At 37.9% G+C, this 144,179-nt stretch overlaps 1 non-coding gene and 1 pseudogene across 1 annotated transcript; one reads left to right on the top strand and one right to left on the bottom strand.

Moving 5' to 3' along the window:
• Positions 1-65,849: 65,849 nt before the first annotated feature.
• Positions 65,850-112,367, bottom strand: LOC122291005 (annotated as a pseudogene).
• LOC122293043 lies at positions 104,765-104,872 on the top strand. Its single transcript, XR_006237100.1, has one exon. It is a non-coding gene; the product is annotated as a small nucleolar RNA R71 (small nucleolar RNA).
• Positions 112,368-144,179: the final 31,812 nt, after the last annotated feature.

The following is a 144,179-nucleotide window of genomic DNA, read 5'->3' as shown; positions in this document are numbered from 1 at the left end:
TGTGATAATTTTTTTTATCTTAGAAATCTTTTGCTAATTGTTTTTTTATATCCTTTTTGCAGGTACAATTTTTCACGAAAAAAAAAACATAGCATGTAACATTGTTTCCATACTCATACCATTTGGTAATGTCGTTTCAAAAAAAAAAAAAATTTCTTTTACTTTATTGCTTGTTTTGCATTTTATTTTTTCTATGATCAATCCTCTATGATGAATGATCTCGTGGCAACGTGATCAAACGGGTCGATTGAGAAGAGAGGAAATCATTTTAAGTGAATTGGTTGATACTTTGTCAGGTGATTCTAAAAATTCTCAATCTAATACCATGGCTAACAATCGTAGTGTTCATGACGAACTAGAAAATGAAGAGGCACAAAATAATCCGCCAATGAGAACTTTGCGTGAATATTTGCAGCCTACAAGGACAAGTACTCCATCTTGTATGATTTTTCCTACCAATATGGGGAATTTTGATTTAAAACCAGGAGTAATCCAATTACTTCCCAAGTTTCATGGCTTAGATGCAGAAAGTCCTTATTTGCATTTAAAAGAATTTGAAGAGGTTTGTGCAACTTTACAAACTCAAACTATCAATGATGATGTGGTTAGATTAAAGTTGTTTCCTTTCTCTCTAAAAGAAAAAGCTAAAAATTGGTTGAACTCCTTGAGACCAAGATCTATTGGCACCTGGCAAGAAATGCAAAGAGAATTTTTTAAAAAAAATTTTCCTACTCATAGGACCAACACTCTTCGTAGAAATATTATGAATTTTTCTCAAAAGGAAAATGAAACATTTTTTCAGTGTTGGGAACGTTTTAAAGAATTGTTGCTAACTTGCCCACATCATGGTTATGAGACTTGGCGCACAATTAGTTTTTTCTATGAAGGTTTAACATCTCAAATGCGTCAATTTGTAGAAATGATGTGTAACGGCGATTTTTTAAATAAAGATCCTGATGATGCTTGGGACTATTTTGACCAGTTAGCTGAAAATGCCCAATCTTGGGATAACACAGATCGTTCTGATCGGTCAAATAAGCCCAAACTCAGTACCATGTCTCAAGAAGGTATGTATTTTCTCAAAGGAAATGATGATGTAAATGCTAGGATAGCAAGTCTGACAAGAAAAGTCGAAGCCATGGAACTTAGGAAGGTAAACTCGGCTAAGGCCATTGAAAAGGAAGAAGAAAATTGTGGCATTTGTGAGATTAGTGGACACCTAACTCAGGATTGTCCAACAATCCCTGCTTTTAAAGAGGTGTTGCACGAACAAGCAAATGTCATGAATTCTTATCGGAGACCATTTTCTTCCCCATATTCGGAAATATATAATCCTGGATGGAGAAATCATCCCAATTTTAGTTGGAGGAATGAGTCCAATATAAATCAAAATCCTCAAGGGCCATCTTCTTCTACTCCTTATGTGCCTCCACATAAGAAAACCCTTGAGGAGACATTACAGACTTTTATGCAGGGGCAAGCCAATATCAACACTCAGACAATGTAGGCCATTACTGAGATGAGAAGTTCTATTAGCGACTTGACCTCTGCATTACATGCTCAAGAAAAGGGTAAATTTCCTGCTCAACCTCAGCCAAATCCAAAAGGTAAATTTGAGGGAAGAAATTCAAATCCTTCTGATTCAAAATTTGAACATGCAAAGTCCATCACCACTCTACGCAGTGGAAAAATAATTGATAAGAGTATTTCAACAACGAAAGTTGATGAGACCAACAACTCTTTAAATTCCAAGAGTGATGGTGAACTTGAGAAGGTTGAATTAGATGTGCCTGTGAAAGCCCCAATACCTGCACCATTTCCCCAAAGATTGCAACATTCTCACAAGTTGGTTCAAAATGCTGATATTCTTGAAATTTTTAAACAAGTAAAAATCAACATTCCTTTGTTGGATGCAATCAAACAGATTCCTTCGTATGCTAAATTTTTGAAAGAGTTGTGCACAGTAAAGCGTACGATGAAGGTGCAGAAGAAGGCTTTCCTCACTGAGCAGGTAAGCGCCATCCTCCAGAACAATTCTCCACCAAAGTACAAAGACCCTGGTTGCCCAACAATTTCCTGTATTATTGGAAATTTTAAAATTGAAAAAGCTTTACTTGACCTCGGAGCTAGTGTTAACCTCCTACCTTACTCGGTATATGAGCAGTTGGGTCTTGGTGAACTTAAACCCACCAAGGTAACACTCCAACTTGCTGACCGTTCAATTAAAATACCGAGAGGGATAGTTGAGGATGTGCTAGTTCAAGTAGGAAAATTTTATTTTCCAGTGGATTTCATTGTTTTGGACATGGAACCTGTCTTTGATGTTTACACTCAAATTCCTATAATTTTGGGAAGGCCATTTCTTGCGACCTCAAATGCTTTAATAAATTGTAGGAGTGGTGTGATGGTAATTTCTTTTGGCAACATGACTTTGGAGTTGAATATTTTCAATATTTGCAAACAACCTGGTGATGATGATGATGTGCAGGAAGTGAATCTGATCCAAACTCTTGTTCAAAATAAATTTGATTTGTCAAGTTTTTCTGACCCTCTTGAGGCTTGTTTGGTTCATGGTATAAACTTTGATGATGATTCTGTGCTTGCATCTATGAATTTTTTGCTAGAATCTACTCCTATAATGGACACTGATAAATGGAGAACACGTTTTGAGGAATTACCACCTCATGATGTCGTGTCTCTCCCCTCAAGTGTGCAAACACCAAAACTCGACTTGAAACCTCTACCTGCTGATCTCAAATATGCATTTTTAGGCCAAGCAGAGACATTACCAGTGGTCATTTCATCAAGACTGGATGAAATACAGGAGAAAAAATTAATTGGTGTTCTCATTGAACACAAAGAGGCAATAGGATGGACCATAGCTGATATCAAAGGTATCAGTCCTTTGATTTGTACCCACAGGATTTATCTAGAGGACAATTCTAAACCCTCTAGAGAAATGCAGCGTAGACTGAACCCCAACATGAAAGAAGTTGTCAGAGTAGAGGTGTTAAAACTTCTGGATGTAGGGATCATTTACCCTATTTCTGATAGCAAATGGGTTAGTCCCACGCAGGTGGTACCCAAGAAATCTGGTGTGACTGTAGTTAAGAATGCTAACAATGAATTGATCCCAACTAGAGTTACTACTGGTTGGCGTATGTGCATTGACTACAGAAAACTGAATTCTGTCACCAGAAAGGATCATTTTCCCCTACCATTCATGGATCAAATCATTGAACGTGTAGCGGGCCATAAGTTCTATTGCTTCCTAGATGGTTATTTTGGATATAACCAAATTGAAATTGCTCCTGAAGATCAAGAAAAGACCACGTTTACATGTCCATTTGGTACCTTTGCATATCGAAGGATGCCATTCGGACTTTGTAATGCTCCTGCTACTTTTCAACGATGCATGATGAGCATATTCAGTGACATGGTAGAGCGTTTCGTTGAAATATTCATGGATGATTTTTCTATTTTTGGTGATTCATTTGATGAATGTTTGACTCATTTGGAAAAAGTGCTGATTAGATGCAAAGAAAAGAATTTGATTTTAAACTGGGAGAAGTGTCATTTTATGGTCACTCAAGGGATTGTTCTTGGTCACATTGTTTCTTCTCAAGGATTTGAAGTAGACAAGGCCAAAATTGAATTAATTTCTAAATTGCCCATCCCAAAGAACATCAGGGATATCAGATCTTTTCTAGGTCATGCAGGTTTTTACAGGAGGTTCATTAAAAGCTTCAGCACAATTTCTAGACCTTTGTGCAATTTATTGTCAAAGGAAAATTCTTTTGTGTGGACTGATGATTGTGAGTTAGCTTTTACAAAGCTAAAAGGTATGTTGATTTCAGCCCCAATTATGCAATCACCTGATTGGAATTTACCATTTGAGATTATGTGTGATGCTAGTGATTATGCTGTTGGAGCTGTGTTGGGCCAACGTAGGGACAAAAAGCCTTGTGTTATTTATTATACAAGTAGAACTTTAAACAGTGCTCAAATGAATTATTCAACAACTGAAAAAGAGCTACTTGCAGTAATTTTTGCACTTGACAAATTTCGCTCTTATTTGATTGGATCTCAAATTGTCATCTTTACTGATCATGCTGCGTTAAAGTACCTTTTAGCGAAAAAAAATGCAAAGCCTAGGTTACTTAGATGGATCCTTTTGCTGCAAGAATTTGATTTGATAATCAAAGATAAAAAAGGGGTTGAGAATGTTGTTGCTGATCATCTGTCTAGACTTGTTCTGTCAGATTCCATAGAGACAATTCCTATTAAAGACACATTTCCAAATGAGCAACTCTTTGGTATATCTCAAGTGCCATGGTACGCTGACATTGCTAATTTTCTTGCTACAGGTGAAATTCCTCACATTTGGACTCAACAAGATAAGAGGAAATTTTTTGTGGAGGTAAGAAAATTCTTTCGGGATGATCCATATCTGTTTAAATATTGCCCAGATCAGATAATTAGACGATGTGTTCCCAATAACGAATTTCAAAGTGTGATATCTTTTTGTCACTCTGGGGCATGTGGTGGCCATTTTTCTGGAAAGAAAACTGCTTTTAAAATTTTGCAATGTGGCTTCTATTGGCCTACCATTTTCAAAGACACCCATGAATTTTGTAAAACCTGTGAGCGTTGTCAAAAGTTGGGGGGGATTACCCGCCGGAATATGATGCCATTAAATCCAATCTTAGTTGTTGAAATATTTGATTGTTGGGGCATCGATTTCATGGGACCCTTCCCAGTTTCTTTTGGAAATTTCTACATTTTGGTAGCTGTGGATTATGTGTCCAAATGGATTGAGGCTGTTCCATGCAAAAACAATGACCACAAAGTGGTACTGAAATTTCTGAAAGAAAATATTTTATCAAGGTTTGGAACACCTCGAGCCATTATCAGTGATGGGGGCAAACATTTTTGTAATAAGCCTTTCGAGGCCTTAATGCGAAAATATGGTATTACTCATAAGGTTGCTACCCCTTATCATCCACAAACAAGTGGTCAAGTTGAGGTATCTAATCGGGAGATCAAAAAAATTTTGGAAAAGACGGTTAACCCAAGCCGCAAAGATTGGTCTTTACGACTAACCGATGCACTTTGGGCGTACCGTACTGCTTTTAAAACCCCGATTGGTATGTCCCCATATCGACTCATTTTTGGAAAGGCATGTCACTTACCTGTGGAATTGGAACACAAAGCTTATTGGGCAATCAAGAAATTTAATTTTGATTTGGATAAAGCTTGCTCTCTTCGTAAGTTTCAGCTTAATGAGTTAGAGGAAATCAGGAATGAAGTTTACGAAAATTCTCGTATTGCCAAGGAGAGAATGAAAATTTTTCATGACAAAAATATTTTTCGAAAATCTTTTGAGCCTTGACAAAAAGTTTTGTTGTATAATTCAAGGCTCCATTTGTTTCCTAGCAAACTTCGATCTCGATGGATTGGTCCCTTTGTTGTAAAAACTGTTTATCCTTTTGGGGCCATTGAGATAGAAAATCCAGAGAATGGTAATGTTTTTAAGGTTAATGGACAAAGGTTGAAACCATTTTTGGATGATTTTACTCCAGAGGTTGAGTCCACTACTCTGGAGGATCCTGTGTATCAGAATTAATTTCTGATTCCTCATTGTATATACCGTATGTGTTTATTTTGTTTTTCCTTCTTTTGTTTTCTTTTGTGTTTTTAACTTTGACAGAAATCTACTCCTTGTGTGCACTCGAGTATCTCAGGTGAATTCTTTCCTCTCTGTTTAATCATTTTCGTCTCAATATGTTCTGCAATGTTTATCTTGCTCCAATTCATGCCTGTATAGCATACATCATCAAATATTCAATTACTGAACATTGAGGACAATGTCACATTTAGTGGGGGGAGGGTTTTCTGTTGAAAATTTCTTAGTACCATAAAAAAAAAATAAAAAAATAAAAAATAAAAAAATTGTCAGGTGCATTGAAACATAAATGATTAACACACTTTTAGCATGTTTGTGAAATTTGAGTATTTTGGTGAAGTATTTGAGCGGAATTGTTTTGTGAAGATTTATTTTCAACCTTAAACATAGAACATGACTTATGATGCATCATATTTTGTTGAAGAGTGACTTGAAACATCGGGATGCGATATTTACAAAAATGAGAATTAATATGATTTATATAGAATGAAGGGCAAGTTTTGAAAGAACATTTTGCACATGCTTACACTTGTAGTGTTCCTCATTAATGTTCATTGATTTAACACTGGAGAAGTAAACTGCAGGACTACTGAGCCATGCCAAAAATAAAATAAAAAAAAATTAAAAAAAAAATAAAAAAAAAAGAGAGAGAAAATGAATAAAGGCGACTTAGTGAACTTTCCTAAGTAAAAAGGGCTAGAAACAGTTACCCAAGACTTTGGGGGTTGAGTGTCCAACCTTTAAAAACAGATCTGGCGTGAAAACTGCTAGTCCCTTGGGTTTTGAGGTAGTTAGAATCAGCAATGATTAATCTTAAGGTTGAAAAATCCTATGATAAATCATGTTTATTAGTGAGGAACATATAGAGGTTTAGCCACACACACGTATCCGAGTTCTAAGACATTTGCCCCAATTCTATGTAAACAATTGTTGAAACTTTCCTTGTAAATATAACTCCTGGTGTTGAATAGTCACGAATCAATTTTTTTTGTGAGAATTCAGAATTATGTTGGATTGTTTTTGTTTGAATTTCGAGCTTTATGAAATTTTCATCTCAATTAATTTTTCACTATTTTGCTCAAGGATTAGCAAAAAGCTAGTTGGGGGGTGTGATTGAGCTGAAATATTGCATGTTTTAGCTATTTAAAACCAATATATTTTAAATTCTTCGTGACACTATTATTGGTTTTAGATAAAAAAATGATTAATAAGCATAAATACGAGTTGTGATTTTAATTGATTGATATCATGTTTATGCTTAATTATGATTTAATGAGACAATATTTCCTCACATATATAGTCTGTTTTTGATAATTTATTTTTGAGTGTTATTTCTTTCTTCTTATTTTCAGTTTAAATAAAATTCAAAAGAGATCCGGTTGGAACTTATGATAAAAAATGCATACTAATTGAGAGGAAGCTTGGAAGCTAAAAAGGAAGACACAAAATGAAGGATCAATGGTTATTTTCTCCCTTTGATCATTCAAGATGCATGTGACTCATGGTTGAACAAAACTCACGGAGGCTTGAAATTTTGATGGTGCAACATTAAAGTCATACAAAGAGTTGACATGTGCTGAAAAGAAAGAAGGAAGTGAGGTGCCTTGGTGTTGTGCTGGAAAGTGATAAGAGGTGTCTTTGTATTTTGCTGAAAAGTGAAGTGCAGGTGAGTGAAAGAAATTCTGGAAGTGAAAGAAGGGAGAGAGGTATTGGTGCATGAGTTTGGAGCTGGAGATACGTGTGGAGAGAGGGACCAATCGGTGGGTGCAAAGATTGTGTATATTTGGTGCATGATCTGCTGGAATTGTGCTGGAAAGAGGGACCGGTGGGTGCAAAAGTTGAAAGAAGAAAGGCTGTGGAATAAAATGATAGGAGAGTGGATGAGTGTGTATGAATTTTCAACAAAGTTAGTGGAAGAGAAAGGGGATTAAAGATGGAAATTCATTGAATAAAGAAAAGGGAGTATAAAGCAATGGATGAGGGAGAGGGGAACGTGGAACCGGAATTAAAGGAAATTGATTCAATTTAAATGATTCTTCAAGAGACAGCTAGTGGGGTAGTTGGCTGGGATTAATTAATTATTCAGTGCATGATTTGAGAGGGACCAACCGGTGGGGTTAAATGATTCTTCAAGAGGCAAGTGGATGTTCGGCTATTGATTTTTCTGCTATAAATTGAGGTCGGTTGAGGAGTTAAAGGAGGACACATTGAGAGAGAAGTGGGGGAAGAGACACGGAAAGAGAGAGAAGGGGTTGAAAGCAATCGGTGGGTGTAGAGTGAAAGGGATAGGTGGGGAGTTGAGAGAATTGGAGAAAGGAGTAGGTGCAGAATTTTCAACCAAGTGAGATAGGAATTGGCTGAGTTTGAATCCGTCGGTCCTAAGCAAACAAAAAGGGAGAAAAGAGTTGAGAGAATTGGAGAGAGGAGTCGGTCAACCAAGTGAGATGGTGTGTGCTAGACGAAAAGAGATAGAGAGGAGGTTGAGGACGTGTGAAGAGAGGGAGAGAGAGACGTGTAGGTCGGTTGAAAGAGAGGGAGAAGAGTCACGGATTGAGAGAGTTAAGGGGAGACGACTGGAATTATTTCTTTCTTGGAGATGTGTAGGCCGGTTGGAGTAATCTAATTGGATGGGATTTAGTTTGGTAGAGAAAGGAACATGATGAGATTGATGCTTAAGTTTAACATGGAGTTGAAGTGGTTGGAGTTTTATTTTTTTTGCTTCTTCATGTTTTTTCGTTTGGCATCTGGTGGGGCTGCAGCTTCTTCTTGATCAATATCTTTTAATTTCAATTTCTATTTTTATCGTGAGCTTTATTCCTCTGTATCAATTAGATTTCAGATTTTGTTGTTTCTAAATTATTGCTTAGTATTTCTTGTGTTAGTTATTTAATGGAGAATGCTTATGTGATTTCTATAGTATTTGTAATGAATATGTTTGGCTAAATTTTCATACTAAGGTTAGAGGTGAAGTTTAATGATTTAAATATTGTTTCCGAATCCACGTAAAATCTATTTTGCGAGCTTGATTGATTGAAAGATTTTATTTGGATAATTTGATTATCTATATACTCGTCTTGATTCATTGTAATTTCCGAATACAGTGAATGCTTGAGGAATCCCTGTGGTATTCAAATAGATTTGTAAATGTTTTAATCATCAATCGTTCACGCTCAAACATAAGCGTCTGTTTTTCTCAATCTTAAATTCTAAATCTACCAATTAAACGGAATCATTATTCTAGTTTAATTGAAGTAAATCGATCGGAAACAATATCGTAAATTATTAGACGGATCCTCGAAACCTTAGTCTTTTTCCATTCATTTTATCATTCTAGTTTGATTCATTTTATCAATCTTCATTTGATTGCATGTTTCTTTTCGTAATTTTGTTTCATTGTCTGAATTTATTTTATTTATCACAAAAGTCAATCCCTGTGGATTCGATCCTGTAAGATACTACAACACCTGTATACTTGCAGGTAAAACTGCACTAGATTTTTGATTCATTAATTTGAGTCAAAGTTTAGTCGCAACAACCAACTCATGGTATCTCAGTGCCATCAAGGTGCAATCTAATAGCTCAGCATCATCTATCTCAGATCCCCCTGCATCAATCAGTCTGGGTTGCAAAGAACTCGTCCTTGAGTTCAGAGTAGTGTCATTAGAATCCACAAAACAAGGACTTAGGTGCTTCACATTAAAGACATCAGAAGTCTTCAAGTGACTGGGAAGGCACAACCTGTAAGCATTATCATTGACCTTCTGCACAACCTCACAAGGTCCAATCTTCCGATCCTTAAGCTTATTATACTCACCAACAGGAAAACGATCACGAGTTAGTACAGCCCAAACAAAATCACCAACATCAAAAAGTACCTGACGACGATGACTGTCAACCCGAGTCTTGTACTTGGTATTACTCTCATGAATGGTCTGTTTCACCTGCTCATGGATACCCCGAAGATGCTCTGCCATCTCATCTGTTTTAGGACTGAAACGTCCTATACGTGGAGTAGGGGCTAAGTCTAGCACCCCGGATGGGTTCTGACCATAGACAATCTCAAATGGGCTTAAGCTTGTGGTTCTGTTTTTCGATCTGTTTTAGGCAAATTCTGCTTGGGGCAATGCCAAATCCCACTACTTCGGCTTAGTTCCTGCCAAACATCTCAAAAGGTTGCCCAAACTCCTGTTCACCACCTCGGTCTGGCCATCCGTCTGGGGGTGGTACGCGCTACTAAAATTCAACTGTGTTCACAGTTTCCCCCATAGGCTCTTCCAGAAATGACTGATGAACTTAGTATCACGATCTGAAGTGATGGATCGAGGAACACCATGTAAACGTACAATCTCCCTGAAATAAAGATGGGCAATCTGGACAACATCCATAGTCTTCCTACAAGCTACAAAATGGGCCATCTTGGAAAACCTGTCAACCACAACAAAGATAGAATTTGAGGCCCTTTGGGTGCGGGATAAGCCCAATACAAAATCCATGCTGACATCGAACCAAGGAGTTTCAGGAATAGGTAAGGGAGTGTACAAACCCGCATTGGTGAGGACTCCCTTAGACCGCTGGCACACATAACAACGGTCCACATAATGGGCCACATCACTAGTCAACTTGGGCCAATAAAAGTCAGAAGAGATAAGGGCCAAGGTCTAATCTTGGCCAAAGTGTCCCTCATTATGAAGCTCACTTATAATTTGCTGCCTCAATGAACAGTCTGGAATGCACAACTGTAATCCACGAAATAGATACCCATTATGCAAAACAAAATCATGACAGTGACCATCAGTTACCTCCTGAAATATCCTTCCAAAGGAAGGATCAGCTGCATAAAAATCTGTGAACATCTCAAAGCCTACAACTTTGGTACTCGTGGTGGTGAGGAGTAAGGTACGACGGCTCAGGGCATCTGTGATGCAGTTCAGACTCCTTGCTTGGTGCCTCAACGTAAAGGTGAACTTTTGCAAGTATGCCACCCATTTGGCATGCCGTCTACTCAGCTTGTGTTGGCCATTGATGTACTTCAGGGCCTCATGATCTGTAAACAGAATAAACTCCTTCTGTAGTAGGTAGTGACGCCAATGCTTCAGGGACTAAACTATGGCATAGAACTCCAGGTCATAAGTGGAATAATTTTTCTTTGATCCCGATAGCTTCTCGCTGAAAAAAGCAACCGGACAACCTGTCTAACTCAGAACACCACCAATGCCAATGCCAGATGCATAATTTACCTCGAACACTTTATCAAAATTAGGGAGTGCCAAAACTGGAGCCTCGGTCATCTTCTGCTTGACTAGTTGAAAATTGGCCTCTGCCTCCTCAGACCACTGGAAATCATACCCCTTGCGGCACTCTATGATAGGGGCAATCAGAGTGCTGAAATTTCTAATGAACCGCCGGTAGAAAGATGCCAATCCATGGAAACTTCGGATGTCATATAAGGTCCTTGGTCTGGGCCACTCCAAGACTGCATTTATCTTTGACTAATCTGCATGAACACCATCAGCAGACACAACAAAACCAAGAAAAGTCACAGAAGTAGTGAAGAAAGAACACTTCTTATGATTGACAAGCAGGCACTCTGTTTTCAGCATCTCAAAAACAGCACGGAGGTGATCGAAGTGTGAAGCCCATGTCGGACAATAAATGAGGATATCATCGAAGTAAACTATAACGAATTTCCCCATAAAAGGCCGCAAGACCTGATGCATAAATCTCATGAACGTGCTGGGCGCATTGGATAGTCCAAAAGGCATGACCATCCACTCATACAACCCTTGTGGCATCTTAAATGCCGTCTTCCACTCATCTCTAGGCCTTATTTTGATCTGGTGGAATCCGCTTTTAAGGTCAATTTTTGAGAAGACCTTAGAACCGGATAGCTAATCCAACATATCATCCAGACGAGGAATTGGAAATTGGTACTTCACTATAATTCAGTTGATCGCTCAGCTGTCAACACACATATGCCAAGAACCATCTTTCTTTGGCACTAGCAGGGCAGGGACTGCACATGGGCTCATACTGTCTCGGATATAGCCCCTTTCCAACAACTTTACTACCTGTCGCTGCAACTCTTTAGCCTCCTTGGGATTGAGACGATATGCTGGTCGATTTGGCAAATTTGACCTAGGAACAAGGTCAATTTGATGCTGAATATCCCTCATAGGCGGTAGCCCAGTAGGAAGATCCTCTGGCATCAAGTCAAAAAATTCTGCTAGCAGTCGCTGCACCTCTACTGGTAAATCTGTATCCACGTTTACTGCACTATTCTCGCAAGGTAGTAAAGCATAGACCATGCCTCCATGCTCAATCTCATTTAAAAACCTGGACATAGAAAGCAGGTTAGTATTATTGGCTATCGGGGTAGGAGTGAGTCCTTCCCGCCGGGGCGCCAACACAATCTTTTTTCCCATGATGTTAAGGGAATACGTATTCTTCCGTCCATCATGAATGACATTGCGATCATACTGCTGAGGTCAACCCAACAATACATGACACGCATCCATAGACACAACATCACACCAGGCATTATCGAAATATTTTCTACCAATTGAAAAAGACATGAGGCATCGCCTATCAACTGTTACCTCACTTCCTTTATTTAGCCATGACAACTTGTATGGCTTAGGATGACGGTTCGTCTTCAACTGCAATTTCTGGACAGCCTTCTCGGACACTACATTCTCACAACTGTCGCTGTCAATGATCATTTTGTAGACTTCATCTGCAACTGTGCAGGTCGTGTGAAAAATATTGGTTCTCAACCAATCATCCCTTGAATCGCCCTTGGGAGTCAGTAGACTCTTGCGAACGACCAGAGTCTCATGACCATCTCCATACAGCATATCATCAGTCTCATCATCATCATACACGAGCTCGCCAATCTCTTCAGTGTCGTCTACCACGCTTTCCTCAATCAACAAATTTTTGCCCTTTTGATTAGCAGGCTTCCTGCAATCAGTCACCCTATGCCCCCTGTTCACCACAATGAAAACATCTAATAGTAGAGTTAAAATTACCTTGCGGTGGCTGCTGGACAGGACGGGAATCTTGAGGGTGAACTGGCCGACTGTTTTGATCGCTCCTAATCACTGGTCTCCTGTTTTGTTGTTTTTCAACAGCAAGTGCACGCTGTTAGGCCTCCAAAACATTCCACAATGAATGAAGGCTGAGGACATCTTGTAAGGGCTGGCGCAAACCCCCCAAATACCGCGCCACCATCTGCTCCTCTGTCTCAAATAAATCATTCCGGGTGACCAATTGGTAAAACTACTCCGTGTAATCATTGACTGATCGCACGCCCTACCTCAACGCATGAAGTCACTGAAACAAGGTTTGCGTGTAGCTGAAGGGAAGAAAGTGACCCTTCATCTTCTTCTTCATCTTCTCCCAATTAGTGATCTTGGCCTTGCCCTGCCTATCTCGTGAAGGTCGCAACTGCTCCCACCACGCAGATGCTCTGCCCTTGAGTTTGATGGCAATTAGTTTCACTTTCACACGATCGGGGACTTCCTTATAATCAAAAATACGCTCCACTTCGTTAATCCAATCCAGGAATTCCTCAGCCTGTAACGTACCAGAAAACTCGGGCAGATCGACCTGAAATCCGAAGTCTCCATGATGCTCCTCCCGACCATGGTGCTCACGGAATATAGCACGATTGTGATATGGGTTTTTGAAAGTGGAATTAGAATCGTGATCAAAGGCCTCACGATCCTTGAAATCCTGCGCCGCCAGGCGCTGGGTTAATTCTAGGACTTGCCTATGCAAATCCTCAATCATCGCATCCTGAACTCTACAATCACGACGTTGGGCTTCCTCATTCAGAACCTGCCCACGACGACGATGACGACGACGACCACAACCACCAGCCATTGAAATTGGTGAAATTTCCCAGGAAGATGTTGAAGCTCTGATGCCAACTGATGCCGAAAAGAATAGTGATTATCCTGCAGGCTAGTTCCAACAGATGATTCACAGGAGAAAAATCACCCAAAACCAGAGAGAAAAGTCTCTAGGGTTTAACTGAATATTATCAAATCAAACAATCATCAAAATCAGTCCACAAGCCGGACTGTTATAGCCAAAACTCGTGTTTATCCGAATTTTGCCAAAAATAGCAAAATCTCAAAAATCACTCCAAATTGAAATTGAAAATAAAATAAGCAATCTGTAAAATATTTGGCCCAAATCAGGTTTAAAATGACTTCTTAACTGACAAGCGAAATATTACCATAAATAGAAAACAATAACTAAAACTAGTGATTCGAAGGGGAAAATAGTAGAATTTGAGGTTGAAGAAGAGGCAGATGGAGCCATACTCAATGTGGATAGTGTGCGTGCCAAAAAGAGCTTTCTGAATTGGGGTCTTATGTACGATTCCGACACCCGTAGCCAAAGTTATGGCCAAAAGACTGAAACGCACTCAAAACGGCCCCAATGAGGAACATTTCACAATCAATTCCTGCTGTTGTGCTGATCTGCCAACTCATGGTATCTCAACGCCATCAAGGTGCAATCTGACAGCTTAGCATCATCTATCTCAGATCTCCCTGCATCATATGTACTTGGAAGTTTTTGAATCTCTTTCATCCTATTTTTTCATATAGCTCCGAACCCAAGTCACATTACAACCTTTTGTGTTGATCGTTCTGATCCTAAGTAAGCTGTTGGAATGACTGGTGGAAGTCTCATTTGTTAGTGTTCCTATCATAACATCAATGTTTGCTTATTGCTTGTACATAATTGCCTAATTTTTCATGAGAGTGTGTGTACACCCATTGTCAACTCCATAGAGAGAGCCCTTACATGAAACACTATTATACCTGTGAGTTATAGAGTTGAATCCTTTGCTTGAGACGTTCTTGATGTTGCATGTGTCAAGGTTAATGGTAAGATGGTTATGGCTTAGAGAACACACACACACAATGTGGATTGCTATAGGTGGATTGATCTTGATGGGTTATTGGATTCCTTATATTGTTTTGATTTGGGAATCTGGAAAGTGTGACTTGATGGCCTTTATGTGTGATTTTCTTTGGTCTTTTTCATTGTTTTGACATAAAAAGTGCTAGGGACCAGCAATGAGTAAGTTGGAGGGTGTGATGAGTGTGCGAAAGTGCACTCTAAATACCCTATTATTAGACTAAAATGTTAAAATTCGAATAGAAATTATAGGAATTAATGTGTATTCTTAAATTAAGTTTCTATTTACATTAAGATACTCCTAAGCAGTTTTTTATGCTTAATTTCAGAATTTATAAAACAGTAAGTCAAACCCAGTCAAATTCAAAGGAGGACATTCATGGGATTTGGGAGAAATTTTGGAAGAAAAGAAAAAGAAAAAAATCACAAAATGAAATCACAAGAAGTCAAAGTCCGAAATTCTTTAGGAGATAGTTTGGACATATTTTAATCTTTTGACTATATCTTTTTACTCACATATCGGCTTGATGCGATTCTTAATGTATTAGAAAGCTATCTTAACGGGCTATACCTTTGTCTCTAATAATGATTTCCAAATTCGAACTCTTGTAAGGAGTACGTGATTGCCAAGATAAGTCTTAAAATTTAGGTGATTTTTTTATGTGGAAATTAAAAGGACATTAGGGTTTCTTTTCTACGCTATATAAGCATATCATTAGCACAAAATAAAGGGAGGAGGAGGCACAAGAGGTAGATCTGAAGAGAGGAGAAAATCACTTCCTTGGCCGCCGCTCATTTCAGTTTTCTCTGGAAATTTTTGTCGTCAATTATGTTTATGGGTAACTAAATTCTCAAGTAAGGTTAGGGATGAACTTGCACATTAGATAGTATTTCTAATTTATTTTTAATTCATGTATTTGATTTTTAATTGCTAAAACTCTTTTGTTTTATCATTCCCAATTCAGCGTTGATGTTTTCTTCTCTGAATAATCATAGAATTTATTCTGTTTATGGATTTAGTCATGCTTTTTCTATTGAATGGATTAGTTCTTTGATTTTGTTTGGATCAATTATTTATCTATATTGATTTAGTTTTTTGCTGTAATATCGCTCCCTGAGTATATTGTCGTCATTGAATTTTCTTAATATAGATAGTAATTTACGTATTTTAAAAGTGGTGAATGATTTTTCAAAGGGTTACATTTGATTTAATTTTGGTTTATAAATCTATACCTTCCGGTTGGAAATTACTTAAATTGAGTTCTTAATTGAGTTTTCCAATGAATTAAGAATAATTAAAATATCAGATTTGTGCAAGGGATTCCCGACACTCTACTGTTCGTCAAATTTGAGTACCTTATCCGCTAATCACTTTGCTTCACTATTATTTTACAGTTAAAATTAATCTTTGTTCTCCATAACTTATTTAATATTTTTCCTTTAGTTTTTTTGTTCCTTCTGCTATTCTTTTAAATTGTCTCCCTGTGGAATCGACACCCCAAAGCTGTACTATAACTACCGCGTTATTCTTTGGGTGTAATCACCACTAAACACACAAGTAGGAATCATGATCTTATATCCCTGCAACAAAGAAACAACAATACTAGGCAAAGGTACGTCAAGTTCGTTGGTATTAAAATTTGTCTTAGCATAAAAACTCACTTTTCCTTTTGTTTTCCTCCATTTTCCGCACTATCTCTTCTATTTTCACTCTCTCTCTTTTCTTCAGTCTCTTTATTCTTTTCAGTCTCTTTTTTCTTTTCACTTTCTTTTTTCTTTTCACTTTCTTTTTCCTTTTCACTCTCTATTTTCTTTTCAGTCTCTATTTTTTCTTCACTCTTTTCGTTCTTTTCACTCTCTCATTCTCTTGAGGTTTTGGCCTCACTATTTCTTTTATTCTCAATCTCACTCTCTCTTTGTTTTTTGATCAACCTCACTTTTCAACTTGAGTTGGTCCTCATGGACCTGTGTTGGAGTTAAAGGAGCAAGTTTGATTATTTTTCCATCCTTTTCAAAACTATACATGTTCCTAAACCCATCATGGATCACTCTCCTATCACACTGCGCGGCCTCCCTAACAAAATATAGCCAGCATGCATAGGCACTACATCACAAAGCACCTCATCCTTGTACTTCCCAATTGAAAAAGAAACTAGCACTTGCTTATTTACCCTAACCTCTCCACAATCATTCAACTACTGCAACTTGTATGGTCTAGGGTGTTTCAAGGTAGATAAATTCAATTTCTCAACTAAAGTAATGTTAACAACATTAGTACAACTTTTCCTATCAATGATCATACTACATACCTTGTTGTTGATGAGGCATCTAGTATGAAAAATGTTCTCTCTTTGTTTTTTCTATATCATCCATCTTAAATTCTGTATTGGGAGCACGCCTAACAACAAGAGACTCACAATACTCTTCATTCTTATCGTACCTATTCTCAATACTAGGCTCACGTCTCCTCTTATCTCTCCCACTTTGTAAATTTCTAATCAATGCACCTCTTTGTTCCATCTTATCCCTCACTTCCCCCAACTTCAAATTTAACTTTTCAAACTTTTGTTGCATGGAGTGCAACACAAAGAATGAATTGTCTAGCACCCCCTTTTGGTGTTGAGTCACTATTATGAGACATAGTACATGCTACACAAAAAAGAATGTTAGTAAAAAAAAAGACCTCACACGCTCCCTTATATGTTTACACTCAAATAATGGCACTCCACTCGTGTATCACTTTTAATTGACTTTTTCCTGATAATGATCCCCACACTCTTTTGCCTTTTACCTCGAGTTTTCTCACTCAAGTTCTTTAAGAACTAATTGAACTAAATCAAGACAATATAACCTTGTTTTATTCCAACTAGTAATTAGGTTCAAGAAAACAAGAACAAGAGAAACACAAAAGGAACAAAAAAGACACGAGAATCAAGGAAATTATACGAGAGAAAGAATAATTACAAAACAAGACACCAACTAGAAAGATTTATTCAGCCCCTTTAAAAATAAGACTCATTCAATGCCAAATCAATTTCATATGGCAAAGTATTTCAAACAAGTATCCCCAAAATCATTTTCTTTTCTTTTTTTCGAATTTGTTTTCCTTTTCCTATCATTTCTTTTCTTTTCTCTTCTTTTCTCAACAATTCAACCACAAACAGAAATATTCAATTGTGATAATCAAATAATTGAATTCAAACACATAAAAATTGATAAGGACATAGATTGGAATCAATACCCTAGAAATTTTAAACCCTAGATGATGCAAATTTTGGCAGCCCTCAAATAAGGAATTTAACCACCCTATGATGATGAACACGAAACTCAAAATGACAGAGTAATTTGGCAAACCTAGGAAAAATGAATTTTTGTACTTTTTTTTTGGAACCCTAGAACATTGAAGTCCTAGAATTTAAGTTGCAATAAATAAAAGATAAAATCAGACATGATTGGAAACTTAGCTCTTAATACCAAACGATGTGGACCCCAATCGACTCGCTTTGAGACCCAACAACAAAATTGGAAAAACAAACCCAAGAAAGCCAAACTCAAGTCAATGGATGGAGAATCTAGACCCGATAAGAAATCTTTTCAAGAACCTAAATGTGACACCCCTAAATCCCCACGCACGGACACGGGAAAATCGAGACATCCAGATGATGACATCATGGGTCACCACCCTATCGACGTGTGCCAAGTGTGTGTGTAAGCAACGAATGTGCACAAGAAACACACAGTGGATAGCAAAGTCAATAACTAAGTACCAGAATTTTTCTTAATTTAATACAAAGCTGTTTAAAACATACATAATAAAATATTACAAAGCACAAATATAGTTTTAAACCAAACAACAAAGATTAAACTTTAACTCAGAACTTCGGCGGAGCCGCATCCTCGGGCTCAGCCTCCTCCTCTTCCTCGAACTCTGCACCAAAATCTATGGAACCAAAAATAGTGCCGCAGGTAAGTAAAATCCAAACATCACTAGATAAAAACATATAAAACTCAAACAATATGCATGAAAGAAAAACCAATGCCGTAAAACCATTTTTTCCACGCACGCCAAAAACCCATTTGGCCCAAAAACATAACGCTTAAAACCAAGCCTCGCCATTATCCCGGATAATGGCCAAAACCACCATTTTCCCAGAAAATGGATCAAAAGCCTCAAAACCAAACCTTGCCATTTTCCCAAAAAATGGCCCGCATCCAAAAACCATAAAAATAAACCAATTATGCATGCACCATGATCTCCCCTAGGGATCATCCGCACACCCTGGCTCTGTGCCACACCGCAGGTAACGACTACGCATGTGACACCTAAACGAGCGATGCCCAGACTCGCGCCCAGCGTGTACCTGGCCAGGCCATCATCCTCTAGTCCTCGCCACTCTAAGGACCACGGAGTCGACACGACAGCGTTACCGTATCGTGCAATCCTGTCATCGCCCTGCGACAACTCAGGGGATGTCACTCAGTATTATCCACTCCTAAGTGACCAGAGGAGCTCCACCGAGATAATAACCCATCCCGACTTGGGCTCGTGAGATACACGCACCCGAAAACCATTTACACCCACAAAACATGATTTTCTCACTTAAAATAAAATGCACATGCATGCAATATGCAACACACGTCTCATGGCACAAATAATCAAGCAATCACAAACAACCAAAACCAAGCACTCCGTCCTCAATCCATCCGACCCCCGAACTCCTCGGACTCAGTTCGGAATCAGCCAACCAATAACAAATATTTATTGTATGAGCAAAATATATTTAAATCTAAAAGTAGGGTTTGGAAAATACTTACAGCGCTATATGATATTTTTTGAAAGCTTGCGGCGCTGCAAATGGCGGAAGAAAAGCAACGTAACAATGTAATTTACACTGTTGCCGTGGGTAATAAATTACCCACTTTCGAACGAGGACAAACCAAGGCACGAAATTGATAAGGAAAGGTCTTGAGATATTTATGAAAATGGCGGTCGAAGGCTAGAAACGGGCTGAACGGAGTTGACCTCGTGGGAGCTGCTCTGGCAATGGATCGAGGCCAGAAATGGGTGGTTTAGGTTGGCAAGAGGTAGGGGAAGAAGCTGCGAAGAGATGGTGGCCAGAGGTGGTGCGAGGGCGCCGGAATCGGTGAAAAACTGTGTGACTTGGAGGAGCTCGTGGTGGCTAACGGTGGCTCGGATGGAGGTGAAACTTTGTAGGGATGTTCACCGGTGAGAGGGGAAGAAAACTGGGTGGGTGGTGTAGGCCACGCCACCGTCGAGCGGTGGTTCTAGGCTGCGAAAGCAACCAGCGACAAGGGAGAAAAATAGGAAGGTGCCGTGACTTCTAGGGGCTCGTGGCGGCTAACGGCTGGTCCGATGACTCTAAAAATTGGTGGGGATGATCTCTGGTGGAAGGGGAAGAGAATGATGGTGGTGGTACACTAAACGGTGGCCGGACGGCGGAGAACTGGGTGGTCAAAGGGGCATCGACGGGAAGGAGAAAAGAGAAGGAGTAGCGCATGGGGAGAGAGGAACCGGGGAAAAAGAAGAAGAAAAAGAAAGAAAAGAAAGAAAAAAAGAGAAAGAAAAGGAAAAAGGGAAAAAGAAAAAGAGAAAAGAAAGGAAATGAGGTCTAATCCTCACTCCGGAAACCAAAAACTAATCCGCTGAAAACGATATTAAAAACCATAAAACGACTAAATAAATTAAACACCGCATCAAATAAATTAAAATCAATTTAAAATAAATTAATTTAAAATAAATAAACCAATATATTAACTAAATTAAAAACAACCATTTAGTGAAAATACACGTAAAAGCGGGTCATCACATCCTCCCCCCTTAAAAACAAATTTCGTCCTCGAAATTTGCAAGATCAAACACCAGCGCCAAAAAGATACAAGATACAACTCTGAACATAATTGAGAGATACCTATCATCGACAACTCCCAACAAACCCAATGGTTATTATCTTCTCACCATAAATTACTAATATCAATGACGTCTCTGCTTTACCTCAAAACTTTCATCCCATTCCAACTTTGGTAACCTAATAGCCACTCCTAAAGTTAACCATCCATAAACCAAACTGCATGACCAAAAGATTAATCTCCCATTAAAACTTCAAGTCACTACTAATCCTTCAAAATCAACACAAAATTTGAACTTCTAAGAATCTCCAAAAATCATGCTTTCGCGCGCACTCTGATAACTCACCAAAATACATAAGGGCTATATCCTCAAAAATTAATATCATGAAGTATAAGCTCAATCCACACCTAATCACAAGAAAACCTTTACCACTTTTCCATAGAAAGTCATAAACTTCCAAAAACTACAAATCTCCACTCATTCCTCAGTTGGCCATCGCTGCCCCAAATGAAAATCAACATTCCACAAAAATACATCCATTGATTGATGACAGAAACCAGTGCTAATCAACCTCCAGGCCCCAATTTGAAAACACATAACATCATCCCAAAATACACTTGTCTCTTCTAAAGATAAGGAACATCTCCAAAAGGCCCAAGTCCTTCCCAACCAACCAACGAGAGTGCTTATAACTTCTATCTGATATCCCATATTTCAAACCCATTACCTATATTATGAATAACATCTAATCTTGCAATAACTAACTCATTATAAACTACCATAAACATCACCTAGACATAATCGAAACGCTCTTGGTAACTCACCCACTTACTTGTACTCTCAAAAACTCTAGTTTTAGCACAATTAATTCCTTCAATAGCACTTCACAAATAAATCTCGAGACAGGCCATACTATTTAAATCTTCAATCCATCAAAAACTATTAAACAACACTCATGGATCCTACTACTTTATTACTTCATACACCACACACGGTGACCTAACGATCTCTTTTCAAGTTAAATAACCATACTCCCAATTCTCCCAACTGAATACTTGATCTCCAAAGAAAAGTATAGCCTCACAAATTTAAATTCCTATGATTTTAAGTCGCAATTGCTTCTCAAGATAAACACAACAGTCGTTTCAAACCATCATCCCAATGGGTAACACGCTTCGACTACACATTCCGTTCAACTTACCAAACAACTCAAAGCCAAAATCTCTTGAATTTAATATTACCACACATATACCTCTTCAACTCCTACCAAGCCAAAATAGATGAGACTAGGACCCGCACTCCCCGAAATCCATACGCACTTATCATTACTACTCATCGATCTCATGTACTCTTAGCCAACACCAAAAATCATTCAAACGTACAAGTGATCTATTATCACATTTCCATCACCTGGACTTATATCCTCAACTCAACAAGAATCATTCCTGAATCTACTCAACTTATATCCTTAAATCAGCAACTAGCCATTGCTTAAAGTTTGGTACCGAGATTGACCTTAAACCTGCTAAGAATCCATTCCCAAGAGTTTACGGATCATATAGCCTCAAATTCAATCATATTCAATACCAACACAAAATCTACTATTTCCAACACCCTGATGGACCTATATCTTTCGAATTGATAAAATCATTTCCTAAAATCTGCTACTACAACCTCAAGTTAACAATAATTATTTTCTAAACTAGCTCGATATCTTCAATCCTTAAAGAAATACACGAACTAGATCGTTACCTCCAATCCTCAAAGAAATACACGAACTAGATCATTACCTCCAATCCTCAAAGAAATCTACTCTAGAAAAATTTTCATATCAATAACTCAACTCTAATCAACCCCATTTTAATGGTTACAAACTAATCACTCAGTAGAGTAGATCAAGCTACAGCACTAAGTCTGTAAAACTAAGAACTCAATTCTTATTATAAGTCAATCCTTCTACTCTGCAATTCTAAAACCTTAAATCAAATAAGAATCATCTTCCGGAACTTCTAAATCAAAGAACTTACATCCCATAATAGAAAAATCGACTCCCAAATCTTTCAAATTCTAAAACATTAATAGATAATAAATCATTTTATGAAATTCTCAAGATTGGTGGATTTAATCCAAAATATTCACCTTAAAAGCTTGTAAAATCTAAAGCCCCAATTGCCACCAAATTACTCATCTGAATTACGAAATCTAAAACTCGAAATTTAATTATTCCCTCCCAAAACTTGTCGAACCTAACACCTTAATTACTATAAACTTATTTTCCTAAAATCTATAAGGCCCCAAACTTTAAAACTTTGCTGAAACTTCATAAAATCTATCCTTGAAATTTGTTGAACTTACAACCTACTACGTTATAGACCATTTCATAAACTCTACGGAACCAAAGAACTCAATTATTCTACTTCCCTAAAAGATCACCCAAATCATGCCATTCTCTCCAAGCCTCGATAATATAAAAGAAAGAAACCACACAAGGCATTCATCACGAAAGATTAGATTAGACCCTTACCTGCCATGACTCCAGCATCACGGGTCGCTGGCGCCTCATCATCAACATCTCCGAGTGTGACAGTATAAACCGGGGCTTGCACTGTTTGTCTTGGATTTGTTCTTCCACCGCATCTACCTCCATGGCTTTCTTGAACTCTAACAGGGCACTCACGAGCAATATGTCCCACTTGGCCGCATCGGTAACACTAGGGTCCACCACCTAGCCGACACTCGCCCTCATGAGCTCTATTACAAATTCCACAAATTGGCACCCGTCCTCCCATACGCATTCCCGAGGCTGCTTGTGGTCGAGTCCCGGTCTGCTGAACAAACTTCTGAGGCGAACACGAACTACTTCCTTCACCAGTAAAACTCTGCCTCTTTTGTCCTGGAGGGGAGCCCATACTCAAATTATTCTCTCGCTCCACAAGAGTGGCCACATCCACAGAATCCTGAAAAGTGGATATCCGGTGGCTGACCACCGTATGGCGTATATCAGGACATAGACCCTCCTGGAAACGCTCAGCTCGCATTTCGTCTGTGGCGATGAGGTGGGGAGCAAATCGCCCAAATTCAATAAATCTTCAGGCGTACTGTTCCACAGTCATGCTCCCTTGGACCAAGATTGAGAACTCTCTGAAGAAAAGGCTGGTCTTCTAACTTAGTGAGAGAAACTCTAGCTTCTCTCTAACCTGAGTTGAGAAGTGTTGTCTTACTTTAGGTAAGATTGTCCTCTAATCTGTGCTCTGCTCAGATTGAGAGGGAAGGAGATGACTGCAGCACTTCTTGAACAATGGGGCAAGCTTCGACTTACTGAGGCAGAACAGGTGGGGATTCAAGTTGACTTCACAGCAAAGGAAATGATCTCAAAACGAGGCAGAATGTGCCTCCTGGGACTGATAGTGGTGGACAAGCAAATAAACAGAGAGGCCTTCCAGGGTACTATGGTGAGATTATGGAAGCCACGAGGGGTGGTCCTCTTCAAAACTGTCGGGGACAACCTGTTCTTAATAGAATTCAGTAATGCTCATGACATGAACAAGGTCAAACAAGGGAAGCCATGGACATTTGACCGTAACTTAGTCTGCCTCAAGGAGTATGATGGGATGATGGCACCTAAAGATATAGCATTTGATTCAGAAACAATGTGGATCCAGCTCCACAATATTCCTCTGGGTGGAATGACTAGGCAGGTTGGCGTGAGAATAGGAAGCAGCATGGGAGAGGTAGTAAATGTGGATGTGGATGAGGAAGGGATAGGTTGGGGCCCTTATTTGCGTGTCCAGGTTAATATTAATATCACACAACCTCTTATGCGAGGTATTATTAGCTCCTTCAATGGGAGCAAGGTCTGGGTAGCATTCCAATATGAAAGGCTCCCAAACTTCTGCTTTGGCTATGGTACAATTAAGCATGGCATGGCTGGGTGCCCTGAACCTGCAGCAACCAGGTCACTGCATGGCAAATATGAAGCTCAATATGGTGCCTGGCTTCGTGCAACCAACCAGAAAGAAGGCACCAAACTGAGTCCGATCGATAAGGAGGTACATGGCCATAACCAGGACAGCTACCCAGCAAGAAAGGTTGATGATGATGACGTGGAAACATCGACCAACCACGCAGGAAAGCAACCTGACACGCCTGTAGTTGTTGCAGAATCACAGGGAGGAACCTCCTTTCCAAGGCCAGACCATGCTCCTGTCAAGTCTGGCTACAGGAAGGACAGACGTGTGGAAAGGCCAGGTATGGCTCCAATTACTTCAAGTCTGGCTACAGGAAGGACAGACGTGTGGAAAGGCCAGGTATGGCTCCAATTACTTTATCAGAGGCTCTTTCTAGGGAATGGAACACTACTAGACTTAGTGAAGGGGGACCCTTAGAAGCCAACTCACCACGGACCCTCGGTCCAAAGGACCTACCTTTTGACCAAGGGGAACAAACATCACACAACCTGAGGGGTATTAAAGTCAAGGTGCTTGAGCAAGCAAAAGGGGCTGGTAATGGCACTGGTGAACAGAATAGAGAGGAAGTAAGGAACCAAGAACATATTCTCGAGGAGATTGACTTCAATATACCCCCAAAAGAACAATCTAGGAAATGGAAGAGAAGGGCCCGAGACATAAGCCTAATGGACCATGATGCTTCACTGGACATAGGAGAGAATACAAATGATCTGGACACAATTGGCACCCAGACTAGAGGCAGAACCAAAAGGAAAGGGATTATTAAGGAATCAGCTAAGAAAAGAGGGAAAGTGACATTGCAACATGAGGGGAGAGATACCAAAGGCATGGCAGAGGCTGACTTTCAGCCCTGCCAATTCAGATGAGTATCATAAGCTGGAACTGCCGAGGGCTTGGGAACCCTTGGACAGTTAGGATCCTTAACAGGTTGGTTAAGGATAAGTGTCCCAATTTGGTTTTTCTCATGGAAACCAAATGTTCCAAGGCCAGAATTGAGACTATTAAAAGGTGCATCAAATTTGATAGTTGTTTAGTTGTGGACAGTAAAGGGAGTAGTGGAGGACTGGCCATGCTATGGAAGGATGATGTTGAGGTTCAACTTTTCAACTTTTCTAGATGGCATATCAGTGTGTATGTTAAAACTAGTGCTGGTGAGACCCCATGGATGCTAACTGGCTTTTATGGCCACCCAATGACATCTAAAAGGGCACAGAGCTGGGCCCTTCTAAAAGCTCTGAAACCAACAGCTCCCACAGCATGGTTGTGTATAGGTGATTTCAATGAAATCACCAGTCAAAGTGAGAAAATGGGTGCTTTAATTAGACCCTACAAGCAGCTGGAAGCCTTCCGTGAGACCATTGAATTTTGTGATCTATCTGGACTCAATACAAGGGGCCTGAAATTTACATGGTCAAACAGGAGAAGTGGAAGGGGATTCACAAAGGAAAGACTCGATAGGGGGCTTGCTAATGAAGAATGGAATAGGAGGTTTCATAATGCAACATGTATGGTGCTCCCTGCAATAAAATCAGATTACTCTCCTCTAGTAGTATCATTAGTCAGTAGGTCTTTGGAAAGTGGCAGGAATTTCTCAAGATTCAGGTTTGAAGCTGCCTGGTCCTTAAAGACAGATTGCACTGCTATTATTCAAGCTGCCTGGTCAAAGGCAACAGGAGGTAGTGGTGCTAGTTCAATAATCAGTGGCAAACTGGCCAACTGCTCCAAGGCACTGCAGCATTGGAATTCAACCCGAAGGAAAGAAGAGCAAGGCTCTCTCAGGCAGAAGATGAAGAGGATTGCTGACCTACAAGATGATGACATGGGCAACCATTGCCCAACAATCAAACAGCTGCAGGAAGAGGTGGAACAGGCCTTGAATGAAGAAGAACAAAAATGGAAACAAAGGGCTAAGCAACATTGGTTAAAACATGGTGACAGAAATACTCAATTCTATCACCATCAAGCCAATCAAAGAAGGAAAACAAACTCCATTACACAGATTCTGGACCAACTTGGGCAGACAGTTGAAGGCAAGAAGGAGATAGCATCGGTTTTTCATGAGTATTTTACTAACATTTTCTCCTCCACAGGTCCATCTGAATTCCAGGAATGCCTCCAAGGGATGAATCCAACAGTTACTAACAGTATGAACTCCCAGTTGCTGGCCAAGTTCACAGAGCAAGAAATTAAAGAGGCTGTGTTCCAGATGAACCCACTTGGATCCCCAGGTCCTGATGGGTTTCCAGCCCTTTTTTACCAAACTCAGTGGGATAACATAGGCAAAGAGACCTACCAATTTGCTCTTGCCATCCTAAACCAAGGTGGTACCTTATCTAGTGTGAATGATACATTCATTTCACTGATACCAAAGGTCAAGAACCCAAAGAGAGTCACGGACTTCAGACCAATCAGCCTGTGTAATGTTAGCTACAAAATAGTTGCCAAGGTGTTAGCAAACAGAATTAAGGTTGTTCTTCCTGAGATAATATCAATGAACCAGAGTGCATTTGTTCCCAGTAGACTCATCACTGATAATGTACTGGTTGCATACGAGACACTCCATTCTATGCAAACAAGGATGAGGGGTAGAGCTGGTTATATGGCTCTCAAGCTAGATATGAGTAAAGCCTATGATCGAGTAGAGTGGGACTTCCTTAAAGCTGTTATGGTAAGGATGGGATTTGATCAAAGATTGGTTGGTTTAATCATGGCCTGCATCACCTCAGTTTCTTACTCTATTCTGGTTAATGGAGAGGCCACCCTTTCTTTTAATCCATCAAGAGGAATTAGACAAGGAGACCCCCTCTCTCCTTATCTTTTTATCATGGTAGCAGAAGCTTTTTCATGCCTTTTGAATCAAGCTGAATTGAAGGGCAGCATCTCGAGTATACCAATTGGAACTGGGCCCATTCGTGTTAACCATCTGTTCTTTGCAGATGACAGTTTGCTTTTCTGTAAGGCCAACTCCTTGGAGTGGAGCAGGATGCTGTACATTCTAGAAGTCTATGAAAAGGCCTCGGGGCAGGTGATAAACAAGGATAAAAGCAGCATCTACTTTAGCAGCAACACTCCAATTGAGATCCAGACCAACATCTTGAACATATCAGGAGTTAAAGCATCTGGCTCTTTTGAGAAATACCTCGGCCTACCTGCTGTTTTGGGCAAATCCAAAGGGGCAGCTTTCCATTCTCTCATCGATAGGACATGGCAAAGGATTACAAACTGGAAGACTAAGTTTCTGTCAGTAGCAGGGAAGGAAATTCTTATGAAGGCTGTCCTACAAGCTATCCCAACCTACACTATGGGCATTTTCATGCTCCCAGTGTCAATATCCAAGAGAATTAACCAACTGTTAAGGAAGTTTTGGTGGGGCTTTGAGGAGGACCATACTAAGGTTCAGTGGGTTAAATGGGATCAGTTGAGCCTGAGAAAGGAGAAGGGTGGTCTGGGATTCAGGGACATCAAGAGCTTTAACCTTGCTATGTTGGCAAAACAAAGCTGGCGCCTACTACAAGTTCCAAGCTCACTGCTAGCTTAGATTCTCAAACAAAAGTATTTTCCCAATGGGGCACTCTTGGACTCAATGCTGGGCAGCAGGCCATCCTATGCATGGAGGAGCATCCAAAGTGGCCTACAACTCTTAAAGGAGGGACTGGTGTGGAGAATTGGTAATGGGACACAGGTAAACATATGGGAAGACAAGTGGATCCCTCAACCTCATACATACAAGATACAATCCATCAAGCCTGAGGAAACAACCTTTTCATTAGTAGCTGACCTTATTGACCTGGATCTAAAGCAATGGAAAGAACCAGTCATCAACAGCTTATTCTCTTCCAATGAGGTGGATGCCATCAAGTCTATTCCAATTAGCATAGGAGGAAGAGATGATCAGTTAGTGTGGAATGGTACTAAAAACAGTAAATTCTCTGTCAGCAGTGCCTACCACCTTCAGAGAGAGATGGAGTCCAGACTAATGGGGGGACCCTCATGCATTGATCCTCTCTCTAGTGTCTGGAAAACCCTGTGGAAGCTACCAATTACCCCAGCAGTCAGAATGTTCATGTGGAAAGCATGTAATGAGGCCCTTACCTACCATGGCAAACTTGATGAGAAGACACATTGTCACAGAAAGCTACTGTCCAGTATGCAAGCTGGAATGTGAGACAACTGAGCATGCCCTTTGGAGCTGTGAGGCTGCGAGGGATGTGTGGAGTCAATGCAGGAAAAAGATCCAAAAGCTGAACCTAAACTGTGTTTCCTTTAAGGAAACTTGGGGGCATTCTTAGTCAGCAACTACCAGGGGAGGAGCTCATGGAAGTGGCAGTAATATGTCGTTCTCTATGGACCAGAAGAAATGGATTTATTCATGGGAAGGGTTTCATGCACCCAAATCAGGTCCTAAGCAAAGCCCTGGATGAAATAGAGGCTTACAAGTCTAGTCGAGACAATCAAAGTTCCAGACCAGCCAGTCATGGTGAGGGGTCAGCTAGTGTCTGGACCCAACCTCCTGCAGGCTACTACAAGTTGAACTGGGATGTAGCCATCAACACTGCTCGGGGACTAGTGGGGATTGGTGCCATTTTGAGAGACCACATGGGAAGAAGCATCGGTACTATTCAGGCCAGAAGGAAGCTGAATTTGGATCCTTTTAGTGGGGAAGCTTATGCCTTAATGATGAGTGTGATCTTTTGTAAGGATATTGGTGTTTCTAGGCTGGTAGTCGAGGGGGATGCAGTACAAGTCATCAGGCTTCTTAGTGGCAATGTCCTTGACTGTAGTTACGGTGGATTGGTAGTGGAAGATGCCAAGAGGTAGCTAAACTCTTTTGCTACATGGTCGGCAACTCACACGAGGAGGGAAGGCAACAAGGCAGCCCATACTTTGGCCAGAAATGCTCTTACTCTTTCGAATGATTTGTTAGAACTTGAATTTACGCCGGTTTGTATTCAGCAGACAGTAAGAACTGAAATGTCTGTAATGTCTTTTTAAGGAAATGAAGTATCTCCTTTCAAAAAAAAAAAAAGATTGAGAACTCTCTTGCTTTTTGCTGCCTCACGGAAGCGGGAAAGAAGCGATCATTAAATTCTTTCTTAAAGCGCTGCCAGGTCACAGCAGCAAAAGACCCCAAACCTTAAATAAAAGTCCCTTAAACATATCCTTCAAGTTCATTGAACCTACCCTCTCCTATACTATAGCCTCGTTACATAAATTCTACAAAACCTTGACCTCAATCATCTTGAGCGACTTAAAGCTAAACCCTTTCCTCATTGCTACATGAGTTCCCACCTGACAAAGATTGCCTAAACTATGACATTCCCTTCAGACCTCAACATCATACAAACAAACCACATCGCTAAAAAAAAATTCACGCCTACTACACTAAATGTTCATGCCTACTAATAATATCCTCGATTATACCGCCTTCCCGCCACAACACAACCTTTGACCCCCTTTAAGAAAAACAAATAAAACCAACATAAAACCAAAACCAAAACCAAACCAAACAACAAGAACCAAAAAGAAACCAACATGCAATAAGATAACTAAATAAACAAATACAAGCAAACTAGCTCAAATAAAACAAATCAAATAGCAACTTTACTTAACATAATTTTTAAAACACAACTTTAAAAACATTCTGGTACTACCTACGGGACATGTGGTTTTACCCAGAGCCAAACTGCTCTGATACCACATGTGACGCCCCCAAATCCCCACGTACGGACACGGAAAAATCGAGACGTCCAGATGATGACATCACGGGTCACCACCCTATCGACGTGTGCCAAGTGTGAGTGTAAGCAACGAATGTGCACGAGAAACACGCAACAGATAGCAAAGTCAATAACTAAGTACCAGAATTTTTCTTAATTTAATACAAAGCAATTTAAAACATACATAATAAAATATTACAAAGCACAAATATAGTTTTAAACCAAACAACAAAGCTTAAACTTTAACTTAGAACTCCGGCGGAGCCGCATCCTCGGCCTCAGCCTCCTGCTCTTCCTCGAACCCTGCACTAAAATCTACAAAACCAAAAATAGTGCCGCAGGTAAGTAAAATCCAAACACCACTAGATAAAAACATATAAAACTCAAACAATATGCATGAAAGAAAAACCAATGCACATGCCTCGTAAAACCATTTTTTCCACGCATGCCAAAAACCCATTTGGCCCAAAAACATAACGCTTAAAACCAAGCCTCGCCATTATCCCAAATAATGGCCCAAATCACCATTTTCCCAGAAAATGAATCAAAAGCCTCAAAACCAAACCTCGTCATTTTCCCAGAAAATGGCCCGCATCCAAAAACCATAAAAATAAACCAGTTATGCATGCACCATGATCTCCTCTAGGGATCATCCGCACACCCTGGCTCTGTGCCACACCGCAGGTGACGACTACGCATGTGACACCTAAACAAGCGATGCCCAGACTCGCGCCCAGCGCGTACCTGGCCAGGCCATCCTCTAGTCCCCGCCACTCTAAGGACCACGGAGTCGACACGACAGCGTTACTGTATCGTGTGATCCGGTCGTCACCCTGCGACAACCCAGGGGATGTCACTCAGTATTTTCCACTCCTGAGTGACCAGAGGAGCTCCACTGAGATAATAACCCATCCCAGCTTGGGCTCGTGAGACACATGCACCCGAAAACCATTTACACCAACAAAACATGATTTTCTCACGTAAAATAAAATGTACATGTATGCAATATGCAACACACGCCTTATGGCACAAATAATCAAGCAATCACAAACAATCAAAACCAAGCACTCCGTCCTCAATCCATCCGACCCCCAAACTCCTCGGACTCTGTTCGGAATCAGCCAACCAACAACAAATATTTATTGTATGAGCAAAATATATTTAAATCTAAAAGTAGGGTTTGGAAAATACTTGCAGTGCTATATGGTATTTTTTGAAAGCTCGCAGCGTTGCAAACGGTGGAAGAAAAGCAACGTAACAATGTAATTTACACTGTTGTCGTGGGTAATAAATTACCCACTTTTGAACGGGGACAAACCAAGGCACGAAATTGATAAGGAAAGGTCTTGAGATATTTATGAAGTTAAAGGAAACGAGTTTTGGCCGTGGGTGGTGGTGGAAATGACGGTCGAAGTGGGGTTAAACGGAGCTGAGCTCGTGGGAGCTGCTCTGGCAACTGATCGAGGTCGAAAATGGGTGGTTTAGGTCGGCAAGAGGTAAGGGAAGAAGCTGTGAAGAGATGGTGGCTGGAGGTGGTGTGACGGCGCTGGAATCGGTGAAAAACCGTGTGGCTTGGAGGAGCTCATGGTGGCTAACGGTGGCTCGAATGGAGGTGAAACTGGGTGGGGATGTTCACCGGTGAGAGGGGAAGAAAACTGGGTGGGTGGTGTAGGCCATGTAGCCGGCGAGCGGCAGTTCTGGGCTGCGAAAGCAACCGGCGACAGGGGAGAAAAATAGGAAGGTGCCATGACTTGTAGGGGCTCGTGGCGGCTAACGGCTGGTCCGATGGCTGAGAATGGTGGAAGGGGAAGAGAATGGTGGTGGTGGTGCACTAAACAGTGGTCGGACGGTGGAGAACTGGGTGGTCAAAGGGGCGGCGACGGGAAGGACAAAAGAGAAGGAGTAGCGCACGGGGAGAGAGGAACCGGGGAAAAAGAAGAAGAAAAAGAAAGAAAAGAAGAAAAAGAAAAGGGAAAAGGGAAAAAGAAAAAGAGAAAAGAAAAGAAATGAGGTCCAATCCTCACTCCGGAAACCAAAAACTAATCCGCCGAAAACGATATTAAAAACCGTAAAACGACTAAATAAATTAAACACCGCATCAAACAAATTAAAACCAATTTAAAATACATTAATTTAAAATAAATAAACCAATATAATAACTAAATTAAAAACAACCCTTTAGTGAAAATACACGTAAAAGCGGGTCATCACACTAAATTATATGAAAATCTAGATCCGTTGAAGAACCAGTCTCAAGAACCCAGATTACAAAGGAGGAACACCACAAATGTTGTGATTTACCTTTGATAAGTTCAAACGTTCAATCAAGAACAAGAGGAGATAAACTCAATTCACAATGAATAAAATTCATCAATTTCAATAATGTCTAACCTTCTCAAATGAGACTACAATTGGTTCAAATAAACAATCCCCCAAAATCCTAAGTGAGCCGTGGGTACTGTAGCGTGAACAGTGCATCGCTACAGTAACTTCTAAAACCCTAGTTCACATAAAATAATAACTTTCCAAATAAGCCCTTGGCCAAAATACAAGGCCTTCCCAAAATAGTTCATTAGAAATAAGACAAATGTGTGGGCTAACATCCTCAAGCCCACTTATTCTAAACTAATAAAGTAAGCTCTTTTAATGAAATAAATAAGTCTAAGCCCTCCAATAACAATAGGCCCAAGTCGTGTCTTCCGTAGCGTATCACATGGATGAAAACTGGATCTCCTCCTCTCAAGCCCATCTTGAATGTTGGGCTCCATCCATGCATAGCTTCCTTGATCTTCCTACCTCTTGATCTTGTAATTGCCACATCTGAAACTTGCAAAAGATCTTTACAACTTGGTTCACCTTGGGGCCCATCAGTAAATGATGAATTTTCCCTTGAAAAAATGGGGAGAAAGGCTTGGGTTAGGGGCCGATTTGTTGCAATGTACATGAAGGTGCACCTAGGTGCCGATTGGCGGTGACTTTGGCAATGACATGGACGTGCTTGTATCCACATGTGTTGCATCAAGACTAATCTTCTAATTTAATCTAAGAATGATGGAAAACAACAATAAAAGTAATAAAGTCCATATAAAAAAGGTTGGAAAGAATTTAAAAGGAGTTTAAGCTCAAAACAAGGTTTGGAGATAAATAATCATGTGTAAGTGGATTAATGCCATTAACTTATTAAGCTAAAAGTTTAACCATGGGTAGATAGGGAACCTTAGGAGCGTGGGCACTTCTTGGACTTGAGGGAAACCAACGGTATGGTGTATTTGGAATTCCCCCAGAAGAATGAAATAAAAGACGAGTTTCTTATTGCCAATTCCTCCAATGCTAGAAATGATAAGGTCAGGTGTGAATGATGAAATTTTCCTCGAGAAAATAGGGTAAAAGGCTTGGGCTAGGGGCCGATTTGTTGCAATGCACATAAAGGTGCACCTAGGTGCCGAGTGGCAGTGACTTTGGCATTGACATGGATTTGCTTCTATTGACATGTATTAAATCTGGACTAATCCCTCTAATTCAATCTAAAAATGATGAAAAGCAACAATAAAAGTAATAAGGTCCATATCAAAAAGGTTAGAAAGAATTTAAAAGGAATTTAAGCGCAAAACATGGTTTAGAGATGAATATTCATGTGTGAGTGGATTAATGCCTTTAACTCAAGCTAAAAGGTTAACCATGACTAGATAGGGAACCATAGGTGATGGGCACCAAGGTGCCCGTTGTAAAGATTTATTGTAAGTTCCAGATGGGACAATTACAAGATCAAGAGCTAGTAAGATCAGGGAAGCTATGCAAGGATAGGTAAAATCCACTTGAAAGGAGTCTAGCAAGAGCCCAATATTCAAAATGTGCTTGTGAAAAGGAAATCCAGTTCTCATCCACGTGATACAACAATGGTTGAGTACAACATAAATTATGGCCTATTATTATGTTTATATGATTGAAGGCCTCTGGGACTTGTTTATTTAATTAAAATGGCTTATTTTAATAGTTATAGGAATTAGTCTAGAATAATTGAGCTTGAGAATGCTTGACCCACATATGTTTTACTTTGTTCAATTAGGGTTTCAAAAGGCAAAGTAATTGTAGCAGTACTGTAGCCATGTACTATTTATTCAGTGGTATTCTTGGAAGATGAGGGTTTATTTTAGCCTAGAATTTTCATTAGATTTTAGTTTAAATACTCTTGGTTGCCTCATTTTAAGGATATATGAAAGTTTATGATAATTCAAGAATTTTATTCATTGTGAGTTGAGTTTATCTCCTCTTGTTCTTTATTTTCAACTTATCAAAGGTAAATCACAACTTTTGTGTCGTTCCTCCTTTGTAATCTAGGTTCTTGAGACAGGTTTCTGAACGGGTCTAGATTTTAATATAATCTAGGTTCTTGAAACGAGTTTCTCAATGGGTCCAGATTCTTCCATTCAATGACTTGTTTTTGGCTTTCTTATGTGAGTTTTCAAATTAATTGGGGGTTCAAGGGATTCCAATTCCACGGGTTCACATCACAGGTTTCTTGTTGCCAATTCATACATTACTAGAAATGAATTAGGAGCGTTATGGTGTAAATGATGAATTTTCCCCTTAAGAAAATGGGGTGAAAGGCTTGTGCTAGGGGCAGAAGTTGCACCTAGGTGCCGATTGGCGGTGAATTTTCCCCTTAAGAAAATGGGGTGAAAGGCTTGTATTGACATGTGTTGGATCAAGACTAATCTTCCAATTCAATCTAAGAATGATGAGAAACAACAATAAAAGTAATAAATACATATAAAAAAGGTTAGAAAGAATTTAAAAAATGAATTTAAGCTCAAAACTAGGTTCGGAGATAAATAATCATGCGTAAGTGGATTAATGCCCTTAACTTAAGCTAAAAGATTAACCATGGGTAGATAGGGAACCTTAGGGGCTTGGGCACTTCTTGGACTTGAGGGAAACCAACAATATGGTGGTGTATTTGGGTTTCAATTGGAAGAATGAAATAAAAGACAGGTTTCTCGTTGCCAATTCCTCCAATGCTAGAAACAAATTAGGTGGGTTAAGGTGGGGTGTAAATGATGAAATTTCCCTTGAGAAAATAGGGTAAAAGCCTTGGGACTAAAGCCTTGACATGGATTTGCTTCTATTGACGTGTTGATTCGAGACTAAAGGGAAAAAGATCAGAAACATTGAAAGTAGCAGAAATATGGTTCTTACATAGAAGATCTACTTGATATGAATTATCATTAATTTTCTTGAGAATGTGAAAAGGTCTATCCAAGCCACTCTTGTCATCAATAAGCAAAAACATCAATGCTAAAGGAGTAAGTGGATTAAAACCATATACAATTTCAAGATGAGAATAAGAAATGGTAGTATGCATGGTCCTATTACATGCAAATTCTAACAAGGGCAAACGATACTCCCGCAAACGTTCATGCAACAAGTCAATGAAAGGCAAATGATACTCCCATAAACGTTTATGAATCACATCTAAAGTCTTCCTTACACCAAAATGACAACTCCGATTATATGCAACCTCAACGAATAGCAAATAATACTACCACAAATGTTCATACAACATGTCAATGAATGGCAAATGATACTGCCACAAACGTTCATGCAACAAGTCGAATGGCAAATGATACGTCCAAAATAGCTCATGTAACACGTCTAAAATCTTCAGCACACCTAAGTTACCCAACAACAATATTGGAAAAACAAATCCAAGAAAGTCAAACTCAAGTCTATGGATGGAGAATCCAGACCCGTTGAGAACTCATTTCAAGAACGTAGATTAAATCAAAATCTAGACCCGTTGAAGAACCCGTCTCAAGAACCCAAATTACAAAGGAGGAACGCCACAAAGGTTGTGATTTACTTTTGATAAGTTCAAACGTTCAATCAAGAACAAGAGGAGATAAACTCAACTCACAATGGATAAAATTCATCAATTTTAATAAACTTTCATCTCTTGTCTAACCTAAAGTGGGCAGCCACAAGATATTTAAATACTCCCCAACAAAAGTAACCCTAATACAAAAAATAAGGCCCCTTTCCAAAAATACCCTCAAGTGAATAGTTCGGCGCTACAGTATCGTGAATAGTGCCCTACAGTTACTCCTTGAAGCCCTAGTTGAATATTTCCCAACATGCCCTTAAGTCATTTTAATAATAAACCCAATTATTCTAAACAAATAAAATAAGTCTTTTAAATGAATTAACTAAGTTGAAAGCCTTCAATTCATGCTGCTTTGTTGCTCTCTTCCATAGCTTGTATTAAATTGATCAAAATTGGTTCTCCTTCATTCAAGCCCATTTTGGGTGTTGGGTTCTTGCTAGCTTCATCCCAAATAGATTGCACCAATCCTTGCATTACTTAATTTTTTTGGCTCTTGATCTTGTAATTGATGCTTAAGACTTGGTCAGCCTTGGGGACCATTATTCCCCCTCTCCACCTAGATCAAAGGAAAAAAGATCATAAATATTGAAAGTAGCAAAAGTATGATACTTAGCTAGAAGATCCACTTGATATGAATTATCATTAATTTTCTCAAGAATGTGGAAAGGTCTATCCAAGCCATTCCTGCCATCAACAAGCAAAAACATCAATACTAAAGGAGTACGTGGATTAAAACCATATATAATTTCAAAATGAGAATAAAAAATGGTCGTATGTATGGTCCTATTATATGCAAACTCTAACAAGAGCAAACGATACTCCCGCAAACGTTCATGCAACAAGTCAATGAAAGGCAAATGATACTCCCATAAACGTTCATGAATCACATCTAAAGTCTTCCTTACACCAAAATGACAACTTCGATTATATGCAACGACAATGTGTGACATCCCGTTTTTACGTTTATCTTCACTGAAGGAGCTTTTTAATTTAATTAATATAATAGTTCTTTTATTTTAAATTATTGTATTTTAAATTGGTTTTATTTTATTTGATGTGGTGTTTAATTTATTTTAATCGTTTTATGGTTTTAAAATCATTTTTGTCGGATCAGTTTTTGGTCTCCGGAGGTGAGGATTGGACCTCATTTCTTTTCCCTCATCTTTTCTTTTTCTTTTCTCTCTTTTTTTCTTTTTCTCTTTTCCTTTTCTTTTTCTTTTCCTTCTTTTCTTTTTTTCTTCTTTTTCCTTCTTCTTTCTTCCCTTCTCGCGCGCAACCTCTCTTCCTCTCCCTCCGTTTGTTCCTTTAGGCCACCCAGCTGACGCCACCTCCAACCGCCGTGACCCACCTCCACCTCCGGCATGTCCCTCCCTCACCAGCATGCTCTACTGCGCCGGTGGTGTGCTACGTCGGCCACCCAATCTCTCTCTTTTCTCCTCCAAACAAATGGGTCTTCAAGCCTTTTTCTCCTCTTTGAGCCACCATACACGGCCAAATCAGTCACCAAGCACCACCAATGGATTCACCACATCAAGGGTTTCCTCCGATGTCTTTCTTTTCCCCTAACTCTCTCTTTTTCTCCGATGGGTCTCCATAGCTAGAGTTTCGGTTGCACCACCGTACGCCCCCGTACACGGCCACCCATGGTGTTTCACCACCACCATCTTGTTCCTTTCATCACCATGACCTTCGCCAAGACATTTCATGGCCAACGAAGTTGTGTATAGCCCTCACTCTCCCTCACTCTCCAAAGCTGAAATTAGCTTCAAGTGTTCGACCTGCCGCCGTGCGTCGCACCCACGGCCAACTCTAACTTCCATTAGCTTCATAAATATCCCTTAGCTATTCCCCGTTCGAAAGTGGGTAATTTACTACCCACGACCACAGTGTAAAATACACTGTTACGTTGCTTTTTCTCCGTCTTTTGCAACGTCGTGAGCTTTCAAAAAATACCTTATAACGCTGTAAGTATTTTCCAAACTCTACTTTTAGATTTAAATATATTTTGCTCTTACAATAATTATTTGACTGCTAGTTCAAGGGTCAGATGGATTGAGGACGGAGTTGATTGGTTTTGTTGATTTGTGATTGGTTGGTTATTCATGCCTTGAGGCATGCATTACATGGAGCATACATGTGCATTTTATTTAATTAAGAAAATCCGGTTTTATATGTGTAAATCGATTTTCGAGTGCGTGTGTATCGTGACCCCAAGTCGAGATGGGGTATTATCTCGGTGGAGCTCCTCTGGTCACTCGGGAGCGTAATATACTAAGTGACGTCCCCTGAGTTATCGTTGGGCGACAATAGGAACGAGCAGGATGGTAAAGCTCTCGTACCCACTTCGTGGCCCTTCGCTGGCAAGGGCTAGAGGATGCTTGGCTACGAACGCGCAAGGCGTGGAACTGGGCATCGCTCGTTTAGGTATCACACGCGTGGTCGTTACCTGCAGTGTGGCACAGGAGCCAGGGTGTGCGGATGACCCGTAGGGGAGGTCATGGTGCATTCAGATTAATTGGATATTGATATGAGTTGGTTTTGGGCCAAATGAGACTTTTGGCATGAGTTGGAAAGTAATATGTTTTTAGGGCCAAATGGGATTTTTGGCGTGCGTGGAAAAATGTGGTTTACGGGTCATGTGCATTTGCATTCCTTTATGCATATTGTTTGAGTTTTAATATGTTTTTATGTAGTGGCATTTGGATCTTAATTACCTGCGGCACCATTTTTGGTGTCGTAGATTTTGATGCAGAGATCGAGAAGGAGGAGGAGGCTGAGCCTGGGGATGTGGCTCCGTTGGAGTTTTGAGTTGGAGTTATGCTTTGTAGTTTGGTTTGAAATTATATTTGTGATTTGTAAGATTTTATTATGTATGTTTTGAATAGATTTGTATTAAATTAAGAAAAATTCTGGCACTTAGTTTATGACTTTGCTATCCGCTGCGTGTTTCTTTGTGCACATTTGTTGCTTATACACATACTTGGCACTTGGTGATAAGGTGGCGACCCGTGATGTCACCATCCAGAAGTCTCGATTTTCCCGTGTCCGTACGGGGGGATTTGGGGCCGTCACAGGTGTTATCAGAGTGGTTTGGCTCTGGGTAAAATCACATGTCCCGTAGGTAGTACTAGAATGTTTTTTAAAGTTGTGTTTTGAAATTTATTTTAAGTAAAGTTGCTATTTGATTTGTTTTATTTGTTTTGAATTTATTTGAGCTAGTTTGTTTGCTTGTATTTATTTATTTAGTTGTGTTATTGCATGCTGGTTTCTTTTTGTTTCTTGTTATGTGGTTTGGTTTTGGTTTTTGATTTTATGTTGTTGGTTTTATTTGTTTTCTTAAAGGGGGTCAAAGGTTGTGTTGTGGCAGGAAGGCGGTATAATCGAGGATACAATTATTAGGCATGAACATTTAGTGTAGTAGGTTTGAATTTTTAGCGATGTGGTTTGCTTGTATGATGTTGAAGTCTGAAGGGAATGTCATGGTTTAGGCAATCTTTGTAAGGTGGGAACTCATGTAGCAATGAGGAGAGGAATTAGCTTTAAGTTGCTTAAGATGATTGACGTCAAGGTTTTGTAGAATTTATGTAACGAGGTTATAGGATAGGAGAGTGTAGGTTCAGCGAACTTTAAGGATATGTTTAAGAGAATTTTATTTAAGGTTTGGGGCCTTATAGATTTTAGGAAAATAAGTTTATGGTAATTAAGGTGTTAGGTTTGACAAGCTTTGGGGGAAATAATTAAATTTCAAGTTTTAGATTTCCTTGATTCGGATGAGTAATTTGGTGGTAATTGGGGCTTTAGATTTTACAAACTTTTAAGGTGAATGTTTGGATTAAAGTCACCAATCTTGAGAATTTCAGGAAATGATTTATTATCCATTGATGTTTTAGAATTTGAAAGATTTGAGAGTCGATTTTTTTTTCTATTATGGAATGTAAGTTCATTGATATTAGAAGTTCCGGAAGATGATTCTTAATTGATTTAAGGTTTTAGAATTGCAGAGTTGAAGGACTGATTTACAATAAGATTTGAGTTTTTAGTTTTACAGACTTAGTGATGTAGCTTGATCTACTCTAGTGAGTGAGTAGTTTGTAACCATTAAAAGGGGGTTGATTAGAGTTGAGTATTGATATGAAAATTTTTCTAGAGTAGATTTCTTTGAGGATTGGCGGGAATGACCTAGTTCGTGTATTTCTTTGGGGATTGAAGATATCGAGCTAGTTTAGAAAATAATTATTGTTAACTCGAGGTTGTAGTAGCAGATTTTAGGAAATGATTTTTGTCGATTCGAAAGATATAGGTCCATCAAGGTGTTGGAAATAGTAGATTTTGTGTTGGTGTTGAATACGATTGAATTTGAGACTATATGATCCGTAGACTTTTGGGAATGGATCACTTGTACATTTGAATGATTTTGGTGTTGGCTAAGAGTGCATGAGTTCGATGAGTAGTAATGGTAAGTGTGTATGGATTTCGGAGAGTGCTGGTCCTAGTCTCATTTATTTTTGGCTTGGTAGGAGTTGAAGAGGAATCTGTGTGATAATATTAAATCCAAGAGATTTTGGCTCTGAGTTGTTTGGTAAGTTGAACGGAATGTGCAGTCGAAGCGGGTTACCCATTGGGATGATGGTTTGTAACAACTGTTGTGTTTATCTTGAGAATTAATTGCGACTTGAAGTCTTAGGAATTTAAATTTGTGAGGCTATACTTTTCTTTGGAGATCAAGTATCCAGTTGGGAGAATTAGGGATATTGTTATTTAACTTGAAAAGAGATTCTTAGGTCACCATGTGTAGTGCATGAAAAAAATCTTGAAAGTTGAAACTTATGCATCAACGGTGGGTAGCATAATCATATGTATGAAGTAATAAAGCATTAGGATCCATGAGTGTTGTTCAATAGTTTTTGATGGATTGAAGATTTAAACAGTATGGCCTGTCTTGAGATTTATTTGTGAAGTGTTATTGAAGGAATTAGTTGTACTAAAACTAGAGTTTTGAGAGTACAAGTAGGTGGATGAGTTACCAAGAGCGTTTCGATTATGTCTAGGTGAAGTCAATGGTAGTTTATAGTGAGTTAGTTATTGCAAGATTAGATGTTATTCAAAATATAGGTAATGAGCTTGAAGTGTGGGATATCGGATAGAAGTTATAGGCGCTCTCGTTGGTTGGCCGGGAAGGACTTGGGCCTTTTGGATATGTTCCCTATCTTTAGAAGAGATAGGTGTATTTTGGGATGATGTTATGTGTTTTCAATTTGGGGCTTGGAGGTTGATTAGTATTGATTTCTGTCATCAATCAATGGATGTATTTTTACGAAATGTTGATTTTTTATTAGGGCAGCAATGGTCAACTGAGGATTGAGTGGAGATTTGTGGTTTTGGAGGTATATTATTTTCTATGGAAATGTGGTAAAGGTTTTCTTGTGATTAGGTGTGGATTGAGCTTGTACTTAATGATGTTAATTTATGAGGATATAACCTTTATGTATTTTGGAGAGTTATCAGAGTGCGCGCGAAAGGCTGATTTTTGGAGATACATTAGAAATTCAAATTTTGTATTGATTTTGAGGAATTAGTAGTGATTCAAAGTTTTAATGGGAGATTAATCTTTTGGTCGAGCAAATTTTGTTTATTGATGGTTAACATTGGAAGTGGCTATTAGGGTACCAAAGTTGGAATAGGATGAAAGTTTGGAAGGTAAAGCAGAGACGTCGTTGATGTTAACAATTTATGGTGTGAAAATAATAAATATTGGAATTTGTTGGGAGTTGTTGATGATATGTATCTCTCAGATATGTTCGGAGTTGTATCTTGTATCTTTCGAGCGCTGATGTTTGACCTCACAAATTTCGAGGACGAAATTTCCTTTTAAGGGGGGAGGATGTGACATCCCGTTTTTACGTGTATTTTCACTGAAGGAGCATTTTAATTTAATTAATATAGTAGTGCTTTTATTTTAAATTATTGTATTTTAAATTAGTTTTATTTTATTTAATGTGGTATTTAATTTATTTGAGTCATTTTATGGTTTTAAAATCGTTTTCGTCGGATCAGTTTTTGGTCTCTGGAGGTGAGGATTGGACCTCATTTCTTTTCCTTCATCCTTTCTTTTTCTTTTCTCTTTTTTTTCTTTTTCTCTTTTCCTTTTCTTTTTCTTTTCCTTCTTTTCTTTTTTTCTTCTTTCTCCTTCTTCTTTCTTCCCTTCCCGTGCGCGACCTCTCTCCCTCTCCCTCCGTCAGTTCCTTTAGCCCACCCAGCCGGCGCCACCTCCAACCTCCGTCACCCACCTCCACCTCCGGCATGTCCCTCCCTCACCGGCGAGCTCTACTGCACCAGTGGTGTGCTACGCCGGCCACCCAATCTCTCTCTTTTCTCCTCGAAACAGATGGGTCTTCAAGACTTTTTCTCCTCTTTGAGCCACCATACACGGCCAAATCAACCACCAAGCACCACCAATGGATTCACCACATCAAGGGCTTCCTCCCCATGTCTTTCTTTTCCCCTAACTCTCTCTTTCTCTCCGATGGGTCTCCATAGTTAGAGTTTCGGTTGCACCACCGTACGCCACTGTACATAGCAACCCATGGTGTTTCACCACCACCATCTTGTTCCTCTCATCACCATGACCTTTCCCAAGAAATTTCATGGCCAACGGAGTTGTGTATAGCTCTCACTCTCCCTCACTCTCCAAAGCCGAAATTAGCTTCAAGTGTCCGACCCGCCACCCACGGCCAACTCTCACTTCCATTAGTTTCATAAACATCCCTTGGCCATTACCTATCAGTTTCGTGCCTTGGTTTGTCCCCGTTCAAAAGTGGGTAATTTACTACCCACGGCCACAGTGTAAAATGCACTGTTACGTTGCTTTTTCTCTGCCGTTTGCAACATCGTGAGCTTTTAAAAAATACCTTATAGCGCTGTAAGTAGTTTTCAAACTCTACTTTTAGATTTAAATATATTTTGCTCTTACAATAATTATTTGACTGTTGGTTGATTGATTCCAAACTGAGTCCGAGGAGTTTGGGGGTCGGATGGATTAAGGACAGAGTTGATTGGTTTTGTTGATTTGTCATTGGTTGGCTATTCATGCCTTGAGGCGTGCATTACATGGAGTATACATGTGCATTTTATTTAATTAAGAAAATCTGGTTTTATTTGTGTAAATGGATTTTCGGGTGCGTGTGTATCACAACCCTAAGTCGAGATGGGGTATTATCTTGGTGGAGCTCCTCTAGTTACTCGGGAGCGTAATATACTGAGTGACTTCCCCTGGGTTGTCGCTCGATGACAACGGGAGCTGGCGGGATGGTAACGCTCTCATACCGACTCCGTGGCCCTTTGCTGGCGAGGGCTAGAGGATGCTTGGCTACGAACGTGCGGGGCACGGAACTGGACATCGCTCGTTTAGGTGTCACACGCGTGGTCGTTACTTGCGGTGTGGCACAGGAGCCAGGGTGTGCGAATGACCCCTAGGGGAGGTCATGGTGCATTCGGATTAATTGGATATTGATATGAGTTGGTTTTGGGCCAAATGAGACTTTTGGCATGAGTTGGAAAGTAATATGTTTTTGGGGCCAAATGGGATTTTTGGCGTGCGTGGAAAAATGTGGTTTACGGGTCATGTGCATTTGCATTCCTTTATGCATATTGTTTGAGTTTTAATATGTTTTTATGTAGTGGCATTTGGATCTTACTTACCTGCAACACCATTTTTGGTACCGTAGATTTTGATGCAGATATCAAGGAGGAGGAGGAGGAGGCTGAGCCTGAGGATGCGGCTCCGCCGGAGTTCTGTGTTGGAGTTAGGCTTTGTAGTTTGGTTTGAAACTATATTTGTTGTTTGTAATATTTTATTATGTATGTTTTGAACAGTTTTGTATTAAACTAAGAAAAATTCTGGTACTTAATTTATGACTTGGCTATTCGCTGCGTGTTTCTTAGTGCATATTTGTTGCTTATACACACACTTGGCATTTGGCGATAGGGTGGTGACTCGTGATGTTATCATCTGGACGTCTCGATTTCTCTGTATCCATATGGGGGGACTTGGGGGCGTCACACAATGAATGGCAAATAATATTCCCACAAGCGTTCATACAACACGTCAATGAATGGCAAATGATACTGCCACAAACGTTCATGAAACACATCTAAAATCTTTCTAGACCAAAATGACCTCTCCAATTATATGTGACCTCATTGAATGGCAAACCGTACTCCCAAAAGTGTTCATGCATTACACCTAAACTCTTCTTTACACCAAAGTGACCACTTCAACTATATACAAACTCAATTAATGGGAAACAATACTCCCACCAATGTTCATGCAACACTTCTAATGTCCTCTTTACACCAAAATTCCAATTAAAGCACCTCCATGTACTCCAAGCACAAGCAACTCACGCATAGAACTATTAGGCACATAAAGTCTACTCTCTCTAAATAAGTACAATCTAGTCTATAGAACTTACCAAATAATACTTTCTTACAAACTCCATACACACTATCAAAGCCATCATCACTAGCATGCAATATCTTATCATATTAAAATCTCAATAACTTTGCATACAAAATGAAGACAAGGACTAATGTGAACAACAATTGACCCACTTTGAGACCCAACAACAAGATTGCAAAAACAAACTCAAGAAAGCCAAGCTCAAGTATATGAATGGAGAATCTAGACTCATTGAAATCTCGTTTCAAGAACCTAGATTATATTAAAATCTAGACCCGTTGAAGAACACGTTTCAATAACACAAATTACAATGGAGGAACACTACAAAGGTTGTGATTTATCTTTGATAAGTTCAAAAGATCAACCAAGAACAAGAGGAGTCAACCATGAAATTCAATATTGTCTAACTTGCTCAAATGAGGCTAAAGTGGTTTAAATAAACAATCCTGATATGAACCCGCGGGAAGAGAATCCCTTGAACCCACAATCAATTTGAAAACTTACCTAAGAATGCCAAACTTAAGTCTATGGATGGAGAATTTAGATCCGTTGAGAATTCGTTTCAAGAACCTAGATTATATCAAAATCTAGACCCGTTGAGATCCCGTCTCAAGAATCTAAATTACGAGGAGGAACGCCACAAAGGTTGTGATTTACCTTTGATAAATTCAAGAGTTCAATTAAGAACAAGAGAAGAAAACTCACTCACAATTAAAATTTGAAATAAAATGTCTGCCTTGAAATGGCTGGTTACATCCTTTAAATACCCTCCCCAAAACATAATAAAACCCTAGATTAAAATTTGAGACCCTTTCTCTAAAAAATGCTCTTAGTGAACAGTAGCTGCGGGTATTGTAGCGTGAATAGTGTCATGCTACAATACTTCTAAACCCTAGCTCAAATAAATAAGACATATGTGGATTAAGCATCCTCAAGCCCACTTATTCAAAACTAATAATAAAAATCCTTTAAACAAATTGAAAGTGTTAATATCTAAAGGCCATATTTCTAAGTCAAGTCTTCCACAGCTTGGATCAAGTGGATCAAAGATGGTTCTTTTTTCTTTCAAGCCCATCTTGAGTGTTGGGCTCTTGCTAGCTTCTTCTTAAGTGGTTTGTACTAATCCTTGCATTACTTCTTTGATCTTCTTAGCTCTCGATCTTGTAGTTGGCCCATCTGGAAGTTGCAAAGGATCTTTAAGAGTAGGCCCGCCTTGGTTCCCATCATTCCCCCTCTTCTCAAAAGGTTTGACCTCAAATCTTCACCTACATCAAAAGGAGAAAGATTAGAAACATTAAAGGTAGCCGATACATTATACTCACCTGGGAGATCCACTTTATAGGCATTGTGATTATTTTTCTCAAGGATTTGGAAAGGTCCATCTCCTCGAGGATGCAACTTAGTCCTCCGATGAACTAGCAATCTTTCTTTACACACGTGAACCCAAACTCAATCTCTAGGTTCAAATATGACACGCCTTCGCCCTTTATAGGCTTGGGAAGTAAGCCTTTCATTCTTTTGAGCAATTTGAAGTCATACCCCCTCATGGAGTGATTTCACCAACTCCGCCTGCTATTGTCCATCCAAGCTACTCCTGCCATCAACCGGTAAAGGCATCAAATCTAAAGGGGTAAGTGGATTGAATCCATAAACAATTTTAAAAGGAGAATATGAAGTAGTAGTATGCATGGTCCTATTATATGCAAACTCTATGAATGGCAAACAATCCTCCCAAGTTTTTAAATTCTTATGAACAACAGTGCGTAAAAGCTGAGTTAAGGTCCTATTAACTACTTCAGTCTGACTATCAGTTTACGGATGACAAGTAGTGGAAAATAAGAGCTTGGTACCCAATTTCCCCCACAACACCTTCCAAAAGTAGCTAAGGAATTTAACATCCCTATCAGAAACAATACTCCTGGGAACACCATGGAGTCGCACTATCTCCCTGAAAAACAAGTCAGCTATGTTTGTGGCATCATCTGTTTTATGACATGGAATGAAATGTGCCATCTTACTAAATCTATCCACAACCACAAAAATAGAATCTCTACCCCTTTTTGTCCTAGGTAGCCTGAAAGCAAAGTCCATAGATATGTCGACCCATGGTTCACTAGGAACGGGTAAGGGTGTATACAACCCATGTGGCAACACTTTAGATTTGGCCTTCTTACATGTAATGCACCTGCCACAAATGCGAGTGACATCTCTCTTCATCTTAGGCCAAAAGAAATGTTCATGCAAAATATCCAAAGTCTTATTGACACCAAAGTATCCCATTAATCCCCCACCATGTGCCTCACGCACTAGTAATTCACGCATAGAACAACTTGGCATACAAAGTTTGTATTCTTTAAACAAGTATTCCTCATGCTTGTAAAACTTACCAAATGTTGCCTTATCACATGCCATGTACACATTAGAGAAGTCAGCGTCATCGGCATATAGGTCTTTCACATATTCAAACCCAAGCATCTTAGCACTTATAAAAGTGAGAAGTACATACCTTCGAGATAAAGCATCAGCAACAATGTTCTCCTTACCTTGCTTGTAACGGATGACATATGGAAATGTCTCAATGTATTCCATCCAACGAGCATGCCTTTTATTCAACTTACCTTGACCCTTGAGATGCTTCAATGATTCATGATCGGTGTGGATCACAAATTCCCTAGGCCATAGGTAGTGCTGCCAAGTCGCCAATGCATGAACAAGAGCATAAAGTTCTTTGTCATAAGTAGGGTACTTGAGTGAGGCCCCACTTAACTTTTCACTGAAGAAGGCTATGGGTCGCTTATCCTGCATCAAAACTGTGACGCCCCCAAATTCCGTTTGGGATCGGACGGACATTTGAAGAGTCGAGACATGCAACACAAGGTTACTTGCCCCCGTTCATGACATATAAGATGCAATGTTCCTAACATGCATCTAACAATATGCAATATTCGCAGTGGATAAATTTTTTCTTTAGCAATACTATGCACCAAATTGAAAATATCACAAATACTTAAAACATACTTCATACATAAAGACCCATTGAATAACTAAGATCACAACACTAGTCCAAAATGGTTATGATCCAAAAAGTACTAGAGATGTAACTCCGTCGTACAAGTAGTAATTTATATTAACTACTATGTTAACATTGATGTCGCACCGTCGCTTAGTCAACTGTGTCTAGTTGATCAGCTCCTGATTCTCCTTCAAGTCCTGTAACAAGATCTACTATTCGGGGGGAATGGTAGTTGGGACTACCAAAGTGAGATTTGATTACAAATCTCAGTAAGTTAACAAAAAACTTCCACACAAGCTAATGATGCATGGATGACAGTAAAAGTATAAATGTATAATCAAATTCATAAGTAATTAAAGCATAACTTGGCGTATAACATAGCATAATTGACATAACTTAAATTGAAACATGAACTGAACTTGACTTGACATGAACTTGATCTAAAACTTGACTTAGCATGAACTTGCTCTGGAACTTGAATTAACATGAATATGATATGAAACTTAACTTATCATGAACTTGTTCTAAAACTTGACTTAACATGAACGTGATATGAAACTTGACTTATCATGAACTTGTTCTGAAACTTGACTTAACATGAAAAATACATACTCCACAGTTGTTGTGGCCCCATGTATTCTACGTGTAAATACATACTCCACAGTGTTGTGGCCCTATGTATTCTACACAAACTTGACTTAACATGAAAAATACATACTCCACAGTTGTTGTGGCCTCATGTATTCTACACAAACTTGACTTAACATAAAAAATACATACTCCATAGTTGTTGTGGCCCCATGTATTCTACGTGTAAATACATACTCCACAGTTGTTGTGGCCCCATGTATTCTACATGTCACAATTGCTGTGTCTCACGTAGTGTATGCATCACAATTACTGTGACCCCATACATAAGTAATCAAGATGAAACGTGACTGGAATACGAAATGACTGAAGCCCTGACGTAACATAACGTGACTTGAACATAACTTAAAATACATGACCAACTTGAGATAGAAAGATTTCGTAACATGGCATAACATATAATAGACAACATATTTAACATGACATACTTGCAACAGTGAATATTACATGACTTGACATACATGTAATAGATGGCATACTTAGCATGATGTACTTGTAATGTACAGCAATACATGACAGAATATATTATGTAATAGATAAAAACTGATGACAGAATAAATTCTGTATAACAAACAATTACGTGATGACTTGGCATGGCATGACATATATTATAACATACATACATACACTGTAGTTCCTTTACTTAGCACACATACACAGTAGACTGTTAGTAAGTTAAAAACTAACTTACCTCGATCTCCGCATTTCCTATAAAACCTCAAGCGCGATCACGAGGAACTGTAATTAGTGATTCTAAAAGTTAGCACTAAATCACTAATAACTTGAAATATGGAAAATACTAACTCAAAAGAGTAAAATTTTCATTTTACTCTCTACATGTAGTAAAATGACCGTTTTACCCATAACTTAAGGATTTTGCATACTAACTCCAAAAGTCACCAAAATTTACATGCCTCATATAAATTTTATCCTTAACTCAAATATCAATTTAGAAAAATTTAAAACTAATCACAACTATTAAAACTCCATAGGGCCGAAATTCTCATATGCTATTTCCATTGATTTTTGTTTCCAACTTGTTTTAATCAACCTATCTATGACCTATAAATATGTGATCTTCAAACCAAACCATCACATGGTTTAAAAAGATGTCCTAAAACATATATAAGCTTCTAATTCAAGATCACATGGTTAAAAATTAACCAAAACATAAATTTAGCCAAGAACATCCACACTTTGGCTTAGTTGAATATCTCTTTGCATAAAATTTTATATCTTTGAAACTAATATCAAATATTTTCAAAATAATAATATAACATGTATATAAGATGCTTAGGATCCTCCAATAAAATTATCAAAGTCATTGGAATAGGTTTAGACCACCAAAGAGTTAAACTTTCTCAAAACAGAAACTGTTTTTCCTCTTCCAGTTTCTAAGTTTCTAAATCTAAGAAAATATTTCATCAAAACCTTTAATCATGGAAAAATCCTCAACCAATAATCATATACACACGTTAATAATACTCCATAAAAATTTCGGACCAATATCTATCCATTAGCTTGGTCAAAAAGTCCAAACTATAACATATTCTCCAGTTTATCTCCCAGAATGACCTTTCTATAGTTTACACAATATTTGACTGACCAAATGATTTTCAAATGGGACAAATAAGATATCCACATAAACTAGAATAAAAAAAGAACAACTTATATGAAAGAGACTTTATGATAAAACACTTACAAAAGCTTCGAAATGGGCGTACAAAAGAACACCTAAAAGTTGTCCGAGAGAGAGTGTTTGATATTCTTTTAATGGAAAGTATAAATGAAGATAATTTCATGGGGAGGGGTGGCTGGAGATACTTATGGATGAGATATGGAAGAGATGAGGCTGGAGTGAGAGTTAAGTGTAGGACTCTCTTACCCGAAGTGAGAGTTAAGTGTAGGACTCTCTTACCCGGAGTGAGAGTGAAGTGTAGGACTCTCTTACCTAATAATATCTACAAAAATCAATTTAAGATATTTTTACCCAATAATATCCATGAAATTAGCTTAAAATATTTTTATCCAATAATATCTACAAAATTAGCTTAAGATATTTTTATCCAATAATATCTACAGTTTTGAACAGACGTTTTGTCCAAAAATATGAAAAAATGTTATTACGCCATAAGACCTTAAATAACCCTCCGAGTCTAATGGCACAAACCATAATACATTTTGACACTTCTAACTATCTCCAATAATCAAAAACACACTTCTGATACCATAGTAAATAATAATACTAACTATGTAGTTAGACAAAAACCTATACGATTAATGGATTCGTGAAAGCTTATAGAGTCTTCACGAGGTTCCTAAAGTCAATAGAAATTCCACAATTGAATTTCTAGCAGGCTGTTACAAAAACGGCTCTAATCCCTATACCAAAGGCATCACATTCAATTTCAAAAGCTTTGTTAAAATCAGGTAATGCTAGCACAGGTGCAGAGCACAACCTTTCTTGAATGGTGGCAAAAGCATTCTCTTGAGTAGCCCCCCAATGAAACCCAACATTATTTTTAATGATTTTAGTGAGTGGTGTAGCAATGGTGCTAAAGTCTTTAACAAAATGCCGATAAAAGCTAGCTAGGCCATGAAAGCTTCTTACCTCAGTGATGCTCTTTGGCATTGGCCACTCCTTGATGGCCTTGACTTTCTCTTCATCCACCTCAATACCTTTTGTACTAACAACATATCCAAGAAAAACAAACTCTTTCCATGCAAAAGGTAAATTTCTTGAAATTAGCATACAACTTTTCTCATCTCAACACATCAAACACATATCTCAAATGCTCAATATGCTCATTTAAGTCCTTGCTATACACTAGGATATCATCAAAATACACAACCACAAACTTGTCAATGAATGCGCGTAGGACATGGTTCATCAATCTCATGAAAGTACTGGGCGCATTTGTAAGTCCAAATGGCATGACCAACCATTCATAAAGCCCATACTTAGTCTTAAAAGAAGTTTTCCATTCATCACCCTCTTTCATTCTAATTTGGTGGTACCCACTTTTAAGATCAATTTTACTAAAAATACATGAGCCATGCAATTCATCAAGCATATCATCTAGTCTAGGAATGGGATGCCGATACTTTACCGTAATATTGTTGACCGCCCTACAATCAACACACATTCTCCACGTCCCATCCTTCTTTAGCACTAATAGCACTGGTACTGCACATGGGCAGTACATGGGCTCATGCTCTCCCTCACGTACCCCTTGCTCATCAAGTCCTCAACTTGCCTCTGAAGCTCATTTGTCTCCTATGGATTACTCCTATAGGCTGGTCGGTTTGAAATAGCAACTCCAGGTACGAAATCAATCTGATGCTCAATGCCTCTAATGGGTGGCAACTCATTAGGCATTTCCTCTGGAAATACATCATCAAAATCCCATAACAAGGAAATAGCCAAACTTGGAAGAGACTAGTGAGTGTCATCAAGAGTAAGATAAGACTCTTTATAGACAAGAAAAATCATAGGGCAATTTGAGAAGAAAGCCCTCTTAACCTCACTCTCTCTGGCATAGAAACTCATTTTTGTCTTTCCCTTCCTCTCTGCAGACTCTCTTTCTTTTTTCTCTCGCGGCTCTATTCTTTTTTCTCTACTCTCAGCCACATCTCTATTTTCTTTTTCACTCTTTTTGTTGTGCTCATTTTCACTATCACTCTTTCTTTTCTGCTCAATCTCTTTTTCACTCATTCTTTTTTGATCACTCTCATTTTCACTCTTTCTTTTTTTATCACTCTCATTTTCACTATTTCTTTTCTGAGCAACCTCACTTTTCAGTTTCAGTTGGTCCTCATAGACCTGGCTTGGAGTTAAAGGAGCAAACTTGATTGTTTTGCCCTCCTTTACAAAGCTGTACATGGTTTTGAACCCATCATGTGTCACCCTCCTGTCAAACTGCCACGGTCTCACCAACAAAATATGGCCAGCATGCATAGGCACAACATCACAAAGCACCTCATCCTGATACCTCCCAATTGAAAAAGGAACTAACACCTGTCTATCCACCCTAACTTCCCCACAATCATTCAACCATTGCAATTTGTATGGTCTAGAGTGTTTTAAGGTTGGTAAATTCAATTTCTCAATCAAAGTAGTGCTAACCATATTAGTACAACTCCCTCCATCAATGATCATACTACATACTTTGTTGTTGACGTGACATCTAGTATGGAAAATGTTCTCTCTCTGTTGCTCGGCATCATCCACCTTAATGTGTGTGTTGAGAGCACGCCTAGCAACAAGAGACTCACTCACAGCGTACATCACTCCTTCGTCATCACTAGCATCAACCAACTCGGGCACTCCATCATGATCATCCTCACTCTCAGTCATCACCTCCCCATTATCACGCATAATCATCACTCGCCTATTTGGACATTGAGAAGCAATGTGCCCTGAATCCAAACACTTAAAGCATTTAATATCTCTATTCCTTGAAGGTTGAGATTCTACCTTGGCTTTGCTACTAGGTCCCTCATCTTTGCCCTTAGGTGGTTCGATCTTTCTCTTTGCTTCAGCAGGATCATTCCTATCCCACTTTGATTTCCAAGTAGTGCTAGAAACCGAAGTGTACCTTGCTGTCCCTTTTCTCTTTAATTGTCTCTCCACCTTTATAGCCATGTGTACCATATCCTCTATCTCCACATAATGTTGCAATTCAACCACATTGGCTATATCTCTATTCAAACCACTCAAAAATCTAGCCATGGTGGCCTCCCGGTCCTCCTCTACATTAGCCCGAATCATAGCCACCTTCATCTCCTTATGGTAATCCTCCACACTCCTAGACCCTTGTGTAAGATTTTGGAGCTTTTGATAAAGGTCTCTATAGTAGTGACTAGGTACAAATCTTTGCCTCATGAGAGCTTTCAACTCTCCCCATGTCTCTATAGGCCTCTCATGATTCCTCCTCCTAGTGGTCACTAATTGATCCCACCAAATAATAGCATAATCAGTGAATTCAATTACTGCCAACTTTACTTTCTTCTTCTCAAAGTAATTATGACAATCAAATACCAAATCTATTTTTTTCTCCCACTCTAGATAAACCTCTGGGTCAGTTCTACCTTGGAAAGATGGTATTGTCATTTTGATGCTCCCCAAGTCTCTATCGACACCATCATGACCCCCTAGGTTCCCCTTCAATCCTTTTTCATGCCTAACTCCTCTATGTCTACCCAACCCAATTTCAGATGTTAGGTCTTCCTCATCCTCATCATCTCTTTCATTCTCATATGCATTTTCAACCCTAGGCTCACGTCGCCTTTGATTTCTTCCACCTTGCAAATTTCTAATCTCTGCTTGTTGTTGATTCATCCTATCCTCCATTTGCCCCAATAGCATGTTCATCTGCTCAAACTGTTGTTGCATGGCTTGCAACACAAATGAGTTATCTGCTATCCCCCTTGGGTGATGAGCCACTGCGGTGAGACATTGTAATGAGCAGCAAAAAGAAAATGTTAGCAGAAAAAGAAAGGACCTCACACGCTCCCTTACGTGTTTATACTCAAATGATGGCACTTCACTCATGTTTCACTCTGAGTTGGCTTTTTTTTTTTTTTTTGGATAATAATCTCACACTCTCTTGCCTTTTACCTTGAGTTTTCAAACGCAAGTTCTTTTAGAACTAATTGAACTCAATCAAGACAAAGCAACCTTGTTTAATCCCAACTAGCAATTAGATCCAAGAAACAAGAACAAGAGAAACACGGAAGGAAAGAAACGACACAAGAATCACAGAAATTATACGAATGGAAGAGTGACTGTACTACAAGATACCGACTGTAACGAAGGATGCACAACCCCTATGATGAAAGGCTCAAGAAAATTTTTTTGGATTTTTCTACGCTTCTTTTTTCTTCTTATTCTTTTTTTTTTTTTGGACGATTTTTCTTTTCTTTTCTCTTCTTTTCTTTTCTAAACAATTCAACCAAAAATAGAAATATTCAATTGGGATAATCAAACAATTGAATTCAAACACATAAAAATTGACAAGGAAGTAGAAGGGAACCAATGCAACCATAGAAATTTCAACCCTAAATGGTGCAAATTTTTGCAGCCCTAGGAAAAATGAATTTTTGCACTTTTTTTTTTTTGGGGAACCCTTGAACAATGAAGCTATAGAATTAAAGATGCAATAAACAAAAGATAGAATTAGACCTGAATGGAAACCTTGCTCTGAATACCAAATGAGATGAACCCGTGGGAAGAGAATCCCTTGAACCCATGATCAATTTGAAAACTCACCCAAAAATGTCAAACTCAAGTCTATGGATGGAGAATTTAGACCCGTTGAGAACTCGTTTCAAGAACCTAGATTATATCAAAATCTAGACCCGTTGAGATCCCATCTCAAGAATCCAAATTACGAGGAGGAATGCCACAAAGGTTGTGATTTACTTTTGATAAGTTCAAGAGTTCAATTAAGAACAAGAGGAGAAACCTCGCTCACAATTAAAATTTGAAATAAAATGTCTGCCTTGAAATGGCTGGTTACATCCTTTAAATACCCTCCCCAAAACATAATAAAACCCTAGACTAAAATTTGAGACCCTTTCTCTCAAAAATGCCCTTAGTGAACAGTAGCTGCGGGTACTGTAGCGTGAACAGTGTCATGCTACAGTACTTCTAAACCCTAGTTCAAATAAATAAGACATATGTGGGTTAAGCATCCTCAAGCCCACTTATTCAAAACTAATAATAGAAATCCTTTAAACAAATTGAAAGCCTTAATATCTAAAGGCCATATTTATAAGTCAAGTCTTCCACAGCTTGAATCAAGTGGATCAAAGATGGTTCTTTTTCTTTCAAGCCCATCTTGAGTGTTGGGCTCTTGCTAGTTTCTTCCCAAGTGGTTTGTACTAATCCTTGCATTGCTTCTTTGATCTTTTGGCTCTCGATCTTGTAATTGGCCCATCTGGAACTTGCAAAGGATCTTTAAGAGTAGGCCCCGCCTTGGTTCCCATCAAATCCCTAAAACCCTAGTGAATATTGCCGCGAGTATTGTAGTGTGCCACACTACATTAACTTCTAAAACCCTAGTTTAAATGAAATAACAATTTTCCAAATAAGCCCTTGGCTAAAATACAAGGCCTTTCCAAAAACCCCAGTTCATTAAAAATAAGACATGTGGGCTGGACATCCCCCAAGCCCATTTATTCTAGATTAATTCCTATGACTAATAAAATAAGACATTTCAATGAAATAAATAAGTCCATGACCTTCAATAACAATAGGCCAAAGTCATGTCTTCCATAGCGTATCGCATTGATGAAAACTGGATCTCATTTTCTCAAGCCCATCTTGAATGTTGGGCTCTTGCTAAGCATGTCTCAAATGGATTTCATCCATCCTTGCATAACTTCCTTGATTTTCCTAGCTCTTGATCTTGTAATTGCCCCATCTGAAACTTGCAAAAGATCTTTACAACTTGGTCCACCTTGGGACCCATCATTCCCCCTCTCCTCAAAAGGATTCGACCTCGAATCTCCACCTGGATCAAAGGGAAAAATATCAGAAACATTAAAAAGGAGTACAAATATGGGGCTTGCCTAGAAGATCCACTTGATATGAAATATCATTAATTTTCTCAAGAATGTGAAAATGTCTATCGAAGCCACCCTTGTCATCAACAAGCAAAAACATCAATACTAAAGGAGTAAGTGGATAAAAACCATATACGATTTCAAAATAAGAATAAAAAATGGTAGTATGTATGGTCCTATTATATGCAAACTCTAACAAGAGCAAATGATACTCCCGCAAACGTTCATGCAATAAGTCAATGAAAGGCAAATGATGCTCCCACAAATGTTCATGAAACACAACTAAAGTCTTCCTTACACCAAAATGACCACTCCAAGTATATGCAACCTCAATGAATGGCAAACCATACTCCCAAAAGTGTTCATGCAATACATCTAAAATCTTCTTTATACCAAAGTGACCACTCCAACTATATGCAACCTCAATGAATGGGAAATAATACTCCAACCAATGGTCATGCAACACTTCTAAGGTCCTCTTTATATCAAAATGTCCCAGCAACCCGCAACCATGCACAAGCAACTCACGCATAAGACTAGTAGGCTTACAAAGTGATGTAAACCCCAATAGACTTGCTTTGAGACCCAACAACATACTGGAAAAACAACCCCAAGAAAGCCAAAGTCAGGTATATGGATGGAGAATCTAGACCCGATGAGAACTCGTTCAAAGAACCTAGATTATATCAAAATCTAGACCCATTGAAGAACCCGTCTCACGAACCTAAATTACAAAGGAAGAACGCCATAAAGGTTATGATTAGAACCCGTCTCACGAACCTAGATTACAAAGGAAGAACGCCACAAAGGTTATGATTTACCTTTGATAAGTTTAGAAGTTCAAGAAGAAAAAGAGGAGATAACTCAACTCTCAATGACAATTCCATATAGTCTGCCTCTCAAATCAGGTTACAAGTGGTTTAAATAGATAATGCCCAAAAACCCTAAGTAAACAATGCGTCGGTACTATAGCGTGAACAGTGCCATACGCCGCGCTATAGTAACTTCTGAAACCCTAGTGAGACATAAAATTATAACTTTCCAAATAAACCCTTGGCCAAAAATACAAGGCCTTCCCAAAAATAACCCTAGCCCATAAGAAATAGGACATATGTGGGCCAAGCATCCTCAAGCCCACTTCTTCTAAACTAATAATAAAATACCATTAAACAAATTGAAAGCCTTAACAACAATAGGCCCAATCTTTAAGTCATGTCTTCCATAGCTTGTATCAAGTGGATCAAAACTGGTTCTTTTTCCTTCAAGCCCATCTTGAGTGTTGGGCTCTTCCTAGCTTCATCCCAAGTGGATTGCACCAATCCTTGCATTGCTTCCTTGATCTTTCTTTGCGCATGTGAACCCAAACCCAATCTCTTGGTTCAAAGATGACACGCCGTCGCCCTTTATTGGCTTGGGAAGCAACCCGTTCATTCTTTTGGGCAATTTGAAGCCGTACCCTCTCATGAAGTGACTTCACCAACTCCGCCTTCTTTTGTCCATCTAAGCTACTCCTGCCATCAATAGGTAAAGGCATCAAATCTATAGGAGTAAGTGGATTAAAACCATAAACAATTTCAAAAGGAGAGTATGAAGTAGTAGTATGCATGATCCTATTATATGCAAACTCTATAAATGGCAAACAATCCTCCCAAGTCTTTAAATTCTTATGAACAACAGTGCGTAAAAGTTGAGTTAAAGTCCTATTAACTATTTCAGTCTGACCATCAGTTTGTGGGTGACAAGTAGTGGAAAATAAGAATTTAGTACCTAATTTTCCCCACAACACCTTCCAAAAGTAGTTAAGAAATTTAACATCCCTACCAGAAACAATGCTCTTGGGCACACCATGGAGTCGCACTATCTCCCTGAAAAACAAGTCAGCTATGCTTGTGGCATCATCTGTTTTATGGCATGGAATGAAATGTGCCATCTTGCTAAATCTATCCACAACCACAAAAATAGAATCTCTACCCCTTTTTATCCTAGGCAGCCCCAAAACAAAGTCCATAGATATGTCTACTCATGGCTCACTAGGAACGGGTAAGGGTGTATATAACCCATGTGGCAAAACCTTAGATTTGGCCTTTCTACATGTGATGCACCTGCTACAAATGCGATTGATGTCTCTTTTCATCTTAGGCCAAAAGAAATGTTCATGCAATATGTCTAAGGTTTTCTTGACACCAAAGTGTCCCATTAATCCCCCGCCATGTGTCTCACGCACCAATAACTCACGCATAGAACAACTAGGTACACAGTTTATTTTCTTTAAACAAGTAACCATCATGCTTGTAAAACTTACCAAATGCCGCCTTATCACATGCCATATACACATCAGAAAAGTCAACATCATTGACATACATATCTTTCACATATTCAAACCCAAGCATTTTAGGACTCATAGAAGTAAGAAGTACATACCTCCGTGATAAAGCATCAGCAACAATATTCTCTTTACTTTGCTTGTAACGAATGACATATGGAAAGGTCTCAATGTATTCCATCCATCTAGCATGCCTCTTATTCAACTTACCTTGACCCTTGAGATGCTTCGACGATTCATGATCGGTGTGGATCACAAATTCCCTAGGCCATAAGTAGTGCTGCCAAGTCTCTAATGCACGAACAAGAGCATAAAGTTCTTTGTCATAAGTAGGGTACTTCAGGGATGCCCCACTTAGCTTCTCACTGAAGAAGGTGATCGGCCGCCTATCTTGCATCAAAATGGCTCCAATCCCTATTCCTGAGGCATCACATTCAATCTCAAAAGCTTTGTTAAAATCTGGTAATGCTAACACGGGTGAAGAGCACAACCTTTCTTTAATACTGGCAAATGCATTCTCTTGATTAGCCCCCCAATGAAACACAACATTCTTTTTAATGACTATAGTGAGTGGTGCAGCAATGGTACTGAAATCTTTAACAAAACGCCGATAAAAGCTAGCTAAACCATGAAAGCTTCTTACCCCAATGATGCTCTTTGGTGTTGGCCACTCCTTAATGGCCTTGACTATCTCTTCATCCACTTCAATACCCTTTGTACTAACAACATAACCAAGAAAAACAACTTCCTCCATGCATAAGGTACATTTCTTGAAAGTAGCATATAACTTTTCACATCTCAACACATTAAACACATATCTCAAATGTTCAATATGCTCATTTAAGTCCTTGCTATACACTAGGATATCATCAAAGTACACAACCACAAACTTGCCTGTCAACGCATGTAGGACATGGTTCATTAATCTCATGAAAGTACTGGGTGCATTTGTAAGTCCAAATGGCATAACCAACCATTCATAAAGCCCATACTTAGTCTTAAAAGTAGTCCATTCATCACCCTCTTTCATTCTAATTTGATGGTACCCACTTTTAAGATAAATTTTACTGAAAATACAAGAGCCATGCAATTCATCGAGCATATCATCTAATCTAGGAATGGGATGGCGATACTTTACCGTGATATTATTAACCGCCCTGCAATCAATGCACATCTGCCACGTCCCATCCTTCTTAGGCACTAGAAGCACTGGTACTGCATATGGGCTCATGCTCTCCCTGACGTACCCCTTGCTCATCAAATCCTCAACTTGCCTCTGAAGCTCCTTTGTCTCGTCTAGATTACTTCTATAAGCTGGTCAGTTTGGAATAGCAGCCCCGGGCACAAAATCAATCTGGTGCTCAATGCCTCTAATGGGTGGCAACTCATTAGGCATTTCCTCTAGGAATACATCCTCAAACTCCTGCAACAAAGAAACAGCCAAACTAGGAAGAGGCTAGTTAGTTTCATCAAGATTAAGATAAAACTCTTTATAAACAAGAAAAATCATAGGGCGATTTGCTAAGAAAGCTCTCTTAACCTCACTCTCTCTTGCATAGAAACTCACTTTTGTCTTTCCTTTTCTTTCAGCAGACTCTTTTTCTTTTGAACTCTTTCTTTTTTGCTCAATCTCTTTTTCACTCTTTCTTTTTCTATCACTCTCATTTTCACTCTTTCTTTTTTGAGTAACCTCACTTTTCAGTTTCAATTGATCCTCATAGACCTGTCTTGGAGTTAAAGGAGCAAGCTTGGTTGTTTTGCCCTCCTTTACAAAGCTGTACATGTTTTTGAATCCATGATGTATCACTCTCCTATCATACTGCCATGGTCTCCCCAACAATATATGGCCAGCATGCATAGGCACAACATCACAAAGCACTTCATCTTGATACTTCCCAATGGAAAAAGTAACTAACACTTATCTATCCACCCTAACCTCCCCACAATCATTCAACTATTGCAGCTTGTATGGTCGAGAGTGTTTCAAGGTAGGTAAATTCAATTTCTCAACTAATGTAGTGCTGGCAACATTAGTACAACTCCCCCCATCAATGATCATACTACATACCTTGCCATTGATGTGGCATCTAGTATGGAAAATGTTCTCCCTTTGTTGCTCTGCTTCATCCATCTTAATTTGTGTGTTGAGAGCACGCCTGGCAACAAGGGACTCACCTGTTACGGGGTATTCTACTCCATCATCATCACTAGCATCCTCCAACTCGGGTATCTCATCACGATCATCCCCACTTGCAGTCAGCACCTCCCCATTGTTATGCATAATCATCACACGTTTGTTTGGGCATTGAGAAGCGATGTGCCCTGAACCCAAACACTTAAAGCATTTAATATCTCTATTTCTAGAAGGTTGGGATGCCAACTTGGGTTTGTTTTTAGTTCCTTCATCGTTTCATTTAGGTGGTTCTGTCCTTGCCTTTGTTACAGCTCGATCATCTTTCTCCCACTTTGGTTTCCAAGGAGTGCTAGAAACTGAAGTGTACCTTGATGTCCCTTTCCTCTTTAATTGCCTCTCCACCTTCATAACCATGTGCACCATGTCTTCTATTTCTACATAATGTTGCAACTCAACCATATTGGCTATCTCCCTATTCAGACCACACAAAAATCTAGCCATAGTGGCCTCCCTATCCTCCTCTACATTCGCCCGTATCATAGCCACCTCCATCTCCTTATGGTAGTCCTCCACACTCCTAGACCCCTGTGTAAGATTCTGTAATTTCTGGTAGAGGTCCCTATAGTAGTGGCTAGGTACAAATCTCCTCCTCATGAGAGCTTCCAACTCTCCCCATGTCTCGATAGACCTCTCATAATTCCTCCTCCTATTGGTCACTAATTGATCCCATCAAATAATAGCATAATCAGTGAACTCAATTATTGCCAACTTCACTTTCTTCTCCTCTGAATAATTATGACAATCAAAGATCAACTCTATCCCACTCTAAATAAGCTTCAGGGTCAGTTCTACCTTGGAAAGATGGTATTTTCATTTTGATGCTCTCAAGGTCCCTATCTACTCCATCATGACCTCGTGGGTTTCCCCTAAATCCTCTTTCACGCCTGACTCCTCTATGCCTACCCGTCCCAACTTCAGAAATTATGTCTTCCTCATCCTCACCATCTCCTCCATCTTCATACTCATGTTGCCTTCTAGGTTCCGTCTCCTCCTATCTCTCCCACCATGTAAATTTTTAATTACTTAATCTTGTTGATCCATCTTATCTCTTACTTTCCCTAACATCATGTTCAATCGTTCAAACTGTTATTGCATGGCCTGCAACATAAAGGAGTTATCTGCCATCCCCTTTGGTGATGAGTCACTTTTAGGAGACATCGTACGCGCTGCACAAAAAAAAACTATTAGTGGAAAAGACCTCACATGCTCCCTTACGTGTTTACACTCAAATAATAGCACTCCACTTGTGTTTCACTCTTAATTTGGTTTTTTTTTTTTTTTTAGATAATGATCTCACACTCTCTTGCCTTTTACCTTAAGAGTTTTCTCACTCAAGTTCTTTCAGAACTAATTGAACTAAATCAAGACAATACAATCCTGTCTTATTCCAACTAGTAATTAGGTCCAAGAAACTCTTAACAAGAAAAAAAAAATACGGAAAGAATAAAATGACACAAGACTCAAGGAAATGATACGAGGGAAAGAGTAATCACAAGACACTATATCAACTATAATGATATATGCAGCCCCTTTGATGATAAGACTCAATAATAAAAAAAATTCGGATTCCTAAACTTTTTTTTTCCCTCGAATTTTCTTTTCTTTTCTTTTCCTTTCCTTTCTTTTCTTTTCTTTTCTTTTCTATTTTTTTCTTTTCCTTTCTTTTCTTTTCTTTTCTTTTCTATTCTTTTCTTTTCCTTTCTTTTCTTTTCTTTTCTATTCTTTTCTTTTCCTTTCTTTTCTTTTCTTTTCTTTTCTTTTCTCACCGATTCAATCACAAACAACAATATTCAATTGTAACAATCAAACAATTGAATTGAAACACATAAAAATTGGCAAGAAAATAGAAGAGAACCAATGAAATGACACTCCGAGGAATTGACAAACTTAAAGATGCAAGAAACCCCAGAAATTTCCAACCCTACAAATGTTGCAAATTTTGGCAGCCCTCAAACAAGCAATTTAGTCACCCAATGTTGATAAACATGAAACCAAAATGATAGAGTAATCTGGAAGCCCTAGGAAAAATGAATTTCTGTACTTTTTTTTTTTTTTGCAACTTTAGAACAATGAAACCCAAGAATTAAAGATGAAATAGATGAAAGATAGAATTACACCTGATTGGAAACCTTGCTCTGATACCAAATGATGTGAACCTCAATAGACTTGCTTTGAGACCCAACAACAATACTGGAAAAACAACCCCAAGAAAGCCAAACTCAGGTATTTGGATGGAGAATCTAGACCCAATGAGAACTCATTCAAAGAACCTAGATTATATCAAAATCTAGACCCATTGAAGAACCCGTCTCACGAACCTAGATTACAAAGGAAGAACGCCACGAAGGTTATGATTTACCTTTGATAAGTTCAGAAGTTCAAGAAGAACAAGAGGAGATAACTCAACTCTCAATGACAATTCCATATAGTCTGCCTCTCAAATGAGGTTACAAGTGGTTTAAATAGACAATGCCCAAAAATCCTAAGTAAACAATGCGTCGGGTACTGTAGCGTGAACAGTGCCATACGCCGCGCTACAGTAACTTCTGAAACTCTAGTGAGACATAAAATTATAACTTTACAAATAAATCCTTGGCCAAAAATACAAGGCCTTCCCAAAAATAACCCTAGTCCATTAGAAATAAGACATATGTGGGCCAAGCATCCTCAAGCCCACTTCTTCTAAACTAATAATAAAATACCATTAAACAAATTGAAAGCCTTAACAACAATAGGCCCAATCTTTAAGTCATGTCTTCCATAGCTTGTATCAAGTGGATCAAAACTGGTTCTTTTTCCTTCAAACCCATCTTGAGTGTTGGGCTCTTCCTAGCTTCATCCCAAGTGGATTGCACCAATCCTTGCATTGCTTCCTTGATCTTCTTGGCTCTTGATCTTGTAATTGGCCCATCTGGAATTTGCAAGAGATCTTTAAGGATAGCTCCACCTTGGTTCCCATCACAAATTCTATTCTCTCTAAACAAATACCAATCTAGTCTATAGCACTTACCGAGCATCTCACATACGCCGTACACACTAGCAAAGTCATCATTAGTAGCATGCAATTTCTTATCATATTCAAATCTCAATAACTTTGCATCTAAAATGAAGACAAGGACATACCTTCTTGATAATGCATCAAACACAAGATTTTCCTTACCATGTGTGTATTTGATTTCATGAGGAAAAGTCTCAATACATTCATCCCACTTAGCATGCATTATAATCAACAACTTACCTTGTCCCTTCAAGTGTATCGATGACTCGTTCTTGAAGAAAAGGTCGGGTAGGGATTGTCACACCTGGCACAAAGTTAATATAATGATCTATCTCTCTAATTGGTGGCAATCCACTAAACACACCGCTAGGAATCATGACTTCATATCCCTGTAACAAAGAAACAACAATACTAGGCAAAGGTACGTCAAGTTCGTTAGTATTAAAATTTACCTTAGCATAAAAACTCACTTTCGTTTTTGTTTTCCTCTAATTTTCTTCACTATCTCTTCTCTTTTCACTCTCTCTTTTCTTTTCACTCTCTTTGTTCTTTTTAATCTCTCTTTCTCTTGAGGTTTTGGCCTCACTATTTTTTTTTTCCTCAATCTCACTTTCACTCTTTCTTTTTTTATCAATCTCATTTTCTCTCTTTATTTTTTGATCAACCTCACTTTCTTTCTTTCTTTTTTGATTAACCTCACTATCACTCTTTCTTTTTTGATCAACCTTATTTTCAACTTCAGTTGGTCCTCATGGACTTGTTGATGTGAACCCCAATCCTCCCAAGAAAGCCAAACTCAAGACTATGGATGGAGAATTTAGACCCAATGAGAACTCGTTCAAATAACCTAGATTATATTAAAATCTAGACCCATTGAAGAACCCATCTCAAGAACCCAGATTACAAAAGAGGAACACCACAAAGGTTTTGATTTACCTTTGATAAGTTCAAAAGTCCAAGAAGAACAACAGAAGATAACTCAACTCTCAATGACAATTCCATATAGTCTGCCTCTCAAATGAGGCTACAAGTGATTTAAATAGACAATCCCCAAAAGCCCTAAGTAAACAATGCCTCAGGTACTGTAGCATGAACAGTGCCATGCACTGCACTACAGTAACTTTTGAAACCCTAGTGGGACAGTGCCATGCGCCGCACTACAGTAACTTTTGAAACCCTAGTGAGACATAAAATTATAACTTTTCAAATAAACCCTTGGCCAAAATACAAGGCCTTCCAAAAAAAAAAACCCTAGTCCATTAGAAATAAGACATATGTGGGCCAAGCATCCTCAAGCCCACTTCTTCTAAACTAATAATAAAATACCTTTAAACAAATTGAAAACCTTAACAACAATAGGCCCAATCTTTAAGTCATGTCTTCCATAGCTTGTATCAAGTGGATCAAAACTGGTTCTTCTTCCTTCAAGCCCATCTTGAGTGTTGGGCTCTTCCTAGCTTCATCCCAAGTGGATTGCAGCAATCCTTGCATTACTTTCTTGATCTTCTTGGCTCTTGATCTTGTAATTGGCCCATCTAAAACTTGCAAAGGATCCTTAAGGATAGCTCCACCTTGGTTCTCATCATTCCCCCTCTCCTCAAAAGGATTCGACCTCGAATCTTCACCTACATCAAAAGGAGAAAGATAAGAAACATTGAAGGTAGCAGAAACGTTATATTCACTTGGAAGATCCACTTTATATGCATTGTCATTAATTTTCTCAAGAATTTGGAAAGGTCCATCTCCTCGAGGATGCAGCTTAGTTCGTCTATGGGCTGGGAATCTTTCTTTGTGCATGTGAACCCAAACCCAATCTCCTGGTTCAAAGATGACACGTCGTTGCCCTTTATTGGCTTGGGAAGCACCCTTTCATTCTTTTGGGCAATTTAAAGTCGTACCCTCTCATGAAGTGACTTCACCAACTCCACCTTCTTTTGTCCATCCAAGCTATTCTTGCCATCAATAGGTAAAGGCATCCAATCTAAAGGAGTAAGTGGATTGAAACCATAAATAATTTCAAATTGAGAGTATGAAGTAGTAGTATGCATGGTCCTATTATATGCAAACTCAATCAATGACAAACAATCCTCCCAAGTCTTTAAATTCTTATGAACAACAGTGCTTAAAAGCTGAGTTATAGTCCTATTAACTACTTCAGTCTGACCATCAGTCTGCGGGTGACAAGTAGTGGAAAATAAGAATTTAGTACCTAATTTCCCTCACAACACCTTCCAAAAGTAGCTAGAAACAATGCTTCTAGGCACACCATGGAGTCGCACTACCTCCCTGAAAAACAAGTCAGCTATGCTTGTGACATCATCTGTTTTATGGCATGGAATGAAATGTGCCATCTTGCTAAATCTATCCACAACCACAAAAATAGAATCTCTCCCCTTTTTTGTCCTAGGGAGCCCCAAAACAAAGTCCATAAGTATGTCTACCCAAAGCTCACTAGGAATGGGTAAGGGTGTATATAACCCATGTGGCAAAACCTTAGATTTGGCCTTTCTACATGTGATGCACCTACTACAAATGCAATTGATGTCTCTTTTCATCTTAGACCAAAAGAAATATTCATGCAATATGTCTAAGGTTTTCTTGACACCAAAGTGTGCCATTAATCCCCCCCCCCCATGTGCCTTACGCACCAATAACTCACGCATAGAACAACTAGGCATACATAGTTTATTTTCTTTAAACAAGTAACCATCATGATTATAAAACTAACCAAATGATGCCTTACCACATGCCATATACACATCAGAAAAGTTAGCATCATTGGCATACATGTCTTTCACATATTCAAACCCAAGCATTTTAGCACTCATAGAAGTAAGAAGTACATACTTCCGGGATAAAGCATCAGCAACAATATTCTCCTTACCTTGCTTGTAACGGATGACATATGGAAAGGTCTCAATATATTCCATCCATCTAGCATGCCTCTTATTCAACTTACCTTGACCCTTGAGATGCTTCAACGATTCATGATCGGTATGGATCACAAATTCCCTAGGCCACAAGTAGTGTTGCCAAGTCTCTAATGCATGAACAAGAGCATAAAGCTCTTTGACATAAGTATGGTACTTCAGGGATGCCCCACTTAGCTTCTCACTAAAGAAGGCGATCGGCCACCTATCCTGCATCAAAACGGCTCCAATCTCTATTCCTGAGGCATCACATTCAATCTCCAAAGCTTTGTTAAAATCTGGTAATGCTAACACGGGTGCAAAGCACAACCTTTCTTTAATAGTGGCAAATGCATTCTCTTGATTAGCCCCCTAATGAAACACAACATTCTTTTTAATGACTTTAGTGAGTGGTGCAGCAATGGTGCTAAAGTCTTCAACAAAACGCCGATAAAAGCTAGCTAAACCGTGAAAGCTTCTTACCTCAGTGATGCTCCTCGGCGTTGGCCACTCCCTAATGGCCTTGACTTTCTCTTCATCCACTTCAATACTCTTTATACTAACAACATAACCAAGAAAAACAACTTCCTCCATGCGAAAGGTATATTTCTTGAAATTAGCATACAACTTTTCACATCTCAACACATTAAACACATATCTCAAATGCTCAATATGTTCATTTAAGTCCTTGCTGTACACTAGGATATCATCAAAGTACACAACCACAAACTTGCCTATGAACGCACGTAGGACATGATTCATTAATCTCATGAAAGTACTGGGCGCATTTGTAAGTCCAAATGGCATAACCAACCATTCATAAAGCTCATACTTAGTCTTAAAAGCCATTTTCCATTCATCACCCTCTTTCATTCTAATTTGATGGTACCCACTTTTAAGATCAATTTTATTGAAAATACATGAGCCATGCAATTCATCAAGCATATCATCTAATCTAGGAATGGGATGGCGATACTTTACCTTGATATTATTAACTGCCCTGCAATCAATGCACATCTGCCATGTCCCATCCTTCTTAGGCACTAGAAGCACTGGTATTGCACATGGGCTCATGCTCTCCCTCACGTACCCCTTGCTCATCAAATCCTCAACTTGCCTCTTAAGCTCCTTTGTCTCATCTGGATTACTTCTATAAGCTGGTTGGTTTGGAATATCAGCCCCAGGCACAAAATCAATTTGGTGCTCAATGCCTCTAATGGGTGGCAACTCATTAGGCATTTCCTCTGATAATACATCCTCAAACTCCCGCAACAAAGAAATAATCAAACTAGGAAGAAACTGGCCAGCTTCATTAAGATTAAGATAAGACTCTTTATAGACAAGAAAAATCATAGGGCGATCTGCTAAGAAGATCCTCTTAACCTCACTCTCTATTGCATAGAAACTCACTTTTGTCTTTCCTTTTCTCTTAGCAGACTCTATTTCTTTATTGCTCAATCTCTTTTCACTCTTTTTTTTTATCACTCTCATGTTCACTCTTTCTTTTTTGAGCAACCTCACTTTTCAGTTTCAGTTGGTCCTCATAGACCTGTCTTGGAGTTAAAGGAGCAAGCTTGGTTGTTTTGCCCTCCTTTACAAAGCTGTACATGTTTTTGAATCCATCATGTATCACTCTCCTATCATACTGCCATGGCCTCCCCAACAAGATATGGCTAGCATGCATAGGCACAACATCACAAAGCACTTGATCTTGATACTTTCCAATGGAAAAAGTAACTAACACTTGTCTATCCACCCTAACATCTCAACAATCATTTAACCACTGCAACTTGTATGATTGAGAGTGTTTCAAGGTAGGTAAATTCAATTTCTCAACTAAAGTAGTGCTGGCAACATTAGTACAACTCCCCCATCAATGATCATACTACATACCTTGCTATTAATGTGGCATCTAGTATGGAAAATGTTCTCCCTCTGTTGCTCTGCTTCATCAATCTTAATTTGTGTGTTGAGAGCACATTTGGCAATAAGGGACTCACCTGTTACGAGGTATTCTACTCCATCATCATCACTAGCATCCTCCAACTCGGATATCTCATCACGATCATCCTCACTTGTAGTCATCACCGCCCTATTGTCACGCATAATCATCACACGTTTGTTTGGACATTGAGAAGCGATGTGCCCTGAACCCAAACACTTAAAGAATTTAATATCTTTATTTCTTGAGGGTTGGGATGCTATCTTGGGTTTGTTGCTAGTTCCTTCATCTTTTCCTTTAGGTGGTTTTGTCTTTGCCTTTGTTACAGCTCGATCATATGTCTCCCACTTTGGTTTCCAACGAGTGCTATAAACTAAAGTGTACCTTGATGTCCCTTTCCTCTTTAATTTCCTCTCCACCTTCATAGCCAGGTGCACCATGTCTTCTATTTCTACATAATGTTGCAACTCAACCACATTGGCTATCTCCCTAATCAAAACACACAAAAATCTAGCTATAGTGGCCTCCCTATCCTCCTCTACATTCGCCCGCTTCATAGCCACCTCCATCTCCTTATGGTAGTTCTCCACACTCCTAGACCCCTATGTAAGATTTTGTAATTTCTGGGAGAGGTCCCTATAGTAGTGGCTGGGTACAAATCTTCGTCTTATGAGAGCTTTCAGCTCTTCCCATGTCTCAACAAGCCTCTCATAATTCCTCATCTTATTTGTCACTAATTGATCCCACCAAATAATAGCATAATCAGTGAACTCAATTATTGCCAACTTCACTTTCTTCTCCTCTGAATAGTTATGACAATCAAAGATCAACTCTATCTTCTTCTCCCACTCTAAATAAACTTCAGGGTCAGTTCTACCTTGGAAAGATGGTATTTTCATTTTGATGCTCTCAAGGTCCCTATCTTCTTCTCCCACTCTAAATAAGCTTCAGGGTCAGTTCTACCTTGGAAAGATGGTTTTTTTTGTAACCCTAGAACAATGAAGCCCTAGAATTAAAGATGCAATAGACAAAAGATAGAATTACACCTGATTGGAAACATTGCTCTGACTACCAAACGATGTGAACCCTAATCGAGTTGCTTTGAGACCCAACAACCCCAAGAAAGCCAAACTCAGGTCTATGGATGGAGAATCTAGACCTGATGAGAACTCGTTCAAAGAACCTAGATTATACTAAAATCTAGACCCGTTGAAGAACCCATCTCAAGAACCTAGATTACAAATGAGGAATGCGACAAAGGTTTTGATTTACCTTTGATAAGTTCAAAAGTTTCAGAAGAACAAGATGAGATAACTCAAGTCTCAATTACAATTCCATATAGCCTGCCTCTCAAATAAGGCTACAAGTGGTTTAAATAGACCTTGGTTCTCATCACCTGTGTTGGAGTTAAATGAGCAAGTTTGATTGTTTTTCCATCCTTTTCAAAACTGTACATGTTTCTAAACCCATCATAGATCACTCTCCTATCTCACTGTCACAACCTCCCCAATAAAATATGGTCAGCATGCATAGGCTAGTCATCACAAAGTACCTCATCCTTGTACCTTCCAATTGAAAAAGAAACTAAAACTTGCTTATTTACCCTAACCTCCCCACAATCATTCAACCACTGCAACTTGTATGGTTTAGGGTGTTTCAAGGTAGGTAAATTCAATTTCTCAACTAAAGTAGTGCTAGCCACATTAGTACAACTCCCTTCATCAATGATCATACTACATACTTTGCTATTGATGTGGAATTTAGTATGGAAAATGTTCTCTCTTTGCTGCTCTGTATCATCTATCTTACTTTGTGTATTGAGAGCACGCCTGACAACAAAAGGCCCACCATACTCTTCATTCTTATACTCATGTTCAATACTAGGCTCACATCTTCTCTTATCTTTCCCACCTTGCAGATTTCTACTCGCTGTATCTCGATGATCTATCCTATCCCTCACTTCTCCTAACACCATGTTCAACTGCTCAAACTGTTGTTGCATGGCTTGCAACACAAAGGAATTATTTGACATCCCCTTTGGTGATGAGTCACTTTAATGAGATATTGTATGCACTGCACAAGAGAAAATGTTAGTGGAAAAAAGACCTCACACGCTCCCTTACGTGTTTACACTCGAATAATGGCACTCTACTCGTGTTTCACTCTTAATTGACTTTTTCCCGATAATGATCTCGCACTCTCTTGCCTTTTATCTCAAGAGTTTTCCCACTCAAGTTCTTTAAGAACTAATTGAATCCAATCAAGACAATACAACATTGTTTCATCCCAAGTAGTAATTAGATCCAAGAAACAAGAACAAGAGAAAACACGGAAAGAATAAAATGACACGAGACTCAAGTAAATGATACAAGAGAAAAAGTAATCACAAGACTAGATATCAATTATAATGATATATTCAGCCCCTTTAAAGATAAGGCTTAATCAATAAAATAAAAATTTGGATTTTTTTTTTGTGATTTTTATTTTCCTTTTCTTTTCTTTACTTTTCTGTTCTTTTCTCAACAATTCAACCAAAAATAGAAATATTCAATTGTGATAATCAAACAATTGAATTCAAATAGATAAAAATTGACCAGGAAATAGAAGGGAATCAATGAAACCTTAGAAATTTCAAACCCTAGATGGTGCAAATTTTAGCAGCCCTCAAACAAGGAATTTAGCCACTCTATGATGATGAACATGAAATCTAAATGATAGAGTAATTTGGTAGCCCTAAGAAAAATGAATTTCTACACTTTTTTTTTTCAACCCTAGAACTATTAAGCCCTAGAATTAAAGATGCAATAAATAAAAGATAGAATCAGACTTGATTGGAAATAGAGCTCTGAATACCAAATGATGTGAACCACAATTGACTCGCTGTGAGACCCAACAACAATATTGGAAAAACAAACCCAAGAAAGCTAAACTCAAGTCTATGAATGGAGAATCTAGTACCGTTGAAGAACCCGTCTCAAGAACCCAAATTACAATGGAGGAACGCCATAAAGGTTATGATTTACCTTTGATAAGTTCCAAAGTTCAACCAAGAACAAGAGGAGTAAACTCAACTCACCATGAAAATTCAATATTGTCTAACCTACTCAAATGAGGCTACAAGTGGTTTGAATAAACAATTCCTAAAAACCCTAGTGAATAGTACCGCGAGTACTGTAGCTTGAACAGTTCCGTACTATAGTAACTTCTAAAACCCTAGTTTAAATAAAATAATAACTTTCTAAATAAGCCCTTGGCCAAAATACAAGGTCTTCCCAAAAATCCTAGTTCATTAAAAATAAGACGTGTGAGTTGGACATCCCCCAAACCCATTTATTCTAGATTAATTCCTATGACTAATAAAATAAGCCCTTTTAATGAAATAAATAAGTCTATGGCCTTCAATAACAATAGGCCCAAGTTGTGTCTTCCATAGCATATCACATGGATGAAAACTGGATCTCCTTTTCTCAAGCCCATCTTGAATGTTGGGCTCTTGCTAAGCACGTCTCAAATGGATTTCGTCCATCCATGCATAGCTTCCTTGATCTTCCTAACTCTTGATCTTGTAGTTGCCCCATCTGAAACTTGCAAAGGATCTTTACGACTTGGTCAACCTTGGGGCCCATCAAGGACTTTCCTTGTTGATATTTCAGCAACCACAAAATTTTCCTTACCATGTGTGTAATTGATGACATGAGGAAAAGTCACATTACATTCCTCCTACTTGGCATGCATTGTATTAAACTTGTCCTTTCAAGTAAATCAAGGACTTATGTTCGGTATGCAGGACAGATTCTTTTGGCCAAAGGTAACGTTACCAATTCTCCAATGTTGTCACACAATCAATTTGATGCTTTATTCCTCTAATAAGTGACAATCTACAAAGAACATCGATGGGCAACACTTCATATCCCTGCAACAAAGAGATAACAATACTAGGCAACGATTCGTTAAATTCGTTAGTATTAAAATTCTTTATAGCATAAAAATTCACTTCTCTCTCACTTTCTTCACTCTCGTTTTTCTTTTCAATCTCGTTTTTCTTTCCACTCTCTTTTTTTTTTCACTCTCTTTTCCCTTTTCACTATCTTTTCTTTCACTCCCTTTTTCAACATCTTCTTTTGAACCTTCGGCCCCACAATTGTCTTTCAACTGATTCTCTCTTTTTCTTGATATTTCAACCTCACCCTCATATTTTTTCTCTCTCATTTTTCTCTCTCCTTTTCGATCTCCCTATTTCTTTTTTCCTCAATCTCACTCCCACTCTTTCTTTTTCCCTCAACCTCACTTTTACTCTCTTTTTTGATCAATTTCAATTTCTCTATTTCTTTTTTGATCAACCTCACTTTCACTCTTTATTTTTTGATCAATCTCACTTTCACTCTTTCTTTTTTGATTAACCTTACTTTTCAGTTTCAGTTGGTCATCATGGACTTGTTGATGGGCCCCAAGGTGGAAAAGTCGTAAAGATCCTTTGCAAGTTTCAAATTGGGCAATTATAAGATCAAGAGTTAGGAAGATCAAGGAAGTACAAGGATGGGTGAAATCCACTCTAGGTGTGTTTGGCAAGAGGCCAACATTCAAGATGGGCTTGAGAGGAGGAGATCTAGTTTTCATCAATGTGACATGCTATGGAACACACGACTTGAGCCTATTATTATTGAAGGCCATTGATTTATTTATTTCATTAAAATGGCTTATTTTATTAGTCATAAGAATTAATCTAGAATAATTAGGCTTGGGGGATGTCCAGCCCACACATGTCTTATTTCTTATGAAGTAGGGTTTTTGGGAAGACCTTGTATTTTGGCCAAGAGCTTATTTGGAAAGTATTATATTATTTGAACTAGGGCTTTATAAGTTACTGTAGCACAGCACTATTCACACTAAAGTACCTGCGGCACTATTCATTTAAGGTTTTGGGGATTGTTTATTTAAACCACTTGTAGCCTCATTTAAGAAGGTTAGACATTATTGAAATTGATGAATTTTATTCATTGTAAGTTGAGTTTATCTCCTCTTGTTCTTGATTGAACGTTTGAACTTATGAAAAGTAAATCACAATATTTGTGGCGTTCCTCCTTTGTAATCTGGGTTCTTGAGACGGGTTCTTCAACATGTCTAGATTTTTATATAATCTAGGTTCTTGAAATGATTTCTCATCGAGTCTAGATTCTCCATCCATTGACTTGAGTTTGGCTTTCTTGGATTTGTATTTCCAATATTGTTGTTGGGTCTCAAAGCGAGTCGATTAGGGTTCACATCATTTAGTATTCAGAGCAAGGTTTCCTATCAGGTCTAATTCTATCTTTTATTTATTACATTTTTAATCTAGGGCTTCATTGTTATAGGGTTACAAAAAATAAAAATTGCAGAAATTTCATTTTTCCTTGGGCTGCCAAATTACTCTATCATTTGAGTTTCGTGTTCATCATCATAGGGTGACTAAATTTCTTGTTTGAGGGCTGCCAAAATTTACACGGGTTTGAAATTTCTAGGTTTCATTGATTCCCTTCTATTTCATTGTCAATTTTTATATGCTTAATTCAATTGTTTGATTATCACAATTGAATATTTCTGTTTGTGGTTGAATTGTTGAGAAAAGAAAAGAACAAAAAGGAAATAAAAATTGAAAAAAATAAAATTGAAAAAAAATAAAATTGGTTGAGCTTTATCATCAAAGGGGATGAATACATCTTTCTAGTTGGTATCTTATTTTGTAATTAATCTTTTCCTCATATTAATTCCTTGAGTTGTGTCATTTTTGTTCCTTCCGTATTTCTCTTGTTCTTGTTTTCTTGGACCTAATTACTAGATGGAATAAAATAGGGTTGTAGTGTCTTGATTTAGTTTCAATTAGTCCTTCAAGAACTTGAGTGGGAAAACGCGCGAGGTAAAAGGCAAGAGAGTGTGAGATCATTATCGACAAAAAAAACAATTAAGAGTGAAACACGAGTGGAGTGCCATTGTTCGAGTGTAAACACGTAAGGAAGCGTGTGAGGTCTTTTTTCCACTAACATTCTTTTTTTTTTTTTTTGTGCAGAGCATATGATGTCTAACAAAAATGACTCATCACCAAAGGGGATGCTAGATAACTCCTTTGTGTTGCAGGCCATGCAACAACAGTTTGAGCAGTTGAACATGGTGTTAGGTTCCTGAGAGATAGGATAGATCCTCAAGATACAGTGAGTAAAAATCTGCAAGGTGAGAAAGATAGGAGAAGATGAGAGAGCCTAATATTGAACATGAGTATAAGAATGAAGAGTATGGAGAGTCTCTTATTGTCAGGCGTGCTCTCAATACACAAAGTAAGATGAATGACACAGAGCAGTAGAGAGAGAACATTTTCCATACTAGATGTCACATCAATTGCAAGGTATGTAGTATAATCATTGATGGAGGAAGTTGTACTAATGTTGCTAGCACTACTTTAGTTGAGAAATTATATTTCCCACTTTGAAACACCCTAGATGATGGGCCCCAAGGTGGACCAAGTCTTAAGGATCAATTACAATATTAAGAGCCACAAGGATCAAGAAAGCAATGCAAAAATTGGTGTAATCCAATTGGGGTGAAGCTAGCAAGAGCCCAACACTCATGATGGGCTTCAAAGAATGAGAACTAGTTTTGATCCACTTGATCCAAGCTATGAAAGACACGACTTGGGCCTATTGTTATTGAAGGCCATGGACTTATTTAATTCATTAAAAGAGCTTATTTTATTAGTCATAGGAATTAATCTATAATAATTGGGCTTGGGGGATGTCCAGCCCACACATCTTATTTCTAATGAACTAGGGTTTTTGGGAAGACCTTGTATTTTGGCCAAGGGCATATTTGAAAAGTTATTATTTTATGTGAACTAGGGTTTTAGAAGTATTGTAAAGCAGTACTGTTCACGCTACAGTACCTGCGGCACTATTTAGTAGGGTTTTGGGGATTGTTATTTAAACAACTTGTAGCCTCATTTGAGAAGATTAGACATTATTGAATTTTTATTTGGTGAGTTGAGTTTGCTCTTGTTTTTTATTGAACTTTTGAACTTACCAAAGGTAAATCACAACCTTTGTGGCATTCCTCCTCTGTAATTTGGGTTCTTGAGACAAGTTCTTCAACGGGACTAGATTTTAATATAATCTAGGTTCTTGAAATGAGTTCCCAACAAGTCTAGATTCTCCATCCATTGACTTGAGTTTGGCTTTCTTGGGTGAGTTTTCCAATATTGTTGTTGGGTCTCAAAGCGAGTCGATTGTGGTTCACATCATTTGGTATTAGTTTCCAATCAGGTCTGATTCTATCTTTTATTTATCGTATCGTTAATTCTAGGGCTTCAATGTTTTAGGGTTGTAAGAAAAAAAAAAGAAGTGAGTAAAAAGATACAGTCAAACCACTAAAGTATGTCTAGACTGTCTCCTAGCGAATTTCGGACTTGGACTTGTTGTGATTTCATTTTGTGATTTTTTTTTCTTTTTCTTTTCTTTCAAATTGCTCTCAAACCCCATGAATGTCCTCTGAATTTGACTGGGCTTGACTTGCTTTTTTATAAAATCTGAAATTAAACATAAAAAAAAACTGCTTAGGAGTATCCCAATGTAAATAGAAATTCAATTAAAGAATACACATTAATTTCTATGATTTCTATTCACATTTTAGCATTTTAGTCCAATAATAGGATATTTAGACTGCACTTTCGCACACTCATCACACACCCTAACTTACTCATTGCTAGTCCCTAGCAATTTTCATGTGAAAACGACGAAAGAGATCAAAGAAAATCACATATAAAGGCCATCAAGTCACACTTTCCAAATTCACATATCAAAACAATCTAAAGAATCCAATAACTCATCAAGATCAATCCACCTATAGCAATCCACAGAGTGTGTGTGTGTTCTCCAAGCCATAATCATCTTACTACTAATCTTGACGCATGCAACATCAAGAATGTCTCAAGCAAAAGGTTCAACTCTATAACTCACGAGTATAATAGTATTTCGTGTAAGAGCTCTCTCTATGGAGTTGACAATGGGTGTATACACACTCTCATGGAAAATTAGGCAATTATGTACAAGCAACAAGCAAACATTGATCTTATGATAGGAACACTAACAAATGAGACTTCCACCAGTCTTTCCAACAGCTTACTTAGGATCAAAACGGTCAACACAAAAGGTTGTAATGTGGCTTGGTTTCGGGGCTATATGAAAAAAAAAAAGGATGAAAGGGATTCAAAAACTTCCAAGTACATACAAAGGGAATTTTATTAAATATTTCAATAGACCATACTTCTTACTTAATGTACTCTCCAACTTTTTAGATCATCAAATAATAATGCTTTTCCTTCTTCTTCCTCTTTTTTTTTTCAACAATTTGATGGACAACCACATGCCACTTTTGTATTCTTTCCATCTCTACCAACTTTTTTTTTCTTCTTCTTTTTATTTTTTTCTTTTCGGAGCTCACTCAATTGAACACTTTACAACTTGTACTCTTCTCTTTTTTTCTGTCGTCTTCTTCTTTCTTTTTTTTTAATTGAAAATGATAACTTTAAAGAAAGAAAATACAAATTCCACATCTAGTATATACTTAGAAGTAAAAAGGATAAGAAAATCTGTGTATAGGTTATACTCCAATGTGGAGAGGCATGGATGATATGGGCATATGAAAAGAAAAAGCTACATGTGTTTATTGGCTCAAAGTTGGCTACTAGGGGTCTATGATGGAAATGGATAGCTTGAAAGGCTCAAACGTTAATCCTAAGTTGACCTTCGTCACATTTCAAGTATATCCACCATTGTACCACAAACCATTTAATGATATTCTCAAAATAAGTGCCCAATTTAACAGATCAATGAACGCTTACCACAATTTACTGCATTTGTATGTTCTCAATCCTCTCCAAACTCACATGAATACTTAAGCAAAAGAGTTCTCTAGCTACATGTGTCAAACCACCATCTTACCACAAAGCTTGGATAAGTGCATTAAGGGTTCTGTGAATGTTTCAGTAAAAATGATTATGGTGGGTTTGGTGAATTCATGAAGATGGCTATGAATGAGAATGAGTACACATGCGAAAATGATACAAGTGTGATGTAAATTAAAAAAAAATTTGACACATGAAAATATGCCACGAAGTTCCAACAAGCATTTTAGATACTGAATTTGCACCACCACCCCCAACTTAAATGAAACATTGTCCTCAATGTTTAAGAATCAAAATTGAATGTGGAGTAACTGAAAATAGTAGAATACACTTAATGAGTGACGTGGGTAGCTCACTAAACACTGAAGATGGTAAACTGAAATGACGAAATGAAACTATCCTGCAATCAAAAACAAAGAAAATAACAGTAAAAAAAAAGGAAAAGAAAGAAAATAAGAAAAAACAAAAACAAAACAAAGCAAAACAAAATAAATAAAGAAACACATACCTTAGTGGTGTGGTCAAGGTTGATAGACTGGATCCATAAGTGGAATGTCTTCCACTTCGGGAACTTGCCTATCAATTAATACTTTAAGGCGTTGACCATTTAATTTAAAGATCTGACCATCCTTAGGATCTTCTATTTCTACTGCCCCATTTACAAAAACATTCTTTACTATAAAAGGGCCAGTCCACCTAGACTGAAGTTTTCCTGGGTACTTGTTGATGGGCCCTAAGGTGGACCAAGTCTTAAGGATCAATTACAAGATTAAGAGCCACGAAGATCAAAGGAGCAATACAAGAATTGGTGCAATCCAATTGGGATCAAGCTAACAAGAGCCCAACACTTATGATGGGCTTGAAAGAAGGAGAACCAGTTTTGATCCACTTGATGGAAGACACGACTTGGGCTTATTGTTATTGAACTCCATGGACTTATTGATTTCATTAAAAGGGCTTATTTTATTAGTCAAATGAATTAATCAAGAATAATTGGGCTTAGGGGATGTCCAGCCCACACGTCTTATTTCTAATGAACTAGGGTTTGGGGAAGGCCTTGTATTTTGGCCAAGGGTTTATTTGGAAAGTTATAATTTTATGTCTTACTAGGGTTTCAGAAGTTACTGTAGCGCGGTGTATGGCACTGTTCACTTAGGGTTTTTGGGGATTGTCTATTTAAACCAATTGTAACCTCATTTGAGAGGCAGACTATATGGAATTGTGATTGAGAGTTGAGTTATCTTCTCTTGTTCTTCTTGAACTTCTGAACTTATCAAAGGTAAATCAAAACCTCTGTGGCGTTCTTCCTTTGTAATCTTGGTTCTTGAGACGGGTTCTTCAATGGATCTAGATTTTGATATAATCTAGGTTCTTTGAACGAGTTCTCATCGGGTTTAGATTCTCCATCCATATACCTGAGTTTGGCTTTCTTGGGGTTATTTTTCCAGTATTTTTGTTGGGTCTCAGAGCAAGTATATTGGGGTTCACATCATTTGGTAATCAGAGCAAGGTTTCCTATCAGGTGTAATTCTATCTTTTATCTATTGCATCTTTAATTCTAGGGTTGCAAAAAAAAAAAATGGTGCAGAAATTCATTTTTTCCTAGGGCTGGTAGATTACTCTATCATTTTGGTTTCATGTTTATCAACATTGGTTGGCTAAGTTGCTTGTTTGAAGGCTGCCAAAATTTACACCATATATAGGTTGGAAATTTCTGGGTTTCTTGCATCTTTAAGTTTGTCAATTCCTTGGAGTGTCATTTCATTGGTTCTCTTCTATTTCCTTGCCAATTTTTATGTGTTTGAATTCAATTGTTTGATTGTTACAATTGAATATTGCTGTTTTTGATTGAAATAGTGAGAAAAGAAAGGAAAAGAACAGAAAGGAAAAGAAAAGAAAAGAAAGGAAAGGATAAGAAAAGAAAAGAAAAGAAAAAAAAATCAAAAAAAAATCTGAATTTTTATTTTATTTCAAAGGGGCTGCATATATCATTATAGTTGGTATATTGTCTTGTGATTACTCTTTCCCTTGTATCATTTTCTTGAGTCTTGTGTCATTTTATTCTTTCAGTGTTTTCTCTTGTTCTTGCTTCTTGGACCTAATTACTAGTTAGAATAAGACAAGGTTGTATTGTCTTGATTTAGTTCAATTAGTTCTGAAAGAACTTGAGTGGGAAAACTCTTGAGGTAAAAGGCAAGAGAGTGTGAGATCATTATTGGAAAAAAGCCAATTAAGTGTGAAACACGAGTGGAGTGTCATTATTTGAGTGTAAACACGTAAGATAGAGAACGTGAGGTCTTTTTCCACTAACATTCTTTTTTGTGCAGCACATACAATGACTCTTTAAAGTGACTCATAACCAAAGGGGATGTCAAATAATTCATTTGTGCTGCAAACCATGCAACAACAATTTGAGCGATTGAACATGGTGTTGGGAGAAGTAAGGGATATGATGGATCAACGAGGTGTAGTGATTAGAAATCTACAAAGTGGGAAAGATAGGAGGAGACATGAGCCTAGTATTGAGAATAGGTACGATAAGAATGAAGAGTATGGCGAGTCTCTTGTTGTTAGGCGTGCTCCCAATACAGAATTTAAGATGGATGATATAGAGCAACAAAGAGAGAATATTTTTCATACTAGATGCCACATCAACAACAAGGTATGTAGTATGATCATTGATGGGGGAAGTTGTACTAATGTTGCTAGCACTAATTTAGTTGAGAAATTGAATTTACCTACCTTGAAACACCCTAGACCATACAAGTTGCAATGGTTGAATGATTGGGGGGAGGTTAGGGTAAATAAGCAAGTGCTAGTTTCTTTTTCAATTGGGAAGTACAAGGATGAGGTGCTTTGTGATGTAGTGCCTATGATGCTGGCCATATTTTGTTGGGGAGGCCGTGGCAGTGTGATAGGAGAGTGATCCATGATGGGTTTAGGAACATGTACAGTTTTGAAAATGATGAAAAAACAATCAAACTTACACCTTTAACTCCAACACAGGTCCATGAGGACCAACTCAAGTTGAAAAGTGAGGATGATCAAAAAAGAAAGAGTAAAAGTGAGGTTGGGAAAGAAAGAAATAGTGAAACCTCAAGAAAAAGAGAGAATGAGTTGAAAGACAATTGTGAGGCTGAGAGTTCAAAAAAAGATGTTGAAAAAGGGATTGAAAGAAAGGAGAGTGTAAAGGAAAAAGAGAGTGAAAGAAATGAGGGTGATGTTAAAACCACAAGAAAAAAAGAGAGTGAAAAGAAAGATGAGAGCGAAGAAAGTGAGAGAAAAACAAAGAGAGAAGTGAGCTTTTATGCTAAGCCAAATTTTAATACTAACGGACTTAACAAATCTTTGCCTAGTGTTGTTATCTCTTTCTTGCAGGGATATGAGGTCATGATTCATAGCGGTGTGTTTAGTGGATTGCCACCTATTAGAGAGATAGAGCAATACATTGATCTTGTGCCAGGTATGACAATCCCTATCCGACCTTTATTTGAAGAGCATAAGTCCTTGATGCACTTGAAGGGACAAGTTAAGTTGGATAGAATGCATGCCAAGTGGGTTCAATTCATTGAGACCTTTCCTCATGTAATTCAGTACACATATGGTAAGAGAAATCTTGTATTTGAAGCATTATCAAGAAGGTATGTCCTTGTCTTCATTTTGGATGCAAAGTTATTGAGATTTCAATAAGATAAGAACTTGTTTGTTAATGATGATGGCTTGACTAGTGTGTATGGAGTACGTGAGAAAGCATCGTTTTCTCATTTATACAGACTAGATTGGTACTTGTTTAGAGAGAAAAGACTTTGTGTGCTTACTAGTCTTATGCGTGAGTTGCTTGTGCATGGATGTGGCCTGCTGAGAAATTTTGATATAAAGAGGACTTTAGAAGTGTTGCATGACCATTGGTGGGAGTACTACTTGCCATTCATTAGGTTTGCATATAGTTGGAGTGGTCACTTTGGTATAAAGAATATTTTAGGCATATTGTTACATGAACGTTTGCGAGAGTATCATTTGTCATTTATAGAGTTTGCATATAATAGGATCATGCATACTGATACTTCATATTGTCCTTTTGAAATTATTTATGGTTTTAATCTATTTATTTCTTTTGATTTAATGCATTTACCTGTTGATGACAAAACTAGCTTGCATGGACATTTCCAAATTCTTGATAAAGTTAATGATACTTCATATCTAGTGGATCTTCCAGGTAAGTATCATGTGTTTGCTATTTTCAATGTTACTAATTTTTTTCCCTATGATCCAGGTGGAGATTCGAGGTCTAATCCTTTTGAAGAGAAGGGGAATGATGGGCCCTAAGGTGGACCAAGTCTTAAGGATCAATTACAAGATTAAGAGCCACGAAGATCAAAGGAGCAATACAAGAATTGGTGCAATCCAATTGGGATCAAGCTAGCAAGAGCCCAACACTCATGATGGGCTTGAAAGAAGGAGAACCAGTTTTGATTCACTTGATGGAAGACACGACTTGGGCTTATTGTTATTGAACGCCATGGACTTATTGATTTCATTAAAAGGGCTTATTTTATTAGTCAAATGAATTAATCAAGAATAATTGGGCCTAGGGGATGTCCAGCCCACACGTCTTATTTCTAATGAACTAGGGTTTGGGGAAGGCCTTGTATTTTGGCCAAGGGTTTATTTGGAAAGTTATAATTTTATGTCTTACTAGGGTTTCAGAAGTTACTGTAGCGCGGCGTATGGCACTGTTCACGCTACAGTACCGAGGCATTGTTTACTTAGGGTTTTTGGGGATTGTCTATTTAAACCAATTGTAACCTCATTTGAGAGGCAGACTATATGGAATTGTGATTGAGAGTTGAGTTATCTTCTCTTGTTCTTCTTAAACTTCTGAACTTATCAAAGGTAAATCAAAACCTCTGTGGCGTTCTTCCTTTGTAATCTGGGTTCTTGAGACGGGTTCTTCAATGGGTTTAGATTTTGATATAATCTAGGTTCTTTGAATGAGTTCTCATCGGGTCTAGATTCTCCATCCATATACTTGAGTTTGGCTTTCTTGGGGTTGTTTTTCCAGTATTTTTGTTGGGTCTCAAAGCAAGTCTATTGGGGTTCACATCACTTGTGAAATCCAAAATCATATAAGTATATTCGGTTATTAGATTTAAACCTCTTCCTAAGAATATTTTTATCATGAAACATTTTCATTTTTACCTTATAGACTTTAGACTTAGGCAAAGGTTTCAATTTAAATCTTGGTGCTTTCATACTTACAGGAATCTATTTTCCACATTTCTTAGGCAACTCTTCATATTTCTGTTGCCAAACCTGTGTGCCATAATCCTGAGTTTCATCAAAAATAGCACAAATATCAATAACATCAGATGAATCACTAACAGATGTATTAAACTCAGAATTCACAAGGGTTCAAGGGGATCAAAATCATAAGTTGTGTGAATTCCCTTGTCTATGGGTGCGTCAATCATATACGTTTGGTGGCACTCGACATCTGTTGGCTATTTCTCAATATGGAAAATGTTGACCTCCATGGTCATGTTTCCAAAAGATAGCTTCATCAACTCATTCCTGCAATTTATAAGTGCATTAGCCGTAGTAAGGAAAGGTCTACCTAATATGAGAGGAACTTTAGAGTTAGACTCAACAACTGATTGAGTGTCCAAAATTAAGAAATCAACAGGATAATAAAACTTGTCAATTTGGATCAAAACATCCTCAACTATACCTCTCGATTTCTTAACTGAACGATCAGAACTGAAGCACGACAGAAGTAGGCTTAATTTCACCCAAACCAAGCTGCAAATAAATGGAATAAGGCCTCAAATTAACACTAGCTCCTAGATCAAACAAGGCTTGCCCAAACTCATGATTCCCAATATTACATGCAATGGTTGGACAACCAGGATCCTTGTACTTAGGAGGAATTCGCTGCTCAATTAGAGCACTAACTTGCTCTATCAAAAATGCTGTCTTCTTAACATGGTGCTTCCTCTTAACTATACACAAATCTTTAAGAACTTTTGCATAAGTGGAAACTTGTTTAATAACATGCAAAAGAGGAAGGTTAATCTTTACCTACCTGAGGTTCTCCAAGATTTCATTACTAGGATCCAAAGTTCGCATACCAGATTTTAAAGCTTGAGGAAATGGTACCTTAACTGGACCCTTGATTACCTCGGCATCCTTGGGGAACTCGGTACTATCATTGCTTTGTTCCCCTTCAACATCCTCTTGCTTATCAGTTGTTGGGATGTGTAAGGACTTACCACTTCTTGTCATAATGGCATTGACTTCTTTTAAATTTTTTTGTGCCATATGCTGACCTTGGAGTGCGGATTGAGCTTGAGAAGGAAACTTGCCACGCTCATTCACACTCAAGGAGCTCATTATCTTGGATATATGACTCTTTATCTCTTTATTTTCTTCAACAACCTGCATAATCAAAGATTCAAACTTTTAATTAATTTTACTCTGTGCCTCAATAAAAGCATGCAAAGTGTCTTCTAAAGGACTCTTAGAAGATGAAGGTGCATGATATGGTGCAGGATATGATCTAGGGGGTTGTGCAGGTGGTTGGTTTTCAGATTTCCAACTAAAATTGGGGTGATTACGCGACTCAAGATTGTAGGAATTAGAAAAAGGTGCAACAGACTTTATGTACATACCTAAGGCATTACATTATTCCTTATACATCCCTCTCATCTTAGCAAATGTGGGACACTCTTGGGCAAGGTGATCTACCCCGCCACACACAAAACATGGTTCAAAAGATTCTGCATGATTAGCCATGTGTGTTGGCTTTTAAGTCTTTATTCTTCAACACCTCTAACTCCTTATTGAGCATCACAACCTAAGCCTTTAGGTTATCTTCTTTCCTGAGATGGTAAATTCCACCACCATTTAGGTTTCCTGCAGGTCGTGACCTATTTGTGCTCTCAGTAGCACTAGGTCCAGTCCAAGTGTGAGCTTTTTCAGCAAGCTCATTGAGGTATTCTATGGCCTCATCAGGATCTTTCTGTAAGAACTCACCATTACACATTATCTCCACAAATTGACGCTCTCTAGGTGCAAGTCCCACATAAAAATAGCTCACTAAGCGCCAATTCTCATACCCATGGTGAGGACACATACTCAATAGCTCCTTAAATCTCTTCCAAGACTGATACAAAGTCTCACTGTCCTTTTGTACAAAGGTGGAGCTTTGCCTTTTTAAAGCATTGGTCTTATGTTGGGGAAAGTATTTATTAAAGAAGACCCGAGTCATCTCATTCCATAACCCAATAGATCGTGGTCTCAAAGAGTATAGCCAACTCTTAGCTCTATCCTTCAAAGAGAAAGGAAAGAATTTAAGTCTCATAATGTCATCAGTTGCATTTTGACTATGAAAAGTTACAACTACTTCCTCAAACTCCCTAATGTGTACATATGGATTTTCATTTTCCAAGCCATGAAAAGTAGGAAGTAACTGTATCATTCCTGTTTTAAAATCCAATTGGCGAATATTAGCTGGAAACATGATGCATGATGGTGTGGCTGTGCGTGTAGGGTGGAGGTAATCCTGAAGGGTCCCAGTCGGTTGATCTTCATGTTCACTCATTTTCTCAGAATTAGAAGAATTATCAAACAAATGAACAAAAAAATTAAAATCTGACTCTAATACAGGTCTACAAGCAAATCGAGCCAAGGCGTCTCTATACCTGTGCATGCAAGGTAGAGAAAAACGCAACATTAAAAAAAAATTACAAAAAGAAAAAGAAAATAAAAAAAAAAGATGCAGCAAGCTAAAATAGGGAACGAAGTTACCGCCTTTACAAACTGCTGAAAAGAAAAACTATCTCACAATTTTTCTACTGTCTACCCGGCAACGGCGCCAAAATTTGATTACGCCCAAAGAATAATGCGGTAGTTATAGCACAGCTTTGGGGTGTTGATTCCACAAGGAGAGAAATTAAAAGAAAAGCAAGAGGAACAAATAAACTAAAGAAAAATATTAAATAAGTAATGGAGAACAGAGATTAATTTTAAATGTAAATTTAAGTGAAGCAATGTGATTAACGAAAAAAGTACTCAAATTTGACAAACAGTAGAGCATCGAGAATCCCTTGCACAAATCCGGTATTTTAATTATTCTAAATTCATTGGATAACTAAATTAGGAACTCAATTTATGGAATTCTCAATCGGAAGGTATAGATTTATAAACCAAATTAAATCAAATTTAACCCTTTAAAAAATCATTCACCACTTTTAAAATACGTAAATTACTACCCCTATTGATAAAATCCAAAAACGACAATATACTCAGGGAGCGATATTGTAGCAAAAAACTAAATCAATATAGATAAATAATTGATCCAAACATAATCAAAGAACTAATCCATTCAATAGAAAAAGCATGACTGAATCCATAAACAGAATAAATTCTATGGTTATTTGGAAAAGAAAACATCAACGATGAATTGAGAATGATAAAATAAAAGAGTTTTAGCAATTGAAAATCAAATACATGAATTAAAAATAAATTAGAAATACCATCTAATGTGCAAGTTCATCCCTAACCCTACTTGAGAATTTAGTTACGCATAAATATACTGGACAATAAAAATTTCTAGAGAAAACTGAAGCGAATGGTGGCCATGGAAGTGATTTTCTCCTCTCTTCAGATCTGCTTCTTGTGCCTCCCCTTCCCCTCCATTTCGTGCTAATGATACGCTTATATAGGGTAGGAAGGAAACCCTAATGTCCTCTTAATTTCCGCATAAAAAAAATCGCCTAAATTTTAGAACTTATCTTGGAAGCCACATATGGCATTCAACAGTTTGAATTTGGAAATCCTTATTAGAGACAAAGTTATAGCCCTTTAAGATAGATTTCTAATGCATCAAGAATCATATGAATCCGATATGTGAGTAAAAAGATACAGTCAAACCACTAAAATATGTCCAAACTGTCTCCTAGCGAATTTCAGACTTGGACTTCTTGTGGTTTCATTTTGTGATTTTTTTTTCTTTTTCTTTTCTTCCAAATTGCTCTCAAACTCCATGAATGTCCTCCTTTGAATTTGAATGGGCTTGACTTGCTCTTTTATAAACTCTGAAATTAAACATAAAAAAAACTGCTTAGGAGTATCCCAACATAAATAGAAATTCAATTAAAGAATACACATTAATTCCTATAATTTCTATTCACATTTTAACATTTTAGTCCAATAATAGGGTATTTAGACTGCACTTTCGCACACTCATCAATAGTGTGTATAGAGTATGTGAGAAAGTATCATTTGGTAACATCTATAAACTAGATTGGTACTTATTTAGAGTGAATAGACTTTTTGTACCTAATAGTTCTATGCATGAGTTGCTTGTGCTTGGAGCACATGGAGGTGCTTTGATTGGACATTTTATTATAAAGAGGACCTTAGAAGTGTTGCATGAACATTTGTGGGAGTATTTTTTTCCATTAATTGAGTTTGCATATAATTGGAGTGATCATTTTGGTGTAAGGAAGACTTTAGATGTGTTTCATGAACGCTTGTGGGAGTATCATTTTCCATTCATTGAATTGTTGCATGAACGTTTGCGAGAGTATCATTTGTCATTATTAGAGTTTGCATATAATAAGACCATGCATACTACTATTTCTCATTCATCTTTTGAAGTTGTTTTTGGCTTTAATCCACTTATTCATTTTGATTTAATGCCTTTACTTGGTGATGACAGAAGTAGCTTGGATGGACATTTTCAAATTCTTGATAAAATTAATGATACTCCATATCTATTGGATCTTCCAAGTATGTATCATGTGTTTGTTATTTTCAATGTCACTGATCTTTTTCCTTTTGATCCAGGTGGAGATTCAAGGTCGAATCCTTTGAGGAAAATGGGAATGATGGGCCCCAAGGTGAACCAAGTCTTAAGGATCAATTACAATATGAACAGCCACGAAAATCACGAAAGCAATGCAAAAATTGGAGCAATCCAATTGGGGTGAAGCTAGCAAGAGCCTAACACTGATGATGGGCTTGAAAGAATGAGAACTAGTTTTGATCCACTTGATCCAAGCTATAGAAGACACGACTTGGGCCTATTGTTATTGAAGGACATGAACTTATTTATTTCATTAAAAATGACTTATTTTATTAGTCATAGGAATTAATCTATAATAATTGGGCTTGGGGGTGTCCAACCCACACATCTTATTTCTAACGAACTAGGGTTTTTGGGAAGGCCGACTTATTTTATTAGTCATAGAAATTAATCTAGAATAATTGGACTTGGGGGATGTTCAGCCCACACGTTTTATTTCTAATGAATTAGGGTTTTTGGGAAGACCTTGGGGATTGTTATTCACTAGGATTTTTGGGGATTGTTATTTAGACAACTTGTAGCCTCATTTGAGAAGGTTAGACATTATTGAATTTTTATTTGGTGAGTTGAGTTTGCTCCTCTTGTTCTTGATTGAACTTTGAACTTATCAAAGGTAAATCACAACCTTTGTGGCGTTCCTCCTTTATAATTTGGGTTCTTGAGACGGGTTCTTCAAAGGATCTAGATTTTAATATAATCTAGGTTCTTGAAACGAGTTCTCAATGGGTTTAGATTCTCCATCCATTGACTTGAGTTCGGCTTTCTTGGGTGAGTTTTCCAATATTTTTGTTCAGTCTCAAAGTGAGTCGATTGGGGTTCACATCACTAGACTATACAAGTTGCAGTGGTTGAATGATTGTGGGGAGGTTAGGGTAAATAAGCAAGTGTTAGTATTTTTTTTAATTGGAAAGTATCAGGATGAGGTGCTCTGTGATGTTGTGCCTATGCATGCTGGCCATATTTTGTTGGGGAGGCCATGGCAGTATGATAGGAAGATGATCCACGATGGGGTCAAGAACATATACAACTTTGTAAAGGATGACAAAACAATCAAACTTACTCCTTTAACCACTAAACAGGTCCATGAGGATCAACTGAAGTTGAAAAGTTGGATTGATCAAAAACGAAAGAGTGAAAGTGAGGTTGATCAAAAAAGAAAGAGAAAAAGTGAGATTGATTAAAAAAAAAAAAGAGTGAAAGTGAGATTGAGAAAAATAGAAATAGTGAGGCCAAAACCTCAAGAGAAGGAGAGAGTGAAAAGAACAAAGAGAGTGAAGAAAAAACGGAGAGTGAAAAGAAAATAGAGAGTGAAAAGAAAAAAGAGAGTGAAAAGAATAAAGAGGCGGAAAAGAAAAGAGAGAGTGAAAAGAAAAGAGATAGTGCAGAAAGTGAGAGGAAAACAAAAAGAAAAGTGAGTTTTTATGCTAAGGCAAGTTTTAATACTAACGAACTTGACGTACCTTTGCCTAGTATTATTGTTTCCTTGTTGCAGAGATACGAAGTCATGATTCCTAATGTGTTTAGTGGATTGCCATCTATTAGAGAGATAAAACATTACATTAACTTTGTGCCAGGTGTGACAATCCCCACCCAAGCTTTCTTTCAAGAACATGAGTCCTTGATACACTTAAAGGGATAAAGTAAGTTTTTGACTAGAATGAATGCTAAGGGGACAAATATATTGAGACTTTCCCTCATGAAATTCAATACACACATGGTAAGGAAAATCTTGTGTTTGATGCATTATCAAGAAGGTATGTCCTTATCTTCATTTTGGATACAAAGTTATTGAGATTTGAATATGATAAGAACTTGTTTGTTAATGATGATGGCTTGGATAGCATGTATGGAGTACATGAGAAAGCATCGTTTTCTTATTTATATAGATTAGATTGGTACTTGTTTAGAGAGAAAAGACTTTGTGGGCCTACTAGTCTTATGCGTGAGTTGTTTGTGCATAGATGCGGTTTGTTGGGACATTTTGATATAAAGAGGACTTTAGACGTGTTGCATGACCATTGGTGGGAGTATTACTTGCCATTCATTAAGTTTGCATATAGTTGGAGTGATCACTTTGGTATAAAGAATATTTTAGGCATATTGCATGAACATTGGTGGGAGTATTGTTTCCCATTCATTAGGTTTGCATATAGTTGGAGTGGTTACTTTGGTGTAAAGAAGAATTTAGTTGTATTGCATGAACGCTTTTGGGAGTACGGTTTACCATTCATTGAGATCGCATATAATTAGAGTGATCATTTTGGTGTAAGGAAGACTTTAGATGTGTTTCAAGAACATTTGTGGGAGTATCATTTTCCTTTCATTGACTTGTTGCACGAACGTTTGCAGAGTATTGTTTGCCCTTTTTAGAGTTTGCATATAATAGGTGTGATGACCCGTTTTTGCGTGTATTTTCACTAAAGGAATTGTTTTTAATTTAATTAATATAGTAGTTCTTTTATTTTAAATTATTTTATTTTAAATTGATTTTATTTTATTTGATGTGGTGCTTAATTTATTTTAGCCGTTTTATTTTATTTTTTTAAATCGTTTTTGTCGGACCAGTTTTTGGATTCCGGAAGTGAGGATTGGACCTCATTTCTTCTCTTTTCTCCTTTTCTTTTTCCCTTTTCCCTTTTTCCTTTTCTTCTTTCTTTCTTCTTCTTTCTCTCCTGTCGTCGATCTGTCCACAGCCCAGAACCACCGCCGCCGGCTGGCGTGGCCAACACCTCCCACCCAGAAAAACTCCCCTCTGGCCGGTGAACACCCCCACCAAAAATCACCTCCATCCGAGCCGCCAATCACCACCTAGAGCACATCTAAGCCGCACGGCTTTTTGCCGTTTCTGGTGCCGTCACTCCACCTTCGACCACCACCTCTTCACCACTTCTTCCCCTACCTCTTGCCATCCTAACCCACCCATTTTCAGCCCTGATCCGTTGCCGGAGGAGCTCACATGAGCTCAACTCTGTTCAGCCCCTTTTTGCACTTCCACCGCCGTTTCCACCGCCACCCACAGCCAAAACTCACTTCCTCTAGCTTCATAAACATCTTAAGACCATTCCCTATCAATTTTGTATCTTGGTTTGTCCCCGTTTGAAAGTGGGTAATTTACTACCCACGGCCACAGTGTAAAATATACTGTTACGTTGCTTTTCCTCCGCTGTTTGCAACGTCGTAAGCTTTGAACAAATACCTTATAGTGCTATAAGTATTTTCCAAACTCTACTTTTAGATTTAAATATATTTTGCTCTTCCAATAATTATTTGACTATTGGTTGGTTGATTCTGGACTGAGTTCGAGGAGTTCGGGGGTCGAATGGATTGAGGACAGAGTTGATTGGTTTTGTTGATTTGTGATTGCTTGGTTATTTGTGCCTTGAGGCATGCATTACATGGAGCATACATGTGCATCTTATTTAAATTGAGAAAATCATGTTTTATTTGCGTAAATGGATTTTCGGGTACGTGTATCACGACCCCAAGCCAGGATGGGGTATTATCTCGGTGGAGCTCCTCTGGTCACTCGGGAGCATAATATACTGAGTGACATCCCCTGAGTTGTCGCTAGGCGACAACGGGAGCGGGTGGGATGGTAACGCTCTCGTATCGATTCCGTGGCCCTTCGTTGGCGAGGGCTAGAGGATGCTTGGCTACGTACGCACCAGGCGCGGAACTGGGCATCACTCGTTTAGGTTTCACACGCGTGGTCATTACTTGCGGTATGGCACAAGAGCCAAGGTGTGCGGATGACCCCTAGGGGAGGTCGTGGTGCATTCAGATTAATTGGTTATTGATATGAGTTGGATTTGGGCCAAATGAGACTTTTGGCGTGAGTTGGAAAGTAATATGTTTTTGGGGCCAAATGGGATTTTTTGGCGTGCGTAGAAAAATATGGTTTACGGGTCATGTGCATTTGCATTCTTTTATGCATTTTGTTTGAGTTTTAATATGCTTTTATCTAGTGGCGTTTGGATCTTACTTACCGGCGGCACCATTTTTGGTACCATAGATTTTGATGTAGAGATCGAGTAGGAGGAGGAGGTTGAGCCCGAGGATGTGGCTCTGCCGGAGTTTTGAGTTGGAGTTTATGCCATGTTGTTGGATTTGAAACTATATTTGTGGTTTGTAATATTTTATTATGTATGTTTTGAACATCTTTGTATTAAACAAAGAAAAATTATGGTACTTAGTTATATGACTTTGTTTATCCGTTGCTTGTTTTCTTTTGCACATTTGTTGCCTATACATACACTTGGTACTTGGCGATAGGGTGGTGACCCGTGATATCATCATCCGGACATATCGATTTTCCAGTGTCTGTACGTGGGATTTTGGGGGCGTCACAGGTGGTATCAGAGCGGTTTGGCTCTTGGTAAAACCACATGTCCCGTATGTAGTACCAGAATATTTTTAAAGTTGTGTTTTAAAATTTATTTTAAGTAAAGTTGCTATTTGATTTGTTTTGAATTTATTTGAGCTTGTTTAAATGTATTTATTTATTTAGTTATGTTATTACATGCTGGTTTCTTTTTGTTTTTTATTATGTGGTTTGGTTTTAGTTTTTGGTTTTATGTTGTTGGTTTTATTTGTTTTCTTAAAGGGGGTCAAAGGTTGTGTTGTGGCAGGAAAATGATGAGGCTAAGAAAGTCTACTCAAGAGCCTCGGGACGATACGCCGAGGGATGATGCTATAGCGCAAGCGATAAGACAAATAACAGAGTTCATGCAGCAAAATTTTAGGCCACAACAAGGAGGGTCTTGGCCACAACAAGGAGGTCCTCGGCCACAACAAGGAGGGCCTTGGCAACAAGGAGGGCCTAGTGGAATGGTGCAAGCTGGATGCACCTATGAGCGCTTCCTAGCGCATAGAACTCCACCATTCACAGAAGAAGAGGATCCACTTCGGGCTGGGAAGTGGTTTAGAGACTTAGAAAGAACTTTTGAGGTATGTGGTTGCACTGAGGTGCAACAAGTACTCTATGCCAGCTATCTGTTGCAAGGCACCGCTTCTGAGTGGTGGGATACAAAAAGGGTAATGCTGGAGTCAGAATTGGGATCTTTTATCGCTGTGACCTGGCAGCGCTTTAAGAAAGAATTTAATGATCGATTCTTTCCTGCTTCTGTGAGGCGGCAAAAAGTAAGAGAGTTCTCAAGCTCGGTCCAAGGGAGTATGACCGTGGAACAGTACGCCCGAAGATTTATAGAGCTTGGGCGATTTGCTCCCCACCTCATCACCACAGAGGAGATGCAGGCCGAGCGCTTCCAGGAGGGTCTGCGTCTTGATATACGTCGAATGGTGGTTTGCCACAGGATTTCCACTTTTTTGGATTTAGTGGGCTTAGCCACTCTTGCGGAGTGAGAGAATAATTTGAGTATGGGCTCCCCTCCAGGACATAAGAGGCGGAGTTTTTCTAGTGAAGAAAGTAGTTTGGGTTCGCCTCAGAAATTTGTTCAGCGGACCGGGACTCGACCACAAGCGGCCTCAGGTGTACGTATGGGAGGACAGGTGCCAGTTTGTGGAAGATGTAATAGAGCTCATGAGGGTGAGTGTCAGCTAAGTGGTGGAACCCATTGTTACCGTTGTGGTCAAGAGGGACATTTCGCTCGTGAGTGCCCTGTTAGAGTTCAAGGAAGCCGTGGAGGTAGACGGGGTGGAAGAATAAATCAGAGGCAAACAGTGCAAGGCCAGGTTTATGCTGTTACACCCGAAGATGTTGATGATGAGGCACCAGTGACCCATAATGCTGGAGTAATTACAGGTATGAATTTAATTTAATTTTGGATTTGATTTTCGGTGTGCTTTGGTTTCTTCTTTGTTTTTGGATTTCATGGGTTAATGTGTTTGGTTCAGGGAGAGTCCGTTTATATGAATTTTATGCTTGCACTTTGTTTGATTCGGGTGCATCACAGTCGTTTGTATCTTCCACTTTCACTCGGATATGTAATCTGGTTACGGAACCCTTGCCGAAGTCATTGGTAGTGGCTCTACCAAATGGTGAAGTGGTGTGGTGCTCCAAAGTTGCTTTGAGTTGTCCTTTAAATTTTGATGGAAGGTTTTTGGATGCTGATTTGGTTGTGTTTAAGCTGCTGGGTTTTGATATCATCATTGGGATGGATTGGCTATACCGATATTCTACAAGTATTAATTGCAAAAGTCGGGTAATTAGCTTTCAGCTCCCAGATGGTGATTATTTGGAATTTGCGGGGAGTAAGCTAAAGGAAAAGTTGGTAGTTATATCGGCAATTCAAGCAAGACGAGAGATTGCATGTGGAGCAGATGCCTTCTTAGTCCAGATGGTGTCTACGCCGTCTGAGAAGAAGTCATTGGTAGATATTCCCGTTGTGGAAGAATTTCCGGACGTGTTTGTGGATGACTTGCCTGGGCTACCCCCTGTTTGTGATATGGAGTTTGTTATTGACTTGGAACCTGGAGCGGCTTCTGTACATAAAGCTCCTTACTTTATGGCACCAGCTGAATTAAAAGAGTTGAAGGTTCAGTTGCAAGAGCTGGTAGATAAAGGGTTTATTCAACCAAGTACTTCATCGTGGGGTGCGCCAGTGCTGTTTGTTAAAAAGAAAGATGGAACCCTCCGTATGTGCATTGATTATCAGGAATTAAATAAGGTGACCATCAAGAATAAATATCCTCTCCCACGGATCGACGATTTGTTTGATCAGCTTCAAGGAGCAGTTGTGTTCTCGAAGATTGATTTGAGGTCAGGATACTACCAGTTGAGGATAAGAGACAAGGATGTACCCAAAACCGCTTTCAGATCGAGATATGGGCATTATGAATTTATGGTGATGCCATTTGGGTTAGCCAATGCCCCTGCTACTTTTATGGATCTAATGAATCAGGTATTCCGACCTTATTTGGATTCATTTGTGGTAGTCTTCATTGATGATATTTTAATTTATTCCTGAGATTTTGAAGAGCATGTTTATCATTTTCGTCTAGTTCTTGAGAAATTAAGAGAACATCAGTTGTATGCCAAACTCAGCAAATGTGAATTCTGGTTGGAGGAAGTCAAATTTCTTGGGCATGTGATTTCCTGAGACGGGGTGGCTGTTGATCCTAGTAAGGTGGAAGCCATTTTGTTATGGCAGCATCCAACGACTGTGCGTGAGATTCGGAGTTTCTTGGGACTTGTTGGATATTACCGAAAATTTGTGAAGGGATTTTCCCGCTTATCCGGACCTCTCATATATTTAACTAGAAATAATGCAGAATTTATTTGGTCAGATAAGTGTGAGAGAAGCTTCCAAGAATTAAAGAACAGATTGACGACTGCACCAGTGTTGGCACTTCCAAAACCGCATAAGCCATCCATAGTTTTTAGCGATGCATCTAAATTTGGATTGGGTTGTGTCCTTATGCAGGAGGGGCGGGTTGTTGCTTATGCATCCCATCAGCTAAAGGATCATTAGAAGAATTATCCGACGCACGATTTGGAATTGGCTACGATTGTATTTGCTCTTAAGATCTGGCGGCACTATCTGTATGGGGAAGTTTGCGAAGTATACACCGATCACAAGAGCTTGAAGCACTTGTTTTCCCAGAAGAATCTGAACATGAGACAGAGGCGATGGCTAGAGTTAATCAGTGACTACCAGTGTGAGATCAAGTATCATCCGGGGAAGGCAAATATAGTTGCGGATGCTTTGAGTCGAAAGTCGTACTTGGAAAATGAAGCCAAATCGTCATAATTGGATTCTTTACTTTGCGGGATGAGAAGACTCCTTATTGAAAGTTCACAGCAAAAGAAAATATTATCTTCAGTTCTTGATATTCAAGTAGCTGATTTTGAGGAATTGAAGACTCTTCAAAGGAAGGATCCGAAGCTGTTGGATATCAGAAAAAGAGTCAGAAAATCTCGAGGGCCGTTGCATTATAGTATGGATAAAGATGGAATTCTTCGGTTCCGAGATCATAGAGTGGTCCCCAAAGATTCAGAATTTAAGGAGCGGATCATGGCAGAAGCTCATGCGGCCCCTTCTTCAGTCCATCCTGGCAGTACGAAGATGTACTGGGACTTGAAGAAAAATTATTGATGGGATGGAATGAAGAAGGATATTGTCTTGTATATCGAAAGATGCCACACATGCCGTCAAGTCAAGGCCGAGCATCAAAGACCCGCCGATATGCTCCAACCCTTCCCTATTCCTGAGTGAAAGTGGGACGACATCACAATGGATTTTGTAGTGGGCTTACCGAGGACTCCTAGTGGGAAGAACTCGGTTTGGGTGATTGTTGACCGGTTAACGAAGAGTGCTCATTTCTTGCCTATTAATAACACTGATTCCTTGGGTAAGTTGACTCGCTTGTATGTGAAAGAGATAGTGCGGTTGCACGGCATACCGAAGAGTATTGTGTCAGATCGGGACCCAAGGTTCACGTCTCAGTTTTGGAAAAGTTTATAGGCAGCATTGGGTACTAAGTTGAAGTTCCGTACTGCATATCACCCACAGACGGACGGCCAATCAGAGCACACCATTCAGACCCTTGAAGATATGTTGCAAGCATGTGTCATGGAATTTCAAGGGAGTTGAGAAAATCACTTGCCGCTCATAGAATTTGCGTATAAAAATAGCTTCCATGCATCCATCCAGATGGCTCCTTATGAAGCTCTTTATGAGAGGAAGTGCAGATCGCCTTTGTGTTGGGATGAAGTCAGGGAGAATAAAATAGTTGTGCTCAAAATAATTCAAGAGATGCAAAGCCAAGAGCAGGATGGTAACGCTCTTGTACCGACTCCGTGGCCCTTCGCCGGCAAGGGCTAGAGGATGCTTGGTTAGGTGTCACGCGCGGGGCATGGAACTGGGCATCGCTCGTTTAGGTGTCACACGCGTAGTCGTTACCTGCGGTGTGGCATAGGAGCCAGGATGTGTGGTTGACCCCTAAGGGAGGTCATGGTGCATTCAGATTAATTGGTTATTGATATGAGTTGGATTTGGGCCAAATGAGACTTTTGGCGTGAGTTGGAAAGTAATATGTTTTTAGGGCCAAATGGGATTTTTGGCGTGCGTGGAAAAATGTGGTTTAGGGGTCATGTGCATTTGCATTCTTTTATGCATATTGTTTGAGTTTTAATATGCTTTTATCTAGTGGCGTTTGGATCTTACTTACCTGCGGCACCATTTTTGGTACAGCAGATTTTGATGCAGAGATCGAGGAGGAGAAGGAGGCTGAGCCCGAGGATGCGGCTCTGCCAGCGTTTTGAGTTGGAGTTTATGCCATGTTGTTGGATTTGAAACTATATTTGTGGTTTGTAATATTTTATTATGTATGTTTTGAACAGCTTTGTATTAAACAAAGAAAAATTCTGGTATTTAGTTATATGACTTTGTTTATCCGCTGAGTATTTTCTTTTGCACATTTGTTGCCTATACACACACTTGGCACTTGGCGATAGGGTGGTGACCCGTGATGTCATCATCCGGACGTCTCGATTTCCCCGTATCTGTACGTGGAATTTGGGGGCGTCACAATAGGACCATATATACTACCATTTTTTATTCTCATTTGAAATTGGATATGGTTTTAATCCTCTTACTCCTTTAGTATTGATGTTTTTGCTTGTTGATGACAAGAGTGGTTTGGATAGACCTTTTCACATTCTTGAGAAAATTAATGATAATTCATATCAAGTGGATCTTCTAGGTAAGTACCATATTTCTACTCCTCTTAATGTTTTTGATCTTTTTTCCTTTGATCCAGGTGGAGATTTGAGGTCGAATCCTTTTGAGGAGAGGGGGAATGATGGGCCCCAAGGGAGATCAAGTCGTAAAAATGCTTTGCAAGTTTCAGATGAGGCAATTACAAAGATCAAGAGCTAGAAAGATCAATGAAACTATGCAAAGATGAGTGAAATCCACTTGAGACGTGTTTAGCAAGAGCCCAACATTCAAGATGGGCTTGAGAAAAGGAGATCCAGTTTTCATCCATGTGATATGCTATGGAAGACATGAATTGAACCTATTGTTATTGAAGTCATTGGACTTATTTATTTCATTAAAATAGCTTATTTTATTAATTTAGAATAAGTGGGTTTAAGGATGCTTTGCCCACATATTTCTTATTTCTTATGAACTAAGACTTTTGGTAAGGCCTTGTATTTTGGCCAAAGGTATATTTGGAAAGTGTTATATTATTTCAACTAGGGTTTTTAGAAGTCACTGAATCACGGCATTGTTCACGCTACAGTACCTGTGGCACTATTCTCTAGGATTTTTAGGGATTGTTATTTAAACCACTTGTAGCCTCATTTGAGCATATTAGACATTATTGAATTTTAATTGTGAGTTGAGTTTATCTCCTCTTGTTCTTGATTGAACATTGAACTTATCAAAGGTAGATTACAACATCTGTGGCGTTCCTACTTTGTAATCTGGGTTCTTGAGACAGGTTTTTTAACGGGTCTAGATTTTCATATAATCTAGGTTCTTGAAATGAGATCTCAACGGGTCTAAATTCTCCATTCATAGACTTGAGTTTGGCTTTCTTGGGTTTGTTTTTCCAATATTATTGTTGGGTCTCAAAGCGAGTTGATTGGGGTTCACATCACCTCTCCTGTCATCAACAAGCACGAACACCAATACTAAAGGAGTAAGTGGATTAAAACCATATACAATTTCAACAAGCAAACGATACTCATGCAAACGCTCATGCAACAAGTCAATGAAAGGAAAATGATACTCCCACAAACGTTCTAGAAACACATCTAAAATTTTCCTTGCACCAAAATGACCACTCCAATTATATGCGACCTCAATGAATGGCAAACTGTACTCCCAAAAGTGTTCATGCAATACACATAATCTCTTCTTTACACCAAAGTGTCCCAACAAACCACACCCTTGCACAAGCAACTCAAGCATAAGACTAGGAGGCTCAGAAGGTCTATTTTCTCTAAACAAATTCCAATCTAGTCTATAGCACTTACCAAACAATGCTTTCTCATGTACTCCATACACACTAGTCAAGCTGTCATCATTAGCATGTATTTCTTATCATATTCATATCTCAATAACTTTGCATCTAAAATGAAAATAATGACATACCTTCTTGATAATGCATCAACCATAAGATTTTCCTTACCATACTTTTATTTGATTACATGAGGAAAAATCTCAATACATTCCTCTCACTTAGCATGCATTCTAGTCAACAACTTACCTTGTTCTTTCAAGTCTGTCAAGGACTGATGTTCTTCAAAGAGAGGTCGGTTAGTAATTGTCACACCCGGCACAAAATCAATGTAACGCTCTATCTTTCTAATAGGTGGCAATCCACTAAACACACCAGTAGGAATCATGATATCATAGCCCTACAACAAAGAAACAACAACACTAGGCAAAGAGTCATTAAATTTGTTAGTACAAAACCTCGCCTTAGTATAAAAACTCACTTTTCTTTTTGTTTTTCTCTCACTTTCTTCACTCTTGCTTTTCTTTTCACCCTCTTTTTTTCTTGAGGTTTCAACCTCACTCTCATTTCTTTTCTCTCTCATATTTCTCTCTTTCATTTTTTGCCTCAATATTTCTTTCTTTTTCAATCTCACTCCCACTCTTTCTTTTTTGCTCAACATCACTTTTACTCTCTCTCTTTTGATCAATCTCAGTTTCCTTCTTTCTTTTTTGATCAACTTCACTTTCACTCTTTTTTTTTTTATTAACCTTACTTTTCAACTTCAGTTGGTCCTCATGGACCTGTGTTGGAGTTAAAAGAGCAAGTTTGATTGTTTTTCCATCATTTTCAAAACTGTACATGTTTCTAAACCCATCATAGATCACTCTCCTATCACAATGTCACGGCCTACCCAACAAAATATGGCTAGCATGCATATGCATAACATCATAAAGCACCTCGTCCTTGTACTTCCCAATTGAAAAAGATACAAACACTTGCTTGTTTACCCTAACCTCCCTACAATCATTCAACCACTGCAATTTGTATGGTCTAGGGTGTTTCAAGGTAGTCAAATTCAATTTCTCAACTAAAGTTGTGCTGGCCACATTAGTACAACTCCCTCCATCAATGATCATACTACATACCTTGTTATTGATGTGGCATCCAGTATGGAAAATGTTCTCCCTCTATTGCTCTGCATCATCCATCTTAATTTGTGTGTTGAGGGCATGCCTGGCAACAAGGGACTCACCTGTTACAGGGTATGCTACTCTGTCATCATCACTAGCATCCTCCAACTCAGGCATCTCATCACTATCATCCTCACTTGCAGTCATCACTTCCCCATTGTCACACATAATCATCACACGTTTGTTTGGACATTGAGAAGAGATGTGCCCTGAATCCAAACACTAAAAGCATTTAATATCTCTATTTCTAGAAGGTTGGGATGCTACCTTGGGTTTGTTGCTAGGTCCTTCATCTTTTCCTTTAGATGGTTTGGTCTTTCCTTTTGTTACAGCTCGATCATCTTTCTCCCACTTTGGTTTCCAATGAGTGCTAAAAACCGAAGTGTACCTTGATGTCCCTTTTCTCTTTAATTACCTCTCCACCTTCATAGCCATGTGCACCATGTCTTCTATTTCTACATAATGTTGCAACTCAACCATATTGGCTATCTCCCTATTCAAACCGCACAAAAATCTAGCCATAGTGGCCTCCCTATCCTCCTTTACATTCGCCCGTATCATAGCCACCTCCATCTCCTTATGGTAGTCCTCCACACTCCTAGACCCGTGTAAGATTTTGTAATTTCTGGTAGAAGTCCCTATAGTAGTGGCTAGGTATAAATATCCGCCTAATGAGAGCTTTTAACTCTCCCCATGTCTCGACAGGCCTCTCATAATCCCTCCTCCTATTGGTCACTAATTGATCCCACCAAATTATAGCATAATCAGTGAATTCAATTACTGCCAATTTCACTTTCTTCTCCTTTGAATAGTTATGACAATGAAAAATCAACTATATCTTTTTCTTCCACTCTAAATAAGCTTCAAGGTCAGTTCTACCTTGGAAAGATGGTATTTTCATTTTGATGCTCTCAAGGTCCCTATCTAATCCATCACGACCTCGTGGGTTTCTCCTAAATCCACTTTCACGCCTAACTCCTCTATGCTTACCCATCCCAACTTTAGACATTAGGTCTTCCTCATCCTCACCATCTCCTTTATCTTCATACTCACGTTCTCTTCTAAGTTCACGTCTCCTCTTATCTTTCCCATCATGCAAATTTCTAATTACTTCATCTTGTTAATCCATCTTATCCCTCACTTCTCCTAACATCATGTTTAACCGCGCATGGCCTGCAACACAGAGGAGTTATCTACCATCCCTTTTGGTGATGTGTCACTTTTATGAGATATCATACGCGCTGCACAAAAAAAGTGTTAGTGGAAAAGACCTCACACGCTCCCTTATGTGTTTACACTCGAATAATGGCACTCCACTCGTGTTTCACTCTAATTGGCTTTTTTTTTTCGATAATGATCTCTCACTCTCTTGCCTTTTACCTCAAGAGTTTTTCCACTCAAGTTCTTTAAGAACTAATTGAACTCAATCAACACAACACAACCTTGTTTTATTCCAACTAGTAATTAGGTCCAATAAATAAAGTACAAGAGAAAACACAGAAGGAATAAAATGACACGAGACTCAAGGAATTTATACGATGAAAAGAGTAATTACGAAATAAGATACCAACTAGAAAGATGTATTCAGCCCCTTTAAGGATAAGGCTCAATCAATAAAATAAAAATTTGGATTTTTTTTTTCCTTTTCCTTTCTTTGCTTTTCTTTTCTTTTCTTTTCTTTTCCTTTCCTTTCCTTTCTTTTGTTTTCTTTTCTCAACAATTCAACCACAAATAGAAATATTTAATTGTGATAATCAAACAATTGAATTCAAACACATAAAAATTGACAAGGAAATATAAGGGAATCAAAGAAACCCTAGAAATTCCAAACCCTAGATGGTGCAACTTTTGGCAGCCCTCAAACAAGGAATTTAGCCACCCTATGATGATGAGCATGAAATCCAAATGATAAAGTAATTTGGCAGCCCTAGAAAAAATGAATTTCTGTACTTTTTTTTTTTGGAACCCTAGAATAATGAGGCCCTAAAATTAAAGATGCAATAAATAAAAGATAGAATCAAACCTGATTGGAAACCTTGCTCTGAATACCAAATGATGTGAACCTCAATCAATTCGCTTTGAGACCCAACAATAATATTGGAAAAACAAACTGAAGAAAGCCAATATCAAGTCTATTGGATGGAGGAATCTAGACCCGATGAGAAATCGTTTCTAGAACCTAGATTACATGAAAATCTAGACCCGTTGAAGAACCCGTCTCAAGAATCTAGATTACAAAAGAGGAATGCCACAAAGGTTGTGATTTACCTTTGATAAGTTCAGAAGTTCAATTAAGAGCAAGAAGAGTAGTAAACTCAACTCACAATAAAAATTCAATATTGTCTAACTTGCTCAAATGAGCCTACAAGTGGTTTAAAGAAACAATCATTAAAAACCCTAGTGAATAGTGCAGAGGTACTGTAGCATGAACAAGGCCCCCTATAGTACTTCTAAAACCCTAGTTCAAATAAAATAAGAACTTTCCAAATAAGCCCTTGGCCAAAATACAAGGCATTTCCGAAAACTCTAGTTCATTAAAAATAAGACATATGTGGGCTAAGTATCCTCAAGCCCACTTATTCTAAACTAATAAAATAAGCTCTTTTAATGAAATAAAAAGTCCAAGGCCTTCAATAAAAATAGGCCCAATTCGTATCTACCATAGCGTATCACATGGATGAAAACTGGATCTCCTTCTCTCAAGCCCATCTTTAATGTTGGGTTCTGGCTAAACACATCTCAAGTGGATTTCACCCATCCTTGCATAGCTTCCTAGATCTTCCTAGTTCTTGATCTTGTAATTGTCTCATTTGAAACTTGCAAAAGATGTTTACGACTTGGTCCACCTTGAGGCCTATCAGTACCATATTTCTACGACTTTCAATGTTTTTGATCTTTTTCCCTTTGATCTATGTGGAAATTCAAGGTCGAATCCTTTTGAGGAGAGGGGAATGATGGGTCCCAAGGGAGTGCAAGTTTCAGATGAGGCAATTACAAAATCAAGAGTTAGGAAGATCAAGGAAGCTATGCAAAGATGGGTGAAATCCACTTGAGACGTGTTTAGCAAGAGGCCAACATTTAAGATGGGCTTGAGAGGAGGAGATCCATTTTTGATCAATGTGATATGCTATGGAAGACACGACTTGGGCCTATTGTTATTGAAGGCTATTGACTTATTTATTTAATTAAAATAGCTTATTTTATTAGTCATGGGAATTAATCTAGAATAATTGGGTTTGGGGGATGTCCAGCTCACACGTCTTATTTCTTATGAATTAGAAGTCTTTGGGAAGGCCTTGTATTTTGGCCAAGGTATTATTTGGAAAGTATTATATTATTTGAACTAGGGTTTTATAAGTTACTATAGCATGGCACTGTTCACGTTATAGCACGCACATCACTATTCATTTAGGTTTTGGAGATTATTTATTCAAACCACTTCTAGCCTCATTTGAGAAGGTTAGACATTATTAAAATTGATAAATTTTATTCATTGTGAGTTGAGTTTATCTCCTCTTATTATTGATCGAACATTTGAACTTATTAAAGGTAAATCACAACGTTTGCGGCGTTCCTCATTTGTAATTTGGGTTCTTCAGACAGGTTCTTCAACGGGTCTAGATTTTCATATAATCTAGGTTCTTGAAATGATTTCTCATCGGGTCTAGATTCTCCATCCATTGACTTGAGTTTGGCTTTCTTGGGTTTGTTTTTCCAATATTGTTGTTGGGTCTCAAAGTGGGTCGATTGGGGTTCACATTACTTGTGTTGGAGTTAAAGGAGTAAGTTTGATTATTTTTCCATCATTTTCAAAACTATACATGTTCTCGAACCCATCATAGATCACTTTCCTATCATACTGCCACCGCCTCCCAAACAAAATATGGCCAGCATGCATAGGCACTATCGCAAAGCAAGTCATCCTGATACTTTCCAATTGGAAAAGATACTAGCACTTGCTTATTTACCCTAACCTCCCTACAATCATTCAACCACTGCAATTTTTATAGTCTAGGGTGTTTCAAGTTAGGTAAATTCAATTTTTCAACTAGAGTAGTGCTAGCTACATTAGTACAACTCTCTCCATCAATGATCATACTATACATACATTGTTGTTGATATGACATCTAGTATGAAAAATGTTATCTTTTTGCTGCTCCATATCATCCATCTTAAATTGTGTATTGAGAGCATGCTTGGTAACAAGAGACTCACCCTGCCCTTTATTCTCGTACTCATATTCAATACTAGGCACACACCTCCTCCTATCTCTTCCACTTTGTAGATTTCTAAACAATGCCCCTCGTTGATTATCTCTCACTTCCCCAAATGCCAAATTTAACGTTTCAAACTTTTGTTGCATGGACTGCAACACAAAGAATAAATTGTTTGCCACCCCTTTCGATGTTGAGTCACTATTATGAGATATCGTAATGTGCTACACAAAAAGAATGTTAGTAATGAAAGCCTCACACACTCCCTTACGTGTTTATGCTCGAATAATGGCACGCCACTCGTGCATCACTCTTAATTGGCTTTGTCCCGATAATAATCTTACACTCTCTTGCCTTTTACCTCAAGAGTTTTCCCACTCAAGTTCTTTAAGAACTAACTTGTTCTGTCAGAAGTGTTGTTTTCTTAACATGGTGCTTCCTCTTAACTGTACACAAATCTTTAAGAACTTTTGCATAAGTGGGAACTTGTTTAATACCATGCAAAAGAGGAAAGTTAATCTTTACCTGCCTGAGGTTCTCCAAGATTTCATTACTAGAATCCAAAGTTCGCATACCAGATTTTAAAGCTTGAGGAAATGGTACCTTAACTGGACTCTTGATTACCTCGGCTTCCTTAGGGAACTTGGTACTATCATTGCTTTGTTCCTCTTCAACATTCTCTAGCTTATTAGTTGTTGGGATGTGTAAAGACTTACCACTTTTTGTCACAATGACATTGACCTCTTTCAAATTTTTTTGTGCCATATGCTGACCTTGGAGTGCAGATTGAGCTTGAGAAGGAAACTTGCCATGCTCATTCACACTCAAGGAGCTCATTATCTTGGATATATGACTCTTTATCTCTTTGTTTTCTTCAACAACCTACATAATCAAATATTCAAACTTTTGATTAGTTTTACTCTATGCCTCAATAAAAGCATGTAAAGTATCTTCTAAGGGGCTCTTAGAAGATGAAGGTGCAGGATATGATCTAAGGGGTTGTGCAGGTGGCTGGTTTTTAGACTTCCAGCTAAAATTGGGGTGATTACGCCACCCTAGATTATAGGTATCAGAGAAAGGTTTAAAAGGCTTCTTGTACATACCTAAGGCATTACATTGTTCCTCATACATCCCTCTCATCTCTGCAAATGTGGGACCCTCTTGGGCAAAATGATCTACCCTGCCACACACAAAACATGGTCCAAAAGACTCTAAATGATTAGCCACGTGTGTTGGCTTTAAGTCCTTAGTCTTGAAAACCTCTAACTCCCTAGTGAGCATCTCAACCTTAGCTTTTAGGTTATCCTCTTCCTTGAGATGGTAAATTCCACCACCATTTAGGTTTCCTACATGTCGTGACCTATTTGTGCTCTCAGTAGCACTAGGCCCAGTCCAAGTGTGAGCTTTTTCGACAAGCCCATTGAGGTATTCTATGGCCTCATCAAGATCTTTCTGTAAGAACTCACCATTACACATCATCTCCAGAAATTGACGCTCTCTAGGTGTAAGTCCCTCATAAAAATAGCTCACTAAGTTCCAATTCTCATACCCATGATGAGGACACATACTCAATAGCTCTTTAAATCTCTCCCAAGACTGATACAAAATCTCACTGTCCTTTTGTGCAAAGGTGGAGATTTGTCTTTTTAAAGCATTGGTCTTATGTTAGGGAAAGTATTTATTAAAGAAGACCTGAGTCATCTCATTCCATGACCCAATAGATCGTGGTCTCAATGAGTATAGCCAACTCTTAGCTCTATCCTTCAAAGAGAAAGCAAAGAACTTAAGTCTCACAATGTTATCAGTTGCATTTTGACTATGAAAAGTCGCAACTACTTTCTCAAACTCCCTAATGTGCACATATGGATTTTCATTTTCTAAGCTATGAAAAGTAGGGAGTAACTATATCATCCATGTTTTAAAATCCAATTGGTGAGTATTAGCTGGAAATATGATGCACGATGGTGTGGCTGTGCGTGTAGGGTGGAGGTAATCCTGAAGGTTCCTATGATCTCCGTGATCACTTATTTCCTCAGAATTAGAAAAATTATCCAAACAAATGATTAGAAAAATTAGGCTCTAACTCTAACTCTAACAAAAGTCTACAAGCAAACCAACCCAAAGCGTCTCTATACCTGTGAATGCAAGGTAGTAAAAAATGCAACACTAAAAAAAAAAAAACAAAACTATAAATAAATAAATAAACTAAAAATGCAGCAAGCTAAAAGAGGAGACGAAGTTACTGTCTTTACAAACGGCGAAAAACTATCAAGAATTCTTCTACCGTCTCCCCAGCAAAGGCACCAAAATTTGATTACACCCAAAAAATAATGTGGTAGTTGTAGCACAGGTTTGGGGTGTCGAGTCCATAGGTAGACAATTTAAAAGAATAGCAGAAAGAACAAAAGAATTAAAGAAAAATATTAAATAAGTAATGGAGAACAAAGATTAATTTTAACTGCAAATTAAAGTGAAGCAAACTGATTAACGGAAAAGATACTCAAATTTGGTGAACAGTAGAGTGTTAGGAATCCTTTGCACAAATTTGGTATTTTAATTATTCTTAATTCATTGGATAACTCAATTAGGAACTCAATTCCCAAAATTCCCAATCGGAAGGTATAGATTTATAAACCAAAATTAAATCAAATGTAACCCTTTGATTAATCATTCACCACTTTTAAAATACGTAAATTACTATCCCTATTGAGAAAATTCAACGACGACAATATACTCAAGAAGCGATATTGTAGCAAAAAACTAAATCAATATAAATAAATAATTGATCCAAACATAATTAAAGAACTAATCCATTCAATAGAAAAAGCATGACTGAATCCATAAACAGAGTAAATTCTATGATTATTCAGAGAAGAAATCATCAACAATGAATTGAGAATGATAAAACCAAAGAGTTTTAGCAATTAGAAATTAAATACATGAATTAAAAATAAATTAGAAATACCATCTAATGTGCAAGTTCATCCTTAACTCTACTTGAGAATTTAGTTACCCATAAATATAATGGACAACAAGAATATCCAAAGAAAGATGAAGCAAGCGATGGCCATGGAAGTGATTTTCTCTTCTCTTCAAATCTGCCTTCTGTATCTCATCCTCACTTGTTTCATGCTAATGATATGCTTATATAGGGTAGGAAAGAAACTCTAATGTTCTCTTAATTTCCGTATAAAAAAAATACCTAAGTTTTAGGACTCATCTTGGCAACCACGTACGCTCTTTAGGAGTTTGAATTTGAAAATCCTTATAATATATAAAGTTATAGCCCTTTAATATTTCTTTCTAATGCATCAAGAATCGCATCAATCCGATATGCGAGTAAAACGTTACAGTCAAAAGACTAAAGTATGTCCAGACTATCTCCTAACGAATTTCAGACTTGGACTTCTTGTGGTTTCTTTTTGTGATTCTTTTTCTTTTTGTTTTCTTCCAAATTGCCCTCAAACCCCATGTCCTTTGAACTTGACTGGGCTTGACTTGCTCTTTTATATACTCTGAAATTAAATATAAAAAACTGTTTAGGAGTATCCCAACGTAAATAGAAACTCAATTTAAGAATACATATTAATTCCTATGATTTCTATTAACATCTTAGCAATTTAATCCAATAATAGGGTATTTAGAGTGCACTTTCATACACTCATCAAGCCCTTTTGAGGATAAAACCAAATCAGCAAATTTTTATCTTTCTCTTTCGTTGTAACTATGTATCAACCTTCGAATATGGTACCTTTACCTTCTTTCTCTCTCCTTTTTTTTTAAAAAAATTCTTTTTTTGATTTTTTTTAAAATTTTATTTTCCTTTCTTTTATTTTCCTTTCATTTCTTTTCTTTTCATTTCCTTTCTTTTATTTTCTGTTCTTTTCTCACCAATTCGATCACAAACAGCAATATTCAATAGTGACAATCAAACAATTGAATTCAAATGCATGGAAATTGATAAGGAAATAGAAGAGAATAAATGAAACGACACTCCAAGCAATTGACAAACTTAGAGATCCAAGAAACCTTAGAAATTTCAAACCCTAGATGGTGCAAATTTTAGCAACCCCCAAACAAGGAATTTAGCCACCCTATGATGATGAACATGAAACCCAAATGATACAATAATTTGGCAGCCCTAGGAAAAACAAATTTTTGCTCTTTTTTTATTTTTTTGTAACCCTAGAATAAGAAAGCCCTGGAATTAGATTTAAAGATGCAAGAATTAAAAGATAGAATCAGACTTGATTGGAAACTTTGCTCTGATACTAAATGATGTGAACTCCAATCGACTCGTTTTGAGAGCCAACAACAATATTGAAAAAAAAAAAAAACCCAAGAAAGCCAAACTCAAGTCTATGGATGGAGAATCCAGACCCGTTGAGAACTCGTTTCAAGAACCCAGGTTATATCAAAATCTAGACCCGTTGAAGAACCTAGGGTTTTCCAATATTGTTGTTGGGTTTCCAAGCGAGTTGATTGAGTTTCACATCTCAAAACGAGTCAATTGGGTTTCACATCACTGTTCACGGTACTATACCGTGAACAGTGCCGCACTACAGTACTTCTAAAACCCTAGTTCATTAAAAAATAAGACTTGTGCGCTGGACATCCCCCAAGCCCAATTATTTTAGATTAATTCCTATAACAAATAAAATAAGTCATTTTAATGAAATAAATAAGTCTATGGCCTTCAATAATAATAGGCCCAAGTCATGTCTTCTATAGCTTGTTGTATCACATGAATGAAACTGGATTTTCTTTAAGCCCATCTTGAATATTGGGATCTTGCTAGACACATCCTAAGTGGATTCAACCAATCTTTTCATTGCTTCCTTGCTATTCCTAGCTCTCGATCCTGTGATTGCCTCATCTAGAATTTGTAAAGGATCTTTAAGTCTCGGTCTACCTTGGGGCCCATCAAAAAGCTTAACCATGGCCAGACAGGAATCCTTAGGGGCGTGTGGCACCTCTTAGGCTTGAGGGAATCCAATGGTGTATGTGAGCTTTAGTTGGAAGGATCAAATAAAAGACGGGTTTCCTATTGCCAATTTGTCCATTGCAAGAAATAAACTTGGAGGGTTAAGGTGGAGTGCAAAATGATGAAATTTTCCTTGGGAAAACAGGGTAAAAGATTTTGGCTAGGAGCTGATTTGTTACAATGCACATGAAGGTGCACCAAGGATGCCGATTGGCGGAGACTTTGGTATTGACATGGATTTGCTTCTATAGACATGTGTTGAATCAGGATTAATCCTCCAACTGAATCTAACAATGATAAAAAACAACAATAAAAGTAATAAGGGTGATATAAAAAAGGTTAGAAAGAATTTTAAAGGAAATTCAGTTCAAAACAAAGTTTACAGATGACTAATCGTGGGTAAGTCGATTAATGCTCTTAACTCAGGCTAAAAGCTTAACCATGGCTAGATAGGAATCCTTAGGGGCATGTGGCACTTCTTAGGCTTGAGGAAAACCAACGGTTTGGTGTATGTGAGCTTTAGTTGGAAGAATCAAATAAAAGATGGGTTTCCTGTTGCCAATTCGTTCATTGCAAGAAATAAACTTGGAGGGTTAAGATGGGGTGTAGATGATGAAATTTTCCATGAGAAAACGGGGTAAAAGCCTTGGGCTAGGGGCCGGTTTGTTGCAATTCACATGAAGGTGCTCTGCGGTGATTTTGGCATTGACATGGATTTGCTTCTATTGACATGAGTTGATTCGGGACTAATCCAATCCTCTAATTCAATCAAAGAATGATAAAAAAACAACAATAAAAGTAATAAGGTCCAGATCAAAAAGGTTAGAAGGAACTTAAAAGAATTTCAAAACATGATTTACAGATGACTAATCTTGTGTAAGTCAATTAATGCCTTAACTTAGGCTAAAAGCTTAACCATCACTCGATAGGAAACCTTAGGAGCGTGTGGCACTTCTTGGGCATGAGGGAAACCAACGGTATGGTGTGTGGACTTCAATTGGATGAATGAAATAAAAGACGGGTTTTCTGTTGCCAATTCATGCATTGCTACAAATGAACTAGGAGTGTTAAGGTGTGGTGTAAATGATGAATTTCCGGGGCAGATTTGTTACAATGTACAAGAAGCTGCACCTAGGTGCAGATTGGCGGTGACTTTAGCATTGACATAAATTTGCTTCTATTGACATGTCAATGATTAAGACTAATCTTCTAATTCAATCTAAGAATGATAAAAAAAAAACAACAACAAAAGTAATAAGGTCCATATAAAAAAAGGTTAGAAAGGATTTAAAAGGAGTTTAAGCTCAAAACAAGGTTTGGAGATAAATAATCATGTATAAGTGGATTAAAGGTTTGGAGATAAATAATCATGTATAAGTGGATTAACGGCCTTAACTTAAGCTAAAAGCTTAACCATGGGTAAATAGGGAACCATAAGGGAGTGGCCACTTCTTGGACTTGAGGGAAACAATGGTATGGTGTATTTGGCCTTCAATTGGAAGAATGAAATAAAAGACAGGTTTCTTGTTGCCAATTCCGCCAATGCCATAAACGAACTTAAGGTGGGGTGTAAATGATGAAATATCCATTGAGAAAATAGGATAAAAAGCCTTGGGCTAGGGGCCGATTTGTTGCAATGTACAAGAAGGTGCACCAAGGTGCCGATTTGTGGAGACTTTTGCGTTGACATGGATTTGCTTCTATTGACATGTGTTGAATCGAAACTGATGGGCTCCAAGGTGGACCAAGTCTTAAGGATCAATTACAAAATTGAGAGCTAAGGAAAGCAAGGAAGCAATGCAAGGATTGGTGCAATCCACTTGGGTCGAGTCTAGCAAGAGCCCAATATTCAAGATGGGCTTGAGAGAAGAAGATCCTGTTTTCATCCTTTTGATACGCTATGGAAGACATGACTTGGGCCTTTTATTAGCCAGAGGAATTAGTCTAGAATAATTGGACTTGGGGGATGTCAGCCCACATGTCTTATTTCTAATAAACTAAAGTTTTTGGGAAGGCCTTGTATTTTGGCCAATGGCTTATTTGTAAAGTTATTATTTTATTTGAACTACAGTACCCGTGGCACTATTCACTAGGGTTTTAGGAGATGGTTTATTTAAACCATTTGTAACCTCATTTGAGAAGGTTAAACATTATTTAATTTTTATTGGTGAGTTGAGTTTGCTCCTCTTGTTCTTGATTGAACTTTTGAACTAATTAAAGGTAAATCACAATCTTTTGTGGCATTTCTACTTTATAATCCGGGTTTTTGAGACGGGTCTAGATTTTAATATAATCTAGGTTCTTTAAACGAGTTCTCAATGGGTCTAGATTCTCTATCCATTGACTTGAGTTTGGCTTTCTTGGGTCTTTTTTTTTCAATATTGTTGTTGGGTCTAAAAGCGAGTCGATTGGGGTTCACATCATAGATACAGATGGACCAATCACAAGATCAAGAGCGAAGAAGATTGATAAAGGAATGTAAGGAGTGGTACAATCCACTTAGAATGAAACTAGCAAGAGCCCAATACTCAAGATGGGCTTGAGAGAAGGAGATTCAGTTTTCATCCATGTGATATGCTATGGAAGACACAACTTGGGCCTATTATTATTGAAGGCCTTGGACTTATTTATTTCATTAAAATGGCTTATTTCATTAGTTATAAGAACTAGTCTAGACTAATCGGGCGAAAAGATGCTTGGCCCACATATTATTTTTTTGTTAAATTAGGGTTTAAAGAGGCTAAGTTACTGTAGTATAGCACTATGCATGATACTGTAGTGTGGCACTAGTCACCAAGGTTATTTTTTGGAAAAGGCTGGTTTTTTTAGTCTAGGGTTTTGTGGTTTAGTTTAAATACTTCTTGTTGCCTCATTTTAAACAGATATAAAAGTTTATAAAATTGATGAATTTTATTTATATGAGTTGAGTTCATCTCCTCTTGTTCTTCATTGAACATTTGAACTTATCAAAGGTAATCACAACTTTTGTGACGTTCCTCCTTTGTAATCTGGGTTCTTGAGATAGGTTCTTCAACAGTTCTGGATTTTGATATAATCTAGGTTCTTAAAACAACTTCCTCAACGGATCTAGATTTTCCATCCAATTGACTTGATATTGGCTTTCTTGCATGAGTTTTCAAATTTATTGTGGGTTCAAGGGATTCCCATTCCGTGGGTTCACATCACCTCATATCTCTGAAACAAAGAAACAACAATACTAGGCAAAGAGTCGTTAAATTCATTAGTTTAAAAACTTGTTATATCATAAAAACTCACTTTTGTTTTTCCTTCTCTCTACAATCTCTCTTTCTTTTTCCCTCGTGGCTCCATTCTTTTTTCTTGACTCTCAGCCACCTCTCTATTTTCTTTTTCACTCTCTTTCTCTTGATGTTTCGGCCTCATTCTCTTCTTTCCTCTCACTCTCTTTTTCCTCTTCTCTCTCTTTTTCTCTTTCACCCTCATTTTTTTGAACTCTCGGCCTCACAATTGTTTTTCAACTCATTCTCATTTTTCTTGAGGTTTCACTATTTCTTTCTTCCTCAATCTCACTCCCACTCTTTCTTTTTTGCTCAACCTCACTTTTACTCTCTCTTTTTTTATCAATCTCAGTTTCACTCTTTCCTTTTTTATTAACCTGAACTCTTTCCTTTTTTATCCACCTTACTTTTCAGCTTTAGTTGGTCCTCATGGACTTGTTTTGTGGTTAAAGGAGCAAGCTTGATTGTTTTGCCATCCTTTCAAGTTGTATATGTTCTTAACCCCATCATGGATCACCCTCCTATCATAATGCCATGGTCTCCCCAACAAAATATGACCAGCATGCATAGGCACTACATCACACAACACCTCATCCTTAGACTTTTCCACAATCATTCAACCACTGCAACTTGTATGGTCTAAGGTGTTTCAAGGTATGTAAATTCAATCTCTCAACTAAAGTAGTGCTAGCCACATTCGTACAACTCACTCCGTCAATGATCATACTACATACCTTCCTATTGATGTGGCATCTAGTATAGAAAATATTCTTTCTCTGCTGCTCATTATCAGCCATTTTAATTTGTTTATTGAGAGCGTGCTTGGTAACAAGAGACTCACCTTGCCCTTCATTCTCATACTCATATTCAATACTAGGCTCACACCTCCTCCTATCTCGTTGATCCATCCTATCCCTCACTTCCCCTAACACCAAATTGAACCGTTCAAACTTTTGTTACATGGCCTTTAACACAAAGGAATTATCTGAACTCCAACAACAATTGTGATGAAATCCTATAACAATGATGGACTGGAACCCCAAGATCTTGTAGACACAATTTGTTGAGTCTTGACCCGTCACCTAACTAGATGAAAACCAAGACTACGAAAGATTGAAATGACACACCAAGAAACCTAAGAATCTCTCAAGAATCAAGGTGATAAGTTTGGTTGTTTGAACGCCACAAGATTAACTTGATAAGTTCAAGAGTTCTTTCAAGAATGAAGAGGAACACAAGACCTCACAATGAAAATAACTTTCTGAAAACCAAATCTGTTCTGCCTACAAAATTCGTACAGCCCAAGTGCAGGAAGATGTCGTGTAATAATTAGGAATAAATTCCTAGATCGTCTCCTCAGGAAAAGTTACTTAAAATGGAACTCGTTTAAAATGGTGAAAATATTCACAAAGAAAAATATAAAAATGATGGTATGTGCAATGGATGGAAGAGTGCAACAAGAATGAAAAAGGGCACTAGTCATGGACTAGATTCATATTTTTAGATTTTTGAGTGTCGAAATGAAATGTAAAAGACTAACAAATTGAAATTATTAATCAAAGAGTCAACTAAACTGAACAATCTTAATTAATCTAACAATTAAACAATGAAACTAAAATTATTTAAGTCCTATTTAAACTTTAATCAATCTACTATGCAATTGAACTAAGAAATTAATAAAACTAAGCTAAGATTAAACTAGATTAGAAAGTAATTGATAACATACAAACTGAAAATTGAAAAGTCCCAAAACCAAGATTCTAGAATTCATTCTTGTATTCAAATCACAAATTATCAAAATTAATTCATAATAATTGTAATCAATACTATTAAATGAAAGCTTAAAGAAGTGAGAAAAATAAATAGCACGAAATAAATAAACAACAAATAAATTGTCCAACTAAAACAAAAACAAAAGCTCTCTCCTTCACTCTCCTTGCAAGAAATTAAGGTAGTACACTTAATGGAATAAAATTTTAAAACAATTCTTTTGTTTCATGAAACCAACTAGCACACTTGCAAGAACTTAAGGTAGTACACTTAATAAAATAAAATTCTTGAACAATTCTTAGCACACTTAATAAAAACTCTAGAACAATTAAGCATTGCAGCAAAAGAAAAAAAAAACTGCCAAACAATCCCCTTCAATCTAATTCCCAACCGACCGACTCTCCTGCCCTTAACTACCACTTCACGTCTCAGAAAATTATTCCTATCCCCAGCTCCCTCAACTCCCCACCGACCTCACACAGTACCAACCGATTATGATCTCCACTCTCACGTTAATACTTTCTCAGCACAATAAAACTCAAGCACAGCTCCTCTCAAATCCTACATGTCTCCTTCTCTACTCACCCTCTCTACTTCTCTACTCACAACCAAAATAAACCTACATCACCTACATCAAAAAGGAGACAAATCATCACCTACATCAAAAGGAGACAAATCAGCCACATTAAAACTTGCACTAACACCATACTCACCGAGTAAGTCAAGCTTGTAGGCATTATCATTGATGCGTTCCACTACTTGAAATGGTCCGTCACCCCGAGGTAGGAGTTTTGAATGTCGTTTCTCCAGAAAATGATCCTTCCTTAAGTGCAACCAAACCCAATCTCCTGGTTCAAACACTACCTTCTTATGTCCTTTGTTGTCTTGATGGACATATTGTTTAGTCCTCTTTTCAATGTTTAGCCATGCCTTTTCATGAATCATCTTTACAAATTCTGCTTTCTTTTTGCCATCTAAGTTCACACATTCACTCAAAGGTAAAGAAGTTAAATCCAAAGGTGACAATGGGTTAAAACCATGAACAATTTCAAATGTGAAAACTTAGATGCAGAATGTATGCTTCTATTGTAAGCAAATTCAACATGTGGCAAACAATCTTCCCATGTTTTCAAGTTCTTTTTAATGATAGCACGTAACAAAGAAGATAAAGTTCTATTCAATACTTCAGTTTGACATCCGTTTGTGGATGACAAGTAGTAGAAAATAACAACTTGGTTCCCAACTTTGCCCACAAAGTCTTCCAAAAATAACTCAAAAACTTTGCATCCCTATTAGAAACAATGGTCCTAGGCATGTAGGCATGCCATGTAACCTAACAATTTCTTTGAAGAACAAATCAGCTATATGTGATGCATCATCGGTTTTATGACATGCAATGAAGTGTGCCATCTTGGAAAATCTATCTATCACCACAAAAACTGAATCTCTCTCCCTCTTAGTCCTAGGTAAACCTAAAACAAAATCCATAGAAATATCAGTCCAAGGTTCACTAGGTAATGGCAAAGGGGTGTACAAACTATGGGGTTTCAACTTAGACTTAGCCTGTTTACATGTGATACACTTCTCACATATTCTTTCCACATCACGTTTCATATGGGGCCAAAAAACATGATCATGCAAAATTCCTAAAGTCTTAGCTACTCCAAAATGACCCATCAACCCACCACCATGAACTTCTCTCATAAGCAATTCACGCAAGGAACACATAGGCACACCGTTTATTTTCCCGAAACAAAAATCCATCATGCCTATAAAACTTACCAAACGCCACTTTTTCACATGCATTGAACACATCACCAAAATTAGAATCTTGTGCATACAAAAATCCTTAATGTATTCAAAACCAAACAATTTTGTATCTAAAATGGAAAGTAAAGCATACCTTCAAGACAATGCATCAGCCACCACATTGTCCTTACCTTGCTTGTATCTGATCACATAAGGAAATGTTTCAATGCATTCCACCCACTTGGCATGGCGTTTGTTCAACCTTTGCTGTCCTTTCAAATGCTTCAAAGATTCATGATTTGTGTGAATCACAAATTGCTTTGGCCATAAATAGTGCTGCCATTTTTCCAAAGCCCTTACCAAGGCATACATCTCCTTATCATAAGTGGGGTAATTTGGGGCTACCCCACTCAACTTTTCACTGAAATAAGCAACTGGATGAGCTACTTGCATCAAAATAGCTCTAATTCCTATTCCTGAAGCATCACACTCAATTTCAAAAGTTTTAACAAAGTTAGGTAAAACAAGCAAAGGTGCGTTAGTAAAAGGTGCACTTCTTAAAGTTAGCAAACACTTTTCCTTTCCTTAGAATTTCAAAAATAGATTTCAAATGCATTACATGGTTTTCCAAATTTTTGCTATAAATTAGGATATCATCAAAATACACAACTACAAATCTGCCAATAAATGCATGCAAAACATGGTTCATCAAACGCATAAATGTGCTCAGAGTATTAGTTAAACCAAAAGGCATCACTAACCACTCATACAAACCATAGTTAGTTTTAAAAGCAGTTTTCTATTCATCACCTTCCTTCATCCTAATTTGATGATATCCACTCTTAAGATCAATTTTTGTAAAGACACAAGAACCATGCAATTTGATCCATCATATCGTCTAATATAGGAATGGGATGACGATACTTTACCATTATGTTGTTGATGGCTCGACAGTCAACACACATCCTCCATGTTCCATCCTTCTTAGGAACTAATAGCACTGGAACCGCACAAGGACTCATGCTTTCAAGCACATATCCTTTCTCCAATAATTCACTTACTTGCCTCGAAGTTCCTTGGTTTCCTCGCGATTGCTCCTATAAGCAGGTCGGTTTGGAATTGATGCACCAGGTATGAAATCAATTCGATGTTCAATCCCTTGGATTGGAGGTAAGCCATAAGGTACCTCTTTGGGAATGACATCTTCAAACTCTTGCAAAAGAGAAACTATATCGCTCAGCAAAGCATCGACGAGATCATTAGTACATAAAAGAGCTTCCTTGTACATGAGTACAATAAGGGGCCGTTGTGAAAATAATGCTCTCTTGATCTCACTATTTTTTGCAATGTAATTGAATTTTTCCTCTCTTGCTCTCATTATGGCCGAAATCCTCTCTCTTTCTTTTTCACTCTAATCAATGTTTTTCTCTCTTTCTTTCTTTTTTTTTAAAAAAAACTTTTTTTTCTCAATTTCGGCCTTCCTTTCTTTTTTTTTCTTTTTTTCATTTGATCTTTGTAACTTTAGTTGGTCCTCCATGACCTGTTTTGGAGTTAATGGCACAAGAGTAATCGGTTGCCTTTTAAGAGTGAAAGAATATCTATTTGTGAATCCATCATTCGTAACCTTTAGATCATACTGCCATGGTCTTCCTAACAATAAATGGCATGCATGCATTGGAACCAAATCACAAAGCACCCCATCTTCATATTTGCCAATAGATAATGCCACCAACACTTGCCTTCTCACCTTGATTCCACAAGATTCATTTAGCCACTGAAGCCGTTAAGGGTGAGGATGTTTCAAGGTAGTTAAGGCCAATTTCTCCACCAAATAAGTGCTGGCTACATTTGTGCAACTCCCTCCATCGATAATGACACTGCAAACTTTTTTATTTACAAAGCATCAAGCATGAAACAAGTTCTCCCTTTGGTTACTTTCTTCCTCCTTAACCTACATATTGAGAACTCGCCTTGCTACCAATAAATCTCCAACCACAACATTTTTGATGTGAACCCCAAATGATTTGCTTTGAGACCCAACAACAATATTGAAAAAACAAACCCAAGAAAGCCAATATCAAGTCTATTGGATGGAGGAATCTAGACCAGATGAGAAATCATTTCAAGAACCTAAATTACATAAAAATCTAGATCCGTTAAAGAACCCGTCTCAAGAACCCAAATTACAAAAGAGGAATGCCACAAAGGTTGTGATTTACCTTTTATAAGTTCAAACGTTCAATCAAGAACAAGAGGAGATCAACTCAACTCACAATGAATAAAATTCATCAATTTCAATAATGTCTAACCTTCTCAAATAAGGCTGCTACAAGTGGTTTAAATAACAATCCCTAAAAACCCTAGCGATTAGTGCCGCGAGTACTGTAGCATGAACAGTGCCGAGCATAAAATAATAACTTTCCAAATATGCCGTTGGCCAAAATACAAGACCTACCCAAAAACCCTAACTCATTTGAAATATGACGTATGTGGGCTAAGCATCCTCAAACCCACTTATTCTAAACTAATAATAAATTGAAAGCCTTAACAACAATAGGCCCTATATCTAAAGTCATGTCTTTCACAGCTTGTATCAAGTGGATCAAAATTGGTTCTCCTTTCTTCAAGCCCATCTTGAGTGTTGGGCTCTTCCTAACTTCACCCCAAGTGGTTTGCACTAATCCTTTTATTGTGATGGGAACCAAGGTGGGCCTACTCTTAAAGATCCTTTGCAAGTTCCAGATGGGCTAATTACAAGATCAAGAGCCAAGAAGATCAAGGAAGCAACGCAAGGATTAGTAGAAGCCACTTGGAAAGAAGCTAGCAAGAGCCAAACACTCAAGATGAGCTTAAAAGAAGAAGAACCAGCTTTGATCCGCTCCATCCAAGTTGTGGAAGACTTGACTTAGAGATAGGGCCTTTAGATATTAAGGCTTTCAATTTGTTTAAAGGATTTTTATTATTAGTTTAGAATAAGTAGGCTTAAGGATGCTTAGCCCACATATGTCTTATTTCTTGTGAACTAGGATTTTTGGAAAGGCCTTGCATTTTGGCCAAGGGCTTATTTGGAAGGATATTATTTTATTTGAACTAGGTTTTAGAAATATGCCTTTGGCCAAATAAATTAATAACTTTCCAAATATGCCTTTGGCCAAAATACAAGACCTTCTCAAAAACCCTAGTTCATTAGAAATAAGACGTGTGGGCTGGACATCCCCCAAGCCCAATTATTTTAGATTAATTTTTATGACTAATAAAATTAGCCCTTTTAATGAAATAAATAAGTCCATGGCCTTCAATAACAATAGGCCCAAGTCATATCTTCCATAGCTTGGATCAAGTGGATTAAAATTGGTTCTCCTTCTTTCAAGCCCATCATGAGTGTTGGGCTCTTGCTAGCTTCATCCCAATTGGATTGCACCATTTCTTGCATTGCTCCCTTGATCTTCATGGCTCTTAATCTTACAATTGATCCTTAAGACTTCGTCTGCCTTGGGGCCCATCATTCCCCCTTTCCTCAAAAGAATTCGACCTCGAATCTCCACCTGGATCAAAGGGAAAGGATCAGAAACATTGAAAGTAGTAGAAACATAGTACTTACCTAAAAGGTCCACTTTATAGGAATTATCATTAATTTTCTCAAGAATGTGAAAATGTCTATCCAAGCCACTCCTGTCATCAACAAGCAAAAACATCAATGATAAAGGAGTAAGTGGATTAAAGCCATATAGAATTTCAAGATAATAATAAAAAATGGTAGTATGCATGGTCCTATTACATTCAAACTCTAACAAAGGCAAACGATACTTCCGCAAACGTTCATGCAACAAATCAATGAAAGGCAAATGATACTCCGATAAACGTTCATGAATCACATCTAAAGTCTTTCTTGCACCAAATTGACTACTCTGATTATATGCAACCTCAATGAATGGCAAATAATATTCCCACAAATGGTTATACAACACCTCAATGAATGGCAAATGATATTGCCACAAACATTCATGCAACACGCAAATGAATGGCAAATGATACGCCCAAAAGTGCTCATGTAACACGTCTAAAATCTTCAGCACACCCAAGTTACCCAACAAACTAGCTCCATGTCTATCACACACAAGCAACTCACACATAAAACTAGTAGGTACACAAAGTATTTTCTCTCTAAACAAGTACCAATCTGGTCTATATAAATGAGCAAACGATACTTTCTCACGTACTCCATACACACTAGCCAAGCCATCATCGTTAACATATAATTTCTTATCATATTCAAGTCTCGATAATTTTGTATCTAAAATGATGACGAGGACATACCTTCTTGCTAAAGCATCAAACACAAAATTTTTCTTACCATGCATGTATTGAATTACAAGAGCAAAGGTCTCAATGAATTGAACCCACTAGGTATGCATTTTATTCAACTTACCTTGTCCTTTTAAGTGTATCAAGGACTCATATTCTTCAAAAAAAGGTCAGGTCAGGATTGTCGAACCTGGCACAAAATCAATGTACTGCTCTATCTCTCTAATATGTGACAATCTCCTAAGATTCGTTAAGTTCGTTAGTATTAAAATTCACCGTAGCATAAAAACTCACTTCTCTCACTTTTTACACTCTCCTCTTTCTTTTCAATCTCTTTTTTTCTTGAGGTTTCAACCTCACCCTCATTTTTTTGACTTTCTTTTTCCTTTCCACTCTCTTTCCTTTCAATCTCTTTTTCAACATCTTTTCTTGAACTCTTGGCCTCACAATTGTTTTTCAACTCAATCTCTTTTTTTCTTGAGGTTTCAGTCTCACCCTCATCTTTCTTCTCTCCCATTTTTCTCTCTCTCTCATTTTCGGTCTCACTTTTTCTTTTTTCCTCAATCTCATTCCCACTCTTTATTTTTCACTCAACCTCACTTTTACTCTCTCTTTTTTGATCAATCTCACTTTCGCTCTTTCTTTTTTGATCAACCTCACTTTTCAACTTCAATTGGTTCTCATGGACCTATGTTGGAGTTAAAGGAGCAAGTTTGATTGTTTTTTCATCCTTTTCAAAACTGTACATGTTCCTAAACCCATCATAGATCACTCTCCTATCACACTGCCATGGCCTCCCTAACAAAATATGACCGGCATGCATAGGCACGATGTAACAGCCCGTTAGAAATTTAATTGTAAAATTTTTATTGGCTTTAGGAACCTCGTGAATACCCCATAAGTTTTCACGAATCTATTAATCATATAGGTTTTAAGTCTAACCACATAGTTAGTGTTATTGGAGATAGTGTGTTTTTAATTATTCGAGATAGTTAGAAGTGTCATAATGCGTTATGGTTTGTACCATTAGACTTAGTGGATTATTTAAGATTTTATGGTACAATAACTCATTTTCATATTTTCGGACAAAACGTTTGTTCGAAACTGTGAATTTATTTTTAGGAGCACTTCGGGGCTGAATTTCGGTAAATGATTTTCACTGTAGCTTCATATGAATATTTAGGATTTTTCGATACCAAGTTTATTATGCACTTTTTCGGAGTGAATAGCAACATCGATAAGCGCACCAAGTGCAATAGTTTCAAAATTCACAGTGTGGAATGTCTAAATTAAGTTAGAGAAGTTTTAATTGGACACATGGAAAGATCTTAGCCACACATGATGAATAGTATTAGACACTTGGATCAAGAGAAATTGGATTTGGGCTTGATAGCAACCCAAACCATCTTAAAACCCCAAATTAAGGCCCATTCGGTTTAGGCCCATGAAATTGGGCACCTTAGCATTGATTTTGGCCAAGTAATTTCGTCCCCCTACATGACTAATCAGATGTCTTCAACAGGATCTAGAAGGTTCTAGAAGGGAAAAGTCAAAGAGCCGTCTCACTCTTCCAAGTTTACACTCTACCTTTATAAAATATCTTGAGCTGATTTTTGTGGATATTATTGGATAAGAAAGGTCAACACGCAACCCTCACTTCAGCCTCATCCTCTTCCATATCTTGTGCAAAAATATCTCCAGCCCACTCCACATGAAATCATCTTTCTTTACACTTTCATTGAAAGAACACCAAACACTCTCTCGGACAGCTTTTAGGTGTTCTTTTACATGCCCATTTCGAAGCTTTTGTAGTGTTTTATCATAAAGTTTCCTTCATAAAAGTTGTTCCTTTTTAAATCTAGTTTACTTGGATAGCTTATTTTTTCCATTTGAAGATCATTTGGTCAGTCAAATATTGTTTAAACTCTTAAAAGGTCATTCTGGGAGATAAACTGGAGAATATGTTGTATTTTGGAGTTTTTGACCAAGCTAATGGATAGATCTTGGTCCGAAATTTTTATGAAGTATTTTTAACCTGTGTATATGATTTTTTTTGAGGATTTGTTGCATGATTAAAGGTTTTGATGAAAGATTTTCTTAGATCTAAAACCTTAGAAATTGGAAGAGGAAAAACAGTTTCTGTTTTGAGAAAGTTTAAAATCTTTGGTGGTTTAAACCTATTCCAATGGCTTTGATAATTTTATTGGACGATCCTAATCCTCTTATATATATGTTAGAATATTATTTTGAAGATATTTGATGTTAATTTCAAAGATATGAAATATTATGCAAAGAGATATTCGGATAGGCCAAAATGTGGATGTTCTTGGCTCAATTTATGTTTTGGTTAATGTTTAACCATGTGATCTTGAATTAGAAGCTTATATATGTTTTAGGACATCTTTTTAAATCATGTGATGGTTTGGTTTGAAGATCACATCTTTATAAGTCATAGATCAAAAGGTTAATCAAAATAAGTTAGAAACAAAAATCAATGGAAATAGTATATGGGAATTTCGGCCCTATGGAATTTTAATAGTTGCAATTAGTTTTAAATTTTTCTAAATTGATATATGAGTTTAGAATAAAATTTACACAAGGCATGTGAATTTTGGAGTTAACATGCAAAAAACCCTTAAGTTAGGGGTAAAATGGTCATTTTCTCACATGTAGAGGGTAAAATGGAAATTTTACTCTTAAATTAGTATTTTTCCATATTTCAATTTACTAGTGATTTAGTTCTAACTTTTAGAATCACTAATTATAGTTCCTCGTGATCGCGCTTGAACTTTCATAAGAAACACGGAGATCGAGGTAAGTTAGCTTTTAACTTACTAGCAGTTTACTGTGTATGTGTGCTAAGTAAAGGAACTACAGTGTATGTATGTATGTTATCATATATGTCATGCCATGATAAGTTATCACATATTTATCTGTTACATAGAATTTATTCTGTCATGAGTTTTCATTTGTTACACAAGATATTCTGTCACTTATTACTATACATTGCGAGTACATCTTGTTAAATATGCCATCTATTACATGTATGTCATGTCATGTTCACTTTTACAAGTATGCCATGTTAAGTGTGTTTTTCATTACATGTGATACCATGTTATGAAATATTATGTGTTACATGTTTATGTAATATTACGAAATGTTCTATATCAAGTCAGTCATGTCTTTCAAGTTATGTTCAAGTCACGTTATGTTACGTCAGGGCTTATGTCCTTTCGTATTCCAGTCACGTCTCATCTTGAGTACAGTGTTTCTATTTCGAGAATAGTCAAGTCAAGTTATTCATGTCAATCATGACCTTAAGTGCTAGGATGGGGTAATATCCTACTGAAACTCCTTTGTTCACGCTGGAGTGTTTAAATAGGTGTGAAATCCCCTGAATTGACGAAATACTATAAACGGGTAGCGGGTAGGGACCTAACTAGCTGGTCACCGGAGCGCACCAAGCACTAATGCCGGTGGAGCCACATTCAGTTTCGTGGGGTCTACAACAACTGTGTTACATGAAGTACGGGGTCACAGCAATTGTGACACGTAGAATACATGGGGCCACAACAACTATGGAGTGTGTATAAATGCACTCACAGCTGGTTCAAATAACTGTGTTGTGATGCAGTAATCAGCAGGGACACATGGCTCTAAGGGACCCATGTAGCACCCAAGAAGTTGAGTTACATTCAGTTCATGGGGTCCACAACAACTGTGGCACACGAAGTATGGGGTCACAGCAATTGTGACGCATACACTATGTGAGACACAGCAATTGTGACACGTAGAATACATGGGGCCACAACGACTATGGAATATGTATTTAAGCAGTCAAAGAATAAGTTTTAGATCACGTTCATATTAAATCAAGTTTTAGAGCAAGTTCATGTTAAGTCAAGTTTCAAAGCAAGTTCATGTTACGTCAAGTTTCAGATCAAGTTCATGTCAAGTCAAGTTCAGTTCACGTTTAAATTTAAGTTATGTCAGTTATGCTATGTTGTATGTCAAGTTATGCTTTGATTACTTATGAATTTGATTATGCATTCATACTTTTACTATCATGCATGCATCATTAGCCTGTGTGGAGGTTTTTTGTTAACTTACTGAGATTTGTAGTCAAATCTCACTGTGGTAGTCCAATTACCATTCCCCCCAAATGGTAAATCTTGTTACAGGACCTGAAAGAGAATCGGAAGGTGACCAACTAGACACAGTTGACTAAGCGACGGTGCGACATCAATGTTAATATAGTAGTTAACTTAAATTACTACTTGTACTATAGAGTTGCATCTCCAGTACTTTTTTGGATCATAGCCATTTTGGACTAAGGTTGTGATCTTAGTTGTTCAATGGGTTTTTATGTATGAAGTATGTTTTAAGCATTTGGGATATTTCAGTTTGGTGCATAGTATTGCTAGAGAAAAAAAAAATTATCCGCTGCAAATATTACATAATGTTAGATGCATGTTAGGAACATTGCATCTTATATGTCATAAACGGGGGCAGGTAACCTTGTGTTGCATGTCTTGATACTTCAAATGTTCATTCAATACGAAACGGAATTTAGGGGCGTCACACATTACATCACAAAGTATCTCATCCTTGTACCTACCAATTGAAAAAGAAACTAGCACTTGCTTATTTACCCTAACCTCTCCACAATCATTCAACCACTGCAACTTGTATGGTCTAGGGTGTTTCAAGGTAGGTAAATTCAATTTCTCAACTAAAGTAGTGATAGCAACATTAGTACAACTTCCCCCATCAATGATCATACTATATACCTTGTTGTTGATGTAGCATCTAGTATGAAAAATGTTCTCTCTTTGTTGCTCTATATCATCTATCTTAACTTCTGTATTGGGAGCACGCCTAACAACAAGAGATCGCCATACTTCTTCATTCTTATCATACCTATTCTCAATACTAGGCTCACGTCTCCTCGTATCTCTCCCACTTTGCAAATTTATAATCAATGCACCTTGTTGTTCCATCTTATCCCTCACTTCCCCCAACTTCAAATTTAACATTTCAAACTTTTGTTGCATGGATTGCAACACAAAGAATGAATTGTCTGCCACCCCCTTCAATGTTGAGTCACTATTATGAGACATAGTACATGCTGCACAAAAAAGAATGTTAGTGAAAAAAAGACCTCACACGCTCCCTTACGTGTTTACACTCGAATAATGGCACCCCACTCGTGTATCACTCTTAATTAGTTTTTTTCCAATAATGATCTCACACTCTCTTACCTTTTACCTCAAGAGTTTTCCCACTTAAGTTCTTTAAGAACTAATTGAACTCAATCAAGACAATACAACCTTGTTTTATCCCAACTTGTGATTAGGTCCAAGAAACAAAAAACAAGAGAAAACACGGAAGGAATAAATTGGCACGAGACTCAAGGAATTTATATAATGGAAAGAGTAATTACAAAACAAGATACCAACTAGAAAGATGTATTTAGCCCCTTTAAAGATAAAGGCTCAATCAATGCCAAATCACTTAATTTCATATGGCAAAATATTTCAAACAACTATACCCAAAACCATTTTTTTTCTCTTCTTATTTTTTTTTCCTTTTTTTTCTTTTCCTTTTCTTTTATTTTCCTTTCTTTTCTTTTCTCACCAACTGATTTGATCACAACCAAAAGAACAAGCAATTGATAAAACCCTAACAATAACTAAAAAACCCCTAGAAGAAGTGATATACGACAGCTCCTAGAACAAAAGATTTCAGCCAACACAATGAATAAGGAATAAGGAATTTCTGTACTTTTTTTTTTTATCCCTACAACAATGAAGCCCTAGAATTAAAAATGCAATAAATAAAAGATACAATCAGACTTGATTGGAAACCTCGCTCTGAATACCAAATGATGTGAACCCCAATCGACTCGCTTTGAGACCCAACAGCAATATTGCAAAAACAAACCCAAGAAAGCCAATATCAAGTCTATTGGATGGAGAATCTAGACCCGATGAGAAATCGTTTCAAGAACCTATATTATATGAAAATCTAAATTGGTTGAAGAACCCGTCTCAAGAACTCAGATTACAAAGGAGGAACACCACAAAGGTTGTGATTTACCTTTGATAAGTTCAAACATTCAATCAAGAACAAGAGGAGATAAACTCAACTCCCAATGAATAAAATTCATCAATTTCAATAATGTCTTTCCTTCTCAAATGAGACTACAATTGGTTTAAATAAACCCTATTTCACATAAAACCCTATTTCACATAAAATAATAACTTTCCAAATAAGCCCTTGGCCAAAATACAAGGCCTTCCCAAAAATCCTAATTCATTAGAAATAAGACATATGTGTGGGCTGAAATTCTCAAGCCCACTTATTCTAACCTAATCAAATAAGGTCTTTTAATGAAATAAATAAGTCCACGCCCTTAAATAAGAATAGGCCCAAGTCGTGTCTTCCGTAGCATATTACATGGATGAAAACTGGATCCTCTTCTCTCAAGCCCATCTTGAATATTGGGCTCTTACAAGACTTGATCCAAGTGTATTGCACCAATCATTGCATTGCTTCCTTGCTCTTCTTAGCTCTTGATTTTGTAATTGATCCTTAAGACTTGGTCCGCCTTGGGACCCATCATACTATGTCTCATAATAGTGACTCAACACCGAAGGGGGTGGCAAACAATTCATTCTTTGTGTTACAGTCCATGCAACAAAAGTTTGAAAGGTTAAATTTGATGTTGGGGGAAGTGAGGGATAAGATGGAATAATGAGGTGCATTGATTAGAAATTTGCAAAGTGGGAGAGATAGGAGGAGACGTGAGCTTGAGAATAGGTAAGATAAGAATTAAGAGTATGGCGAGTCTCTTGTTGTTAGGCGTGCTCCCAATACAGAATTTAAGATGGAGGATATAGAGTAGCAAAGAGAGAACATTTTTCATACTAGATGCCACATCAACAACAAGGTATGTAGTATGATCATTGATGAGGGTAGTTGTACTAATGTTGTTAGCACTACTTTAGTTGAAAAATTGAATTTATCTACCTTGAAACACCCTAGACCATACAAGTTGCAGTGGTTGAATGATTGTGGGGAGATTAGGGTAAATAAGCAAGTGCTAGTTTCTTTTTCAACTGGGAAGGACAAGGATGATGTGCTTTCTGATGTACTGCCTATGCATGCTATCCATATTTTGTTGGAGGGCCGTGGCAGTGTGATATGAGAGTGATCTATGATGGGTTTAGAAACATGTACAGTTTTGAAAAAGATGAAAAAACAATCAAACTTGCTCCTTTAACTCCAACACAGGTCCATGAGGACCAACTTAAGTTGAAAAGTGAGGTTGATCAAAAAAGAAAGAGAGAAAATGAGATTGATCAAAAAAGAAAGAGTGAAATTGAGATTGAGAAAAAAAGAAATAGTGAGGCCAAAACCTCAAGAGAATGAGAGAGTGAAAACAACAGAGAGCGTGAAGAAAAAATAGAGAGTGAAAAGAAAATAGAGAGTGAAAAGAGAAAAGAGAGAGAGTGAAAAGAAAAAAGAGAGTGAAAAGGGAAAAGAGAGTGAAAGAAAAAAAGAGACTGAAAAGAAAAGCAAGAGTGAAGAAAGTAAGAGAAAAACAAAGAGAGAAGTGAGTATTTATGCTAAGGCAAATTTTAATACTAACGAACTTAACAAATCTTTGCCTAGTGTTATCTCTTTGTTACAAGAATATGAGTTCATGATTCCTAGCGGTATGTTTAGTGGATTTCCACCTATTAGAGAGATAGAGTAATACATTGATCTTGTGCTAGGTGCGATAATCCCTAGCCGACTCATTGAGCTGAAATATTGCATAATTTAGCTATTTAAGACTGATGTATTTTAAATTCTTCGTGACACTATTATTGGTTTTAGACAGAAAAATGGTCGATAAGCATAAATATGAGTTGTGATCTTTAATTGATTGATATCATGTTTATGCTTAATTTTATAACTATGATTTAATGGGACAACATTTCCTCACATATATAGTCTATTTTTGATAATCTATTTTTCTTTTAATTTATTTTTGAGTATTATTTCTTTCTTCTTATTTTTAGCTTAAATAAAATTCAAATGGGATCCGGTTGAAACTTTTTACTAAAAGTTGAGAGGAATGAAGAGAAGGAAGGAAGTACTTGGCAGTTGAAAAATAACACACAAAATGAAGATGACTACTTTCTTACTTGGTTGTTCATAGATGCATGCGGTGAAGAAAATGACTTGCGGTGGACAAATACATGCAATGTAAAAGTCAAGAACAGATTTGGCAATTAAATACATGCGATTATTTAATTGGTTTTGATGGTTGGTGCAGCTAAAGTGGACGGAGAGAAGAGATAGGAGAGTGGGTGAGTAGAGAAGTGACGTGCTTGAGTTTTCAACCAAGGGAGACGTGCTGGAGTTTTATTGTGCTGAGAAAGTATTAACTTTGGAGGAGAGATCATAATCGGTGGGGGGACTATGTGAGGATGGTTGGAGGTTGTACGTGAAAGGGAATTTATATTCTTGGTGAGGTGCTGTGATTGAAGGGAATTGAAGAGAGAAATCGGTGCATGAGTTGAATATTAGTCAGTTGGTGTATAAAGAAAAGGAAGTGTCGTGCCGTGCTTGACTTGGAGGAAGGAGTTTGGCAGCACCAACTTGAGGCAGCTGTATATATATATATATATATATTGCTGGACGGAAGATGAGAAAAGAAAGGCAGGGACGTTAAAGTTGAGTAGGAGAATTGAGGGGAGTCGGTGGGGAGTTTCTAGACATAGAGAGAGTTACGTGGGGTACGGTTGGAAGAGTTTCTCTTGAGTTTTCATAAGGGAGAGTCGGTCAGTGCTTGGAGTTAAGAGAGGTGTCCAGCTGTTTTGAAAAGAGAGTATGTGAGGCGGTGGGAGTTTTGAGTGTGGATTTTTTTTTCAGTGGATGCTTTTAGTTGAAAAGGAAGAGAGAGTCGGTGCAGGAACTTAATTTTCTGTTTGGTGAATTTTATTTTGCTGATTAAAAGATGTGTGGTGCAGGAAATTTGCAAGGGGTCAGTGTTGTTTTTGAAAGGAGTCATTCGGTGGGGAGAGAAGAGATAGGGGAGGGTGAGAAAAAGTGAGTAGACAGGGTGAGTAATGAGTGAGTCGGTGCATGCTTTTTCTGGAGTTGAAGGGAATCAACTGGAGTAATTTAATTGGTTGGGGTTTATCTTGGTTGAGAGTAGAGGGATATAGAGAGGGAAGTAGAGTATTGAGTGGAAAGAGTTTGGAATTAATGTAGAGAGTTCGTGAGTTGAATTTTCTGGGAGAAAGTCGGATTGAATTTAATTTCTTTCAGCTTCGTGTTTTTCATTTACGAAGAAATAAGGATTGATGTGGAGGGAGTTTTCGTCCATTGATTTCATTTTTATTTTTTACAATTCAATTTCTGATTCTGATTTATTCCTCTGTATCAGCTAGATTTTCAGATTTTGTTGTTTCTAAGTTATTTCCTAGTATTTCTTGTATTTTATTTTAGTTATTTAATGAAGGATATTTATGTGATTTCTATAGTACTTGTAATAAATATGTTTGGCTAAATTTTAATACTAAGGTGAGAGGTGAAGTTTAATGATTTAAATATTGTTTTCGGATCCACGTAAAATTTATTCTGCGAGCTTGATCGATTGAAGGATTTTATTATTGGATATTTTGATTATCTATATACTCATCTTGATTCATTGTGATTTTTGAATACAGTGAATGCTTGAGGAATTCCTGTGGTATTCAAATAGATTTGTAAATGTGTTAATCATCAATCGTTCACGCTCAATCATAAACAACTATTTTTCTTGATCTTAAATGCTAAATCTTCCAATTAAACGGAATCATTATTCTAGTTTAATTGAAGTAAATCGATCGGAAACAATATCATAAATTATTAGACGAATCCTCAAAACCTTAGTCTTTTTCTATATCAATTCATTTTATCATTTTAGTTTGATTCATTTATTTTACAAGTCTTCATTTTTATATTCAATTGTACGTTTCTTTTAGTAATTTCATTTCATCATCTGAATTTATTTTCTTTATCACAAAAGTCAATCCCTATGGATTCAATCCTGTAAGATACTACAACACCTGTATACTTGCAGGTAAAACTGCACTAAATTTTTGGTTCATTAATTTGAGTCAAAGTTTAGGCGCAACACCGACCTTTATTTGAAGAATATAAGTCCTTGACTCACTTGAAGGGACAAGGTAAGTTGGATAGAATTCATACCAAGTGGGTTCAATTCATTGAGACATTTCCTCATGTAATTCAGTACACACATGGTAAGAAAAACTTTGTGTTTGATGCTTTAGCAAGAAGTATGTCCTTGTCATCATTTTAGATACAAAATTATTGAGACTTGAATATGATAAGAAATTTTATATTAATGATGATGGCTTGGCTAGTGTGTATAGAGTATGTGAGAAAGTATTGTTTGGTAAGTTACATAGACTAGATGGGTACTTGTTTAGAGATAATAAACATTTTATGCCTAATAGTTCTATGCGTGAGTTGCTTGTGCTTGGAGCACATGAAGGTGCCTTGATAGGACATTTTGGTGTAAAAAGGATGTGATGACCCGCTTTCGCTTGTATTTTCGCTGAAATGGTTGTTTTTATTTTAATTAATATGTTAGCTTATTTATTTTAAATTATTGTGTTTTAAAATTAGTTTTTAATTTATTTGATGTTGTATTTTATTTCTTTTAGTTGTTTACAGGTTTTAATTTCTTTGCGGCGGTTTACTGTTGTTTTCCCGGAATGAGGATTAGACCTCATCTTCTTTCCCTACACCTCTTTTCTTTTTCCTTTTTCTTTTTTTCCTTTTTCTCTTTTTTCTTCTTTCTTTTTTCTCTTTTTTCTTTCTTTTTCTTTTTTTTCTCTCCTTCCCGCTCGACCCCCGTCTCTCTCTCTCTCCTCCTCTCTCACGCCGGAGCCTTCAACCCCTCGACCTGCAGCCGTCCGGCCACCGTGCGGTTCACCGCCTGCACCGGTCGACTCCTCTCCCTCCGGCGCACCTCCCCACCAAAACCCACCCCCATCCGGTCGGCCGTTTGGCCAGAAAAGCCCTTCAAAGCCCGCACGGGTTTTGCTCCGATCCGCCGCCGTCGCTCCACCTCCGGCCACCATTTCTTCACCACTTCACCACCGGTCCCTTGCCGTCCTAACCCACCTATTTCCGGCCTCCAACGACCATCGGAATAGCTCCCATGAGCTAGCTTTCCTTTTTGGGAAATCCGGCCTCTTTCCGGCGTTTTCGCCGCCACCCACGGCCAACCACCACTTCCAATAGCTTCACAATCATCCCTAGACCATTCCCTATCGATCCCAAGCCCTGGTTTGTCCCCGTTCAAAAGTGGGTATTTCACAACCCACGGCCACAGTGATTTTTCACTGTAACGTTGCTTTTTCATCGCCGTTTGCAACGCCGGGTGTTTTTTAAAATTGCCATATAGCGCTGTAAGTATTTTCCAAACCCTATTTTCAGATTTAAATATATATCGCTCATTCAATTTATTTTATCTGCTGGTTGGTTGATTCCGGACTGAGTCCGAGGAGTTCGGGGGTCGGATGGATGGAGGACGGAGTTGCTTGATTTATTGTTTTATGGTTGGTTGTTTGTTTTGTGCATTGATAATTGCATTTGCATGGTGCATGCACGTGTATTTTATTTTATTTGAGAAATCCTGTTTTGCTGGCGTGATTGGATTTTCGGGTGCGTGTGTCTCACGAGCCCAAGCCGGGATGGGTTATTATCTCGGTGGAGCTCCTCTGGTCACTCGGGAGTGGATAATACTAAGTGACGTCCCCTGAGTTGTCGCTGGACGACGACGGGAGCGGGGCTAGAGGATGGCCCGGCCAGGTACGCGCGGGGCGCGAGTCTGGGCATCGCTCTACTCACCGACTCCGTGGCCCTTTGCTGGCGAGGGCTAGAGGATGGCCTGGCCAGGTACGCGCGGGGCGCGAGTCTGGGCATCGCTTGTTTAGGTGTCACATGCGTAGTCGTTACCTGCGGTGTGGCACAGAGCCAGGGTGTGCGGATGATCCCTAGGGGAGATCATGGTGCATGCATAACCGGTTTGTTTTTATGGTGTTCGGATGTAGGCCATTTTCTGGGAAAATGGCGATGTCGGTTTTTCGAGGCTTTTGATCCATTTTCTGGGAAAATGGTGGTTCGGGCCATTATCTAGGATAATGGCGAGGCGTGGTTGTTAAGGATATGTTTTTATTGGGCCAAATGGGTTTTTTTGGCGTGCGTGGTAAAAATGTGGTTTTGCGGGACATGTGCATTGGCTTTTCTTGCATCCATGTTGTTTGAGTTCTATGTGTTTTTATCTGGTGGTGTTTGGGTTTTGCTTACCTGCGGTACTATTTTTGGTTCCGTAGCTTTTGGTGCAGAGTTCGAGGATGAGGAGGAGGAGGCTGAGCCCGAGGATGCGGCTCCTCCAGGTTGCTGATGTGATGCTTTGTATTTGATATTATATTATATGCGTGTTTTGTAATATTTTATTTATGTACGTTTTGGAATAGCTTTGTATTAAACAAGAAAATTCTGGTACTTAGTTATTGACTTGCTTTTCGCTGCGTTTCTCTCGTGCACTTTGTTGCCTTTGCACACACTTGGCACACGTCGTTAGGGTGGTGACCCGTGATGTCATCATCCGGACGTCTCGATTTCCCCGTGTCCGTGCGTGGGGATTTGGGGGCGCCACAAAGGACCTTAGAAGTGTTGCATAACCATTGGTGGGAGTATTTTTTCTCATTCATTGAGTTTGCATATAGTTGGAATGATCCCTTTGGTGTAAAGAAGAATTTACGTGTATTGCATGAAAACGTTTGGGAGTATTTGAAAAGAAAAGGATCATCCCAATAAAAATGTGAGCCTCGAGAGATGGTTAGCCACTACGTTCTCCACTTCTTTCTTGTCTTTGATGGTGATATCAAATTCCTGCAAAAGTAAAATCCATCGCATTAATTATGCCTTAGCATCCTTCTTTGTAAGAAGGTACTTAAGGGCTGTATGATCCGTAAAAATAATAATAGGAGAACCAATCACGTAAGCACGAAACTTATCCAAAGCAAACACTACAGCTAGCAACTCTTTTTCAGTGGTGGAGTAATTCATCTGAGCACTATTTAGAGTTCTACTAGCATAGTAAATGACAAAAGGATTTCCCTCCCTTCGCTGTCCAAGTACAGCACCTACAGCAAAATCACTTGCATCACACATAATCTCAAAAGGTAAAGTCCAATCAGGTGGTTGCATTATGGGTGCTGAGGTAAGCTTGCCAATTAGTGTTTTAAAGGCCTCTTGACAATCTTGTGTCCACTCAAATGGGGCATCTTTAGCTAGGAGGTCACATAGTGGTCTAGATATGGTGGAAAAATTCTATATGAACCTCCTATAAAAGCCCGCATGACCAAGAAAGGATCTCACGTCCTTTACTGTCCTAGGTATAGGCAACTTAGAGATTAATTCAATCTTAGATTGATCTACCTCTATCCCCCTAGAAGAAATAATATGCCCTAACACAATACCTGAAGGTACCATAAAGTGGCATTTTTCCCAATTCAAAACCAATTCCTTCTCCTCACAGCGAGTCAACACCCTCTCTAAATTCAATAAGCATGCATCAAAAGTAGATCCAAAAACAGTCAAGTCATCCATAAAAACTTCCATGCAATTTTCAACCATGTCACTAAAAATGCTCATCATGCAACGTTGAAAAATAGCAGGTGCATTACACAATCCAAATGGCATTATACGAAAAGCATAAGTACCGAAAGGACAAGTGAAAGTGGTTTTATCTTGGTCTTCTAATGCAATTTCAATTTGATAATAACCAGAATAACCATCCAAGAAACAATAGTAAGGATGACCAGCCACACCCTCAAGAATTTGATCAATAAAAGGGAGAGGAAAATGGTCTTTCCAGGTGGCAGCATTCAATTTTCTATAATCAATGCGCATCCGCCACCCAGTCACAACTTTTGTAGGGACTAGCTCTCCCAGGTTATTCTTCACCACAGTAACACTTGACTTCTTAGGAACAACCTGTGTAGGACTTACCCATTTACTATCAGCAATAGGATATATGATTCCTGCATCTAATAGTTTCAACACTTCATTTTTCACCACTTCTTTCATATTAGGATTAAGCCTACGCTGGGGGTCTCTACGAGGGCTAGTTCCTTCCTCCAAATTAATTTTATGAGAACAGACCAGGGGACTAACACCTTTTATATCAGCAATGCTCCAACCTAAGGCTGACTTATGCTCACTTAGGATCCGAATTAATTTCTCACCTTGAGACTCAGACAATTCAGATGACATAATAATAGGAAAAGTATTACCTGGACCAAGGAAAACATGCTTTAAACCCTTAGGCAGAGGTTTCAGTTCAACTTTGGGTGCTTTCACACTTGAAGGAATTTGCTTTTCCTCTCTCTCAGACAACTCCTCAAACTTTGGTTGCCAGGCCCGAGTGCCATAATCCTGAGTTCTATCAAAGATAGCACAAATATCAACTACATCAGATGGATTACTGATAGAATCAAACTCAGAATTAACAAGAAAATACTCAAGGGGGTCAAAATCATGAGCTATAGAAACTCCCTTTTCTATGAGTGAGTCAATCATGTATGTCTGGTGGCTCTCGTCATCATCTTCTGGCTGTCTTGCAATATGGAAGATATTCACCTCGAGAGTCATGTTTCCAAAAGAAAGCTTCATGAGCCCATTCCTGCAATTAATAAGAGCATTAGCAGTGGCAAGGAAAGGCCTACCTAAAATCACAGGAATTTTAGAAGTAGTATCAACAACAGAGCTAGTGTCAAGGATTAGGAAATCAACAAGATAATAAAATTTATCAATTTGAATTAAAACATCCTCTACCACACCCCGGGGTACTTTGACTGAACGGTCAGCCAATTGTAATACCACAGTGATTGGTTTGATTTCTCCCAACCCCAACTGCAAATAAATAGAATATGGCATTAGATTCACGCTAGCTCCTAAATCTAGCAAAGCTTGCCCAAACTCATGATTTCCAATGCTGCATGCAATGGTTGGGTAACCAGGATCCTTGTACTTGGGAGGAATCCACTGCTCAATTAGAGCACTAACTTGCTCTGTCAGAAATGCTGTCTTCTTAACATGGTGCTTCCTCTTGACTGTACACAAATCTTTAAGAACTTTTGCGTAAGTAGGAACTTGTTTAATAACATGCAAAAGAGGGAGGTTAATTTTTACCTGCTTGAGATTCTCCAAGATTTCATTGTTAGGATCCAAAGTTCGCTTATTCAGTTTTAAAGCTTGAGGAAATGGTACCTTAACTGGGCTCTTTATTACCTCGGCTTCTTTGGGCAGCTCGGCACCACTATTGCTTTGATCCTCTTCCACATCCTCTAATTTGTTCGTTGTTGGGATGTGTAATGACTTACCACTTCGTGTCACAATGGCATTCGCATCCTTCAAATTATCTTGTGCCATGTGTTGACCGTGGGGTATGGATTGAGCTTGAGAAGGAAACTTACCTCGCTTATTCATACTCAAGGAGCTCATCAATTTGGACACTTGGCTTTTTATCTCCTTATTTTCTTCAACAACCTGCGTATCAAAGATTTAAACTTTTGGTTATTCTTACCTTGTGCCTCAATAAAAGCATGTAAAGTATCTTCTAAGGGGCTCCTAGAAGATGAATGTACATGATATGGTGTAGGATATGATCTAGGGGGTTGTGCAGGTGGCTGATTTTCAGACTTCCAGCTAAAATTGGGGTCATTATGCCACCTCGGATTATAGGTGTCAGAAAAATGTGTAAAAGGCTTCTTGTACATACCTAAGGCATTACATTGTTCCTCATACATGCTTCTCATCTCAGCCAATGTGGGACACTCTTGGGCAAGGTAATTGACTCACTCAAAAATGAGTAGCACTAATGCTATCCCAAGTGCAGGAGGATGTCGTGTAATAATTAGGAATAAATTCCTAGATCGTCTCCTCAGGGAAAAGTTGCTTAAAATTAAACTTGTTGAAAAAATGTGAAAAACTTCACAAAGAGAAAATAATATGATGGTATATGCAATGGATGAAATAGGGTACTAGTCATGGACTAGATTCATGTCTTTTGAATTTTGTTGGATTGGAATGTAAAGGACTTATAAATTAAACTCAGAAATTAATAAAACTAAATTAGAAAGTAATCGACAAAACATGAACGGAAAATTTAAAATGCCCAAAACTAAGATTCTAGAATTCATCTTTGTAATTAAATTACGAATTCTCAAAATAACATATAACAGTTGTAATTACTATTAAATGAAAACTTAAAGAAGTAAGAAAAATAAATAACACGAAATAAGTAAACAGAAACTTAAAAGTATTCTATAAACTTTAAACTGAAGTTAAATAAAATAGGGAACGAAAAATCTAAACGAAAACGTCCTTTCACGATTCGATTGAAATTCGAAACGAAAAGGAACAATTTCTTACGTATCACTCTTGAAAATTAATCTCTAAACCTTTAATAAAAACTCTATAACAATTCTTCTACTCTTCACGTATGATATTCAGAAAAATCAAAAACAAAAACAAAAGCTTAAAATCAAATCTTTCTTGCAATAAATTAAAGTAACACAATTAATTTAGAACTTCTAAAACAATTCCTTTTATTGTATGAAACAAACTAGTAACTTAATGGAAATTAAGGTATTACACTTAATGAAATACAATTCTAGAACAAATATTAATACACTTAATAAAAACTCTAAAACAACAAAGCATTGCAACAAAAAAAACTGCCGAACAAAAACTAAAGATTTCAGCCAAAAAAATTGCCGAACATGAGTGGTATTTCAGCCTTCTCTCCCTACTTGTCTCTTCCCCCACTTCTCTCTCAAATGTGTCGTCCCTTAACTCCTCAACCGGTCTCAATTTATAGCAAAAAAAATTCAAGAGCCGAAACATCCACTTGCCTCTTGAAGAATCATTTAACTGGTTGTTTTCTCTAATCTTGCACCCACCGGTTGGTCCCTTTCAAATCATGCATTGAATAATTAATCCCAGCCAACTACTCCACTAGCTGCCTCTTGAAGAATCAATCAATTTCCTCAACTCCGGTTCCACGTTCCCTTCTCTCAACAGCCAGCTAGAATCTCCTCCTTTCTTTCCTTTCTTAAACCAATCGGCACTTTCCTTCTCTACCAAACCGACCTCACACATCACTTCTCACACTCACTATATTCATGCACTGCTTTCTTTCACTTTCAGCACAATTCTACTTCAGACCGACCCCACTCCTTTCACTCCTTCAATCTCGGTGCACACTCCTTCAAGCTCTACCATCAACCCAAATTATTCCAGCCTTTCTTTTCTTTAATAAACCCAGCCGACCTCCTTTCCAATCTGTCAGTCCGTTTGCTTTGTCCGTTCGGGGCCCTCTCTTTCTTATTTTTCTTTGGTTGTTGAAATGTGCCTCTCATCCCTTATTTTCCTTCATTTCGGCTTGTATGGCTTGTATGTCTTCTTTTGCTTTTTTTTTTTTTTTTATTTTATTTCTTTTACTTTGCAAACCTCCAATGTCCTGCTCTCTCCTATTCTCTCATGACTTTTCTCTCTTTTTGTTTGCTTAGGACCGACGGATTCAAACTCAGCTCACTTGGTTGAAAATTCTGCACCTACTCTCTCCAATTCTCTCAACTCCCCACCTATCCCTTTCACTCTACACTTTCTTCTCTCCAATTCTCTCCTTGTCTCCGTCCCTTTCCTCACTCTCTCCTTCTTCTCTCTCCACCTATCCCTTTCACTCTACACTTTAGCTAACTCCTTTCAACCCCTTCTCTCTATTCTTTTTTTCTTTTTTTTTCGTCCAGCACATCCCCCACTTAACCCTCTCCTTCATCCATTGTTTTATACTCCCTTTTCTTTATTTAATGAATTTCCACCTTTCTCTTCCACTAACTTTGTTTGAAAATTCATACACACTCATCCACTCTCCTATCATTTTATTTCTTCTTTCAACTTTTGCACCACCAAAATTTCAAGCCTCCGTGAGTTTTGTTCAACCATGAGTCACATGCATCTTGAATGATCAAAGGGCATTGATTCTTCATTTTGTGTCTTCCTTTTCAGCTGCCAAACTTCCTCTAAATTAGTATGCATTTTTTATCATAAGTTCCAACCGGATCTCTTTTGAATTTTCTTTAAACTGAAAATAAGAAGAAAGAAATAACACTCAAAAATAAATTATAAAAAAAAAGACTATATATGTGAGGAAATATTGTCTCATTAAATCGTAATTAAGCATAAACATGATATCAATCAATTAAAAATCACAACTCGTATTTATGCTTATTAATCAATTTTTTATCTAAAACCAATAATAATGTCACGAAGAATTTAAAATATATTGGTTTTAAATAGCTAAAACATGCAATATTTCAGCTCAATCACACCCCCCAACTAGCTTTTTGCTAATCCTTGAGCAAAATAGTGAAAAATTAATTGAGATGAAAATTTCATAAAGCTCGAAATTCAAACAAAAACAATCAAACATAATTCTGAATTCTCACAAAAAATTGATTCGTGACTATTCAACACCAGGAGTTATATCCACAAGGAAAGTCTCAACAATTGTTCACATAGAATTAGAGCAAATGTCTCAGAACTCGGATATGTGTGTGTGGCTAAACTTCTGTGTGTTCCTCACTAATAAACATGATTTATCATAGGATTTTTCAACCTTAAGATTAATCATTATTGATTCTAACTACCTCAAAGCCTAAGGAACTAGCAGTTTTCACGCCAACTCTGTTTAAAGGTTGATCATTCAACCCCCAAAGTTTTGGGTAACTGTTTCTAGCTCTTTATTTAGGAAAACTTACACGATCTTTTTCTTTTCTTTTCTTTTTTTTTTTTTTTTTTTTTTATAAGGCTCGGTAGTCCTGCAGTTTACTTCTCCTGTTTTAAATCAATGAACATTAATGAGAAACACTACAAGTGTAAGCATGTGCAAAATGTTCTTTCAAAACTTGCCCTTCATTCTATATAAATCATACTAATTCTCATTTTTGTAAATATCGCATCCCGGTGTTTCAAGTCATTCCTCAACAAGATATGAGGCATCATAAGTCATGTTCTATGCTTAAGGTTGAAAATAAATCTTCACAAAATAATTCCGCTCAACTATTCCACCAAGATACACAAATCTAACAAACATGCCAGAAGTGTGTGTTAATCGTTTATGTTTCATTGCACCTCACAATTTTTATTTTTTATTTTTATATATATATTATTTATTTATTTATTTATATTTTTTTTAACACATTTTTAACAGAAAACCCTCCCCCCAACTAAATGTGACATTGTCCTCAATGTTCAGCAATTGAATATTTGATGATGTATGTTATACAGACATGAATTGGAGCGAGATAAACACTGTAGAACATATATTGAGACGAAAATGATTAAACAGAGAGGAAAAATTCACCTGAGATATTCGAGCGTACACAAGGAGTAGATTTCTGTCAAAGTTAAAAATACAAAAAGCAAAAGAAAGAAAAACAAAACAAACAATGCAAAACAAGCAAGAAAGTAAAAGAAAAATTTTTTATTTTTATTTTTATTTTACTTTTACATAAACTTGAGGTTTTTAGCCTCATGTTTGAGACGCTCATGCTCTTCATACAACATCAGGTCATCCTTAGCCATGGGAACTGGCGAGCGGAATGAAGAATCTAAAAGAGGCTTCAACTGTTTATTCTTCTGCCATTCGATTCCTTCCCTTATGTGAGACTCTTGAACAATTCGTTGAAGTACAACAATTTGTTCTTTAAGCCTTTCAACCTCATGGTTTTTGGCTTGTACCCGCTAGGAAAAAGCAACAATGGAGGATGAGTAGCGAGTCCCAAGACTCACCAGGTCGTAAATAGCATCTGAGTCTGACCTATTAGCCATACTATTATTCTCTTGTTGCAACATGGCACTAATGGTAGCTGCAGAAAGGACAGGAGGTTGAGATGCAGAATGCCTCATGGATTGATCTAGAGAAATGCTTGAGGAATGAGCCATTGACAGAAGAATAGAAGGCTTAAAAATGAGAATGTTGAAAGAATTCAGATGAGTTTATAGAGATGAGAAGAAAACTTGATGCGGATTTGATGAAGTTCAGGACTGATTTTATAGAGATAGCACAAAGAACCAGACGAGCTATCATCCAAGTCAAAGAGTAATGTGATTTCGGTGAAATGACATTTCTTCTTAGAAACTCGGAGCCTTCCATCTCGTTTTTCAACAACATCAGGCGATTTTTTCAAATCTTCAGCCACTCTTGTCAGGTCACGGACGGATCCAACTATTTTTTTAACTTTCAAATCTCCAACCACACTTGTCAGATCACGGACGGATCCAACTATTTTTTTTTCAACTATCTACAGTGTCTACTAACGCACCGTTTTCTTCTGTCTACCGTTTTCAATGAATCGGACGAAAGAAAACAAAGTGCACAGAACTAAGCAAGCAAAACAAACAATCAACATGAAATATAAAATCAAAGCAAACGAAAAAAACAAAGCAAGTAAAGAAAACTGTAAAGAAGGAGAAGCAAATCAAAACACTTCCTTGGGATTTACAATGTACAGCCCACTCCATCGGGATTTGCAAAATTTTTGAAACTGTTTTCTTTGCTCGGAGAGAAACTAACGTTTATTTTGGGTGGACCATTCAGAAGGTATTCGCTCAGTCTCTTGAAATGGTAAAGAAGAATCTGCAAAATAATCAAAAAATTCAAAGTCATCTTCATTATCAGAGAAAGGAGAATTTGAGCAAATAAACTTTGTTGGTGTCAAACTCTCCACAGCATTCAAACCACTTGTGTCATCCAAATGTGCTGGCATCTTGCAAGCGTTGAAAACGTTCAACTCAAGTGCCATGTTCCCAAAGGTAAGTTTCACAACTCCACTTCTGCAATTGATCAAAGCATTTGATGTAGCTAGAAATGGTCTTCCTAGGATGACAGGAGCTTGGTAAATAGTGGAGACCGGCTGCTGTATGTTAAGAACCACAAAATCTACTAGGTAGTAGAATTTGTTCACCTGGACCAACACGTCTTCTACAATACCCCTTGGTACATTAACTGATCTGTCAACCAGCTGTAGCATGATGGAGGTCTTTTTCAGCTCACCCAATCCCTGAGGATAGGGTACCACAGGTTGGTATCCCTTAGTAGTGTTAGCATTTGCACTCACAGGCTTCTTCTGTTCTGGTCTCGCTACCTCTGGTTCTTTTTTAGCTTCATCCGTCTCTGCTGCATCTTTAGGCATAGGAGCAATTACCTTTGTGTCTATGGTCATCTCAGGTCGGGGAACTTCCTTCCCACTTCTCAAGGTAAGAACAGCTTTTGCTGTCTCAACAACGTCTCCTGAGACATTATGCACTTGATGTTGTTGTTGTCTATATACTTGAGGATTAGGTTGAGGCTGTGCAGGAAATTTCCCTTTCTCTAGGGTGCTCAAGGTTGTGCTCATTTTATTAACAGTGCCAGGCAACTCATTTATGGCCTGAGTATTTTGATTATTTGTGGTGGCCTGAATGAATTGCTGAAGTGTAATGGCCATCTGTGCCATACTGTCATCTAGAGTCTTCTTGGCAGATGATGAAAGCTAAGGACTTTGTGCAGCTACATGAGGCTGAAATCCAGGAGGAGCTACGTAAGGATAGCTCTGAGGATTCTGATATGGCGGATACTGGTGCTGAGGAGCACCTTGATTAAATGGCTGCTGTTGAGGTGGTGGGGACCAACCAGGCTGATCATTTCTCCATGAGAAATTTGGGTGATTTCTCCACCCCGGAATATATGTGTTGGAGAAAGGCTGATTCTGTGCTCGATTGACCCAGTTGGTTGATTGTATTGGCTTAGACCCACCTTCTTGAAATACTGGCATGACATGATACATCAATCTAATATGGTAGAGATGAGTGGTTGATGCAAATGAGATGAGTCACCAGAGATAATATGGTAAGGAAAAATAAAATAAAATAACAAGTTTAAATTTAAGTTAAACAACTTATCCCCGGCAACGGCGCCAAAAACTTGACTCACTCAAAAATGAGTAGCACTAATGCTATCCCAAGTGCAGGAGGATGTCGTGTAATAATTAGGAATAAATTCCTAGATCGTCTCCTCAGGGAAAAGTTGCTTAAAATTAAACTTGTTGAAAAAATGTGAAAAACTTCACAAAGAGAAAATAATATGATGGTATATGCAATGGATGAAATAGGGTACTAGTCATGGACTAGATTCATGTCTTTTGAATTTTGTTGGATTGGAATGTAAAGGACTTATAAATTAAACTCAGAAATTAATAAAACTAAATTAAGCATTAAACTAAATTAGAAAGTAATCGACAAAACATGAACGGAAAATTTAAAATGCCCAAAACTAAGATTCTAGAATTCATCTTTGTAATTAAATTACGAATTCTCAAAATAACATATAACAGTTGTAATTACTATTAAATGAAAACTTAAAGAAGTAAGAAAAATAAATAACATGAAATAAGTAAACAGAAACTTAAAAGTATTCTATAAACTTTAAACTGAAGTTAAATAAAATAGGGAACGAAAAATCTAAACGAAAACGTCCTTTCACGATTCGATTGAAATTCGAAACGAAAAGGAACAATTTCTTACGTATCACTCTTGAAAATTAATCTCTAAACCTTTAATAAAAACTCTATAACAATTCCTCTACTCTTCACGTATGATATTCAGAAAAATCAAAAACAAAAACAAAAGCTTAAAATCAAATCTTTCTTGCAATAAATTAAAGTAACACAATTAATTTAGAACTTCTAAAACAATTCCTTTTATTGTATGAAACAAACTAGTAACTTAATGGAAATTAAGGTATTACACTTAATGAAATACAATTCTAGAACAAATATTAATACACTTAATAAAAACTCTAAAACAACAAAGCATTGCAACAAAAAAAACTGCCGAACAAAAACTAAAGATTTCAGCCAAAAAAATTGCCGAACATGAGTGGTATTTCAGCCTTCTCTCCCTACTTGTCTCTTCCCCCACTTCTCTCTCAAATGTGTCGTCCCTTAACTCCTCAACCGGTCTCAATTTATAGCAAAAAAAATTCAAGAGCCGAAACATCCACTTGCCTCTTGAAGAATCATTTAATTGGTTGTTTTCGCTAATCTTGCACCCACCGGTTGGTCCCTTTCAAATCATGCATTGAATAATTAATCCCAGCCAACTACTCCACTAGCTGCCTCTTGAAGAATCAATCAATTTCCTCAATTCCGGTTCCACGTTCCCTTCTCTCAACAGCCAGCTAGAATCTCCTCCTTTCTTTCCTTTCTTAAACCAATCGGCACTTTCTTTCTCTACCAAACTGACCTCACACATCACTTCTCACACTCACTATATTCATGCACTGCTTTCTTTCACTTTCAGCACAATTCTACTTCAGACCGACCCCACTCCTTTCACTCCTTCAATCTTGGTGCACACTCCTTCAAGCTCTACCATCAACCCAAATTATTCCAGCCTTTCTTTTCTTTCATAAACCTAGCCGACCTCCTTTCCAATCTGTCAGTCCGTTTGCTTTGTCCGTTCGGTGCCCTCTCTTTCTTATTTTTCTTTGGTTGTTGAAATGTGCCTCTCATCCCTTATTTTCCTTCATTTCGGCTTGTATGGCTTGTATGTCTTCTTTTGCTTTTTTTTTTTTTTTTTTTTTATTTCTTTTACTTTCCAAACCTCCAATGTCCTACTCTCTCCTATTCTCTCATGACTTTTCTCTCTTTTTGTTTGCTTAGGACCGACGGATTCAAACTCAGCTCACTTGGTTGAAAATTCTGCACCTACTCCTCTCTCCAATTCTCTCAACTCCCCACCTATCCCTTTCACTCTACACTTTCTTCTCTCCAATTCTCTCCTTGTCTCCGTCCCTTTCTTCACTCTCTCCTTCTTCTCTCTCCACCTATCCCTTTCACTCTACACATCAGCTAACTCCTTTCAACCCCTTCTCTCTATTCTTTTTTTCTTTTTTTTCGTCCAGCACATCCCCCACTTAACCCTCTCCTTCATCCATTGTTTTATACTCCCTTTTATTTATTTAATGAATTTCCACCTTTCTCTTCCACTAACTTTGTTTGAAAATTCATACACACTCATCCACTCTCCTATCATTTTATTTCTTCTTTCAACTTTTGCACCACCAAAATTTCAAGCCTCCGTGAGTTTTGTTCAACCATGAGTCACATGCATCTTGAATGATCAAAGGGCATTGATTTTTCATTTTGTGTCTTCCTTTTCAGCTGCCAAACTTCCTCTAAATTAGTATGCATTTTTGATCATAAGTTCCAACCGGATCTCTTTTGAATTTTCTTTAAACTGAAAATAAGAAGAAAGAAATAACACTCAAAAATAAATTATAAAAAAAAAGACTATATATGTGAGGAAATATTGTCTCATTAAATCATAATTAAGCATAAACATGATATCAATCAATTAAAAATCACAACTCGTATTTATGCTTATTAATCAATTTTTTATCTAAAACCAATAATAGTGTCACGAAGAATTTAAAATATATTGGTTTTAAATAGTGAAAACATGCAATATTTCAGCTCAATCAGTGATCTACCCCACCACACACAAAACATGGTCCAAAAGACTGCATGATTAGCCACGTGTGTTGGCTTTAAGTCCTTAGTCTTCAACGCCTCTAGCTCTCTAGTGAGCATCTCAACCTTAGCTTTTAGGTTATCTTCATCCCTGAGATGGTAAATTTCACCACCATTTAGGTTTCCTGCAGGTCGTGACCTATTTGTGCTCTCAGTGGCACTAGGTCTAGTCCAAGTGTG

The sequence above is a fragment of the Carya illinoinensis genome, chromosome 13, assembly GCF_018687715.1.
Source record: "Carya illinoinensis cultivar Pawnee chromosome 13, C.illinoinensisPawnee_v1, whole genome shotgun sequence".
Lineage (NCBI taxonomy): Eukaryota > Viridiplantae > Streptophyta > Magnoliopsida > Fagales > Juglandaceae > Carya > Carya illinoinensis.
Note: the sequence above shows the minus strand (reverse complement) of the source record. Positions and strands in the feature narration are given on the sequence as shown.